The 139946-nt window shown below is 33.1% G+C and overlaps 15 protein-coding genes, 3 long non-coding RNA genes and 2 pseudogenes across 31 annotated transcripts in view; 13 read left to right on the forward strand and 7 right to left on the reverse strand.

The window, feature by feature from the left end:
• Nucleotides 1-4316: 4316 nt before the first annotated feature.
• Nucleotides 4317-6922, forward strand: LOC148210597 (uncharacterized). Its single transcript, XR_015791807.1, has 2 exons — nt 4317-4695; nt 6398-6922. It is a non-coding gene; the product is annotated as an uncharacterized LOC148210597 (long non-coding RNA).
• Nucleotides 6923-17903: 10981 nt separating this feature from the next.
• Nucleotides 17904-20606, reverse strand: LOC148210598 (uncharacterized). Its single transcript, XR_015791351.1, has 3 exons — nt 20358-20606; nt 18958-19013; nt 17904-18874 (listed from the first exon to the last, which is right to left on the reverse strand). It is a non-coding gene; the product is annotated as an uncharacterized LOC148210598 (long non-coding RNA).
• Nucleotides 20607-30602: 9996 nt separating this feature from the next.
• LOC148210599 (uncharacterized) lies at nt 30603-33958 on the reverse strand. Its single transcript, XR_015791746.1, has 3 exons — nt 33710-33958; nt 32310-32365; nt 30603-32226 (listed from the first exon to the last, which is right to left on the reverse strand). It is a non-coding gene; the product is annotated as an uncharacterized LOC148210599 (long non-coding RNA).
• A 9762-nt stretch (nt 33959-43720) lies between these two features.
• LOC111016473 (1-aminocyclopropane-1-carboxylate synthase 7-like) lies at nt 43721-45524 on the forward strand. Its single transcript, XM_022291888.2, has 3 exons — nt 43721-43935; nt 44036-44331; nt 44442-45524. The coding sequence occupies exons 1-3, from the start codon at nt 43915-43917 to the stop codon at nt 45310-45312; spliced, it is 1188 nt and encodes a 395-aa protein (XP_022147580.2). The 5' UTR covers nt 43721-43914; the 3' UTR covers nt 45313-45524.
• A 1711-nt stretch (nt 45525-47235) lies between these two features.
• LOC111016507 (Metallopeptidase M24 family protein) lies at nt 47236-54314 on the forward strand. Its single transcript, XM_022291936.2, has 16 exons — nt 47236-47546; nt 47645-47694; nt 48017-48077; nt 48375-48470; nt 48554-48703; nt 49892-50023; nt 50204-50331; nt 50584-50626; nt 50771-50854; nt 51631-51672; nt 51796-51866; nt 52546-52599; nt 52707-52812; nt 53024-53092; nt 53352-53495; nt 53902-54314. The coding sequence occupies exons 1-16, from the start codon at nt 47409-47411 to the stop codon at nt 54016-54018; spliced, it is 1485 nt and encodes a 494-aa protein (XP_022147628.1). The 5' UTR covers nt 47236-47408; the 3' UTR covers nt 54019-54314.
• Nucleotides 54315-55501: 1187 nt separating this feature from the next.
• On the forward strand, nt 55502-58660 carry PRMT11 (arginine methyltransferase 11). The gene is made up of 9 exons (XM_022291926.2): nt 55502-55856; nt 56139-56149; nt 56273-56428; nt 56509-56572; nt 56678-56820; nt 57158-57245; nt 57432-57547; nt 57988-58138; nt 58311-58660. The coding sequence occupies exons 1-9, from the start codon at nt 55595-55597 to the stop codon at nt 58514-58516; spliced, it is 1197 nt and encodes a 398-aa protein (XP_022147618.2). The 5' UTR covers nt 55502-55594; the 3' UTR covers nt 58517-58660.
• Nucleotides 58661-58702: 42 nt separating this feature from the next.
• Nucleotides 58703-61340, reverse strand: LOC111016502 (nucleophosmin). The gene is made up of 7 exons (XM_022291928.2): nt 60933-61340; nt 60709-60819; nt 60316-60384; nt 59971-60102; nt 59428-59505; nt 59207-59329; nt 58703-59124 (listed from the first exon to the last, which is right to left on the reverse strand). The coding sequence occupies exons 1-7, from the start codon at nt 61125-61127 to the stop codon at nt 58948-58950; spliced, it is 885 nt and encodes a 294-aa protein (XP_022147620.1). The 5' UTR covers nt 61128-61340; the 3' UTR covers nt 58703-58947.
• Nucleotides 61341-61689: 349 nt separating this feature from the next.
• Nucleotides 61690-65119, forward strand: LOC111016527 (uncharacterized). Its single transcript, XM_022291966.2, has 5 exons — nt 61690-62615; nt 63159-63211; nt 63865-64031; nt 64110-64261; nt 64345-65119. The coding sequence occupies exons 1-5, from the start codon at nt 61811-61813 to the stop codon at nt 64791-64793; spliced, it is 1626 nt and encodes a 541-aa protein (XP_022147658.1). The 5' UTR covers nt 61690-61810; the 3' UTR covers nt 64794-65119.
• Nucleotides 65120-66990: 1871 nt separating this feature from the next.
• Nucleotides 66991-70872, forward strand: LOC111016593 (protein NDL1). 4 transcript variants are annotated; one of them, XM_088125533.1, is made up of 12 exons: nt 66991-67212; nt 68177-68236; nt 68673-68772; nt 68911-69008; nt 69083-69207; nt 69309-69369; nt 69445-69531; nt 69619-69696; nt 69803-69859; nt 70000-70055; nt 70142-70277; nt 70353-70872. In XM_088125533.1, exons 4-12 carry the CDS (start codon nt 68913-68915, stop codon nt 70563-70565), a joined length of 909 nt encoding a protein of 302 aa, XP_087981659.1. In that variant the 5' UTR covers nt 66991-67212; nt 68177-68236; nt 68673-68772; nt 68911-68912; the 3' UTR covers nt 70566-70872. The 4 variants fall into 4 exon arrangements, with proteins under 4 accessions (XP_087981659.1, XP_022147731.1, XP_022147732.1 ...); XM_022292039.2 differs by lacking the exon at nt 68177-68236 and having other exon boundaries at nt 66992-67212; XM_022292040.2 differs by lacking the exon at nt 68177-68236 and having other exon boundaries at nt 66992-67212; nt 69110-69207.
• Nucleotides 70873-71962: 1090 nt separating this feature from the next.
• LOC111016449 (Pyridoxal phosphate phosphatase-related protein) lies at nt 71963-74472 on the forward strand. Its single transcript, XM_022291857.2, is given in 5 exon segments — nt 71963-72353; nt 72568-72655; nt 72658-72688; nt 72800-72998; nt 73955-74472. Coding segments are annotated over 5 exon segments (723 nt in total). The 5' UTR covers nt 71963-72197; the 3' UTR covers nt 74204-74472.
• Nucleotides 74473-76378: 1906 nt separating this feature from the next.
• On the forward strand, nt 76379-80727 carry LOC111016573 (Mitochondrial substrate carrier family protein). Its single transcript, XM_022292014.2, has 7 exons — nt 76379-76707; nt 78917-79002; nt 79088-79295; nt 79573-79699; nt 79806-79990; nt 80074-80196; nt 80279-80727. The coding sequence occupies exons 1-7, from the start codon at nt 76549-76551 to the stop codon at nt 80414-80416; spliced, it is 1026 nt and encodes a 341-aa protein (XP_022147706.2). The 5' UTR covers nt 76379-76548; the 3' UTR covers nt 80417-80727.
• Nucleotides 80728-81053: 326 nt separating this feature from the next.
• LOC111016572 (protein EFFECTOR OF TRANSCRIPTION 2) lies at nt 81054-84004 on the reverse strand. Of its 2 annotated transcripts, none has more exons than XM_022292013.2 (3): nt 83721-84004; nt 82693-83055; nt 81054-82467 (listed from the first exon to the last, which is right to left on the reverse strand). In XM_022292013.2, the coding sequence occupies exons 1-3, from the start codon at nt 83802-83804 to the stop codon at nt 81409-81411; spliced, it is 1506 nt and encodes a 501-aa protein (XP_022147705.1). In that variant the 5' UTR covers nt 83805-84004; the 3' UTR covers nt 81054-81408. The 2 variants fall into 2 exon arrangements, with proteins under 2 accessions (XP_022147705.1, XP_087981173.1); XM_088125047.1 differs by having other exon boundaries at nt 82684-83055.
• A 3346-nt stretch (nt 84005-87350) lies between these two features.
• LOC111016570 (inactive protein kinase SELMODRAFT_444075) lies at nt 87351-91568 on the forward strand. Its single transcript, XM_022292012.2, has 9 exons — nt 87351-87863; nt 88365-88519; nt 88605-88699; nt 88898-89928; nt 90038-90198; nt 90361-90437; nt 90523-90670; nt 90830-90979; nt 91173-91568. Exons 1-9 carry the CDS (start codon nt 87701-87703, stop codon nt 91206-91208), a joined length of 2016 nt encoding a protein of 671 aa, XP_022147704.1. The 5' UTR covers nt 87351-87700; the 3' UTR covers nt 91209-91568.
• A 905-nt stretch (nt 91569-92473) lies between these two features.
• On the forward strand, nt 92474-96594 carry LPXA (bacterial transferase hexapeptide repeat-containing protein). 8 transcript variants are annotated; one of them, XR_015791968.1, is made up of 11 exons: nt 92474-92641; nt 92720-92805; nt 93668-93792; nt 93892-94000; nt 94897-94989; nt 95098-95214; nt 95310-95393; nt 95631-95735; nt 95837-96124; nt 96243-96308; nt 96395-96594. XR_015791968.1 is itself a non-coding variant. In XM_088126142.1 (11 exons), exons 1-10 carry the CDS (start codon nt 92575-92577, stop codon nt 96122-96124), a joined length of 996 nt encoding a protein of 331 aa, XP_087982268.1. In that variant the 5' UTR covers nt 92478-92574; the 3' UTR covers nt 96243-96594. The 8 variants fall into 8 exon arrangements, 6 of the variants coding, with proteins under 6 accessions (XP_087982267.1, XP_087982266.1, XP_087982269.1 ...); XR_015791967.1 differs by having other exon boundaries at nt 92475-92641; nt 95837-96148; XM_088126142.1 differs by having other exon boundaries at nt 92478-92641; nt 93665-93792; nt 95837-95923; nt 96005-96124; nt 96243-96594.
• A 6460-nt stretch (nt 96595-103054) lies between these two features.
• On the forward strand, nt 103055-104831 carry LOC111016474 (uncharacterized). Its single transcript, XM_022291889.2, has 3 exons — nt 103055-103635; nt 103805-104001; nt 104232-104831. Exons 1-3 carry the CDS (start codon nt 103269-103271, stop codon nt 104703-104705), a joined length of 1038 nt encoding a protein of 345 aa, XP_022147581.1. The 5' UTR covers nt 103055-103268; the 3' UTR covers nt 104706-104831.
• A 4843-nt stretch (nt 104832-109674) lies between these two features.
• KEA4 (K+ efflux antiporter 4) lies at nt 109675-120933 on the reverse strand. The gene is made up of 20 exons (XM_022291964.2): nt 120527-120933; nt 119953-119996; nt 119527-119585; nt 119319-119397; nt 119122-119183; nt 118916-118991; nt 117791-117865; nt 117306-117377; nt 117117-117200; nt 116017-116085; nt 115296-115373; nt 115031-115119; nt 114661-114757; nt 114537-114590; nt 114122-114217; nt 112313-112501; nt 112162-112239; nt 110677-110721; nt 110174-110263; nt 109675-110082 (listed from the first exon to the last, which is right to left on the reverse strand). The coding sequence occupies exons 1-20, from the start codon at nt 120765-120767 to the stop codon at nt 110002-110004; spliced, it is 1758 nt and encodes a 585-aa protein (XP_022147656.1). The 5' UTR covers nt 120768-120933; the 3' UTR covers nt 109675-110001.
• Nucleotides 120934-125025: 4092 nt separating this feature from the next.
• On the forward strand, nt 125026-128142 carry LOC111016546 (tetraspanin-2-like; annotated as a pseudogene). The gene is made up of 2 exons (XR_015791429.1): nt 125026-125924; nt 127705-128142. The product of XR_015791429.1 is annotated as a tetraspanin-2-like (transcript).
• A 5485-nt stretch (nt 128143-133627) lies between these two features.
• LOC148210600 (cytidine deaminase 1-like) lies at nt 133628-134956 on the forward strand. Its single transcript, XM_088125066.1, has one exon. The coding sequence runs from the start codon at nt 133888-133890 to the stop codon at nt 134797-134799; it is 912 nt and encodes a 303-aa protein (XP_087981192.1). The 5' UTR covers nt 133628-133887; the 3' UTR covers nt 134800-134956.
• Nucleotides 134957-137207: 2251 nt separating this feature from the next.
• The window catches only part of EMB2752 (embryo defective 2752), a 3945-nt gene continuing 1206 nt past the window's right edge, over nt 137208-139946 (reverse strand). The window contains exon 2 of one of the 2 annotated variants that reach the window (XM_088125067.1): nt 137208-137454. In XM_088125067.1, the coding sequence (XP_087981193.1) occupies nt 137359-137454 (96 nt within the window). In that variant the 3' untranslated portion in view covers nt 137208-137358. Of the gene's footprint in view, nt 137455-139826 lie in introns of those variants that run through there. The other variant, XM_022291867.2, reaches the window with a different exon arrangement.
• Nucleotides 137461-139126, reverse strand: LOC111016455 (PRA1 family protein F2 pseudogene; annotated as a pseudogene).

The raw sequence follows: 139946 nt of genomic DNA on the forward strand, positions 1-139946 counted from the left end.
CTCCTATGATATGATGGGATAATCCAATCCCTAAAAATGAAATATTTACCTAAAGAGGTGTGTACCGTATTTTCCCTAACTCTAACGTATCCTCATCCCCTCATTGTGTTCCCACGAATTCTTGATGGCTAGATAATTGCCTTATGTTGCGTGACTCCCGAATTCGACAATTAAAACAGGATTAATAAGTAACTCTGAGTAATTCACATCCTTCAACTTCAAGTCCAAACCATGGTAGATGTTCTACACAATAGAACAAAAAAGATTATGTTAATTGCAAATTACTAATTAGATATATTCATAGGCATTCAATATACATACCTTTCCCAGACTACGAAATTGAGATGTGACTTGTATGTGAGCACAAACTGGTTGTACAATAATTCTTCTCTTAAATGCATGAAGATCACAAAATCTATTTCTTAATTCAAGATCACTCCTACCGACGGAAATCAAAAAATTAGTAAGATTTGTTCCGTCCAAAATGGGAGGGGTCATCCCAACGTATTTAAATAAATACTATGTATTATACAAAGTATAACCTTTTAATTTAAATTTATTTCTACATTTTAAGAAATTTAAAGAATGAAATATTATACTAAATTTTTTTATTGAATTAAATGAGACAAAAATTAAAAGTAAAAAGATTAAAATGGTCACATGATTTTTGTAAGTAGAGGAGGCATGAAAGTATGAATTAAAATGTCACAAAATTGATTGAAAGTATTGTGATCAAAATGGACGTTTTGAAAGGCACCAACAAGAACTAAAGTTTAAAAACGACAATAGTTTTGTTTAAAGACTAAAGTTACACTATTTTAAAGTGTTAGACTTCCAAATGATAATTCTAAATCATAATCCTTCTAAATCATAGCTTTAACCATATTTATTTTTCAATTTGAGTTAATTTCTATCAAAATATCATCTCCTCATGAATTACTACAACATTGTCCTAACCAAAGTTTAGACATATATTGATCTAATATTATTGTTAAGTTTTAAAAAATTAGAAATAATCCAATCCATAAAAATTCTCCATATACATATGAAAGGAAAAATTAAAAATAAGAGAATATCTAGATGACAACATACAGATTTGCAAAGACCACCTAAAACCAAATAAGAGAGGGAGGGAATCTAGCTTAGCTTGTTACACAATTTCAACAGCACATCTTGTTTGAAGGGAAAATTAAAATTAAATTGGAAATTTAAAATCTAAGGGGATCCATTGCATACATCATACCTTGATTTTTTGTTCTTAGCTTTGGAAAAAACCCAGCTCATTTTCCCAACAAGTAAAAATATGCCAACTTTTGTTGTTCTCTGCGTGGCCAGCAACCTTAAATTAACAATTCCAATTTTCCTTCTAATGTTTCCCTAATCAACAGCATAATTCCTTACTTTGTTTTCTTTTGCTGAGAGGCATACCGATCAGCACTCATTCTCGTGGCAAACCGATATAAATTTGACAATTTTTTAGTATTTTACTTTTGCATTTTTCTCTTGTAGTTCTAAAAAGTTTAATGGTGGTCAATAAAACGAGGGTGGTAATAGTAAGCACACAAGTACATTTTTTATTTGCGATTCGCCTTCTTTATTTTCTGTTTTTGTATTTTTATTTTTCTTATAATTGTAGAATATTGCACGTATATTGTATCCTGATCTATGGTTGTATTATTATTATTATTTTTAATGTGTACATGTGTTTCAGCTTGTTAATTGGAATAAGAAAACAAATATTAAATAAATTCTAGAAGTTTCATCATACTTTGAGTGAGTCAAATTTGAACTTAAGAGCTTGATTTAATCAAATTAAAGACTCAATTAGAATAAGTAGTTAAATTAGTACTCTTTCGTAGATGAATTTATAGCAAGATGTGTGCAATATTCTCTTTGAATAGATGAGTCCTTTTTTTTTTCTTGTTTCGGTTAGATTTGATTCTTATGATTATTGTGTTGAGCATTTATTTTTTAGAATTTATACATTTTTTGCTAATTTTAGTACCCGACCAGGGATGGACGTAAACTCGTAAGCTACGGAAGGTAGAGATAATCGTCCACACGTATATTTATACAGTGAAATTACAAGTTTGATATTTAAACTTCGAGAGCTTTGAATAGTAAATCTGTGTATTTTAAAATGTCTTAATAGAGCTTTGAATTTTTAATATTATGTCAATTAGTCTTATTAGTACTTATTTATCTAAGAGTATATGAGATTCGAACAAATATTCTAAATGATCCTTCTGGTTTCAAATGGACTATTTAGAACATGTTTTCAAACCTAAAAATTAAAAATCTACGTTTTAAAATTTTAGACTAAACCGACACGAACACTAAACTAGAATCATAAAATATTTATTTTTTAATATAATCTCTTAATCAGAGATAAATGTCAATTACGTTATTTGACGGTTAAGTAAAAGGTACGAAAATCGTTTATGAAATATGAAAGAAGATGAATTACAAAATTGGTCGGAAGTGAGAGGTAGAATATTGGGTTGGTCGCGGAGCTGTGCTAATTGCTGCCTACTCAGTTCTTGAGAATATAAATTACAATATCCTTCTTTTTTTCCTCATCTCAAATAAATAAATAATATTCCTTCTCTCTGTCTATTTTATTAATGTGCAATTTGCCACATTTTTTTATGCTTCGTACTTTTTCGATGCATTTATTTTCCTTTTCTTTTCTTATGCCCATTGGATTATTTTTTACGTTACGGTAGTGTATAATCACGATCCATCCAACACAATTTATCCTCACATCATTTTTTCTAATTGTAAATGTTTTTTTAGAACAATTTTAATTGTAAATGTTATTCTCAATAATAGGTACAAATTTAAACAAAAAATAAAGGTTCAAATAATTTAATATCCTATGAGTTGTCAATCCGAGTACAGGTCAATAGGTTCGATGACCTATGTCTGACGAAAAGGTCGTGAGTTTGATTCCCTCACTCCACATGTTGTATTAAAAAAAATCCTACGAGTTACCTTGACAACCAAATGTAATAGGATCAGTGCGGAAAAGCTGGTCCGAATATTCACGTATGTATATATATATATATATATATATATATATAAAGTTGAAACTTTTTAAACTTAAATATTATTTCGGTCATGTACTTTTAAAATATCTACTAATCAATGTACTTGTAAAACATATATTTTGTTACTTTACTTTTAAAGAGTGGCTATTTATGTAAATTAATTCTCATTTTATCTCATTTCTTTTAATCATAATATTAACATGAGATTTCATTCATTAAACTTATTGAAATGTAGACATAAATTTGTATTAATAATTTTCTATTGTATATAAAATTTGTATTAAATTTTTATAAATAGAAATTACCAAAATAGTCATATTTTAAATAGGGACTAAAACGGATGTATTAAAATCTAAAATAAACACAAATTAAAAATAGGGAATTAAAATGCATCAAAACATGTTTTAATATTTTGAAAATAGTATTTAGATAATCTTTTTAATAAAAAAATATTAAATACTTTTACTACTGAGTTAATGTAACCCACAATGATTATTCAATACTTTGTACCTTTTATACACTATATCATGGAAGAGAAATTAGAATATAGGAGAAAAAGATGGTGACCCAAATAAGAAAACTTTTAATTTTACCGCATTTTCATCTTTGAACTTTCAAAAAATTATTCTAAGACCTTGAACTTAAAAATTATTCATTTTGGCATTTAGAATTATTTTGATTTTAAAAAATAGATAATGTAGTTTCAAATAAATCTATTAATAGGTTAATGTCGTCATCATGTCTTTAAACTATATAGATTGGCTAATGAAAACTATATAGCTTGGCTAACTTGAATATCGTGCCAATGTGACACAAAATTAACACAATTTTTTTTTAAAAGTTTATAGACAAAAAATGAGAAAATGAAATTTAAACCTAAAATGTGTACAACATCTAATCTTTTGGAATAATTTTCCGATCCTTTTTAGTTGAAAATGGGTCAGGGAAGCTAAATAATATATCGACTATTCAACCTACACTTATGTGCTTAAGTCGATTATTTTCTTTAGTTCAACAATTATAGGGTAGGAGATCAAACTATCGAGAGATTTTATTCATTGAATTATACTCATGTCGACTTATAATATAAAATAGTTTGTGTTGATGTCGGAAATTACCAAATTTGCACGATGTGGTACTATACATTTTGATGCTTTGGTCATGATCGAAATTTTATGCGAAACATAGCAAATAGTAGGATTTTGTGTCGGATTTCAATTAGGAGTAATTTCCTTAAAAAAATCTAAGTCAATAAGATAGGCCATCCATGCATTTCTTTTAATAAGAAATTAAATTTAGAGAAGAAAAAGGGCTTTTTCCTATGTCAGCTATGCTCCATTTCTTTAGAATAATTCAGCAGATTGTAATTTGTAAGTGGGAATAATTTCTACTTCAATCCCAAAAACGGAGAATTAGAAAGAAAAAAAAAAAGGGGCAATTGGGGTGGCGGTAGGGGGATTTTATTTATATTTATAGCATTGGTTCAACGGCTTACGTGTTCGTACGAACACGTTTTCAGAAGACAAGGCCATGGCGTTTCGGTAGAAACACAAACACACCAATCTTTGTCCTCTCTACGTTTAGTTCCCATCAAAAAGATTTCTCCCGCCCCCTCATTCACCCTTCATCCAAATCGTTGTTATCGGTAAGTAAGATTTCAATTTTCTTCTGGGGCCATCTCCCCATTTCTTTGCATTTATAATCTCGTCTCTCGCTTTTGACTACTAAGTGTTCGATGAAATGCCTGTGAAGCACTAACATGCGATCCACCGCCATTCACTTAGGAATTTGACCACTAATAATGTAATGCATGTCTTATCTTCTTTATTTATGTTGTTTTTTTATTTTTCTTTCGTCTGTCGTGTCCCCTCCCCCATCCCCCACTTCAATGCTCTGCCTCGGCCCAATCCTTGCTTCTCCCTTCTCTCCCACTTGCACTTTTAGGTGTTTTATAGAATCATCATCGTCACCGTCCTTTTGATTTTGTACCCACTAAGTAATCTTAATCTAATATTGCCTTTTTATTCATTGTTTTCAACCCAACATTGGGTTTCTCCCCCTTGTCACCTTTTCGTATCATTTTACCTAAAATATGACTGCTCCACTTGCATCCTTGTATTGTAGCCTCTAAAATTTACCGAGGGATATATGGAATAGCTGAAATCTGAACGTCGCCCTTTTCTTTTTTTTCCTGAAGATTTGTTTTATCGATCTAGTTTCTTTACATGTTCGTTTCTTTTTTAAAAAATCAAACCAATTGGTGTTTAGGTTGATTTTGAAATGAAGTTTGAACCACATGGTTAAAACTTAGATTATAAAAAATGTTTTAACAAGTTCTAAAAACACTTAAAAAGTGTTGAGCACGGTTCTAAAAAAAAAGTGTTGAGCACTTTACTAGTTTTTTCTTCCCAAGTTCTTATAGAATAATAAGTGCTTTCACTTAAGAAAAAAGTATATCTTTTTAAAAAGTTATCTTAAATCCATCCTTATTAGTTAAATTACTTAACTATGATGTTTTAGTTAAATTTCTAACTATTATGTTTTTTTCGCCTAAATGGTGCACCTTTATTGAAAACATGTTTTATCATTTTTTTTATTTTCAGTACCTTCTATTTTCTTCTTATTTAAAAAGCATCGTGTTTAAGTTGAGAATTTCTTACTTCTCACCTGTTACAAAATTTTGGAGGATTGTAAACAACTAAAAAAACACGTAAAGCAAACTTAAATGTGATCTCTATTTCATGTGATTTGTTGTCTCTCTGACAACAAAATTGAAAAACTATTTTCTATTTCTAAAAGGAAAAATATTATTCTTTTTGATGAAGTATTAATCATTAAGACTCCTAAATCATCACTATGATGTTTTACTAAAAAAATTATGTGATCCAAGAAGCTCCACACCACACCAAATCAGAAGTGGGATAAGTGAAGCCTTAAAAATCTAATAATGATTGATTATTGTTTATGATTTTGTACCCATTTTCTTCTCCAGCCAAACCAACCAGCCTGGCTTGCCATTTGCCAACAGAGGCTATGATCCCTTATACATTGGAACTCATGAAAATGGGATTTTGCATAAATTAGGATTCTTTTCTTTTGTTTTTTTTTTTTTCCTTTTTGCTTTTGGCTCAGAGAAGGGCCTCGTAACTTCAACCAACCTGACATGATTGATTGATTCTCTGTTTTACTTTTCTTTCTTCACAAACAAAAAGGTTTTAAAGTATGAAGGGATCTTCTTCTGCAGAATGCATGCAAAAACACGACGGCATAGTAAATGATAGAGAGAGAAGTATGGTGTCTCCTCTTCACATTTTCATTAATTATATTCTGTTTGTATTGTTTTGCAGAGTTTTGGCAATTGCCATGCCATGATGTGCCAATTGGATTTCTGTCCCATTCTCATATATTAAAGTGGCAACTTGGCACCATCTCTGGCTGCTGTATGTAACTGTGTAAAAACTGAGGGGAAAAAAATCTAGCTCACATGCTCAGGAGTCAGGATCTTAGTGGCCAACAGTTGCTTTCAGAGTGTGAACAAATATATGTTTAGAAAAATTTCTTCAACAGAACTCAAACTATTTTGACTCTTTGATTAGAGTTAGTTGCAATTTTAGGTGGGTGGGAATTGTTTCGGTTCAAATGAGTTTGAATTTCTATGAATTAAGTTGATTAATTGGTTGTTTAGTGATTATTTTTGTAGTTTCTTAAGTTAGTTCAGGTTCAATCTTAGACATTTCTACAACACAATTCAAACTATTTTGACTCTTTGATGAGAGTTCCAATTTTAGGTGGTTGGGAATTGTTTCGGTTCAAATGAGTTAGAATTTCTATAAATTAAGTTGACTAATTGAGTTGATTAGTGATTATTTTTCTATTCTTCTTAAAGTTAGTTCAGGTTCAATCTTAGACATTTCTTGTTTGCTTATGATTTGACGTATCATGTTTTTGCCTTTTCTAATTTGATTTTGCTCACTTACAATTTTCAACTAGATCTATGATTTCAAGTACTTGAAATATTATTATTCATTTATAAAATATAAAGTACTGAACTACTAATTCTTAACTCAGATAGTAAATTAATAGATATTTAACTTATTAAAATTTCAATCAAAATATTACAACAGAGTTGTAAGACTAAAGACCTTAAATAATGATTTGTGTTAAACCACTCTAAGACTCAATCATCATGAGTTGGCACAGAGACATTGAAGCATGAGAAATGAATTTAAGGATTTAGGGGCAAGGATTTCAAATTCCATGATTTTCGTCTACCTAGGATGAAAATTATAGTGTTCCTCGATAATCCTACTTACAGGGTAGTATGGTCTACTTTGTAAGATGGGTCGAGTTAAGTTGAAAAAGAAAAAATCACCACTAGAGTCGTAGACCTATAAATATAAACACGAGACCTTAAATTCAATTGCCATGTTAGATCACCATGCAATTCTGAAACTTAATTTTACAGGTTAAGATTTGAATTAAGTTGGACAACCTCCGATCTCCGACAATTATACCAAAAAATATCTCTTAATCCAACCCAACCCAAAACTTGTAAATGATGGGCTTTAGTGTACAGAAGTGAGCATGTGTTCAAAACCAAAACAAAATGTAGAGAGATTTTCTCCAACTGGAACTATTTTAGAGATTTGAGTGAGATAATGTAATGTATGGCAGCATGTGTTAGAAACTTGACAAATAGAGCCTTTCCCCATGTTTCAGAAATCTTATTGGAAATTGAATTGCAAGTTTTTTATTTTGTATGCTATGTTATACTTTTTTTTTTTTTTTTCCTTCCTACTAATCTATTGCAAGCTCACTCCCCAAAGCTTCCAAACAGATGTGCTTCTGCTCCTTATTAAATAAACCAATGGAATGGCATGGAAACTGGTACTGTTTTTTTTTGTTTTTCCTTCCTTAGTATGCTGCTTGTGTTTTAATTTTTAGGTTAAAAAACATTTTGTTATCCATACTTTCGCTAATGTACTGATTTAGTCCATATACTTTTAAATCGGTAACAATTTAGTCATTGAACTTTAATATATGTAAATTTTAGTCCTTGTAATTTAAAGTTGGTTACGATTTAGTACTTATCATGAAACTTTTTTGTTAAATTTCTTATATATATAGATTGATATACTAAAGAGGGACCAAATATGTTTATAAATAAGAATGATTAAATTGTTATATGATAAAATTTAACACTTAATTTTAATAAATTTTGTTACGATAGAGACTAAATTGTTACAAATTTTAAACTACATGGATTAAATCATTACAAGCTAAAGTTTATGGATTAAATTGTTACTTTAATGAAAATATAAGAACTAAATCGTTACAAACTAAACTTCAGGAACTAAATTGTTAACTCTTAATAAAAGTACATGATCAAATGTATTTTTTAACTTAAATTTTATATCGTCAACTTTGAGGTGGTTTTTTTTCGTAGTTTCATAAGTGGAGTGGAGGTTTCAACTTTTTTGGACATTTTTTTCCCAGTCTCCAATTAATTTATACTTTTCTTTAGTATAAAATAGTATGGATTGAAGTAAACCGTGAAATTAACATCTGTATCTCTCTTGTTTTTTTTTTTCAAATCTATGCAGACGGATGTTGTGGTTGAATTTGAATATTTTGATTTTGGTAGTTGATTGCTTTAGGATGAGTTGAATTTTAATCATTTTGTTAGCTGAATTTTGGGAGATTTGTTGGTTGGATTTTTGGACCATCCTTTTATCGTAAAAGGGGATGAGATAAAAAAAAAAAAAAGTGTGGATTTAATCGTTTATTTGAAATCATAATTAAATCAAACAAATTAAAAATTTCGAGATTAAAATTGACTAATTTTATTGAATACAAGAGTAAAAAATAGTTTGGTTGTTCCAAGATAGTATGTTTTCAATTAGACCTGTACATTAGTAGGTCAGGTCGGTTTCTAGACTGAAACCAAAGCCGAAATGGATTGCCTCTTCTATCACTTTTGTCACCGACCAACCAACTAGTCGATCGGTTCCTGTCCAAACTGATTTTTTTTAATACTGTCAATTGGGAGGGGGTGTGGGAAATAGGAAATGACGGTATCACGTTGGGGCTGGGATTTTTTATAGGAGCTGGTGTTGCATTGCGTCGGTGGGCGGTGGGGGAGGTCTGCGATGCGAAGTTTGAAATATGGTGCACATGCACAATAAACAAATATGGTGAACATATGAACAACAAATACGTGAATAGATGAACAAATAAGTTGAACAGATGAACAAATATGGTAAACAATAAGGTGAACAATGTAAAGTGTATTTTTGTGACACAATTAATACAAAAAATATAAAACACTCTACCTTAAACTAAAATCACAGTTGGTAGAAACTCAAACATATACGGTTGGCCTCTCTATCGTTTACCCTCTACCACCCGCTGTCACACTTGCAACTAGTTTTATCATCGTCGTGTTATCAATTTTGTCTGTTTGGTTACGTCTAGCTCCCAGATGGTGAGTGCCGACTCCTTAGAGGTGGTTCCTCAAAATTGTCTCCCTCTGGATTTCAGTCTCATCATGTAACAATAAACGAATTTAAGAATTTAAGAGAGAGGGTATTATTTTGATCTTGAAAATAATAACGAAATAGATAGGGTAAAATGGGTCAAAATCAAACTGGTAAAATGCTTATTCGGCCCATTTCAAATGGGGGTGACAAAGGAATTCTCTAAATTATTTAATTGGCCTTGAATTTGCCAGTTAGACCCAACCAATATTTGTAGAAATAACCCAACAGTGTAAATTTCAGTGGACCACATGATGGGTCAGACCCAATTATTGTTTGAAGTCTCTTTAAACTTGTCAGGTCCAGTTAGGCCCAGCCCAATAACGACCTCCTGTCCATTAGTTTATTATTATTATTATTTTTTAATAGTAAGTCTTTTACATGAGCTATTTGTAGAAAATAATCAATGTTTAGGTATATCTAGCCTGGTTTCATTGTAATTTATGAAAGAACTAATAGTTCAGAATGGTTGTAAATGCTTTTATTTTTAAGACTTCAAAAGTATTTTTTAAAATTTTAACCAAGACCTCCAAAGTATTTTTAGGCTAAAATATTGGGATAAAATAGTTAAGGAATAAGCTAAACTTAAAAAATATATATAAATTAGTACCGAATATAGCTTAAATTGTCGAGATATTTATGTAACAGAGCAAATAATACTAATTCTAAACCACATGAGGTATTTACGTAATTTTCTTTTATTATTATTATAAGGTTCATGTACTTTCATTAAAGTAACGATGTAGTCCTTAAATTTTTAATTATAACAATTTAGTCTCTATACTTTTTATATTGGTAATAATTTAATCCATGAACTTTAATATGTAACAATTTCTCTCTATAGTTTAAAATTTGTAACAATTTAGTTCCTACCACGAAATTCTCATCAAAATTAAGGGCCAATTTTTATCCTATAACGATTTAATTTTTTTAATTTATAAACTAATTCGATCATTCATCGGTTTAATGATCTACATATATAAAAAAAAATTAACAAAAAAAAAAATCACATTGAAGACTAAATCATTACAAACTTTAAACTAAAAAGATTAAATTGTTACATTCTAAATTATAGAGACTAAATTATTACTAATTTGAAAATATAAAGACTAAATCGTTACTCCAACTAAAGTATTGGGACGAAAAATATTATTTAACCTTATTATAATTATTGAAGGGAAACCTAAGAAGAGAGGGAAAAGGACCCTTGAATTAGGAAATAATAAATAAATAAATCTACTTTGATGAGGACAATTGATAGCTGACTATGAAAATGAATATAAGATTTTCTAGGTTTTTCTTTAACCAAATAAGATTTTCCAGTTTGATACACGTTCCTATTGATCGGCCAAGTAATGTCGTGATATTTATTGAAGTTCTTTAATTTTTCTCGACAAGAAATATTATGAATTATGGTAAATTAATAGACATATGGAACTTTATACATTAATAAATACTATTAATATGTTAATCTAAACATAGTTCAACTGGTTAAACATATATCATGGATTAAAAATATTAGAGGCTCGAATTTCCACTCGTGATGTTTAACAAAAAAAAATTATTATATATCTAATATTAGGACTTTTTTAATAATATTTTATTTTAAATTTATTCAAAATATATATTACTCACCAAACTATTTTCAAGAATAATACTTGAAAAATTGGGTTGTCTGACCACTTCACGCTTTCTAAGTTACATGGCGCCTTGCTGGCGCCATGTGTTTTTTTTTTTTTAATTCTGGCATGTTGTCTTAAATATATATATATATATATACCAAATTCAAATAATTGTTACTTTGGTATATTGGTTATTGGTTGTACATTTACTTTTTCTCTTTTAAACAAATTTAAATAAATGTTACCTATTAAAATTTATCTTCTCTTATAAATTATTATACATCTAACATTAGTTTAGGAATAAAACTAATCAAATAATAAATTATTGATTTATCCAAATTAAATGTGCTGTTTTTATTTTAATAAACTTTCCCGTATGTTTATTCACACACAAAAAAATATACATAATAAAATTTTCTTTATATAAACTTTTCCATTATGTATATATACACAAACACATGTGACAGGATATTCAATATATATATATATGCTGGTGTGTTTATTCACTAAAAAGATATACCTAATAAAATTTTCTTTATATAAGCTTTTCTATTTTTTTAAAATATATACATATACATACATGTGTGATTGGATAATGAAACCTTAATTTTTTTGAAAGTAATATTCTTATTTAACAGTTTTTTTCTTATCGAAAAAATTTACATCATAGCATCTTACCACTATGCAATAGCCTAATATGCTCTTATTTAACCGTTTTAAAGGTACAATCACCTATTGTTTTGAATTCTGAGATTTCTTTTTCAATTAATTTATACTTATACATTTGTTGTCAAAACTTATTTTTATCAAAATTTCGAGATTCAATTATTTTTCTTTTATATAATTTTTATTCCAACAATTTAGATATTACTTGTTTGCTTTTTCTTTTCTTTTAACTTTACATCACACAAACTATGAATTTGAGGTTATTTTGAATATAATATTTATTAAAAAAAACCTCATTAAACTCAAATCTTGGATCTGCCACTGCTAGCAAAAGCATTTGCTACCTCATTTGCAGATCGAGAGGTGTGGTTAAAATCTTTTTGACACACTTATCCCAAAACACCTACTAGTCTTAGAATTAGTCACGCCGACCACAGATCCTGAATAGCTACAGAATCTATAATCAACTTCTTCCTAACTTTGATTAACAAGCTCTGATTGCTCACAAAATAAAACAATAATATTTTACATCACAACTATTCTTAAATCCATTCTAAACATTCTATTATGTCAGCATGATGTAGATTTAAAACTCTTTACAAACACAGTACAATATATACGTACAAAATGATACACAACTCTTGAACTACTCTTAGTGGTAGAAGCTGATCCACTATCTATCTGAAATTCAGGTATAGATTGAAAAAGAAAAAAAAAGAAATAATAAACAGTAAGCTGGGAAGCTCAGTGGTAAGTTAAAAGGAAATTAATTTTATAAAACTTTTTTCATAAACAATTGGAATTCAAGGCATTTAAAACATCATAAAACTGGAATAATAAACTTCATAAAAACTCGAGCGACTAAAAACTCAATAAAATTTCTCATAAGAAACTTGTAACATTCCTTTCCGAACAAAATAATAAGCAACGCTTCCAAGCCTAGGATTTGGAATTTGGATTTTACTCTAATTTTCCCAGTATTCCCCTAGATTCTAGTTACGCCAACTTCTCGATCTGCTTTAAAGGCACATTCTAAATACATGTAAAACTCATCTTATTTCAAATATAAAACATTCTAGGAAAAACTCAACACCACACTTTACCATATTCTGGTCTACTAACATAGAGTAATCTCAGCAGAATAGTCCTAGTCTAGTAGCATAGAGTAATCTTAATATACAAAGTAGAAAAAATATCTCAATATACGGAGTTAAATGGTTTCTATTTATGGGATACTATAAACATATTTATATAGCATATATGTAATCACCTAGATACAATAACATGATGGTTTAAAAATTGCTTTCGGCATCAAGTTCACAAATCTCATAAACTGATCTAATTTTTTTTCTTATTTAATAAGAGCTTTCCTTTCTAATCTTTCTTTCTAAACAATATTTCACAAAACTCTAAAACCATTCATGAAATCTTTTTCTAAATAGAATTTTATAAACTTTTTAAACATCCCTTTAAGATCATAAAACACTTATCTAAATCCTAACACATTTCTGAAATTCTAAAACAAACACAGCTATTTTCATTTATAGAAAAAATTCTAAAACATGCCTAATATATATAATTTCTTGAAATTCCATAATATTATGAAAAATATTTTATAAAATAACCACTAATAAATCCTACAAACTGGATCGTAGACTCAAGTGGTACGTTGCTCCAATTTCTACAAATTTCACGTGGTCTTATCTCCAACATAAATCATATTTATCCCTTAAATTATCCCGTTATATCCAATTTAACAATTCATTCTCGCAATTAAAAAAAAAAAAAATTCATTGTCTTTCTTCATTTAAAACCCACTTCCTCTCTCCGACTACTGGCCCCACAACCGACTCAATTGGTCTTCCCCTCAAAATCAAATCTCACATGACTTGCTCCAAAGTCGCCTTAATTTTAACACAATTCTCTCTCGAGAGCTCTCAAAATCAACCAAGATTCTCTCTCTATTTCTCGACCACTTTTGTCAAACTTTTTTCTTTCTTATTTAGCACAACCCTCCCACACGCGTCATATCAATTGCTTCCAAAATTATACTTTTTTTTTTTTCTTTTCTATTCCAATGCCTAAAAGACCGATTTGACATATATTTCCATGAAATATGTTTAAAACTTTTAATTTAAAAATCTTAAACTTATCCGTAAAATCATTTATTTTAAAACAAGCTTTTGCTTAATTTGTAATTTGGGAATTATTTATTTTATTTAATACTTTCATAAAAATTTTACTTTTAATATTTTCCTAAAAAATATATATATTTTTATTTTTAAAATTCAATACTCATTGATTTAGAAAAACCGATACCAATACGGCACCTTGTATATTTGACTTAGTGTGAAAAGGGGTTAGCCTGAACAAAAATTAGCAGTGGAGATATAATTCATTCCTTCAAATAAGGAAAAGTGATTTTGACAGTCAAACTTGTGTTAAAGATAGTACATTGAATCCAACCGAATCTTTTTTTTTTTCTCTCTCTATTTCCTTTTTTTCAGTGTTATTGCTAAAGAATTTGTGGACATTTCACTTTTTTTTTTTTTTTTTTTATTCTCACGATTATTATTTCACTTTCTTCAATTCATTCAAATCAATTTTTATGTTTTTTTTATATTCTCACAGTAATTTCCCACTTATTTCCTCTCTCTACCTCAATCTCGATCTTTTTCCACGTCTTTTTCTTTTCACTCCCTCGTTTTCTCATCGTTTTTCATTTTTCTCTCTCTTTAACAACCATGAATTTTTTTTCTCTTTCTCATTTCCTTCTTCCCCTTCCCCTCTTTTTTTCTAATTACTATTATTCTCTTTCTTCTTCACCCACCACAAATATCGATTTACTCTAAAAAAAAGTTAAATAAAAGACTTGTGGGAAAAGAAGTTTGGCTTATGATGGATATGGGATGGGTAAGGAGACAAAGAGCTACTTGAGCGAGAGAAAAAGAGAGTTGAGAGAGCGAATTGAGCGAGGGAGAGAGAAAGTTGAGCGAGAGAGAGTTGAGCTAGAACTGAGCGAGAATTCACGTATCTTATTTTGAGGGAAAAATAATAATAATAAATTCCCTTTCAAATCTATATGCCATTATTTAAATTTATATCTAAAAATATGATTTTTAATGAGGTTTTATTTTTTTTGATAGTATCTAAAAATTAATTTTGAATATAATGTTTATCAATACAATATTATTAAACAAATTATAAGGGAAATAATTTCAAATGTTTTGAAATAAAATGTCGTTTATCTACAAAATAATAATAGTAATAATAATAAATTTTGGTTAATTTAAATGAAATTATAAACAAGATTAAATCGATCAGATCTAAATAAATTTTGAAATAGTTTGATCAAATTCAAAATCAAAATAATTAACAAATAATTATTAAATATTTTCTTAATAAAAAATTTGAAAATTGGAATGGAGAGAAACGAAATCTCAATCTCTCTTAGGTTTCATTTGAAATTTAATTCAAATTTGTTTCCTGAAATCTCTCATCAATCTCTTTAAATAATTTCTCATGTACTTTTAATTATGATTGAATTTCAAATCTAACCCTCAATTTTGCTTTCCCCTCTTTTCCCCCCTTTCCTCCGTTTCTGAGGTTTCTTTCAGTTTCTTAGTAACAATGGGTGACGGTATTCGAGCCATAGAATTTCTCAATTCTGACACAAGGTACTTATTAGATCTAATAAGTACATTAGATCTAATAGAATTATTTTGCTGTATCCAGACTAATATCAATCCAACCCATTTCATGAATAAAATGTGACCAATTAACCAACCAACAAAACTACTTGTTACAAATAACATCTTGTTGTTGCATCGAAACATAGAAATGTTGACTAATATGACTAACATTGAACTGGTAAAATGAAATGTTTCTAATTTAAATTTTAATCAAATGAAAGTATCAGTTTAAAATCTAATTACAAAAAAAAAACGTGGTGAGAGAGACCAAGTAGATGAGAGAGAGAGACCGAGCATATGAGATTGAGAGTGAGAGCGAGCGAGAGAAATCGAGCGAGAGCGAGTGATCGAGAAGAAAGAGAGATCGACCGGCGTTGCCCTTTGCCCGACACACCTTTAAGGCAAGAATCCCCTCGACCCCTCCCCCGAACCAGAGTTAGCTCTAAATCTTCCATTTTCGCCGCCGCCGATATATGCAAAAAAATGCCACCACAAATAACAGCTTTAAGAAACGCTTCATTCTTAGGGTTTATGGTACATATCTGTATAACGCAAATGAAGAGATGGAGGATGGAAAGAGAAAAAAAGAGAGAGAGAATACGAACAGAGAAAATGCAATGTTTTAAAATGGGGAAATCTAAAATATTAATAGAGGACAGTAAATGTCTCAAACTATATATCATACTCTTCATCAAATTTTTCTTTTTCTTATTTTAAGTTTCATTATGATGTGGACACTATTACTTGTTATATTTTCTTGATTATAGTTGTATTTCTAATTTTGCACATTTTAAGTTCTTCTTAATGCAATGTTGTATTCTTGTTAGGGATAAAAAAAAGTTAACAAATATTATCTCAATCACAATTCCAAACAACATATGCTAACTAATCCCTGATTAGGTTCCGGTTCCAATTATAACATAAATAAATTAAATCAAATCGGAACTATGCTCAAAGAGTAGATAAATCAACAAGAACAATAAAATAATGAGGTGGCAAGGGTAATAATTTTACATAAAAATTATATAACTAAATTACTTCAATTTGAAGTAATGGGCATGTTGTATTTAAGCCCATTAAGGCCCATCATTCTTTCTTTTAATTTGGCTCCATTGTCAAAAATATCATACATACGTCTACTTTTTAATAACCTAGCAATTCACTATTGCTCTTACGAGTTATCGAGTCACAGCCTACCCCAGCTCATTACATAGCTGTATAATTACAAAGATTCTTATATATAAATACAATATTACCGCCTCTCTCGCAGTCTCTCATCGCAAACCATTGCTCTCACTGTAAACTATAACAGCTTAAGCAATGGGCATGGCAATGTCGACCTTCCAATTATTTTGTTTCTCTCGTTGTCGGATATTATTGTTCAGGTTTCCATATCTGCTTAAAAAGGAGCCGCAAGCGGATCAGCCAATGAACAACAACGTTATTATTGAGCTTTCTAAGATTGCGGTGTCTGAAAATCACGGCGATTGAGATTGAGATCGAAGCAAAGCCAACGGTGGAGCTCTCCAAAGTTGCAGTCTCCGACACTCACGGCGAAGACTCGCCGTACTTCGCCGGCTGGAAAGCTTACTACCATTCATAGTATTTTATACATGCACTGCACATATGAAATTCCAAAAAAACAAAAAAAAAAAAACCACCTGAAAGTTAATAATATAAAACACAAGAATTAGGTCCCCCACCCCCCATGGGCTTGGGGGAATACTTCCAGTTTTTGCCTTTCAAAAAAGGGAAGAAAAAAACTTCCAGCAGCAGCACGTTGTTTGGAAGCTTTGGGGAGTGAGCCTGCAGTAGATTAGTAGGAAAAAAAAAAACAGAGACAATAACACAACATACAAAATAGAAACTTGCAATGCAATTCCCAATAAGACTTCCGAAACAGCTGCCTGTGCCTAAGCATGGGGAGGGCTCTAGTTGTCAAACTTGTAACACATGCTGCCATACATTACATTACATATAGCCTCCTAGCTATGAGTATCACATTGAACCGTATCGTTCATTATCTCACTCTAATCTCCAAAATATAGTCAATGAAAATGACCGACTCCTTAACAATGAGAAAGAATTTTGCCCTCACTATCATTAAACGTTTGACAATTAAAAAAGAGAAGTGAAAAACAAACATTTTCTTAAAATATGACGAATTGTCAATTTTTATAGTGACGAAGACAAGATTTGATACTCACCATTAAAGAACTAAGTATTATCCTAGAACCCATCGAAGGAAATCTCTCTATATCCATTTTGTTTTGGCTTTGTACACATGCTCACTTCTATACACTAAAGTGATCATTTACAAGTTTTGAGTTGGTTGGATTGAGTTAAAAGATATTTTTCGGTATAAATCATATGTCAAAGATTGGAAGTTTGTCCAACTCAATTCAAATCTTAACCTATAAGATTATATTTTAGGGTTCAGTGGTGATCAGATCTAAGATCTCGTATTTGTGTTCAAGTCTAGTGGTGGGCGGTTTTTTTTTCTACCTTACCTTGACTAATCTTACGAGGTAGATCACAAAACCCTGTAACTAGGATTATCAAGAAACCATGTGATTTTCATCCTAGGTAGATGGTCACCAACACTTGCCTCTAAAGTTCTCAAATCTCTTTCTCATGCTTCAATGTCTCTAGACTACTCATGCCGATTAGGTCTGGTAGGGTGATCTAATACGAATTATGCTTAGGTTATTAATCTTAAACTTTGTATTATTATGATGATATGATAATAAGTTAACTATCTTATAATTTATTATATGAGTTAAGAAGTAGTAGTTCAGTACTTCATATTTTATAAATGAAGAATAATATTTCAAAGACTTGAAATCATCAATATCGAGTTGAAAAGTGTGAGGGAACAAAATGAAATTATAGAAGACAAAAGCTTGATACATCATATGATAAGCAAAAGAGCGAGAGCAGTATCTAGGATTCAACCTCAATTAACTTTTAATAAGAATAAAAGAATCACTAGTCAACTCAATTTATAGAAATTAAACTCGTTTGAACCGAACCAATTCTCACCCAGATAAAATTACAAACTAAATTTAATGAAAGAGTCAAAATAGTTTGAATTGTGTTGAAGAAAATTTTCTAACCGTATATTCTTTAACACCTCTGAAGAGCAAGTGTATGCCAGTAAGATCCTGAGCATGTGAAGCAGATTTTTTTTCCTCAGTTTTTACACAGTTACAAACAGCAGCCAGAGATAGCGCCAAGTTGCCACTTTAATATATGAGAATGCGACAGAAATCCAATTGGCAGATCATGGCATGGCAATTGCCAAAACACTGCAAAAAAATACAAACAGAATATAATTTTTTGCAAAGGAAAAGAGAATATAATTAATGAAATGTGAAGAAAAGGACACCACCATGCTTCTCTCTCTCTCTCTATCATTTGTTGTGCAGTCGTGTTTTTGCATGCATTCTGCAGAAGAAGATCCTTTCCTTTTTAAGACCTCTTTGTTTGTGAAGAAAGAAAAGTAAGACAGAGGATCATGTGGTTGGTTGAAGTTACGAGGCCCTTCTCTGATCCACAAAGAAAAAGGAAAAAAACAAAACAAAAGAATCCTAATTTATTCAAAACCCCATATTCATGAGTTCCAATGCATGAGGGATCATAGCCTCTGTTGGCAAGTGGCAAGCCAGGCTGGTTTGTTTGGCTGGAGAAGAAAATTGGGTACAAAATCATACACAATAATCATTCATTATTAGTCTTAAGGCTTCACTTATCCCATTTGGCTGTGGTGTGGAGCTTCTTGGATCACATAATTTTTTTTAGTTAAACACCATAGTGATGATTTAGGAGCCTAAATGATTGATGCTTCACCAAACAAAGAATATTATTTTGTTTTTAGAGATAGAAAATAGTTTCCAATTTAGTTGTCAGAGAAACAACAAATAGAGATTATATTTTACTTTTTCTTAAGGTGTATTTTAGGTTTTTATGATCATCTAGAATTTTGTAGCCGCTAAGAAGTAAGAAATTCTTAACTTAAACTATATGCTTTTTAAATTGGAAGAAAATAGAAGCTACCCAAAAATTAAAGTTAGAAAACCAACTAAGACATCATAATTGAGTCAATTTAACTAATAAGGATGAATTTAAGAAATAACTTTTCTAAGTGGAAGCACCGGAAGAAAAACTAGTTAAAGCGCTCAACACTTTCCAAGTATTTTTAAAAATTTTAAAATATTTTTAATTATCTAATCAAACAGTATACTTTTTGGTTCAAAATTCATCTCAAAGTCATCCTAAAGACCAATTGGCTTGATTTTAGAAAAATAAAAGAAAATGAAAATATACAAGAATGCAAGAGCAGTCATATTTTAGGTAAAATGGTACAAAAAGATGACAAGGGGGAGAAACCCAATGTTGGCTAAAAAACAATGAACAAAAAGGAAATATTAGATTAGGATTACTTAGTGGGTACAAAATCAAAAGGACGGTGACGATGACGATTCTATAAAACACCTAAAAGTGCAAGTGGGATAGAAGCGAGAAGCAAGGTTTGGGCTGAGGCAGAGCATTGAAGTGGGGTATGGGGGAAGGGACATGACAGACGAAAGAAAATTAAAAAATAGCATAAATTAAGAAGATAAGGCATGCATTACATTATTAGTGGTCAAATTCCTAAGTAAAAGGCGGTGGATCGCACATTGGTGCTTCACGGGCATTTCATCGAACACTTGGTAGTCAAAGAGAGAGATGAGATTATAAATGCAGAGAAATGGGGAGATGGCCCCGGAAGAAAATTGAAATCTTACTTACCAATACCAACGATTTGGGTGTTGGGTGAAGGTGTTTTTGATGGAACTAAACGTAGAGAGGACAAAGATTGGCGTGTTTCTGTTTCTAAGAAAACGCCATGGCCTCAGTCTTCTGAAAACGTGTTCGTACCGTGTGGACGTACGTGCGTTGAATGAATGCTATAAACATAATCCCCGTACCGCCACCCCCAGGCCCCAATTGCCATTCTTTTTTTCTCTTATTCTTCTTCGTTTTGGGATCGAAGTAGAAATTATTCCCACGGATCATCTATCAAATTATTCGGACAATTTAAGCATAAAATTAACTTTTACTATTATAAACCCATAAAAATATAATTGAGTGAATAAAATATCTCGAAGATTTGATCGGAGTCGATATGAGTACACAATATTAAATTTCAGTCGACATGTAAACATTTCTATGTGTCTAATTGACATCTATACGAGCGATAAATCGACATTTTCATAGTATTATGAAAATAAAAAAATCAAAAGACCATTAATATAGATATGATATTAACATTAACAATTTATCTTATTTAAAATTATTGAATTAAATGTTTTTTACGGAGTTTTAAAAAGATCCGTTAACATCAACATGTTATTGATATTTCTGTGAAATTGATACCTCGGTATTCAAAACCTTGCATGAGTATAGCTTGGATATATTCAATTCATTATTTAGTATTTATCTCTCCTGTTTTTTTTTTTTTGTTAGTACTAACATAGTAATATGTGGGGTGGGATTGCAGATCAAACTTACATAAATTATTATGTCAATTACGGTTGAACTATCATCGCTTTGACGATTTAAATTTCATTTTGATTAATAAACTTTCAACATTTTCCTTCCTACTAATCTATTGCAAGCTCACTCCCCAAAGCTTCCAAACAGATGTGCTTCTGCTCCTTATTAAATAAACCAATGGAATGGCATGGAAACTGGTACTGTTTTTTTTTGTTTTTCCTTCCTTAGTATGCTGCTTGTGTTTTAATTTTTAGGTTAAAAAACATTTTGTTATCCATACTTTCGCTAATGTACTGATTTAGTCCATATACTTTTAAATCGGTAACAATTTAGTCATTGAACTTTAATATATGTAAATTTTAGTCCTTGTAATTTAAAGTTGGTTACGATTTAGTCCTTATCATGAAACTTTTTTGTTAAATTTCTTATATATATAGATTGATATACTAAAGAGGGACCAAATATGTTTATAAATAAGAATGATTAAATTGTTATATGATAAAATTTAACACTTAATTTTAATAAATTTTGTTACGATAGAGACTAAATTGTTACAAATTTTAAACTACATGGATTAAATCATTACAAGCTAAAGTTTATGGATTAAATTGTTACTTTAATGAAAATATAAGAACTAAATCGTTACAAACTAAACTTCAGGGACTAAATTGTTAACTCTTAATAAAAGTACATGATCAAATGTATTTTTTAACTTAAATTTTATATCGTCAACTTTGAGGTGGTTTTTTTTCGTAGTTTCATAAGTGGAGTGGAGGTTTCAACTTTTTTGGACATTTTTTTCCCAGTCTCCAATTAATTTATACTTTTCTTTAGTATAAAATAGTATGGATTGAAGTAAACCGTGAAATTAACATCTGTATCTCTCTTGTTTTTTTTTTTCAAATCTATGCAGACGGATGTTGTGGTTGAATTTGAATATTTTGATTTTGGTAGTTGATTGCTTTAGGATGAGTTGAATTTTAATCATTTTGTTAGCTGAATTTTGGGAGATTTGTTGGTTGGATTTTTGGACCATCCTTTTATCGTAAAAGGGGATGAGATAAAAAAAAAAAAAAGTGTGGATTTAATCGTTTATTTGAAATCATAATTAAATCAAACAAATTAAAAATTTCGAGATTAAAATTGACTAATTTTATTGAATACAAGAGTAAAAAATAGTTTGGTTGTTCCAAGATAGTATGTTTTCAATTAGACCTGTACATTAGTAGGTCAGGTCGGTTTCTAGACTGAAACCAAAGCCGAAATGGATTGCCTCTTCTATCACTTTTGTCACCGACCAACCAACTAGTCGATCGGTTCCTGTCCAAACTGATTTTTTTTAATACTGTCAATTGGGAGGGGGTGTGGGAAATAGGAAATGACGGTATCACGTTGGGGCTGGGATTTTTTATAGGAGCTGGTGTTGCATTGCGTCGGTGGGCGGTGGGGGAGGTCTGCGATGCGAAGTTTGAAATATGGTGCACATGCACAATAAACAAATATGGTGAACATATGAACAACAAATACGTGAATAGATGAACAAATAAGTTGAACAGATGAACAAATATGGTAAACAATAAGGTGAACAATGTAAAGTGTATTTTTGTGACACAATTAATACAAAAAATATAAAACACTCTACCTTAAACTAAAATCACAGTTGGTAGAAACTCAAACATATACGGTTGGCCTCTCTATCGTTTACCCTCTACCACCCGCTGTCACACTTGCAACTAGTTTTATCATCGTCGTGTTATCAATTTTGTCTGTTTGGTTACGTCTAGCTCCCAGATGGTGAGTGCCGACTCCTTAGAGGTGGTTCCTCAAAATTGTCTCCCTCTGGATTTCAGTCTCATCATGTAACAATAAACGAATTTAAGAATTTAAGAGAGAGGGTATTATTTTGATCTTGAAAATAATAACGAAATAGATAGGGTAAAATGGGTCAAAATCAAACTGGTAAAATGCTTATTCGGCCCATTTCAAATGGGGGTGACAAAGGAATTCTCTAAATTATTTAATTGGCCTTGAATTTGCCAGTTAGACCCAACCAATATTTGTAGAAATAACCCAACAGTGTAAATTTCAGTGGACCACATGATGGGTCAGACCCAATTATTGTTTGAAGTCTCTTTAAACTTGTCAGGTCCAGTTAGGCCCAGCCCAATAACGACCTCCTGTCCATTAGTTTATTATTATTATTATTTTTTAATAGTAAGTCTTTTACATGAGCTATTTGTAGAAAATAATCAATGTTTAGGTATATCTAGCCTGGTTTCATTGTAATTTATGAAAGAACTAATAGTTCAGAATGGTTGTAAATGCTTTTATTTTTAAGACTTCAAAAGTATTTTTAAAATTTTAACCAAGACCTCCAAAGTATTTTTAGGCTAAAATATTGGGATAAAATAGTTAAGGAATAAGCTAAACTTAAAAAATATATATAAATTAGTACCGAATATAGCTTAAATTGTCGAGATATTTATGTAACAGAGCAAATAATACTAATTCTAAACCACATGAGGTATTTACGTAATTTTCTTTTATTATTATTATAAGGTTCATGTACTTTCATTAAAGTAACGATGTAGTCCTTAAATTTTTAATTATAACAATTTAGTCTCTATACTTTTTATATTGGTAATAATTTAATCCATGAACTTTAATATGTAACAATTTCTCTCTATAGTTTAAAATTTGTAACAATTTAGTTCCTACCACGAAATTCTCATCAAAATTAAGGGCCAATTTTTATCCTATAACGATTTAATTTTTTAATTTATAAACTAATTCGATCATTCATCGGTTTAATGATCTACATATATAAAAAAAAATTAACAAAAAAAAAATCACATTGAAGACTAAATCATTACAAACTTTAAACTAAAAAGATTAAATTGTTACATTCTAAATTATAGAGACTAAATTATTACTAATTTGAAAATATAAAGACTAAATCGTTACTCCAACTAAAGTATTGGGACGAAAAATATTATTTAACCTTATTATAATTATTGAAGGGAAACCTAAGAAGAGAGGGAAAAGGACCCTTGAATTAGGAAATAATAAATAAATAAATCTACTTTGATGAGGACAATTGATAGCTGACTATGAAAATGAATATAAGATTTTCTAGGTTTTTCTTTAACCAAATAAGATTTTCCAGTTTGATACACGTTCCTATTGATCGGCCAAGTAATGTCGTGATATTTATTGAAGTTCTTTAATTTTTCTCGACAAGAAATATTATGAATTATGGTAAATTAATAGACATATGGAACTTTATACATTAATAAATACTATTAATATGTTAATCTAAACATAGTTCAACTGGTTAAACATATATCATGGATTAAAAATATTAGAGGCTCGAATTTCCACTCGTGATGTTTAACAAAAAAAAATTATTATATATCTAATATTAGGACTTTTTTAATAATATTTTATTTTAAATTTATTCAAAATATATATTACTCACCAAACTATTTTCAAGAATAATACTTGAAAAATTGGGTTGTCTGACCACTTCACGCTTTCTAAGTTACATGGCGCCTTGCTGGCGCCATGTGTTTTTTTTTTTTTAATTCTGGCATGTTGTCTTAAATATATATATATATATATACCAAATTCAAATAATTGTTACTTTGGTATATTGGTTATTGGTTGTACATTTACTTTTTCTCTTTTAAACAAATTTAAATAAATGTTACCTATTAAAATTTATCTTCTCTTATAAATTATTATACATCTAACATTAGTTTAGGAATAAAACTAATCAAATAATAAATTATTGATTTATCCAAATTAAATGTGCTGTTTTTATTTTAATAAACTTTCCCGTATGTTTATTCACACACAAAAAAATATACATAATAAAATTTTCTTTATATAAACTTTTCCATTATGTATATATACACAAACACATGTGACAGGATATTCAATATATATATATATGCTGGTGTGTTTATTCACTAAAAAGATATACCTAATAAAATTTTCTTTATATAAGCTTTTCTATTTTTTAAAATATATACATATACATACATGTGTGATTGGATAATGAAACCTTAATTTTTTTGAAAGTAATATTCTTATTTAACAGTTTTTTTCTTATCGAAAAAATTTACATCATAGCATCTTACCACTATGCAATAGCCTAATATGCTCTTATTTAACCGTTTTAAAGGTACAATCACCTATTGTTTTGAATTCTGAGATTTCTTTTTCAATTAATTTATACTTATACATTTGTTGTCAAAACTTATTTTTATCAAAATTTCGAGATTCAATTATTTTTCTTTTATATAATTTTTATTCCAACAATTTAGATATTACTTGTTTGCTTTTTCTTTTCTTTTAACTTTACATCACACAAACTATGAATTTGAGGTTATTTTGAATATAATATTTATTAAAAAAAACCTCATTAAACTCAAATCTTGGATCTGCCACTGCTAGCAAAAGCATTTGCTACCTCATTTGCAGATCGAGAGGTGTGGTTAAAATCTTTTTGACACACTTATCCCAAAACACCTACTAGTCTTAGAATTAGTCACGCCGACCACAGATCCTGAATAGCTACAGAATCTATAATCAACTTCTTCCTAACTTTGATTAACAAGCTCTGATTGCTCACAAAATAAAACAATAATATTTTACATCACAACTATTCTTAAATCCATTCTAAACATTCTATTATGTCAGCATGATGTAGATTTAAAACTCTTTACAAACACAGTACAATATATACGTACAAAATGATACACAACTCTTGAACTACTCTTAGTGGTAGAAGCTGATCCACTATCTATCTGAAATTCAGGTATAGATTGAAAAAGAAAAAAAAAAGAAATAATAAACAGTAAGCTGGGAAGCTCAGTGGTAAGTTAAAAGGAAATTAATTTTATAAAACTTTTTTCATAAACAATTGGAATTCAAGGCATTTAAAACATCATAAAACTGGAATAATAAACTTCATAAAAACTCGAGCGACTAAAAACTCAATAAAATTTCTCATAAGAAACTTGTAACATTCCTTTCCGAACAAAATAATAAGCAACGCTTCCAAGCCTAGGATTTGGAATTTGGATTTTACTCTAATTTTCCCAGTATTCCCCTAGATTCTAGTTACGCCAACTTCTCGATCTGCTTTAAAGGCACATTCTAAATACATGTAAAACTCATCTTATTTCAAATATAAAACATTCTAGGAAAAACTCAACACCACACTTTACCATATTCTGGTCTACTAACATAGAGTAATCTCAGCAGAATAGTCCTAGTCTAGTAGCATAGAGTAATCTTAATATACAAAGTAGAAAAAATATCTCAATATACGGAGTTAAATGGTTTCTATTTATGGGATACTATAAACATATTTATATAGCATATATGTAATCACCTAGATACAATAACATGATGGTTTAAAAATTGCTTTCGGCATCAAGTTCACAAATCTCATAAACTGATCTAATTTTTTTTTCTTATTTAATAAGAGCTTTCCTTTCTAATCTTTCTTTCTAAACAATATTTCACAAAACTCTAAAACCATTCATGAAATCTTTTTCTAAATAGAATTTTATAAACTTTTTAAACATCCCTTTAAGATCATAAAACACTTATCTAAATCCTAACACATTTCTGAAATTCTAAAACAAACACAGCTATTTTCATTTATAGAAAAAATTCTAAAACATGCCTAATATATATAATTTCTTGAAATTCCATAATATTATGAAAAATATTTATAAAATAACCACTAATAAATCCTACAAACTGGATCGTAGACTCAAGTGGTACGTTGCTCCAATTTCTACAAATTTCACGTGGTCTTATCTCCAACATAAATCATATTTATCCCTTAAATTATCCCGTTATATCCAATTTAACAATTCATTCTCGCAATTAAAAAAAAAAAAAATTCATTGTCTTTCTTCATTTAAAACCCACTTCCTCTCTCCGACTACTGGCCCCACAACCGACTCAATTGGTCTTCCCCTCAAAATCAAATCTCACATGACTTGCTCCAAAGTCGCCTTAATTTTAACACAATTCTCTCTCGAGAGCTCTCAAAATCAACCAAGATTCTCTCTCTATTTCTCGACCACTTTTGTCAAACTTTTTTCTTTCTTATTTAGCACAACCCTCCCACACGCGTCATATCAATTGCTTCCAAAATTATACTTTTTTTTTTTTCTTTTCTATTCCAATGCCTAAAAGACCGATTTGACATATATTTCCATGAAATATGTTTAAAACTTTTAATTTAAAAATCTTAAACTTATCCGTAAAATCATTTATTTTAAAACAAGCTTTTGCTTAATTTGTAATTTGGGAATTATTTATTTTATTTAATACTTTCATAAAAATTTTACTTTTAATATTTTCCTAAAAAATATATATTTTTATTTTTAAAATTCAATACTCATTGATTTAGAAAAACCGATACCAATACGGCACCTTGTATATTTGACTTAGTGTGAAAAGGGGTTAGCCTGAACAAAAATTAGCAGTGGAGATATAATTCATTCCTTCAAATAAGGAAAAGTGATTTTGACAGTCAAACTTGTGTTAAAGATAGTACATTGAATCCAACCGAATCTTTTTTTTTTCTCTCTCTATTTCCTTTTTTTCAGTGTTATTGCTAAAGAATTTGTGGACATTTCACTTTTTTTTTTTTTTTTTTTATTCTCACGATTATTATTTCACTTTCTTCAATTCATTCAAATCAATTTTTATGTTTTTTTTATATTCTCACAGTAATTTCCCACTTATTTCCTCTCTCTACCTCAATCTCGATCTTTTTCCACGTCTTTTTCTTTTCACTCCCTCGTTTTCTCATCGTTTTTCATTTTTCTCTCTCTTTAACAACCATGAATTTTTTTTCTCTTTCTCATTTCCTTCTTCCCCTTCCCCTCTTTTTTTCTAATTACTATTATTCTCTTTCTTCTTCACCCACCACAAATATCGATTTACTCTAAAAAAAGTTAAATAAAAGACTTGTGGGAAAAGAAGTTTGGCTTATGATGGATATGGGATGGGTAAGGAGACAAAGAGCTACTTGAGCGAGAGAAAAGAGAGTTGAGAGAGCGAATTGAGCGAGGGAGAGAGAAAGTTGAGCGAGAGAGAGTTGAGCTAGAACTGAGCGAGAATTCACGTATCTTATTTTGAGGGAAAAATAATAATAATAAATTCCCTTTCAAATCTATATGCCATTATTTAAATTTATATCTAAAAATATGATTTTTAATGAGGTTTTATTTTTTTTGATAGTATCTAAAAATTAATTTTGAATATAATGTTTATCAATACAATATTATTAAACAAATTATAAGGGAAATAATTTCAAATGTTTTGAAATAAAATGTCGTTTATCTACAAAATAATAATAGTAATAATAATAAATTTTGGTTAATTTAAATGAAATTATAAACAAGATTAAATCGATCAGATCTAAATAAATTTTGAAATAGTTTGATCAAATTCAAAATCAAAATAATTAACAAATAATTATTAAATATTTTCTTAATAAAAAATTTGAAAATTGGAATGGAGAGAAACGAAATCTCAATCTCTCTTAGGTTTCATTTGAAATTTAATTCAAATTTGTTTCCTGAAATCTCTCATCAATCTCTTTAAATAATTTCTCATGTACTTTTAATTATGATTGAATTTCAAATCTAACCCTCAATTTTGCTTTCCCCTCTTTTCCCCCTTTCCTCCGTTTCTGAGGTTTCTTTCAGTTTCTTAGTAACAATGGGTGACGGTATTCGAGCCATAGAATTTCTCAATTCTGACACAAGGTACTTATTAGATCTAATAAGTACATTAGATCTAATAGAATTATTTTGCTGTATCCAGACTAATATCAATCCAACCCATTTCATGAATAAAATGTGACCAATTAACCAACCAACAAAACTACTTGTTACAAATAACATCTTGTTGTTGCATCGAAACATAGAAATGTTGACTAATATGACTAACATTGAACTGGTAAAATGAAATGTTTCTAATTTAAATTTTAATCAAATGAAAGTATCAGTTTAAAATCTAATTACAAAAAAAAAACGTGGTGAGAGAGACCAAGTAGATGAGAGAGAGAGACCGAGCATATGAGATTGAGAGTGAGAGCGAGCGAGAGAAATCGAGCGAGAGCGAGTGATCGAGAAGAAAGAGAGATCGACCGGCGTTGCCCTTTGCCCGACACACCTTTAAGGCAAGAATCCCCTCGACCCCTCCCCCGAACCAGAGTTAGCTCTAAATCTTCCATTTTCGCCGCCGCCGATATATGCAAAAAAATGCCACCACAAATAACAGCTTTAAGAAACGCTTCATTCTTAGGGTTTATGGTACATATCTGTATAACGCAAATGAAGAGATGGAGGATGGAAAGAGAAAAAAAGAGAGAGAATACGAACAGAGAAAATGCAATGTTTTAAAATGGGGAAATCTAAAATATTAATAGAGGACAGTAAATGTCTCAAACTATATATCATACTCTTCATCAAATTTTTCTTTTTCTTATTTTAAGTTTCATTATGATGTGGACACTATTACTTGTTATATTTTCTTGATTATAGTTGTATTTCTAATTTTGCACATTTTAAGTTCTTCTTAATGCAATGTTGTATTCTTGTTAGGGATAAAAAAAAGTTAACAAATATTATCTCAATCACAATTCCAAACAACATATGCTAACTAATCCCTGATTAGGTTCCGGTTCCAATTATAACATAAATAAATTAAATCAAATCGGAACTATGCTCAAAGAGTAGATAAATCAACAAGAACAATAAAATAATGAGGTGGCAAGGGTAATAATTTTACATAAAAATTATATAACTAAATTACTTCAATTTGAAGTAATGGGCATGTTGTATTTAAGCCCATTAAGGCCCATCATTCTTTCTTTTAATTTGGCTCCATTGTCAAAAATATCATACATACGTCTACTTTTTAATAACCTAGCAATTCACTATTGCTCTTACGAGTTATCGAGTCACAGCCTACCCCAGCTCATTACATAGCTGTATAATTACAAAGATTCTTATATATAAATACAATATTACCGCCTCTCTCGCAGTCTCTCATCGCAAACCATTGCTCTCACTGTAAACTATAACAGCTTAAGCAATGGGCATGGCAATGTCGACCTTCCAATTATTTTGTTTCTCTCGTTGTCGGATATTATTGTTCAGGTTTCCATATCTGCTTAAAAAGGAGCCGCAAGCGGATCAGCCAATGAACAACAACGTTATTATTGAGCTTTCTAAGATTGCGGTGTCTGAAAATCACGGCGATTGAGATTGAGATCGAAGCAAAGCCAACGGTGGAGCTCTCCAAAGTTGCAGTCTCCGACACTCACGGCGAAGACTCGCCGTACTTCGCCGGCTGGAAAGCTTACTACCATTCATAGTATTTTATACATGCACTGCACATATGAAATTCCAAAAAAACAAAAAAAAAAAACCACCTGAAAGTTAATAATATAAAACACAAGAATTAGGTCCCCCACCCCCATGGGCTTGGGGGAATACTTCCAGTTTTTGCCTTTCAAAAAAGGGAAGAAAAAAACTTCCAGCAGCAGCACGTTGTTTGGAAGCTTTGGGGAGTGAGCCTGCAGTAGATTAGTAGGAAAAAAAAAAACAGAGACAATAACACAACATACAAAATAGAAACTTGCAATGCAATTCCCAATAAGACTTCCGAAACAGCTGCCTGTGCCTAAGCATGGGGAGGGCTCTAGTTGTCAAACTTGTAACACATGCTGCCATACATTACATTACATATAGCCTCCTAGCTATGAGTATCACATTGAACCGTATCGTTCATTATCTCACTCTAATCTCCAAAATATAGTCAATGAAAATGACCGACTCCTTAACAATGAGAAAGAATTTTGCCCTCACTATCATTAAACGTTTGACAATTAAAAAAGAGAAGTGAAAAACAAACATTTTCTTAAAATATGACGAATTGTCAATTTTTATAGTGACGAAGACAAGATTTGATACTCACCATTAAAGAACTAAGTATTATCCTAGAACCCATCGAAGGAAATCTCTCTATATCCATTTTGTTTTGGCTTTGTACACATGCTCACTTCTATACACTAAAGTGATCATTTACAAGTTTTGAGTTTGGTTGGATTGAGTTAAAAGATATTTTTCGGTATAAATCATATGTCAAAGATTGGAAGTTTGTCCAACTCAATTCAAATCTTAACCTATAAGATTATATTTTAGGGTTCAGTGGTGATCAGATCTAAGATCTCGTATTTGTGTTCAAGTCTAGTGGTGGGCGGTTTTTTTTTCTACCTTACCTTGACTAATCTTACGAGGTAGATCACAAAACCCTGTAACTAGGATTATCAAGAAACCATGTGATTTTCATCCTAGGTAGATGGTCACCAACACTTGCCTCTAAAGTTCTCAAATCTCTTTCTCATGCTTCAATGTCTCTAGACTACTCATGCCGATTAGGTCTGGTAGGGTGATCTAATACGAATTATGCTTAGGTTATTAATCTTAAACTTTGTATTATTATGATGATATGATAATAAGTTAACTATCTTATAATTTATTATATGAGTTAAGAAGTAGTAGTTCAGTACTTCATATTTTATAAATGAAGAATAATATTTCAAAGACTTGAAATCATCAATATCGAGTTGAAAAGTGTGAGGGAACAAAATGAAATTATAGAAGACAAAAGCTTGATACATCATATGATAAGCAAAAGAGCGAGAGCAGTATCTAGGATTCAACCTCAATTAACTTTTAATAAGAATAAAAGAATCACTAGTCAACTCAATTTATAGAAATTAAACTCGTTTGAACCGAACCAATTCTCACCCAGATAAAATTACAAACTAAATTTAATGAAAGAGTCAAAATAGTTTGAATTGTGTTGAAGAAAATTTTCTAACCGTATATTCTTTAACACCTCTGAAGAGCAAGTGTATGCCAGTAAGATCCTGAGCATGTGAAGCAGATTTTTTTTCCTCAGTTTTTACACAGTTACAAACAGCAGCCAGAGATAGCGCCAAGTTGCCACTTTAATATATGAGAATGCGACAGAAATCCAATTGGCAGATCATGGCATGGCAATTGCCAAAACACTGCAAAAAAATACAAACAGAATATAATTTTTTGCAAAGGAAAAGAGAATATAATTAATGAAATGTGAAGAAAAGGACACCACCATGCTTCTCTCTCTCTCTCTATCATTTGTTGTGCAGTCGTGTTTTTGCATGCATTCTGCAGAAGAAGATCCTTTCCTTTTTAAGACCTCTTTGTTTGTGAAGAAAGAAAAGTAAGACAGAGGATCATGTGGTTGGTTGAAGTTACGAGGCCCTTCTCTGATCCACAAAGAAAAAGGAAAAAAACAAAACAAAAGAATCCTAATTTATTCAAAACCCCATATTCATGAGTTCCAATGCATGAGGGATCATAGCCTCTGTTGGCAAGTGGCAAGCCAGGCTGGTTTGTTTGGCTGGAGAAGAAAATTGGGTACAAAATCATACACAATAATCATTCATTATTAGTCTTAAGGCTTCACTTATCCCATTTGGCTGTGGTGTGGAGCTTCTTGGATCACATAATTTTTTTTAGTTAAACACCATAGTGATGATTTAGGAGCCTAAATGATTGATGCTTCACCAAACAAAGAATATTATTTTGTTTTTAGAGATAGAAAATAGTTTCCAATTTAGTTGTCAGAGAAACAACAAATAGAGATTATATTTTACTTTTTCTTAAGGTGTATTTTAGGTTTTTATGATCATCTAGAATTTTGTAGCCGCTAAGAAGTAAGAAATTCTTAACTTAAACTATATGCTTTTTAAATTGGAAGAAAATAGAAGCTACCCAAAAATTAAAGTTAGAAAACCAACTAAGACATCATAATTGAGTCAATTTAACTAATAAGGATGAATTTAAGAAATAACTTTTCTAAGTGGAAGCACCGGAAGAAAAACTAGTTAAAGCGCTCAACACTTTCCAAGTATTTTTAAAAATTTTAAAATATTTTTAATTATCTAATCAAACAGTATACTTTTTGGTTCAAAATTCATCTCAAAGTCATCCTAAAGACCAATTGGCTTGATTTTAGAAAAATAAAAGAAAATGAAAATATACAAGAATGCAAGAGCAGTCATATTTTAGGTAAAATGGTACAAAAAGATGACAAGGGGGAGAAACCCAATGTTGGCTAAAAAACAATGAACAAAAAGGAAATATTAGATTAGGATTACTTAGTGGGTACAAAATCAAAAGGACGGTGACGATGACGATTCTATAAAACACCTAAAAGTGCAAGTGGGATAGAAGCGAGAAGCAAGGTTTGGGCTGAGGCAGAGCATTGAAGTGGGGTATGGGGGAAGGGACATGACAGACGAAAGAAAATTAAAAAATAGCATAAATTAAGAAGATAAGGCATGCATTACATTATTAGTGGTCAAATTCCTAAGTAAAAGGCGGTGGATCGCACATTGGTGCTTCACGGGCATTTCATCGAACACTTGGTAGTCAAAGAGAGAGATGAGATTATAAATGCAGAGAAATGGGGAGATGGCCCCGGAAGAAAATTGAAATCTTACTTACCAATACCAACGATTTGGGTGTTGGGTGAAGGTGTTTTTGATGGAACTAAACGTAGAGAGGACAAAGATTGGCGTGTTTCTGTTTCTAAGAAAACGCCATGGCCTCAGTCTTCTGAAAACGTGTTCGTACCGTGTGGACGTACGTGCGTTGAATGAATGCTATAAACATAATCCCCGTACCGCCACCCCCAGGCCCCAATTGCCATTCTTTTTTTCTCTTATTCTTCTTCGTTTTGGGATCGAAGTAGAAATTATTCCCACGGATCATCTATCAAATTATTCGGACAATTTAAGCATAAAATTAACTTTTACTATTATAAACCCATAAAAATATAATTGAGTGAATAAAATATCTCGAAGATTTGATCGGAGTCGATATGAGTACACAATATTAAATTTCAGTCGACATGTAAACATTTCTATGTGTCTAATTGACATCTATACGAGCGATAAATCGACATTTTCATAGTATTATGAAAATAAAAAAATCAAAAGACCATTAATATAGATATGATATTAACATTAACAATTTATCTTATTTAAAATTATTGAATTAAATGTTTTTTACGGAGTTTTAAAAAGATCCGTTAACATCAACATGTTATTGATATTTCTGTGAAATTGATACCTCGGTATTCAAAACCTTGCATGAGTATAGCTTGGATATATTCAATTCATTATTTAGTATTTATCTCTCCTGTTTTTTTTTTTTTTGTTAGTACTAACATAGTAATATGTGGGGTGGGATTGCAGATCAAACTTACATAAATTATTATGTCAATTACGGTTGAACTATCATCGCTTTGACGATTTAAATTTCATTTTGATTAATAAACTTTCAACATTTTCCTTCCTACTAATCTATTGCAAGCTCACTCCCCAAAGCTTCCAAACAGATGTGCTTCTGCTCCTTATTAAATAAACCAATGGAATGGCATGGAAACTGGTACTGTTTTTTTTTGTTTTTCCTTCCTTAGTATGCTGCTTGTGTTTTAATTTTTAGGTTAAAAAACATTTTGTTATCCATACTTTCGCTAATGTACTGATTTAGTCCATATACTTTTAAATCGGTAACAATTTAGTCATTGAACTTTAATATATGTAAATTTTAGTCCTTGTAATTTAAAGTTGGTTACGATTTAGTCCTTATCATGAAACTTTTTTGTTAAATTTCTTATATATATAGATTGATATACTAAAGAGGGACCAAATATGTTTATAAATAAGAATGATTAAATTGTTATATGATAAAATTTAACACTTAATTTTAATAAATTTTGTTACGATAGAGACTAAATTGTTACAAATTTTAAACTACATGGATTAAATCATTACAAGCTAAAGTTTATGGATTAAATTGTTACTTTAATGAAAATATAAGAACTAAATCGTTACAAACTAAACTTCAGGGACTAAATTGTTAACTCTTAATAAAAGTACATGATCAAATGTATTTTTTAACTTAAATTTTATATCGTCAACTTTGAGGTGGTTTTTTTTCGTAGTTTCATAAGTGGAGTGGAGGTTTCAACTTTTTTGGACATTTTTTTCCCAGTCTCCAATTAATTTATACTTTTCTTTAGTATAAAATAGTATGGATTGAAGTAAACCGTGAAATTAACATCTGTATCTCTCTTGTTTTTTTTTTTCAAATCTATGCAGACGGATGTTGTGGTTGAATTTGAATATTTTGATTTTGGTAGTTGATTGCTTTAGGATGAGTTGAATTTTAATCATTTTGTTAGCTGAATTTTGGGAGATTTGTTGGTTGGATTTTTGGACCATCCTTTTATCGTAAAAGGGGATGAGATAAAAAAAAAAAAAGTGTGGATTTAATCGTTTATTTGAAATCATAATTAAATCAAACAAATTAAAAATTTCGAGATTAAAATTGACTAATTTTATTGAATACAAGAGTAAAAAATAGTTTGGTTGTTCCAAGATAGTATGTTTTCAATTAGACCTGTACATTAGTAGGTCAGGTCGGTTTCTAGACTGAAACCAAAGCCGAAATGGATTGCCTCTTCTATCACTTTTGTCACCGACCAACCAACTAGTCGATCGGTTCCTGTCCAAACTGATTTTTTTTAATACTGTCAATTGGGAGGGGGTGTGGGAAATAGGAAATGACGGTATCACGTTGGGGCTGGGATTTTTTATAGGAGCTGGTGTTGCATTGCGTCGGTGGGCGGTGGGGGAGGTCTGCGATGCGAAGTTTGAAATATGGTGCACATGCACAATAAACAAATATGGTGAACATATGAACAACAAATACGTGAATAGATGAACAAATAAGTTGAACAGATGAACAAATATGGTAAACAATAAGGTGAACAATGTAAAGTGTATTTTTGTGACACAATTAATACAAAAATATAAAACACTCTACCTTAAACTAAAATCACAGTTGGTAGAAACTCAAACATATACGGTTGGCCTCTCTATCGTTTACCCTCTACCACCCGCTGTCACACTTGCAACTAGTTTTATCATCGTCGTGTTATCAATTTTGTCTGTTTGGTTACGTCTAGCTCCCAGATGGTGAGTGCCGACTCCTTAGAGGTGGTTCCTCAAAATTGTCTCCCTCTGGATTTCAGTCTCATCATGTAACAATAAACGAATTTAAGAATTTAAGAGAGAGGGTATTATTTTGATCTTGAAAATAATAACGAAATAGATAGGGTAAAATGGGTCAAAATCAAACTGGTAAAATGCTTATTCGGCCCATTTCAAATGGGGGTGACAAAGGAATTCTCTAAATTATTTAATTGGCCTTGAATTTGCCAGTTAGACCCAACCAATATTTGTAGAAATAACCCAACAGTGTAAATTTCAGTGGACCACATGATGGGTCAGACCCAATTATTGTTTGAAGTCTCTTTAAACTTGTCAGGTCCAGTTAGGCCCAGCCCAATAACGACCTCCTGTCCATTAGTTTATTATTATTATTATTTTTTAATAGTAAGTCTTTTACATGAGCTATTTGTAGAAAATAATCAATGTTTAGGTATATCTAGCCTGGTTTCATTGTAATTTATGAAAGAACTAATAGTTCAGAATGGTTGTAAATGCTTTTATTTTTAAGACTTCAAAAGTATTTTTTAAAATTTTAACCAAGACCTCCAAAGTATTTTTAGGCTAAAATATTGGGATAAAATAGTTAAGGAATAAGCTAAACTTAAAAATATATATAAATTAGTACCGAATATAGCTTAAATTGTCGAGATATTTATGTAACAGAGCAAATAATACTAATTCTAAACCACATGAGGTATTTACGTAATTTTCTTTTATTATTATTATAAGGTTCATGTACTTTCATTAAAGTAACGATGTAGTCCTTAAATTTTTAATTATAACAATTTAGTCTCTATACTTTTTATATTGGTAATAATTTAATCCATGAACTTTAATATGTAACAATTTCTCTCTATAGTTTAAAATTTGTAACAATTTAGTTCCTACCACGAAATTCTCATCAAAATTAAGGGCCAATTTTTATCCTATAACGATTTAATTTTTTAATTTATAAACTAATTCGATCATTCATCGGTTTAATGATCTACATATATAAAAAAAAATTAACAAAAAAAAAAATCACATTGAAGACTAAATCATTACAAACTTTAAACTAAAAAGATTAAATTGTTACATTCTAAATTATAGAGACTAAATTATTACTAATTTGAAAATATAAAGACTAAATCGTTACTCCAACTAAAGTATTGGGACGAAAATATTATTTAACCTTATTATAATTATTGAAGGGAAACCTAAGAAGAGAGGGAAAAGGACCCTTGAATTAGGAAATAATAAATAAATAAATCTACTTTGATGAGGACAATTGATAGCTGACTATGAAAATGAATATAAGATTTTCTAGGTTTTTCTTTAACCAAATAAGATTTTCCAGTTTGATACACGTTCCTATTGATCGGCCAAGTAATGTCGTGATATTTATTGAAGTTCTTTAATTTTTCTCGACAAGAAATATTATGAATTATGGTAAATTAATAGACATATGGAACTTTATACATTAATAAATACTATTAATATGTTAATCTAAACATAGTTCAACTGGTTAAACATATATCATGGATTAAAAATATTAGAGGCTCGAATTTCCACTCGTGATGTTTAACAAAAAAAAATTATTATATATCTAATATTAGGACTTTTTAATAATATTTTATTTTAAATTTATTCAAAATATATATTACTCACCAAACTATTTTCAAGAATAATACTTGAAAAATTGGGTTGTCTGACCACTTCACGCTTTCTAAGTTACATGGCGCCTTGCTGGCGCCATGTGTTTTTTTTTTTTTAATTCTGGCATGTTGTCTTAAATATATATATATATATACCAAATTCAAATAATTGTTACTTTGGTATATTGGTTATTGGTTGTACATTTACTTTTTCTCTTTTAAACAAATTTAAATAAATGTTACCTATTAAAATTTATCTTCTCTTATAAATTATTATACATCTAACATTAGTTTAGGAATAAAACTAATCAAATAATAAATTATTGATTTATCCAAATTAAATGTGCTGTTTTTATTTTAATAAACTTTCCCGTATGTTTATTCACACACAAAAAAATATACATAATAAAATTTTCTTTATATAAACTTTTCCATTATGTATATATACACAAACACATGTGACAGGATATTCAATATATATATATATGCTGGTGTGTTTATTCACTAAAAAGATATACCTAATAAAATTTTCTTTATATAAGCTTTTCTATTTTTTTAAAATATATACATATACATACATGTGTGATTGGATAATGAAACCTTAATTTTTTTGAAAGTAATATTCTTATTTAACAGTTTTTTTCTTATCGAAAAAATTTACATCATAGCATCTTACCACTATGCAATAGCCTAATATGCTCTTATTTAACCGTTTTAAAGGTACAATCACCTATTGTTTTGAATTCTGAGATTTCTTTTTCAATTAATTTATACTTATACATTTGTTGTCAAAACTTATTTTTATCAAAATTTCGAGATTCAATTATTTTTCTTTTATATAATTTTTATTCCAACAATTTAGATATTACTTGTTTGCTTTTTCTTTTCTTTTAACTTTACATCACACAAACTATGAATTTGAGGTTATTTTGAATATAATATTTATTAAAAAAAACCTCATTAAACTCAAATCTTGGATCTGCCACTGCTAGCAAAAGCATTTGCTACCTCATTTGCAGATCGAGAGGTGTGGTTAAAATCTTTTTGACACACTTATCCCAAAACACCTACTAGTCTTAGAATTAGTCACGCCGACCACAGATCCTGAATAGCTACAGAATCTATAATCAACTTCTTCCTAACTTTGATTAACAAGCTCTGATTGCTCACAAAATAAAACAATAATATTTTACATCACAACTATTCTTAAATCCATTCTAAACATTCTATTATGTCAGCATGATGTAGATTTAAAACTCTTTACAAACACAGTACAATATATACGTACAAAATGATACACAACTCTTGAACTACTCTTAGTGGTAGAAGCTGATCCACTATCTATCTGAAATTCAGGTATAGATTGAAAAAGAAAAAAAAAAGAAATAATAAACAGTAAGCTGGGAAGCTCAGTGGTAAGTTAAAAGGAAATTAATTTTATAAAACTTTTTTCATAAACAATTGGAATTCAAGGCATTTAAAACATCATAAAACTGGAATAATAAACTTCATAAAAACTCGAGCGACTAAAAACTCAATAAAATTTCTCATAAGAAACTTGTAACATTCCTTTCCGAACAAAATAATAAGCAACGCTTCCAAGCCTAGGATTTGGAATTTGGATTTTACTCTAATTTTCCCAGTATTCCCCTAGATTCTAGTTACGCCAACTTCTCGATCTGCTTTAAAGGCACATTCTAAATACATGTAAAACTCATCTTATTTCAAATATAAAACATTCTAGGAAAAACTCAACACCACACTTTACCATATTCTGGTCTACTAACATAGAGTAATCTCAGCAGAATAGTCCTAGTCTAGTAGCATAGAGTAATCTTAATATACAAAGTAGAAAAAATATCTCAATATACGGAGTTAAATGGTTTCTATTTATGGGATACTATAAACATATTTATATAGCATATATGTAATCACCTAGATACAATAACATGATGGTTTAAAAATTGCTTTCGGCATCAAGTTCACAAATCTCATAAACTGATCTAATTTTTTTTTCTTATTTAATAAGAGCTTTCCTTTCTAATCTTTCTTTCTAAACAATATTTCACAAAACTCTAAAACCATTCATGAAATCTTTTTCTAAATAGAATTTTATAAACTTTTTAAACATCCCTTTAAGATCATAAAACACTTATCTAAATCCTAACACATTTCTGAAATTCTAAAACAAACACAGCTATTTTCATTTATAGAAAAAATTCTAAAACATGCCTAATATATATAATTTCTTGAAATTCCATAATATTATGAAAAATATTTTATAAAATAACCACTAATAAATCCTACAAACTGGATCGTAGACTCAAGTGGTACGTTGCTCCAATTTCTACAAATTTCACGTGGTCTTATCTCCAACATAAATCATATTTATCCCTTAAATTATCCCGTTATATCCAATTTAACAATTCATTCTCGCAATTAAAAAAAAAAAAAATTCATTGTCTTTCTTCATTTAAAACCCACTTCCTCTCTCCGACTACTGGCCCCACAACCGACTCAATTGGTCTTCCCCTCAAAATCAAATCTCACATGACTTGCTCCAAAGTCGCCTTAATTTTAACACAATTCTCTCTCGAGAGCTCTCAAAATCAACCAAGATTCTCTCTCTATTTCTCGACCACTTTTGTCAAACTTTTTTCTTTCTTATTTAGCACAACCCTCCCACACGCGTCATATCAATTGCTTCCAAAATTATACTTTTTTTTTTTTTCTTTTCTATTCCAATGCCTAAAAGACCGATTTGACATATATTTCCATGAAATATGTTTAAAACTTTTAATTTAAAAATCTTAAACTTATCCGTAAAATCATTTATTTTAAAACAAGCTTTTGCTTAATTTGTAATTTGGGAATTATTTATTTTATTTAATACTTTCATAAAAATTTTACTTTTAATATTTTCCTAAAAAATATATATATTTTTATTTTTAAAATTCAATACTCATTGATTTAGAAAAACCGATACCAATACGGCACCTTGTATATTTGACTTAGTGTGAAAAGGGGTTAGCCTGAACAAAAATTAGCAGTGGAGATATAATTCATTCCTTCAAATAAGGAAAAGTGATTTTGACAGTCAAACTTGTGTTAAAGATAGTACATTGAATCCAACCGAATCTTTTTTTTTTTCTCTCTCTATTTCCTTTTTTTCAGTGTTATTGCTAAAGAATTTGTGGACATTTCACTTTTTTTTTTTTTTTTTTTATTCTCACGATTATTATTTCACTTTCTTCAATTCATTCAAATCAATTTTTATGTTTTTTTTATATTCTCACAGTAATTTCCCACTTATTTCCTCTCTCTACCTCAATCTCGATCTTTTTCCACGTCTTTTTCTTTTCACTCCCTCGTTTTCTCATCGTTTTTCATTTTTCTCTCTCTTTAACAACCATGAATTTTTTTCTCTTTCTCATTTCCTTCTTCCCCTTCCCCTCTTTTTTTCTAATTACTATTATTCTCTTTCTTCTTCACCCACCACAAATATCGATTTACTCTAAAAAAAAGTTAAATAAAAGACTTGTGGGAAAAGAAGTTTGGCTTATGATGGATATGGGATGGGTAAGGAGACAAAGAGCTACTTGAGCGAGAGAAAAAGAGAGTTGAGAGAGCGAATTGAGCGAGGGAGAGAGAAAGTTGAGCGAGAGAGAGTTGAGCTAGAACTGAGCGAGAATTCACGTATCTTATTTTGAGGGAAAAATAATAATAATAAATTCCCTTTCAAATCTATATGCCATTATTTAAATTTATATCTAAAAATATGATTTTTAATGAGGTTTTATTTTTTTTGATAGTATCTAAAAATTAATTTTGAATATAATGTTTATCAATACAATATTATTAAACAAATTATAAGGGAAATAATTTCAAATGTTTTGAAATAAAATGTCGTTTATCTACAAAATAATAATAGTAATAATAATAAATTTTGGTTAATTTAAATGAAATTATAAACAAGATTAAATCGATCAGATCTAAATAAATTTTGAAATAGTTTGATCAAATTCAAAATCAAAATAATTAACAAATAATTATTAAATATTTTCTTAATAAAAAATTTGAAAATTGGAATGGAGAGAAACGAAATCTCAATCTCTCTTAGGTTTCATTTGAAATTTAATTCAAATTTGTTTCCTGAAATCTCTCATCAATCTCTTTAAATAATTTCTCATGTACTTTTAATTATGATTGAATTTCAAATCTAACCCTCAATTTTGCTTTCCCCTCTTTTCCCCCCTTTCCTCCGTTTCTGAGGTTTCTTTCAGTTTCTTAGTAACAATGGGTGACGGTATTCGAGCCATAGAATTTCTCAATTCTGACACAAGGTACTTATTAGATCTAATAAGTACATTAGATCTAATAGAATTATTTTGCTGTATCCAGACTAATATCAATCCAACCCATTTCATGAATAAAATGTGACCAATTAACCAACCAACAAAACTACTTGTTACAAATAACATCTTGTTGTTGCATCGAAACATAGAAATGTTGACTAATATGACTAACATTGAACTGGTAAAATGAAATGTTTCTAATTTAAATTTTAATCAAATGAAAGTATCAGTTTAAAATCTAATTACAAAAAAAAAACGTGGTGAGAGAGACCAAGTAGATGAGAGAGAGAGACCGAGCATATGAGATTGAGAGTGAGAGCGAGCGAGAGAAATCGAGCGAGAGCGAGTGATCGAGAAGAAAGAGAGATCGACCGGCGTTGCCCTTTGCCCGACACACCTTTAAGGCAAGAATCCCCTCGACCCCTCCCCCGAACCAGAGTTAGCTCTAAATCTTCCATTTTCGCCGCCGCCGATATATGCAAAAAAATGCCACCACAAATAACAGCTTTAAGAAACGCTTCATTCTTAGGGTTTATGGTACATATCTGTATAACGCAAATGAAGAGATGGAGGATGGAAAGAGAAAAAAAGAGAGAGAATACGAACAGAGAAAATGCAATGTTTTAAAATGGGGAAATCTAAAATATTAATAGAGGACAGTAAATGTCTCAAACTATATATCATACTCTTCATCAAATTTTTCTTTTTCTTATTTTAAGTTTCATTATGATGTGGACACTATTACTTGTTATATTTTCTTGATTATAGTTGTATTTCTAATTTTGCACATTTTAAGTTCTTCTTAATGCAATGTTGTATTCTTGTTAGGGATAAAAAAAAGTTAACAAATATTATCTCAATCACAATTCCAAACAACATATGCTAACTAATCCCTGATTAGGTTCCGGTTCCAATTATAACATAAATAAATTAAATCAAATCGGAACTATGCTCAAAGAGTAGATAAATCAACAAGAACAATAAAATAATGAGGTGGCAAGGGTAATAATTTTACATAAAAATTATATAACTAAATTACTTCAATTTGAAGTAATGGGCATGTTGTATTTAAGCCCATTAAGGCCCATCATTCTTTCTTTTAATTTGGCTCCATTGTCAAAAATATCATACATACGTCTACTTTTTAATAACCTAGCAATTCACTATTGCTCTTACGAGTTATCGAGTCACAGCCTACCCCAGCTCATTACATAGCTGTATAATTACAAAGATTCTTATATATAAATACAATATTACCGCCTCTCTCGCAGTCTCTCATCGCAAACCATTGCTCTCACTGTAAACTATAACAGCTTAAGCAATGGGCATGGCAATGTCGACCTTCCAATTATTTTGTTTCTCTCGTTGTCGGATATTATTGTTCAGGTTTCCATATCTGCTTAAAAAGGAGCCGCAAGCGGATCAGCCAATGAACAACAACGTTATTATTGAGCTTTCTAAGATTGCGGTGTCTGAAAATCACGGCGATTGAGATTGAGATCGAAGCAAAGCCAACGGTGGAGCTCTCCAAAGTTGCAGTCTCCGACACTCACGGCGAAGACTCGCCGTACTTCGCCGGCTGGAAAGCTTACGACGAAGATCCTTACCACGAATCAACCAATCCCACCGGCGTCATCCAAATGGGCCTCGCAGAAAATCAAGTAAGATTAACAAACACCAAAAAAAATCTCAACTTCTTGTGTTTTTCGTCGTAAAGTCTCAATTTTTTTAACTGGGTTGGCGTTGGATTTTCGTAAACAGATGTCTTTCGACTTGTTGGAGGAGTATTTGGAGCAGAATTGTGAAGGGGGAGCAGCTAATTCTAATTCTAATTCTTCTGGGTTCAGAGAAAATGCCTTGTTCCAAGATTACCATGGGCTGCTCTCTTTTAGGACTGCAATGGCTAGTTTTATGGAGGAAATTAGAGGTGGAAGAGCCAAATTTGATCCCAATAGAGTTGTTTTAACTGCTGGTGCCACTGCCGCCAATGAGCTTCTCACTTTCATTCTCGCCGACCCTGGCGATGCCTTGCTTGTCCCCACTCCTTATTATCCTGGGTAAGAATAAATAAATAAATAAATAAAACTGTTCATTTAATTTCATGCACTAATATTATATATATTTTGGTCGGAGAATTTATGGGTTTTTTTTCTTGGGTAAATTTCAGATTTGACAGAGATTTGAGATGGAGAACTGGAGTGAAAATTGTACCAATTCACTGCGACAGTTCAAATAACTTTGAGATTACTCCCCAAGCTTTGGAAGCGGCTTATAACGCTGCAGTGGCCATGAATATCAAAGTTAGAGGAGTTTTGATCACGAACCCATCAAACCCAGTTGGCGCCACCATCCAACGGTCCACAATCGAAGACATTTTGGATTTCGTGACACGCAAAAACATCCACCTCGTATCCGACGAAATCTACTCCGGCTCTGTCTTCTCCCCGGCCGAGTTCACCAGCGTCGCCGAGGTTTTGGAATTCCGCGGCTACAAAGACGCCGAGCGGGTCCACATCGTGTACAGCCTCTCCAAGGACCTCGGCCTTCCGGGGTTCAGAGTCGGCACGATTTATTCGTACAACGATGAAGTCGTGACGACGGCTCGACGGATGTCGAGCTTCACGCTCATATCCTCCCAAACGCAGCAGCTTTCGGCGTCCATGCTGTCGAACCGGAAATTTACAGAAAAGTACATTAAAATGAACCGGGAGCGGCTGAGGAAGCGGTATGATATGATAATTGAAGGATTGCGAACCGCTGGAATCGAGTGCTTGAAAGGAAACGCCGGTTTATTTTGCTGGATGAATTTGAGTCCGTTGCTGAAGAACAAACCAACCAAAGAAGGAGAGATTGAGCTTTGGAACTGCATTTTGAAGGAAGCCAAACTTGATATTCCGCCCGGTTCGTCCTTCCACTGCTCCGAACCGGGTTGGTTCAGGGTTTGTTTTGCAAACATGAGTGAGGACACTCTCCAACTGGCTCTCAAGCGATTCTATTGCTGCGTTGAGAAGATGAAAGGAGATGACTTCAAAGGATGATGAAATGTTCGACTCTTTACTGATCAGAACAGAGGCGGATACACGTGGGATCAGGAGACACGTGCCATCTGAATTTTAGTTAAATAAAATATAGTATGCTACATGTTCCAAAAGTGGTGTTTGGTCCATTGACTTACTATGTCAACTTCACTTTATTTTGCTTTGTTTAATATATCTTTATTGTTCTGGATCGAATCTTCCTGTCAGCTAAACCGGAGCATAGTTTAATGGTTAATGCAATGTATGTGTGTCCAACTATTAGATTAAGAGTTCGAATGCTCACTCCAATCACCTATTGTATTAGAGAATAAAAACTAAATTTAATGTTCTTTTTTGTCTGAATTCTATAATTTATTTCATACCATAAGTATATATTTTCTAACTCATTTGATATTAAACAAAAATATTTTTTTCAACAATTTTTTAAATGAAAAATTTATTCGATAAATTTTTACAATGCAAGTGGAAATTACAGCACTTATCCAAGTATAAGGTGTAAATTGATACTCAATATCAAATTTAAAATTTATATTTTTCACATATCTTATTTTCGTTATAATTTGACAACATTTTTTCATCGACAAATAGTCAAATATTTTCCTTAAAAACAAGAGAAAAGAAATCCATTCCAAACGTTAATGTATTACCCACCCTATTGAAGGGATTTTTTTCTAAATAATTTCTGTTTGATTTTATTATCAATGTCCAAGAAATCGAGATCTTATTATTTAAGTGAGGTCATGCTTTTGTCGCGTATTAAAAATTGTGATGGTTTCAAGTTATAAATATAATGAAAATGATTATTTTAACTGTGACTTAATCTATTATATAATTTTACGATAGTTTTGATATTTAGGATGATTATTAAGTGAAACTCGATCCTATATTATTAGCTTCTAAAGTAATTCATATCTCAAATAACAAGTTGTGCTGACATTTGATTAACAAGGGAATATTATATTTTTTCTCGAAAGATAAAAAAACGAGGTAATATTTAATATTTATTATGGTTGGGTTAATTTCAAATTCGTTTTTACCATTTTTTAGATAGAGTTATGTGTATCTAGTTTGTTGACAACGTTTTTAAGATCTAATTCTCAAAGATTTCATAACAAAATCATCTCAAACTCATAGTAAATAATTGAATTTTGAATGAGTTTGAAAATTCACAACATGGTTGTAGCAATCTTATGGTTCCATGATTATTATGCCCTTTTTTTCTTTCGAAAAACATAATATAAAAAACTAATAATACAACTGAGTTTGAATGAGTAGTCAAGACAATTTTATTTATACAGTGCATTTCCACTCCCACCTTTGTTAGTTTGATGTTTGAAAATATATAAATTGTTTATGAAAACCCTTTTGGTTATATGATTATACCAAAATTTAGTATTAAATATATAAATAAACAAAATTAGATATCCAACTTTTAACCTTCAATGAGGAGGATAACCATGGTAGCATAGTCTCAAAGCATAATATGCATATATTTTTTTTAGTTTATAAATTTTTAGCTTAATTTAGACACTTTATTATCGAATTTAAGCAACTTTTACCTAACTAATTATTTGTTGTAAAGTTCAGTAACTTTTATTTTTGAATTTTGGCATTTGTGTAACTCGGTTTTAAGTATTTTATTGGTTTAATTTACCATCAGTTTCTAATCCAGACTTGAAGTGGTATTTATTTTAGGGCCAATTTAAAATCAGTGCTTGATTTAACAAATTTGAAAAGTTAAAAGATTATAAAACTTGGAAACTGGAGCTAAATACATAGATAAAAAATAGAGGAAAAAAAACCCCAAATTTGTAGTAATAGAATAGAGTGGGTATTTTATTTTATTTTTTTAAAATAATAATAAATATAGCATTTGCATTTGTAGCCATTCCAAGCCCTAGAGGGTTAAGACGAGCCGAGATCCAATTATGGAAGAACAAAACAAGCGCGTCGAATTCAAAGGCCCAACACTCAACAGGATAAGGAACAGTAGCGTCCTGTTTCCTCACTGGATCGCGCTCGCGCTACACTAATCTTGGTTCTTGCGGTTATGCCGATTGATTTTCCCTCGCCATCAATGCGATTTTGACACTCCGATGGCGTCGCCGTCGCTTCTTACTCCTCCGCCGGTGCCGGTGGAGCTTTACGTGACCAATAGAGAGAAGTTGCTCAAATCATTACGCCAGCACCTCGCCGACTCCGCTCGTCCTCTCCAGGGCATTGTGTTGCTTCAAGTAAATTAGCTCTCACTCTGCAACTCACCTTACCGATTTGCTAATGTTCTGTTTGTGACTTCTGTAAGTCCATTTCTTCGATTGTGACGATTTTTTAGGGAGGTGATGAGCAAACGCGCTACGATACGGACCACCTCGAACTCTTCAGGTACTTGACGGACGTTTAAGTTGCTGTTATTCGTCGTAATCAGTGTTCAGTTTCTAAGTATTGCGAATGCATCACAAGTTATGCTCTAAGGTCTGAATTCTGCTGTTCTTTCCGTCGCGGCTAGATGACTTTCTCGACATTATTGAATTGTATGTCGTGCCACTGCTGAAGATTATAGAAAGTAATTTAGTAACGCTGATTTATTACGCTCCCATCCTGAATGAGTTGAGTTCTTGGAGTGTTACCCGAAGCTCTACATTGATCGCTATTCCTTTTTGCTTTTTCTGTACGGAATTTTATTTATGGTTGGTTCTGTTTGCAGGCAAGAGAGCTATTTTGCTTATCTGTTTGGAGTGATAGAGCCTGGATTCTATGGCGCTATTGTAAGCCACATATTACTCTCTGGAATGTCTGAATGTTTAACTTTTTATTATCTAAACTCATCTTTATACTGGAGTTTGTACATTTATACTAAATAGTAAATACTTTCGGTGTGTTCACTGTTAAATATATAATTTTTCGTTAGGTTGTTTTCTTTCAACTCCGATACTCTCTGAACTAATAGGTTTGATTATATAGTTGCACGTATAGCTGTATTCATGAAAATGAAATCATTCCCTTTACGTTTATTTCAATCATATATTCACATTATTGACTTGTATAATACTAAAATTATACAGGACGTCGCGAGTGGAAAATCAATTCTGTTCGCTCCTAAGTTACCTTCTGATTATGCTGTATGGTCGGGAGAAATAAAGCCTTTGTCTTATTTCAAGGTGGTGTATGGTAACCAACACTTGGTGTATTACACCTTGTTGTGTTTAGTTTGCTTACTTATTTTACTGAATATGGTTTGTAGGAAAAATATATGGTCAATATGGCATATTTCACCGATGAAATTGCAACTGTTCTGCACAAACAATACGAGGGATCGAAGAAACCATTATTGTTTCTCTTACATGGGTTGAATACTGACAGCAACAATTTCTCAGTACCTGCAAATTTTGAGGTTATTTTTCCCCTTTATCCAATACATTTTTCAAAACTTCAAAGTTAGCCATTTAGTTTCATTAGAGCTTATAGGCAGATGCGTTGCTGCATTTGCTGCATCTTGATCTTGAAATGGGCCATCAGTTTTCCAAGGCTCATTCATTATGCTTCTATTTTGTGTTTTACTTTTGACTGTGTTTTCTGCTTTTTGTTTACTGTTTCGAAACTGTTACTGATACGATGTGCATATCATGGCAAAAGAAAATCTATTCTTGAATTCCTAATTTTTTATTTCAGTTTTAGGAAATAGTAGTAAAATTGTAAAATTTTCATTTTGGCTCATAAATTACATAAATATCTTTAAGTAAAAAATAATGTAATAATTAAAAGAGTATTTAAATTCAAACAGGGCGGTTAACACAGCAGATAGACTCCAGAGAATGTCCAAATTGGGCTATTTCCCCTTCTGTTTGTGTTCTTTGCAAACAGAACGAGGAATCCATAGATCACACATTCCTTCACTGTCAGTTTGCTCTCCGAGGGTGGTCTTTTCTTCTTCAAATCTTTGGATACTCCAGTTACATGCCTCATAATGTTGAAGGGTGGATGAATGAAGCTCTGCGGGGTTGGCAGTTCAAAGGCAAAGCTAAAATTTTGTGGAATTGTGCCGCTAGAGCCCTCTTTTGGAATCTTTGGATGGAAAGAAACCATAGAATTTTTTAGGGCAAGTCTTCTTCTTTTGAAAACTTTTGTAATACAGTTCAGTTACACACTTCTTGGTGGCATAGAAAACTCTTTTGTAATTACAGCCTCTCGTCGATTTTGCAAGATTGGAGAGCTTTTCTTCATTAGTTCGTGGGAGGGGAGCCCTCTTCCCCCTGCCCTTAGGCTGTTTTTTTTTGGCTCTGTGCCTTCTGTCTATAAAATGTTTCTTATCTAAAAAAAAAGAGTATTTAAATTTTGAAATAATAGGTCACAAGAAACAGGAAATAACATCAAATGTATTTCTCTTTCTCTTCGGGCAGAATATGTAACAAAAAAATTAATAATACTTACATGCTCCTGTATTTTTTAAAAGAATTAAGAAATTGGAAATTAGAAGCATTATCAATTGGCCCCTTATTGTTGTAACTAGCAGCAGACTTCAAACTTTGATCTTTGAGAATCATATTTTGACTTTTTCTTCATCTCATTTTTATTTGTTCAGGGGATTGATACGTTTGAAACTGATTTGAATACCTTGCATCCTATTTTGACTGAATGTCGTGTTGTGAAATCTGAGCTGGAGCTTGCTCTTATTCAATTTGCCAACGACATTAGCTCAGAAGCTCATGTTCAGGTAACAACTCTTTTTTAATAGGAAAAGGTAACATTTTCCACGACAGGTTCGCATGACATGAATATTTGAATTTAAGTGCTCAGCTTATGCTTTTATTTTAATCCCTATATTTATGTGCGCGACTGAAAGTTGTGAGAGGTTTGTTGATAACATGTAAGATGAAGCATGCATTTGTTCCAGGTTATGAGAAATATCAAGGTGGGCATGAAAGAATATCAATTGGAAAGCTTATTTCTTCATCACACGTACATGTATGGTGGATGTAGGCACTGCTCATACACCTGTATATGTGCCACAGGAGAAAATAGGCAAGTCTGCTGAAATCATCTACCTGTTTTTCCAAAGTGGACGCATAGGATCATTTAAGCTTTTTGTGCGTTTACTTGATGTTGGCTGCATGACTTTGTCAGCGGCCCCCAATAAGCTTACTCTTTGGGGGAGGGGGAGCCAGGGGCGGTTCTGGACTGTGGATGATGTCCTTCAAATTGTTTATTTTTTAAAACTAAAGTGTAACAGTGGTGAGAGTGATGCTGACGTACGGATGATCTTCTATGTTGCAGTGCCGTTCTTCACTATGGACATGCAGCAGCTCCAAATGACAGAGTACGTTGAATTAAAATAATTTTATCTTTTGATGTTAATATTCTGTTGAATTGAAGTCTAAGTAGAATATAATCCCAAATTTTTCTTTGAATCTTTTGTGAAGCATACCAAAGTTGTTTTCTTATAAAATTTATTTGTATGCAGACGTTGGAAGATGGTGATATGGCTCTGTTTGATATGGGAGCAGAATACCATTTTTATGCATCCGACATTACTTGTTCATTCCCAGTAGGTGACATTTACTTTATGCTGATTCATTCTAAGTGAAGTTGTAGATATATTATCTTTCACTTGACCCATGATTGGAAACGTTCTGATAGAACCAGAACACAAACGATATATTGAAATATAAAAGGAGTAAATACTACAATAGCTACCAAGTAATTCGAGGTACTTGACCCTCCCTCTCTTGAGTATTCTTACTCAAGCCTAAATCACTCAATAATTGCCTACTTTCATCCTTTCCCCCTCACACCTTATTTATAACCAAACTCCCTAACCTAATTACTAATATACCCTAAATATCCTAATAATATCCCCAACATATCCTAATAGCAATCCTATCATGTTCAAATGAATGCAATTAATTTTTTTTAGTTAGATGTTGACCGGAAAAGAAAAGAAAATAATAATTTTACTAATATAACCTTTCAATCATATTTAATGAATAAAAAAACTAAAATTTAAGTTAGTAATTTATTTTGAAATCTTATGAAATCCAACCATTAGAGTTCAAAATTTTTCGAAAAGTAAAAACAAGATTTGAAGTCACAATTGGTTTCAAGCCTTTTTATTCTAAATGATAATAGGCGTAACTTAAGAATTCATTTGAAATCCATTAGAATTTAAAATCACTGAAAATTCCATGAAAACAAAATCATTCGGCAACCACTTTTCCAAGGAAAGCATTTTATTGTGCCACCAAGTACAATTTTCTTAAACTTATCCTTTAGTTTATATCAATCATTTTGACTTTCCATAAAATATATTCATCCTTGTCGCAGGTGAATGGTAAATTTACAAGTGACCAATCGCTGATATATAATGTAAGTGCCTCTTGAAATGCAGTCCATAACTTTTAATCTTTAGTAGCGTTAGCTTGGCATGAGGATTGGCTACCTCTCTTTTTTCCTATTTTCTCCATGTCAATTTGTTGTCCTGTGTTCCAGGCTGTCCTCAAGGCTCACAATGATGTCATATCAGTTATGAAACCTGGATTAAGCTGGGTTGAAATGCACAGGTAGGCTTTATTGATATCCTAGCTCTGATATTCTTTCGAGCATACAAGATAATTTGAGTAACTCGTGGATATCATATACGACTCATTTACATTAGGTGGTGAAGGAAAAAGCCTAGATGACTGTTTTCCTACTTAGAAGTTGGGATAAATAAATAAGCCTGTCTAATCCACACATCGTAAAATATAATTTTCCTGAAATCAAACTTTTGTCGTCAGTTAGTCAATACATGCGATGATGCGAGAAAAGCCAATCATTGGAATAGTGATACTTTGCTTTCCCACTTTCTCCCCTTCTATGTCACTTCTAGCCTGACTTTGTTCATTCCTTAGATCAATACATACCTACATTGCTTGCCACTATTTTGGATTGAAAAATGTAAATTGACTTTAGAGAAATGAGTTTAAACTCCCTAGCTGGTGACCTAGATTAAAATCTTATGAGTTTTTTGAAAAAAAATATTGTAGGATCAAACGATTATCCCGTAAAATTAGTCGAGATTTATGTAAATTATTTTACTTTCTTGTGTAATAGGAAATCATGTGTTTTTGTTAGCCGTTATTAAATTAACGTTGTTTCTAACATTAACTGTTGTCGTCTCGGTATCTTTTATTTATGGTTGGTACATCTTATCAATGTTTGGTCGAATACTTTTTTATTCTACATTTTTTTGATTGCTAGATTAGCCGAGAAGACTATCCTTGAGTCACTGACCGAGGGTTCTGTACTTGTCGGGTACATTCTTATCCTAACCCCATCCCAACCTATAATTTTATATTCTTTTTTGTTTGCAGTCCACGTTATATTAGAATGAAAGAGGAAATTGTGTTATTTTGTTGTAGAAATGTGAAGGACATGATAGCCGAACATCTCGGTGCTGTTTTCTTGCCGCATGGATTGGGACATTTCCTTGGTATCGATACTCATGATCCTGGTGGTTTCTTACAGGTTCCATTGGATGATTATTTTCTCCATGTTCTCTCTCTCCTTCACACGTGTGCACCACACAAGCAAACACATACTTGAGAAAAAGAATATTAGAAATGGGTTAAAATGAACAAAAATAACTTGAGAAAATAGAAAAATAGGAAAAAGATAAGTTTTTAATGGCTTGTAAAAAAATCCTTTGCGATTCTTAACCTTTTGCATGTTTTTATAGGGTTTGGAGAGGCCAAAGGAACCAGGGCTAAATGCTTTACGTACAGTTCGAGAACTTAAAGAAGGAATGGTTAGTTGCGTAGCTTTTGATTATCACAAGTCACAAGAGCAAATTGTTTCCTTTCATCGGCTTGGTTCCTATGTGTCTATCTAATGGCAGGATTTGATTGCAAGTTCTATTCATAAACTCAAATATGAACCCCGAGCAACTTTCATATCAAGCATCCTTCGCGAATTATTCTTAATCATTTGTGATTCGTGTAATCTTCTAGTATGCTTCTTCGTTATAAGAATGATGCGGAGTTGATCATTTTATTGCTAATTTGCAGGTCATCACCGTGGAGCCCGGATGCTACTTCATTGATGCACTATTAGATCCGGCCATTGAGAGTAGTAAAACTTCCAAGTTTTTCAATGTTGAAGCAGTGAACAGATTCAGAGGCTTTGGCGGTGTCCGAATTGAAAGTGATGTGGTACTGCGTTCCCCAAACCTCTGATCCTTACAATTTGATCCTTTTTAACCATAAGCTGTTTTCTTCGTTTTTTGCTTTCGGCAAAATTTTAATAAATTCCCTGCAATCTTGTGGTGGTAATGGTACTCGTAGGTGCTAGCTGAAACTGTCTGGTCGATCAAAACTGTAATTTGTTGGTTCGGTTTTCTCAAGTCTAATAAAAAAAATGGTCGGTTCGTTTCGGGTTTAGTTTCGGTCAATTTGTTGGTTTTAGTTGGACGATGATTCGATTTTGATTTAAAATTTTCTTAAACTAACATGTCTATTTGGCGCCTGTTTTGAGTAGGGGTGTAAGCGGTTTGGTCGGCTTGGTTTTTGGCATCGGGTTTCGGTTCGGTTTTGACATCTTGTGTTTGACATTTTGCAGCTAGTCACAGCCAATGGCTGCAGGAACATGACAAAATGTCCACGAGAAACATGGGAAATAGAGGCAGTTATGGCAGGAGCCTCATGGCCAATTGACCAAAAATCTGCCCGCTGCTGAATAGGGTACTCGTCACTCGTCAATGTGTAGAATAAAAAGTGCTGCGCCAAAATGGCTTTCGGTTTTGGAGTTGCGTCCAGCACTTGGCTGGCATCAGGTGTACCTGCATCAGCATCAGCCATTCACTACTGTTATGTTCTAAACTAAACTATTTGATCTTGAGGTTCTAAAATAAATATCCATCTATTATCTCAAATAACAATTATATTTCCAATAAATTCGGCTAGTTTTAGGGGGGTGTACATGGGTTGAGTTGGACCGGTTTAGAGATATTTTATGAACCAATTTGAATTGAACTGGATGTAACATTCAACCAAACTCTTTAAAGTTTAAGTTGGGTTGGGTCATTGAGTTGCTGGAGAGGAAAATCGATATATGTGAGGAAAAAGAAGAGCTTGAAGGAGTCGAAGATTTGTCTCGTATTGTAGATGAGGGGCGAGCATGGTGGATGATATTGATGATGAGAGATTTGAGAAGTAGAGACGTCGGTGGTGAAAGAAAATTTTGAGCAAAGACGTTGATGGTGTAGACAGCGTGATAGATCTGAAAGGCTGGAATGGACGGTAGAAGTTGGAGATGGAAAGAAACGATAATGGATAGGAAGAGGTTTCAAGCTTGAAAATGTAAATTGAGACTTGAGAGAAAGTAGAATGAAGTTGCATGAAAGAATGAAGAGGATGAAGATTGTGATTAGAATTATAATAAAAATATTTTTTATTTGGTTCAGTTCATGTTGAATCATCTTTGTTCTCTTCAACCTAAGAACTGAACTATAGTTCTTATTTTTTAGACTCATGAAGTCTAGCTTATTCTTATGAGCACTAAAATATATAATTTAGTTAGAAGGAAAACTATTTCTTTAATATCAAAGGAAAAAAGAAAGAAAAATGTAAGAATTCATTGGTTAATGTTTTTTTTTTCCAACAAACAATCTGGAAGAGAACATAGATTTTTTAAAAATTTTGAAAATGACATCTAGGATGCAAAACCCAAATCCTAAAGAGATTAATTTTTAAAATTTACTTACTTGTTTATAAATGTTTAATTCTAAATTTATTACTTAAACTATCTACTCAATTCATGGTTTAATGGACAAATATTTAATTAATGGGAGTGCCGTACTTAAAGTCTAAATCTCATTTTAGATTTTTTATATTTTGGTCTCTAGGTTTTTAAAAAGATCATTTTGTTCTCTAGATTTCTATAATATAATTTCTAAAGTTTTCAAATGTCTATTTTAATTTCTAAATTAAAAAATAATCATTTTAATCCCGCTATTTTTAAAGGACAAAAAGAAGAAAATCTAAAAAATTGGTAACCAAAACAAGATTAAACTGTAATAATAAATAAATAAAGCTTGTTCGATTATTAATTAAAATTAAAATAATGCCAATAAATAGATATCCAGTAGTCAAAAAAAAAAAAAAAAAAAAAACCCGTATTGGAGACCTTGGCCTTAAAATCCGCCAATTTAAATAGCGCTTCAACTTGCTGGCAGCCGCTCAGTTTCCAGCTGTACGGCGAGCAAGCAAAGTTTAGCGCTAAAACCCTCAATCGAAAAACCCTAATCGCACAAATGGGTCGCCGGAAAAATGGCAATCAGAGTTCAACCAGCAACGGCTCGCTTCAGCCCCATGGTTCGAAGATTCGTTTCGAAGACGAGGATGAAGCTCTGATTGAAGAAACCACCGAGAGCTCCAACATTGACGAGTCCATGTGCGAAGCAGATGACTCCAACAGAGTTACTGAAGACTCTGCGTGTGAGCCCGTCCAGTCCTTAAATGACAAAGATGATAAAACCAGTGCAGACTATTACTTCGATTCCTACTCTCACTTCGGTAACCATCTTTCGTTCTTCCTTATTTATAGATCATTTTGTTGCCTTCGTGTTGGTTCTGGGTATGTATTTAGGGTTTATAACCACGGAAATTAAATGGATTCAATTTGTCCCTTATTTCGTGTGAATGTGTTTATATGTGATGTATGTTTTGTTCATTCATTCGTTTATTTATTTTTTTGGGAATGATTATCATCTGCCGGTTCATATTTTGCCAATTATCTTGAAGAATGATCCTGAAAACTGATTTCTTTTTATATGTTTGTTGTTTTTGTCTGTGCAGGTATTCACGAAGTAAGTTTTTGCTCTACATTGGACATGAAGAGCTTAGATTTATTGTTTTGTTGTGTTCTACACTAACACGGCCTTAAACCATCAAATTTTGAGACATTTAGCATGACTGTCTTTTCGTTGCAGGAAATGTTGAAGGATTCGGTTAGAACTAAGACATATCAAAATGTAATTTATCAAAATAAGTTTTTGTTCAAAAATAAAGTTGTTCTTGATGTGGGAGCAGGGACGGGTATTTTGTCCCTATTTTGCGCGAAGGCAGGAGCTGCACATGTTTATGCTGTAAGTATGGCAGCTGCTGTTTTCATTTTCTTTTGGTTTATTCTTTTAGTTTTTGTTTCTAAGGAAATTTTTGTTTACAGGTCGAGTGCTCCCATATGGCTGACATGGCAAAAGAGATTGTAGAAACAAATGGATTTTCTAATGGTATTTTTCTTAAATCTCTTAACTCTTTTTCCTCTTGTACTGTACTACATTGTTGTGATTTCATGTAATTGCCTTTTCTCAGTTATTTTCATTTCTTTATGGCAGTTATAACAGTTCTGAAAGGGAAGATCGAAGAAATTGAGCTTCCCGTTGCCAAAGTGGACATAATTATTTCAGAATGGATGGGATACTTCTTGTTGTTCGAGAATATGTTAAATACAGTCCTATATGCTCGTGATAAGTGGCTTGTAAGTGTTTCTGTATTTTTGCTGAGATTCCAATGCTCGCTGGCTTTAAATAATTATCTATCTTACTAGAATTCAAATAAATCTTCTGTAGCTTTACGTTTGGCTTTGTACACTGCATTTGGTCAAATGTTCTTGAAGGTTGTAAAAATTATTTTGGCCATAAATACATTCTGCATCTCTATAAGCAAGTCAATCTTTTTAATCGTCTACAATCAAGTGCCTCTGTTTTGTTCTCTTGTGCAATGGTATGATAATTATTTGATAATGGGGCAATCCAGATGAGGGATGTCCAGCTGATTCCTTATATTCACATGTTATGTCGGTTTATGTTATGCAGGTGGATGATGGTATTGTATTACCAGACAAAGCTTCTCTACATCTAACAGCCATTGAGGATGCAGATTATAAAGACGATAAGATTGAGTGTGAGTTAATTACTGTGCGACACTTCTATAAGCTGGTGTATCTCATCTTATCAAGATGTTTTATTTAGCCCATCAATGTACATTCTGCATTCATATGCGTTGGTATAAACATTATTAGAATTGTTCAGCCATATATGTTACAGTTTTTCTGATGTTGCTTCCTTGTTCAATTGCTTGCTAAAATAGTTTGGAATAATGTATATGGGTTCGACATGAGCTGCATTAAGAAGCAAGCCTTGGTCGAGCCTTTGGTGGACACTGTTGACCAGAATCAAATTGTTACAAACAGCCATCTACTTAAGGTGAGAACCACAACAAACATTGAGTTAATTGTGCCTTACTTAAATACGTCATGCCTGCCTGAGTTTTTCAGTACAATATTGTTCAATATTCACATGGAACATGAACGTTTCTTTGCTTCTTGCATCACATCCCAAAGTTTTGACTTGGGAACTTCCGTCATCCAACTCTCTTTTTGAGATCATTCGATGACTGCAATCCATCATACTAGTTCTGAACATCTGGGGTGTCCTGATAGAATCTAGTTTCATGAAGTTAAAGTTTGAATTTCATTCTTTTAGTATCAAACAAGTATTGAGAAGTATGTATGCTACAAGTAGTAATAATTCTATTCCGTGATCTAATTAGAGAAGTATTTTAGATTTAGCTTTAGTTGTCTGCTTTTAGACCTATTGTTTCAACTTTCAATTATAGATAACATGATTCGGGTTGTCTCATTCAGACAATGGATATATCCAAAATGGCACCAGGCGATGCTTCCTTTACTGCTCCATTCAAGCTTGTAGCGGAACGCGATGATTACATTCATGCCCTTGTAGCCTACTTTGATGTATCGTTTACCAAGTGCCATAAGTTGACTGGATTCTCGACCGGTAAATTTCATTGTTTTTATACTGACACGTTTTCATTAGATCCTATAAATCATCGATCAGTACATTAAAAGAAATAAAAGTAGGGTCAGCCATATAATATAAATCCATCACTGGGGTGTATCAATGGTCTTTGAGATATTGTAACTCATGACTACAATGTTATGTTTTGCAGGGCCAAGATCAAGAACTACACATTGGAAGCAAACAGTTCTCTACTTGGAAGATGTTCTCACCATTTGTGAGGGAGAGCCTGTCACTGGGAGCTTGACTGTTGCTCCAAACACGAAGAATCCTCGTGATATTGATATTGTGCTTAAATATTCATTCAATGGACGTCGATGCTCGATCTCGAAGACTCAACATTACAAGATGCGTTGATTTGGCAGAGTGCAACATCTCGGTCTGTCTATGGACACAATCAATGTTTTGAGTATTAGGTTTGGCAATTTGACAACACTTTATGTATTCTTTTACCCATCCGGATGCTTTAAATTATATTATAATTCGCTTTTATGTCCTCAATTTGAGAAATGGGTGAATCTATCCTCAATTTGATAACGCTGCTTTGATTGGAAAGCAATTTATAATAACCATTGCCAAAAAAAGCTGGAGTTCCACAAAATTTCCAATAGCAAGACTTAGTTTTCCTCAACATAAAAAGAACCACAAAATTTCAGAACATGGGTTTGATTTGTACTAGAACACTTCTGTATTTGCTGTTGGATTTACTAGCTAACTTTCTAAGGGGCGATGCGAATACAATGAACTATTGGTGTTGATTTTCCTGCATTGGTAAAGTTAATGAGGCTTCAAAGTTCTTGTTTTGTGGCTTTTGAACCTCCAGACTTTGCTCTCCACCAATGCCTTATTTTGTTGGAGACTCTGTATGCATGCTGTTTTATTGCTTCCCCTGCCTTTGAAACGCCTTTGGTGATCTTGCTTTTCCAATCACCCTTTTTTCCATCTTTCTCCCTTAAAACTTTTCCCTACAATAAAGTTTCCCATAAGTTTATGCAGAACATATATAATCCCTAAAACTTCTGGCCAAGTGAAATATGTTTTAAGTACCAAATTTGAGGGGAAGTTATCATCTTCATCCTCGTCTTCGTCTTCATCTTCACCTCCAAAATTTTGCATGTTCATTAGATCATCTCTTGAATACATTTTCATGTTGGGCGCTCCTGGCATTCCCTGATTCATATTAGGACTTGGGTTAAGCTTAAAAATAGAGGTCGAATTTAGGAGCCACTGTTTAACAAGCACTGAACTGAAATAGTAAATTACTTTACCTCCATAGATTTCATTATCTTTTCCATCTCAGCCTCCTTCGCTGACTTGGCCACGAAGGGCTCGCCTGGAATCCGATCCTGGATCACAGGACAATGAGGGATCAATTACAAAAGACAGAATCTCGATAATAACTGGTTATGAATTGAAAACCTTATTAACTTTGGCCTCATTTCGTAACAATTTTCTTTACTTGTCCTTTTTTCCTTTTTGAAAACTGAGGTTTACTAATAAGTTCTCTTTAAATAGTGCCAAATTTTAAGCACAAAAAGTAGATTAAGTAAATCATACAATTAAAAACAAAAATGGTTAGTATATGGACCTCTGGTGACTTCATTTCTCAAGCACCATTAGAAATATCCCATATTTGAAATTTAACCAATGGTATTAAATAAGTTGGATTTCAAAAAAATCAATCTGTAATATGTAAGGCTCACCATCTCATTTAAACTTAAACATATAATTAGAGGACCAGTCATTCCCATGGGGCTCCCGGAACTGAGTTACTATAAATAAGAAAAACTGGCATGTAGTAAGTAAGCTACCTTAGCAACTGGAGGTGGCTTTGTAGTGCATGATTTTGTGAGGTCCTTGCACAGATAGTTCACCAATGAATCAATCTGAGGTTTAGAGCTGTACAGGTATTCAGCAACATCAGTATCAGAATATCCCATGACCTGCAATGCCCAACACAACAGATTTAAGCAATTTCCACCCACGATTGGGAATCAATTCCATTATAAAGCAGAATTTCCAAGGCTCAAGGCAATAAGATTTCTCATTATCTTATCTTCCCAGATTATGGAAAGTGTACTTAATTCTAATTTTTGCAGCTAATAAAGGTAGTTGAAGTGCTTGAAGAACATTCAACTTAAGGCCAGAATCAATACCTCCTGACATGCACGCTCAATAGTCTTGCACTTTGAATTGCATTGTCCTTCAGTGTTCTGTTCCACTAGCTGAGAAGACATGGATCATCAATGAGTCGTAGCTTACAGGTAAAATTTCTCAAGAAAAACCAAAATGATTTCTCATATTTTCAGTTTCGTTGTGGAAGTTTATTAGAAGAAAATGAGAACCCAAATAATGTTCCAACAAGGAAAAAATGCAAAATTATATAAAGTTTATTCATTTTCATTCATTCTCCTAGTTGAAAAAATTATGGCAATTTAAGATAAAGGAGCAACAACCAAGTTACTAAACCTAAATAACCACGTTTTAGAGAGATACTAAGTTCACAAATTGTATTGAAACAACCAAAAACTCATCTATGTTCCTCTTACCTCCAGCCTATCACCTTGTTCAACAATGTCAATCTGTAGTATCCAATCGGCTTCTGCCTTCTTCAGATTACAAACGTTCTCAGCTATTTCGATAATTTGATACTCCGAGATCTAAAACAAGAACCCAAAAAAGGTATAATGCACGAAAACTACTGAAACTGGATACAATCTCTAATTCAAACAATTTCAAATCGATCCATGAAACACCAGCAATATAGAATTACCTTCTTGGGAGCGATCTCAGCTTGTTTCTTCTCAACTTGATAGTACAACTGCGCGGCAAGCTTCTCACAGACCTGGCATTTAATGTACGGAATGTCCTCTCTTCTAGCAGCCGCTGATGGCTTCTTCGAACACTCAGACGTGGGAAACCAAGTAATGGCTAAAAGCACGAAAGCCACACTCGGTAATCGCTTCATCTTCTCCACGGAGCTCTCTGTTTCAGAATTCAGAGAAGCTGAATGGCGAATTCGAAAATCGTGGAAGCAGCGTTCTTCGCTACAGAAATGGCGTAACCCGGGGGATTCTTGTAAGGATTTGTCACCAGATTGAGTGGAAAATTGGGATCGGTTCTAAATCAAAATCAAACAATTTCAATTGAGACGCAAAATGAAGAATCGACGCGATTTCCAGTGTTCAACTTCGGTCTTCAAATACCAGAACATTTATGATGACGTGGCGCCATTTGATTGGTTGATTGGGCTTATTTACGTGGGTCCATTGATTTCATCCAATAGGGTGCGGGAAAACACGTCTTTTTTTCAATTGTTATTTCTTCCCTTTCTTGAAAAAGGAGATAAATCGTTAATCGAGTATAAAAAAAAAAAAATTTAATTAAATAATCAAATCCATCCGAGCCGTTGCTTATTATGATAATTTAACGGCTTTGATATGCTTCCATGTCATAAATGAGGTCCACCATTTCCATCTGACGTGGCGCCATTGCAAAACCCACCCCCCCCCCCCCCCCCCCCAAAAAAAACCCTAGCCTGAATTTGGGAAACCTTGCTTTGTTCGTTCGTTCGTTCGTCTGCTAATTTTTTCCTGTACTTCTTTTTTTCCGTAGAAATTGACTGAATTTGATAAAGTTTCAGCGAGTTCCATGGCTTTGGCTCTTGTTGAATCGATGGATTCTATGAACCCTCCAAACCAGAATCCTTTTCTTGGAGAAAACTACGAGCTTACTCTTAAGCAATCAATCAAGAATGTTTTAGCTGAAATTCGCGAAGGAAATCTTGGGTTTTGTCATTTTACGGAAGATTTCTACAAGTTGATGCAAGCTAGAGTTGACCCACCCATGGAATCGATCTGGTTCTACTCCGCGTTAATGTTTCGTAGCCATAGCTCCGCTAAGGGCGACTTTTTGGACCGACTGGCAGCCATGAAAGTCTTGTTTCAGCTGGTGTGTTCTTGTTCGGCTCCTTGTGGTTCTTCGAAGACCGTTGCGTCGCTCGCTCCAGTGGTTTTCGAGGTGTATAAATTGATTGCTGACATGCTCGGTAAGGACTTGGCCTCGAAAAGGGAAAAGAAAGCAATGCGAGAGGTTAAAGCTTTAGTTGAAGCGATTCTAGGCTTTATAAATCTGAGTTCTTGCAAGGTTTCGGACCAGAACGTTGAACAGCTCGACTTCAATTTGATTACTCCTTTTATGGATTTAATTAGTATTTGGACGCATCCGAATGAGGGATTAGATCAGTTCTTACCCCTTGTGAGTAGCGAGGTTCGAGGAGGGTTTTGTTCAGGCGTCTGTGATGTTCGTCACTTGGCTGGAGTTGTAATTGCGGAGGCGTTTCTGATGAAACTGTGCTTGGACTTCCATAGTGGGCGTTCGAGGCAGGAGTTGGAGAAAGATCTAAGGTTATGGGCTGTTGGTTCTATAACTGGGATTAGGAACTGCTACCTTTTTGGTTAGTGATACAGGGTATCTTCTGATTATTGTTTTGATTCTGTATAATGTTGCAGTATTTATTTGATTATATTAGATAGTTTATGCTTTCTATGATCTTTCTCTTTATCTTTCTGATGTTGAATGCAATATCTTAAATGCTGCCAGCTTGTTTGTTATACGATATTTATGTAGTTGTCTATGGCATTTATTAACCAAATGAATAGTTACATTCTTGCAATAGCTAGAATTAGAATAAAAGTAAAGCTCCATACTACTGGGCTTGAGTGTGAACTGTGAAGCATAAGAAGAAGCGATAATTAAGAAGTATTATGAGGAATGAGATAAATGAGAAATGATGTGGATTTTTGTAAGAGATGGTAGAAAGATATAGGCATTCTATGCAATATACTCATTATTTCTTACCTAGGTGCATAACAATGATTGTCGTTTGCATAATTTTGCCGGTTGCATGTCCTTTTGGTATGTTGTTTCATATATTGAGGCTTTTAATTTAAATTTCGGTAATGTGCTTACATCTTGGTCGATGTTTGTGTCAAAACAGAGACTCTCATAAGATTCCTGCTGGGGGTGACTTTACCTGTGATGTCTCTGTTGGTGAGTTTTGCTTTTCTGAAATTATTTTAACTTATTGGCGTGTCTTCCTTAGAATTATGACATTGTATAGTTTCTGTATCTATTTATGTATGTTTACTTTTTTCAGTGCTTAAGGGTGTGCCCTGGTTTACATGGTAGTTCTATATGCACACAGAGCTCTCTAACTTCCATCTTTGGCTGATTGGCTGATAGTCTGATAGACAACCTTTTTTTTTCTGTGTTGAATATTAGGATAATCTTTTCAATCTTATTCTCATTAAAAAATGGCTTCATGTCTGACAAGAACAAAGGATTTGTTCATCGTGTAACTGTTTTGATTTTTCCATACTTGGAAAAGAGAAAACCGAAGCATTTGGAAAACCCTGATTGAATCGGTTCCGTTTTCTTGGTTTTCTTGCACACTCTTAGTTTGGTGGTGTAAATGGTTGAAATTCTCCAGATACATGGGTGCTTGTTATTGATGAAAGCAGATTGTGAGATGAAGAATTTCTGATTGGGAAGTAAATTGATTGTTATGAATATGTGCACGAACTTTGTCCTCTGATTGTTATTGATCGATTGTGATCAACCTTGACCCAATGTTGAGTGATTGAGATTTAACTGAAATCATAATTCTAAAATCATGTGATGTGATTGTAAAACCTTCCATGCAGAGTACTGAAGATGAACTTCTTTTAAGGAAGGTTCTATATGATGCTCTTATATTGGTTGATTATTCATTTTTGAATCCTGTGAAAGCCATTGACTTACATGCCGAACACGTGGCATTTCTTGCTGTGAAGAGATTGATTCTTACTCATGACGCCATAGAGTTTTTCAGGTATATGAATAACTAACATGTCCGGAACTTTTAACCGAACCTTCCACCAAAAGTCTTATACCTTTTTGTTACATTTAGGGAGCATGGGGATCAGAGCAGAGCCATCTCTTATCTAAATGCGTTCTCAAGTTCTCCTGTACCTTCTCAAATGATTAGATGGGTCAGAAGCCAAATTCCTAGCAACGAAAATGTAAATCGACCCAACGGATCGTCACCTAAAATACTTCTCGGTAAGTCGATAATAACTTTTACGTAATTATATACAAATTCATGGTATAGTCAATGATCTCATTTTCTGTTCATTTCCTTCCAGAGTGGCTTTTTAAGGCTGAAGATCAAGGTGTGAGAGTATTCGACAATACCATCTCTGATCATCGAGCCAAATTAGTACTCGATATTTCAAAATCAGACTCGAGGCATCCCAAGTTGGAGGGAAATAAAGTAGATGACGGTCTTTTGTTTTACGTTGACAAGCAAGGGGAAAAGGAAAACGAAAGTGAAGAGGACAAAGCGATGGATGAATCTGTAAATGCAGCCTTAGTAACTGTTGCTCGTACAATGTCAATGGCTGAAAATGGTTCGGGAAAGAAGAAGCGACAGAGAAAGTCTGAAAGAAAGAACAAGATCAAGTTTGTAAAGTATGATCTCTTCCCTAACCCTGATGCTGCCCAATTGAGGTCAGCTGTTGATAATAACGATCCAAACAGTGAGGGTGAAGTTCATAATCCGCACAAGGATGAAGATTCTGACATGGAAGAGTAATATGATTTAACAAGAAAGGTCGTATTTGGTTGCGACAACACAACTTCAGATTCGGTTTGTTGTCTGTTTCCCTGTTGTTTTGTTGAAGATCTTTCAGGAGGAAGCTGGCCAAGTTACAAGTGGGAGCTCATCGGGTTCGGGTAGGCTGATCGATACGCAAAGTATGTTGGATTTTCAACTCAAGAGTACAACTGGCTCAACCAAGGTTGCTAATGTAAGTTGATCTAATGACCAAATCAAGGAAAGAAAGAACAAAGGGAAAAACAATTTTGATACAGCATGATACTGTGGTGTTTCATGAATATGAATCAAATATTTTAAGCGAACATCGTTTCTACAGCACGAAAAAACCATTGTTCTAACTTGTCTCTCGGAGGGGTTGTATCATACAAGCCGATCCTTTCTGGCTCATGCTTATTTCAGAGGTTTGGAGAAAGCCGTAATCAATTCAGTTTTTGGTGTTCTCTTTTGCACCCATTTGTTCTCTCATACATCCAACGGTCTAAAATTGCTGGTCGGGTTGGTCTAGTTCTCTCAAATTACAAGATTGCCCTTTAACTTTGGACCTTGACCCGAATTTCAAATAGGTTTCTTTATTTAAATTATCTTTCAATAAAACAACCAACAAAACCGCCAGAAGCTTTGGTTCAAACTGCTTAATCCAGTGGTGGTCTGAGATTACTTTTCAAGCAACTTCAATTATCATTATTATTAAACAATTAAAAAATGAAAAATGAAAAGAACTTATTTTCTTGCACAATTTTCCCGAATAAAAAAAATAATTTCTAGAATATTCCCATGACGATTGAACCATCTCCTCTGAAATAATCAGTTATGTAGTCACGGGCCAAGGTGGTGGCAATATCTCTTTCACATGATTTTTTTTTTCAGGTCTAATTTTATTTATTTATTTTTGTAACCATGCGTTAAAAACTTAAAAGTAAAATAATTAGAACTTTTTTATATCGAGAAAAATGGTCAAGAAAATCATTATGAATGACTTGATGAAAATTTGCGTTCAATTTGTAAAATTATTTTTAATAATAGTGGTTAGAATTTTGTGTACGTTAATATTTTTGTTTATGCTAAAAATTACTTTTTAACATATAGAGTAGTTTCTTTCCCTAGATCATTCATTAAATATTATTAAAAGATAATGAAAAAAACGAAGTCTTTAAGTTATTATTTGAATATATTCTGAAAAAACGATAAGAATCAACATGTCTAACGTACGTCAAATTGAAAAATTATAATTTATTTCACTTGAATTTTCGTCAATTCAAGGTCTTCCGGCGCCAACTTGATTTTCTATAAAGTTTAATTTTGAAATTACTTTTCAATTATTCTTAAAAATCATACATCAATTCAACATTAATTTACTTGTTTGTACCCTAATTTTGCGCCCAAAAAGCATGGTATATGAGGTTGGTGAAGGAATGAGAGGGAACCACTCACAAATTGCCAAATGTAAGTCAATTTAATATATATGAAAAATATGATTAAAATGGGCATGATTAATAATTGAGTCGGATCAAAGGCAAGCAATCTCTCATTTCTATTTTTCTTAATTATTATTTTATTTTTCCTCTTTTCTTTATTTTTTTTATTAAAAAAAAAGAATTTCCAAGGAGTCCTTTTGTACACGTAATCAGTACCTACATCAGCGGGGCATGGCCCACAGTGGGTCCCACAAAAAGAGCATCCAATGACAGGTGTAAGCATCACTATGACACCAATCAGCTTTTAGTCAAACCCAAAATATAGGGCCCCACCAGCCCCGCCTCATCATTATATTACGTCTTTAAAATAATAAAAAATTAAAATAAAATAGAAAGAGCTTTTTTATTTATTAAACGGAATCCAAATTCCTCCCGTTCCGTTAAATTCCATTCCCGGCTCCAGCGAACGGTGCGTGCCGTCGTTTTGGTGGTTGACGAGTTGTCGTTTCGATGGCCTTCGAACGACGTCGTTTTCTGTGGAGTTTAAGCATTTTCTGTTTGCGGTTTCCCAAGCTGAGCTGGCGGAATTTTAACCACGGTTAACGGGTTAATATCAGTTGGTGCGGAGGGTCTAGGAGCGTCGGTGGAATTTAACCGTAGGTTAATTTGCCAGTTAGAGAGAGAGAGAAAAAAAAAAAAGGATAAAAGAGAGAGAAATAGAGAGAGCTTAGGGAAAAAAAAAAGAATCGCTTTGTATATAAAGCCAACGAAACCAAAGCCTATAATTCTGGAAGACGAGAGGGATTAAAGGGAGAGAGCGAAGGGGAGGGAGATAATCGGAGAGCGTCGAGAGAGGGCTTCCGTGTGCGGCGGCGAGCAGCTGTTCTGGCGGTGGCGCTATCGGGCATAGAGCTACGGCCATGGCAGACTCAAACGACTCAGTTTCCGTCGACATGGAGAAGATCTATCTCGGTGGAAAGGTTTGTGAAAATTAAATAAATTACTCATTTCTTATTCTTCTCTTCTGGGATTCTTCTTTTTTTAATGGTGGAGTTGAAACTTGAAACGTTTTTTTTTTCCTTCTTTTTTCCCTTCTCTTTTGTCGATCGAGGGATGCAGCCGGTTTGCTGATTTGATGGCTAAATATCCCGTTTTCTTTTGGCTGTGGGGCTGGGGGTTCTCATTATTGGTGAAATGTCTTACGGCATTCTATAGCTTTGTTTGGATGTGAAGAAAAAAAAGTAGGAAATTATTTGGGGATTATAACTCTCCCACTCTTTCTTTCTTTCTTTCGTTCCGATCTGATTTTCCATCCCTAATCCTCGTTTGCCCGAGGATTTTTCTAATTTTTGGAAGCTCTCAATAATTAAGTTCGAGGTAAACCAAAAAAATTAGAATAAAATTACTAGCAATATAATGGGTTAGGTTTTGAAGTACTTTCTTGATTCAGGGATTGGTATTTCCCCGTACTTGATTAAGTGCAAGATATGATAACGATGGGCTTTGCTAACTTCCTATTTCCAGCTTCTTTTTTTTTGGGGTCATTTGGGAAGAGGAATATTTCTATTGTTACGTTTCCTTCTTGGTTTTCATTATGTACCATTTTAGTCTTATCCCTCGTATTCGATATTTTACCCCTTTCTATAAAGGTCTTTCACCTGATCGAGCTTTTATGAAGGCTACGAGTACGGCGAATTGACGAGATCGTATATCTCTTTAGTTTGTGCCTTTTTTTAATGATTTCTTATTGTTCAGTTGGGGGCTTTTTGGTGATTGTTAGTTTGAACTTTCCAATTGTCAATGGGTTATGTTGATATTCTTTGTTAGATATATTTTCCCATTTGTTTTCTTGCAGTGGTGTTATTTTCTTTTCATGATATTTGCAGATAGAGATTTTTTTCTACTTTTTGATCCTTTCTCATTCTATGGTTCTTACCTTCGTAGTTAAACTTGGTCGATATTGTAGCTGAAGGCACATTGCAGTCTACTGAATAAATTTAAGCCGTACCCTCTCTTCTTTTTCTTCCTCTTTTGGTTATCGGGATATCTTCTTATTTATCTTGTCTGTTGTCATAAGTATCAAACTAATAATAATTTAAACTCTAAACTATAAATTTGTTTTGCACAACTTTTATAAAGTTATACTAAATTGACGGGACAAGTTAGCTTGGGCATCTTGAAAGAAGGAGATGCACATGGGCTATTCTTTTAGGATATAATTGGCTGGAGATGCTGGACTATTTGAACCTTTTCTTTTCTTAATGGCTTTATTTCTACCACCCATTGCACATTAATGAAATAATATGTGGTTGGTTGGGACAATTATGAGATTCTTCTTAATGACAATCTTCATGATTTTGAATGTTTCGATTCCCTCCAGTACTTCTCGTATCAACTTGCTGATGTAGCAAATGCTACTTATCACTTATGTCATTCTCAGGAGCATCATGTACGAACTGGCCAGGGTTCTGTCTCTGTAATAGTATGCGGAGACCAAGACAAGCCTCCACTAATCACTTATCCTGATTTGGCTCTAAATCGTATGTGCTTGGAGTATCTTTTTGCCATGAGTTTTATGATTTTTTCGATTTTAGATATTCAGTAGGTTATTATTTTTGTCAACATCAAAATATGTGAAATAACTTTTAAGTGGCATCTTTTCCCTTTATTTCTTGCAGATATGTCATGTTTCCAAGGATTGTTCTTTTTCCCCGAAGCAGCTTCGTTGCTGCTTCACAACTTTTGCATCTACCACATCAGTCCCCCAGGACATGAGGTCTGTATTATTGTCGAGTAAATTTGTGTACATGGATAGCTTTGTGTCTGCTCCTAAATACTATATTCACATAGTTTCCTTTTTTGGAACTTTACCAAGAGTTCTTGCAGTTGGGAGCTGCTGAGATTTGTCAGGATGATCCTTCACCCTCTGCCGATGATTTAGCAGATCAAATCCTTGAGGTTCTAAACTATTTTGGGTAATTACAATGCAGTCTCTTTCTGTCGTCCCTCTCTCCAATTTGAAATTTTGAGATCAAATCTTAGATAGTGGATTTCTAATTGGGTACTTCTATTACAGACTTGGTGCAGTTATGTGCATGGGTGTAACCGCTGGCGCTTACATTCTCACTCTTTTCGCTGTATGTTCATCATGAAATTCAGTGTGAAGTTCAATGAAAAGTCTTTGTTGGTCTGACCAATTTGCTATTTTACAGTTGAAATATAGAGAACGTGTTCTTGGATTAATTCTTATATCCCCCTTATGCAAGTCACCCTCTTGGTCTGAGTGGTTCTATAATAAGGTACCTTTTTCAAATCTTTTCACTAATTTTACATAGAAATGTACTCAAGTTTCGATATGTGTTATCACATATCCCTTGTAATTGCAGGTAATGTCAAACTTGTTATACTTCTATGGCATGTGCGGTTTGTTGAAAGAGTGCTTGCTTCAGCGGTATTTCAGCAAGGTTTTATAGTTTCCCTTTCCATTTTTAGAGTTAATCATTTTTCCGGATTTACCTTTTGTTCTCTTGTTGGTGGCTGGATTCATGAGATTCTTGTAACTTGCAACAGGAGGTCCGAGGTAGTGCCGAAGTTGCAGAATCCGATATTGTTCAAGCATGTAGAAAAGTATGTACTTTTGTCAATTAGTCAATCCCATTCTGAGGTTTTTACATCGCCTAGGACTAGTTTGTCTGTCATGTTTTTTTGTTGCTGTTGTTTCTTCCAAATCTGGGTTGGTTTGACAAGGAGAGTGTTTCTGCTGTCAGTTGCTAGATGAGAGACAAAGCAACAATGTTTTTAGGTTCCTCCAAGCAATTAATGGGTAAGTATTTTCCTCAACTCAACCATTCTTTCTGCTCGTCCACTCCATCTATGTCGATCTGCAACCTTGTGTTTGCCCTTTTGCAGAAGACCAGACATTACCGAAGGGTTGAAGAGGCTACGGTGTCGTACTCTCATATTCGTCGGGGACAGCTCGCCTTTCCATTCCGAAGCGCTCCATATGATCTCAAAATTGGATAGAAGATATAGTGCCTTGGTTGAGGTATGGTGATCTGGAATGCAGCATACCTAGGTTTTGTCAAGTAATTAACTGAGCATGAGCGTGTGGTTTGTGCAGGTCCAAGCCTGTGGATCGATGGTAACCGAAGAGCAGCCACACGCAATGTTGATACCCATGGAGTACTTCTTCATGGGGTACGGGTTGTACAGGCCGTGCCAATTCAGTGACAGTCCACGGAGCCCGCTGAGTCCATCGTGCATCTCCCCAGAGCTCCTTTCTCCAGAAAGCATGGGATTGAAGCTAAAACCGATAAAAACCCGCATCTCATAAGCGTCGTGGGAGGGGTAGAATTGGAAAAGAAGAGAAGGGGCGGGGCTGTGTTGCTTTGCTTTGGTGTGATTCAAAAGTCTGTTTCTGTCTGTCTGTAAGTTTTTCTTTTCCAGATTTTTGATTTGTTGAAGGGCGTTTGTTTGTAGATAGGGAGAGATGTGATGATGGGTAAATAACTAAATAGGGAGGGAGACACATTCTTCATTCTTTTGTAGTCATCAGACATAAAGAGATCATATTCCTTGTACTATGCGGATTCGTATATTCTTCAACCTCACCAATATAATTTATTCATTGTGACCTAGAATTCTAATTTATTCTTCATTCTCATTCTTGAGCTACATAAACTAAGAAAATCTTAAAAAAAAAAGTCTATTTTGATCCTTGAACTCTTGAAATATACTAGGTATATTATTTTGATACCTAATATTCATTTATCCATAGATTCGTTTTCGACGTATGTGATTTACATGCTTAGGTGAATATATTTATACAGTATTATGAAAGTTTATGAGTCAAAATGAAGCAAACAAGCTAAAATATATATATATATATATATATATAGAATGAATAAATTAGAGTCTTTTGAATTGCTAGCTGGTGTTCACCGAATGAGGAATTTTTGCCAGCCTCTAACGTCATGTGCGGCGCCCCCCTATGGCCATGGCCATTATTCCCCATTATGTATGCCACTATTCAAAAAGTCAATCGTTTTTTTACTTCAAGCAATGAAATTTGGGTGGTCCAACTTTCAAATTTACAAAATGTAATTGATGTCGTAGGATTCTTGAGGAATTCTTCTATTTCTTCCGCAACCAGATGATTATTCATCTACTTCTCTTAGTCCTACAAATTTTACTCGGATTGTAATGAGCATCTAGATTGTTAGAATCACTATATTCATTTAACAAAGTTTTATTTATTTATTTTGTGGTCTGCCTAGTTAATGCGCTTTTAATGGACAATTGATTGTTTTGAAATGATTTATGTAGTTTTTACTGTCATGTTATTATCGAAGTCATAGGATGCAGTCACTAGATGAAGTCCTCCTTGTCTTTCAGAGGTGCTAGACATGTAGCGACTATGTGACGTTATAAATGCTGACTAGCTTAACACGATATAATTGGCATGTAGTAAAAGAAAATGGATGGTTGGAAACAATAGAATTGTTTTAGAAAGTATTGGATGTGCTTTAATGCTTTTAGACTGAATATCGATTGGAAAAACTTAATTGAATATGAGATTTGAACTTACATAATAATATTGGTGAGCCTTGGACTTTTCAAAGGATATATACCTTGAGCTATGCTTGGTGGGTGATATTTCCTTATATTTAAATTTAAAATATTTTCCAATTTTGAATTAAGTATGAAATGTTTTTATCAAAGCAATTATTATTAGAACAGGTAAAAAAAAAATGTGTACTTTAGATTAGTTTTAGATCATAATAAACCAAAAATCTACGATTCTCTTCGTGACCACGTTACCAAACGCCCGCTGCAGTTTCATTTTCCGACTCATCACCGCCGTCGGGTAGCATCTCCGGCGGTCGAGTTAACGGTGAAATCAACGACGGCCTCTTGGATCGCTGCGAATCCGGTTTTAGTAGCTTGATTGGTTGCGGTGGCCGAGATGGCTGGGATTACGATAGTTTTCGACTTCGATCGGACGATCATTGATGGCGACAGTGATAATTTGGTGGTGACGCAAATGGGTCTCACCAATCTCTTCAACGAGCTTTACTCTTCCTTGCCATGGAACTCTCTCATGGATCGCAATTTGCATTTTGTATTTCTTACCATCATATACTTCGATTCTCAGTGATTGCTATGGAATAGCAGGAATTAGGGAAACGGAGAATTATTCTTATCCAATAGGTTATTGGTTAAGAATTGCGAAGTTGGCGTGTGATTAACCTTCGAATTTTGCTGAATTAAAATCTTGCTAACGTTTAATTTACTTTTACTACGAATTACTGGGACTGATTCTCTTAATTATAAAGGATACCTTGATGGTGGAGCTCCAATCGCAAGAAAGAACTATAGAGGATATTGCTGAGTGTCTGAAAGGCGCTGCATTGCATCCACAAATTTTGCTGCTATTAGATCAGCTGAAGCTGTTGGGTAGCATTTCTCATCTGTTCATAAATTGGTGGTTTAAAGATTGTTTATGACATTTCTTCAAGTGTTCTGATGATGACTCACTGGAAGGACATGGAATTGATGTTATCTCAGGTGTGACTTAAGGATAATTAGTGATGCTAATCAGTTTTTCATTGAGACAATCTTAAAACATCATGGTGTTTTGGGATGCTTTTCAAAGATCTACACGAATCCTACCTTTGTAGATGGGAAGGGAAGGCTTAGAATCTTACCATTTCATGATAACTCAACTTCTCATGGTTGCAATCTGTGCCCATCAAATATGTGCAAGGTATGACTATTCAGTCACTCCACTTGTTGATTTAATTCTGCATTTTTTTCGTGCTGTATGATTGAAAGGCCAGTTTAATGGCTCTGCTGATTAGAGAAGGCTCTTTAGACCCGTTTGTTTACGTTCTCGTTTATTGTTTCTCGTTTTCAAATTTTATTAAGAACTTAAGCATTTTGCAATTAATTATGTTTATTGTTTCTCATTTTTTTTAAACATTCTCAAAATTGTATAGAAATTTTGAAAACAATAAAAAACAGGTTTCTTGCTTCCGTTTCCAATTTGTTGCAAAATACGAATATAAACATTGTTTAATCATCCTTGAATTCATGGGTGTTGGGGCCATGCAATTCTATTTTTTTTTATTAAAAATGAAGAAACAGAAACGAGAACGTTATCAAACGGGTCCTTAGCTGCTCACCTAGAATAAGCTTTACCTTTCAAGTGATGAGTTTAGGCCTTTAGGGTATATAGCGTACGTGCTACGCCTTTAGAGTGTTCAAGGACGGCGTGTTTCTTCTTATCGGATATGTGGGGGAAAAAGAGAGCAACGAAAGCCACCTACTAATAATTCACAGATTTTTGCTGATTTGCTTTGTCTTATCATGTAACTCTGGTTCCATTTCTTTATTACTATTGATCACTACCGACGTATGGAAATCCATTGGAGTTTCACTAGTAGTTCCTGAAGAAACATCAGCCTAGAAAATGACCTTCATCTTATGCCAAGCCAATTTTCCTCCACCATATGGTGCTAGACCTCCAATCCCACGCCAGTGGGAGACAAAATTTGATATCTAGATAGGACTCCATTGATTCTCTCATTTCCATTTCTCCATCCCTTGATTTAGACAGTTTACTGATCGAGTAGGTCCATGAAATCACAGGGTTACCAAATTGCTTATAATGTAGGCATAGTTCGTATACTTATGCGTTTACAACTGCGATTTCTGTTGCAGGGCCTGGTAATTGACCAAATCCGAGCTTCTAAAAGCGTAAACCATAAATTCATATACATTGGAGATGGGAGAGGTGATTTTTGCCCAACCCTGAGGCTTGAAGAAGAAGACCATGTAATGCCTAGGAAGCTCTATCCCCTCTCCGAGCGGATAAACTCCAATCAAACACTTGTAAAGGCTAAGACCCATGAATGGAGTGATGGGAAAGAGCTGGAAAAGATCTTATCTGGCCTTGTGGATGTAAAATAATTGAATGTTGCCATCCCAATTTGCTGATAATCATTTATTACAAGACCTGAAGTCCAGAGGTAATTTAATTTGGTGGAAACTTGGTGACCCGTGATTAATATCCTACGAGTTACCTTGTCAACCAAATGTAGTAGGGTCAGGTGGTTGGCCCGTGATAAATCGAGGTGTGCAAATATCATGTTTGCTTATTATTGAAAACTGGTCGCTTATTATTCAATCATATTACTCTGGGACTAAGCTTTTTTGTGCAATATCATAACTTTGGCAGATATCATGTTTGCTGTCTGTTTTCTTATTAGGAGGAGAATTGGTTAACATTTTCTTTTATAGTCACCCATCAAAAGAGAATATTTTCTCAACTTTTGTTATTATAACTATTTGCAGATGTTGAAGCAACTAGCTATTGTCTCATCAATTTATTGTATCAGAAAATCAACTCGTATAAAGATGTGCCTTCCGTAAGAGGAAGCTTTCTTTCATACCTTTCTGCATCTCCATCTTGCTTTTTATTCCATGCTTTATTCAAGACTGCATATTTAGCATAAAGTTGGCAGGCTGCCAAAGTAAAAGAAAGAATTCTAATTAGTAGCAAAGACAACTTCTTTTAGCAATAGTGATTATATTGTTTTGACAACTTTTGGTTTTTTTTTTTTCTCTAATACAATATTATATATATATATATAATTTTAGTACAATAAAGATGAGAATAGGGGATTGAACCTTCGAACTCTAGGGACGGAGCAAGAAGCCTTAATTGACGAACTATGTCTATTTCGACCACTGTTTATCAACTTTTATTTAACTTAGTCTTTGTACTCTCGAAAGGTCCATTTTGGTCTCTTCATTTTTATTTTTCTCTCATTTCTTTCGATCATAATTTTAACATGTCATTTAACTCACTTAAATTTCATGTAATATAACTATAAATTTATGCTGGTTAACATTTTGCAAATAGAAATAAAAGAAGCCATTTTTTAAAAATACAATGAACAAAGTACATGGAAAATGAACGGGATCAAAATAGTATTTAAACTAAAACAAAAATCTTTAAAATCATATTCCATGGACTGTTTTGAAAAATAAGCTTTTGTTCTTGTTTAAAAGAGTTTGTATCGTGAAGGTTGGCCTCTGGCATTTGAAGAATACCTTTAAAACAGTCTTTATATGTCTTCTATACTTGGGTATTTCAATAAAGGAAAGCTCAAATATATATATATATATATATATATATATATATATATATATATATGTATGTATCAAGAGAGCTCAATTATTGAGTTACTACTATTTTGTTTATATTTCTTATTGGATTTGGAATTATTGATAAATTTTGTGAGAAAGAATTAAATTGTAATTTAAAAAACTAATTTCATGTAACAAACATATATATAATAATAATTTAACTTAAATTATATATTCCGTTCAGAAGCTTTTTTTGAGCCGTGTCTATTTAATCTCCCTCTATACTTTAAAAGAAAAAATTAATATATGCTCATAAATTAGCCTAACGCCTAATTTTAATGTCCTGTTTGATAACCATTTTATTTTGTGTTTCTATTTTTAAAAATTAAACTTAGAAACGTTACTTTCTTTTCCTTTATTTGTTATATAGTTTTCTAAACATCTATCAGATTTAGCTCAAATTTTGAAAACAAGTAGTTTTCAAACTTTTATTTGTTTGTTTTTTTTTTCTTTTCCTTTGCTTGTTACATAGCTTTTCAAACATTTTTAAGATCTAGCTCAAATTTTGGAAACAAGTAGTTTTCCAACTTTTATGTGTTTGTTTGTTTTTTTTTTCTTTTTGAAATCTGGTTAATAATTTAAATATATTTTCAAGATATATAAAAATCTTAAGCATAATTTTTAAAAATAAAAAGTTGAAATTCAAACAAACTCCTATGTCATTGAATTAAAAGAAGTTGATAAACGGACAAAAACTCCAACAATCGCCTAAATTTTACAACCAAAATTAGTTTCATTTAGACGGCCGCAAATGAAATTCGGCCGGAATCTTTTTTTTATTATTATTTAATTTTATATAAAATTAAGAAGAATGAAAAATATATATTTAAAAAAGAAAAAAAAGGAACGATGGGATTTTTCAATATATTAGAAAAAGAAAAAAGAAAAAAGTGGAATTTTTGTCTATACTATAAGTATGAAACAAATAAAGAAATAGCAGCGGAGGCGTGGACCTCTTTGACTGGTCTGCGATTTACAGCCATGGCATCACCAAATTTCGAACCAAATTCTGAAACGCTTCCGTCTTCCTTTTTCCTGTTCTGATGGCCCAACTGTTACTTGATCGTAATCGAAACTAACATTCTTTCGTTGATCGATGATCAATGGCGAAGAAGAGAGAAGAAGGAGAGGTGAATATGATCATGGATGGGGTAATAGAGGCTATGCCTCAGTATGCCAAGGAGTTGATCGCCGGCGGGGCCGCCGGTGGATTCGCGAAGACCGTCGTCGCTCCTCTTGAGCGTGTCAAGATTTTGTTCCAGGTAAGTAGTGACTATTTTTCATTTTTGTTGTTTTGTTTGTATGCTTTTAATCTATGATCGTGCTTGTTCTTCGTATTTGTTTGTTTTCGGATCATTAGTAATCTATTCATAATTGGTAAGAATTTGAGCTCAATTTATTTACCGTTTATTGACATTGGAAAGTACTTAGTTATCTAATGGGTGCTGCTTGAAGAGTTTCGTTTTTGAGCTCATGAACGTCTTCTTCGTTCTCTATTGGAAATAGAAATGAGATTAAGAATGAGATTTTGTGCTGGAATGCTCTTTCAGAATTTAGATTTTGATTTGCCTGGAATTGTAGTTGCGAAGTTGTAAATTCACTTTTATGGTGAAACTATGAACTATCAAGCTTAAACATTAAACCTAATCAGAAAACATTAACTCCAATTAGTTTTTCAGTCCTGAATGTGGACAAAGCAAGATGCTCTGGTCCATATCTTCTTTGCATTTTACTTCATAGACGGGTAAAGAATTCCCACTGACTATGTTTGAATCCTTTTTGTTTTTTTTTTTTGAATGACGAAAAAAAAAACTTCAAACTTATGTATTGAAGTGAAAGATGCTCAAAATGGGAGGACTAGGAGTCTAGCCTGAGTCCTAGGACCAAGGAGATTACAGGAAGACTCTCCTCCAATTCGCTGAAATAAAAACAATGGGCGAGTTGCTAAACTCTTTCTTATCAATAGAATATCTGGAGGAATCGTTCCTAGCAATTTTCTCGTACCTAACGTCTAAAAAGATTTCTGTTCCTAGAAAATCATATGTCCCATCAAATGGCAAACTTAGAGTTGTTTGGTAGGATCTTAGTCCACTTATTGATAGGAGGGAAATTAGGGAATGTAATAATTTGGAATTAATGTTTCAGCTATCTAGGAGAACAATGCACAGAAGAATGATTTGGATCTCGATGCTGTCTAATTCACACAGCCCACATTATCTAGGGGTTGAGAAGTTTGAGATTTCTAATTTATCTTTAATGTTGTCTTCTAGATGAAGAACTTGACTTTCTTAGGATTCTTAGATTTCTAAAGTAGCTTGCCCTTTCCTAGAGATAAGATGCTTGATCCACCTGTCTGAGTGTTCTTTGATTTACTGGAGAAAGACCCAAACAGGATCTAGTTGCCAAACTCTTGTTTCAGGGATCGTGGCTTTCAAGGGAATCCTCTAAATAAGCTGAAAGGGAGCACGGTTTCTTTCTCCTTTTTCTTTTTGTATAAAAAACACTTTCCAACGAATTCTTCAAGGGGTATCCCTAATTCTGTCTAAAGAGCATCCAACATATCCACTGGTAACATAGAAAGAAAATGCCTTTGCATAAGCTTCTAGAAGCCTAAAACTTGCCTCTCCGTTTTCATTGATAATGATTGAAAATTTTGCTGATCACTAATAGTTGTGGGGCCAATGTCTCCATTTACCTTCAAATCCCTTCTCTTAAGAACAAAGTTAAGAAAATCCTGTTCCACACAATCATTTGCCTTCTCAAATTCAGTTGAAGAACCAGATCCTCTTGCTATTGTAACTTCGTCTCAATCATGGTTTTGTTAGCAATGAGAAGGAATGGATTTAATTATATGTCTATCCCCAACTAAAGTCCCTTGATTCACTGCAATTATACCATATAATCACATTTCTGATTTGCTCGATCACTTTCAGTTGATATTGGTACGTTCATTTGGCTAATCTCATTTCCACCCAAAAAAGAAAAAAACAAAATAAAACTCATTTTCATAATATATATAAAATGAACCAGCTATAAAATGAGCTTGGGGGAAGCTACTAATTCTATATGGTTTCCTTCAAATTTAAAGCAACGAAATTGTGGATTCATTCCAAACTATAAAAATGAGCCAGCTATTAGGCGCCGTTCACAGTTAATGGAGTTCTTCCTTTATCACTTATTTGTTTCATTTAATCAAAAATTTCCCCCAAACTTTTCGTGCATAAATTTTTTCCCCCCAAAATATGTAATGTGGAATTTTATCATGTCTGATACGTCTTTTATGATTTATGGATGTAAATGTTTATATTAGATCTTGAACAATATTAGACTTGATGTTGAATATATACCCCTTTTCCATATTGCAACTTTTCTACTTAATAGTCTTGCGGATTCTGAAGTCCATCCAATTTTTTAATGGTCGTGTATTTTCCTAGAAGTTAACATCTCTCTACTTATTTGTCAACTTGTTAGACCAGAAGAGCAGAGTATCAAAGCATAGGATTATTTGGATCCATTAAGAAGATTGCAAAGACTGAAGGTTTTCTGGGTTTCTACAGGTGGGTACATGAAAGTGCTATAATTTTTTTGTGCACAGGCCCCACCCCTTCCCCGAAAATGACATATTGGTGGATTTGATCACAGAGGCAATGGTGCTAGCGTCGCTCGGATTGTTCCTTATGCAGCGTTGCATTACATGGCTTATGAACAATATCGAAGATGGATTATCCTTACTTTTCCAAATTTTAATAGAGGCCCCGTACTTGATCTTTTGGCAGGATCATTTGCTGGAGGAACTGCTGTGATCTTTACTTATCCTCTGGACTTGGTTCGGACTAAATTAGCATTCCAGGTGAAGGCTAAAGACATAAGCCTCCCTCCCCCAAGAAAAAAGTAAAAATAGAACTGGTACTTCATTTGGCCACGCAAGTCAAAAAGTCAATGGAGATAACCATTTCATTTTAACTAGATTCATGAGAGCTATCTTTTAATGCCATCTCCTGTATCCTCCCCCAAGAATTAAATATGAAAAGAGTAGTATCATTGAACACTGCTGTGAGTAAAGAGATAAATTTCTCATTACACTTCCAGAGGAAAACATTATAACCTAGTTAGATCTGATATTGCAGGTTGTTGGTCCGTCAAAGTCAAGTATTCATGGGCTAGTAAACACTGAGCATTTATATAGAGGGATTTCTGATTGTTTCTCAAAGACTTATAGAGAGGCTGGACTTAGAGGCCTCTATCGCGGTGTTGGTATGCCCTTTTTATCTATCTGCTCCTGTAAGTTTTGGCATCCCCATCCTGGGGCTCACTTTTCACCTCATCAGTTTTTAACTTAATACTTGTGTGCCACTGACAGCCCCATCACTTTACGGGATTTTCCCATATGCTGGTTTGAAATTCTACTTCTATGAAGAGATGAAACGACACGTACCAGAGGAACACAAGAAAAATATTATGGTCAAGCTGGTGTGCGGGTCAGTTGCAGGTTTGTTGGGTCAGACCTTTACATATCCTCTTGATGTGGTCAGGAGGCAAATGCAGGTAAGTTGCACCGAAATTCATGGTATAAAATGTTTAAATTTTGAACTATATGGAATCTAAGAGTGGAAATTCACCTGAAACAGGTTCAACGTCTACTAACATCCAACAATTCCGAGATGATGGGAACATTTGAAACCCTTGCTTCGATAGCTAGAAAGCAAGGTATTAAACAGTTGTTTTCAGGTCTAAGCATCAACTACTTGAAGGTGATAATATCAATTCTTTTACCTAGTCCCTTCACATCATTCCCTCTTAGTGTCTAAGCTAACTTTGGGCGTTATCTTTCAGGTTGTACCATCGGTAGCAATCGGGTTTACCATTTATGATGTAATGAAAACATACCTAAGAGTTCCATCCCGAGATGAAGCTGTGGTAGAAGTGGTAACGAATAAAAGAAACATCCAATCGTCCTCTCTTAATACGTAACAAGTATTCTTTTCCCATTCAAAGTCATGGCTTATTCTACTATCAGGAGCCATCATGTTAGCCTCGAGATTATTTGTATATCCATTCTTTCAATTTGAACTAGAAGACATGCTAGTTACAAGATTCTATGAAAGAATACCAAAAGGCAGAAATATAATAGTTTGGTATTCAGAGTTCTCCACAAAGTCGATGTATCTCTCAAAAGTAGAATTAGCACCGGGTGTACATAGCTGGTGGAATGTCTTGTGTAAAGACTTTATGGTTTTGAAGGTAAGTAATAAAGAAGAATTCATGATTTTGAAGGTATCCAACCACCAACTTCTCTGCTTTCTGCTCCTAGTTACAGCATTTGGTATGTTGTTCATTTTCACTATAGTCTCACCTTCGATGGCATCAGATCTGAACAGGAAGTGAATCGGATTTGGCTCCGCTGAGCTCAAAAGACCATGAATTTAACAGCGAAGATGTGAGTGAATATTTTGCAATTTACCATTTGCAACTTTTAACTATTTTTCTTTGTATCCTAAATTGTAATCACTAATTTGAATTATGCAAGTAAATGAAACCATAAAGATACCAGTTTTTATGTCAAAAATTGCTGAAGATGAAAGATACCAGTTCTTGTTGACTCTAGAAATTTTGAAAATGACCATTCTTATTCCTCAACAAGGAGGTTTTCTACCTCTTCTGCGTCCAACAAGCAACTATAAGCTCAAGTAAGAACATTAAACTAGAAAAATAATCAGTCAATACAATAAAATCTTGTCCCCCATACTTCACTCCTGAAAGTAGTTTGAGTTATTTGCTCATGTTTCATTGTGTAGCCAGAGGAGTTATGAAACAGATGGATTCATTCTGGCTAAAACCTATTCTAGTCTCAAAGAAAAAGGAAGGAGAATTACCAGCCTGTTTTGCCTTGAAACCTTTTGTTTCCTTCACTAAATGAACTTGGTTCACAGATCTTATAAGCACACTCTTCACTAGATTTGAATCTAGCAGACAGAACCCATATCCGACACATTCGGATTAACACTCCTGGCTAACTTTGAAATCAACCCGTTAGTCCTCATTCCTTTATGTTCCCCACACCGAACTCGTCCTTTCACTGGCTGCCTTGTACAGTAGAGTCCATTGCCTAAATCAACACCACACGTTCTTTCAAAGACTGGGCTATCAAAAGATGGCTCTGAAGAATTGCCTGGTGTTATCAGAACTGGTTCAGGTTTTGATATGGACGATGAAGTTTGCTTATAATCTGAAGCAGTATGGTTATCCTGGCTCATAATCACATTGAGCAAAACTTTTGGTTTGGCTCCTTTAGACGATGTAAGGGTCGATCTACGAATTCTTTGTCCTTTGTGTTCTTCACACCGTTTCCTTCCTTGAACAGGGCGGCTTCTACATGGAGATCCATCATGTAGAACAACTCCACAAATTGGAAGAAAATTTCCCGTATCAGGAAATGAATCCGAAACCGAGACTTCTTCTGTGTTACAGGAATTCTCCCCATTGCTACCACAGAAGTCTTTGTCGCCATACTTGGTTGCTCTTACATCCACATACATTTGTAAAATCGATCTTCCAGATGAGTTCCTTAGTGACCCATTAATTCTCATCCCTTTATGTTCAGCACACCTCTTTCTTCCTTCAACAGGGGGCTTCCTACAAACCTCACCATAACCTATGGCCACTCCGCAGCTACTGCTATCAGCACCATTAACCTCATCGGTGTCCACAACTAGTCTAGGCCGAGTTCGGCTGAAGTTGAGAATGCGAGAAAAGAAATTGTTCCTCTCCTCAGGATAATCAGCTGGTTTGTTCGCTCTTGGAATTACCTTGCTTGTTTTAATTTTGATGCCCATCCGCTTCTGTCTAAAAGGTAGAAGCTTCCTGGCGATAACGGTAAACTTTGTAGTTCGGGAAGCGATATCCTCAAGCTTCTTGAAGACATCATTATGACGTCGTGCACCATTCCCACTTGTATTCCAAGCATAATCAAATGTTTTGAGCAGTTGAGCTTCTGTCATTTGCGCATCCCTCTTGTTCTTCATCTGACAAAACAACAAAAGAGAAATGAGAAACATACAATATTCATGTCAGAAAAAGTATGGCCTTCATCTAAAAATCTCGAAAGGGCGGTGGAAATGTGTTTTCATCTACAGCACTCAAAAGATACCATAAACAACCTACATTCAGAGACAAACTAGTGCAGTACTACAAGAACCAGATGGAACCATTTGACTCAAGTAAATAGATTCAGAACAGACCATACTTACAGGTGCCCATCTATACACAATCGAGTAGCCTCTTGAGAACATTTCCTGAAACAAACCAGGTCCCTTTTCAAGAGGTATAACTTTACAATCATCCACACATACATAGCCATTGCCCAAGTGAGAACCCGAACGACCATAGTGCTGGAGCCGAGTTCTCACATTATCGGCTTCGCCAAGGTAGACCGCAACTATCCAGTCTGCATCTAGCTTAGCAATCTCACGGCCCAAACCAGAGCTACATAAAGCTATGCCAAGCTCATACAGTCCAGGACTTGAAACTTTTGGAAGATTGTGAATTCTGTACCTCTCTGCACCTTCCTTTCCCGACGAATAGTCTTCCCAATCAGAAGGGGCCACAAGAATCTAAGACACCACAACATAAACCACAATGAGGAAAATGAAAGAAAGTGAACAGCCCCAAGAACACCCTCCCCCATCAATATGTGCCATAAGTTTGGTTATGGTGCTCACAAGAGGCACTGTTTTGGTCACTAATAATTACAAGCAAATCGCCCCGGAGGTGGCACATGGGGCCTTCGATATCACCTCCCGTGAGGTCTCGTATTCAAACCTTCGAGTGAACTTAATACCAAAAATTCTTCATGTCTCCTGGATTTGGACCTTTGGGTTGGGTGCCTCGATTTTTTTTTTCTTTTGATAAATAGGAGTCGGAGCTTGGTTCCCCTATACTTAGGGGCACCCAGTCCGAGACCCACGCCCGCCCAAGGTCCGGATCCAGGATGGTATTAAGCTCACTAAAAGATTAGAAATTGAGATCTCTAAACTATTAAGATGTATACAATACAACTGCAGTTGAATCCTTTGCCTGCTCCATATTCAGAGGCAGAAACAAATTATCATTAAAGGAATCACCAATTCAAGCGGCTTCTCCATAATTCAGGGATTTTACATCCGGATTCTGCGGCAAACATCCGCCATATTCATTCAAGCTAATTTCTATAAACAGCCTTACAGATTCCAAAATCGAAGCATACAAAAGGATAGAAAAACAGAGAGAGAAAGCGAACCTCCCATTTGGAGAAGTTGGAATCGTGTTTGGTGCGTTTACAGTCTTCCCTCTTCAGCCTCGCCGGGAAAAATTCGGCTCCCATCGCGATCGGAGATCAAGAAACTGACGGTTGCCCCATTATGAAGCGAGGCCTCAATCTCTTGTTCGCAGTGAAAGTTGTGAAGCTTTACACATATGGAAACAATTTTGAATTCGAAAGAATGGCGCCGGAATCATGAATCGGGTTGGTTTAGCGTTAGGTCAGTATTTGTTTTTCCCGGCGATTCAATTGTTCGATTTAATTGCTTTAATTGTTTAAAACAATTATTTAAAAAAATAATAAGTACTATAACGATAATACTTTAAGATTCTATTTTTATATTGTTACATATAAGACTAAAAATTTTAATTTAATGTTATTATGTAATAATATATTATATATCCCTTAATTTCTGTTTAACAAAAATGTGGAGTACAATAAATGTTCCAGAGCATGAAGATGAACATCTAACTTAATTTTGGCAAAATATGGAAAATTATTTAAAATATTTCCAAATGTTTGTTTTTATTAAAAAAAAACATATGATCTTTAACCTAGATTATCTCATAACTTTTATGCTATTTTGTAGTTTATTTTGTAGAGCTACATATTTAAAATATCAAAATGTTCTATAGGCTAAAAATATATTTTAGTTGGCATGATATGATAACAAATGTATATTCACAAGCAACAAAAGGTGCAAAAATATAACTTAAAGAGGAATATTAGTTTTTCTTTCTATGCATTTTTATGAGACTAATGGCATCAAATTCTTACAACAAAAAAGAATAATAATAATAAATAAATAAAGGAGGTTAACATTCCATTATTCCTAACAAAAAAAAAAGTGGAATAATTTCTTTTTCTTCCCTTTTTCCCCTTTTTTCCCTTTTTTTTTTGGCATTAAGGAATATAATTGCTGATATGGACAGTGTATTTTTGGTACAATATAGAATCTTGCAGAGAGGGTGGAATTAAAAAAAAAAAACAGCATCTTTCAGAACTCCATTTGTATGGGCAGTGAGGTAATTAAGATGAATAGAAATTATTTAGACATTTGTAATACTAAATAAAATGAATGAAAATGTGTCATAGGAACAATTTAGGGAAATTGCAGTGGATAGCAAAAATTTTCATGTATTTCAAAATATGTCATCAGTTTTTAAAATTTTCAAATATACAAAAATTTTCATTCACAGTAGTATATCATATACTCGTAATACATATTGCATAGACAATCATTATCATAGATATATCACATACATAAAGTTATTATTTTAAAATTGGACCTCAACAAAATACTATATTAAAAAAAAAACTAAATGTGGTTGTTATTTTATATTGATGAATTGGAGAGAAAATTTATATGGACCATAATTTATAAGACAAAGCTAAACTAATTACACTCTTTTTCTAAAATTGATCCAAACGAGTTGTTGAGAATCAAGGAAAGAGTCTGAGGTTGTAGTTCGCCAATAATTTTGGGTAAATTTTACATGAACGTTAAAAAAAACTTTTGGTCCCTGCAATTTGATCTTTGGCAACAATTTAGTTCATGAGTTTAATGCAACAATTGAATCTATATATTTAAAAATCTATAACAATTTAATCCCGACTATAAAAAATCTCCTCAAATTAAGTGTATTTTTATTCTATAACGACTTTGTAATTCTTTAACGTATGGGATTTTTCATGAATTATTGATAAACCATATTAAATCTTAATGATATTTTTCACAATAGGAATTAAATCGCTACAAAACTAAATTATTACAAATTAAAGGTCAAGGATTAAATGTTTTTTTTTTTTAACGAAATGGAAATTCATGAAAAACCAGAAAACTCCCTAGTGGCCACATTACATAGGACTACAAAGCAGAGCAAAGAGTATGGGCACAACCATTTACCTCATTTAATTACAAGAAATAACTCCATAATAATCCATCAAAGCAAAAATTTCATCAATAATCCAACCAACTAACTAATACATATAAAGAATTCGTTTCAATTTAGATTGGGCATAACCCACTAGATAGTGCATTTTATTCGACACTTCTCAAATTACTTGTCATTTGCATAGTCTAGTAACCATTCCAAAAATATTAGATTAACCACAATCTTCTATCAACTTGAAACATTTTCATATTAGAAATAAAATTTCAAGGATTAAATCATTATTCTCAAGAAATATATTTTTTAACCTCACATTAACTTACCAGCATTGTACTTTCCAAACACTATTTTTCACTCTCTTAGTAAATATTGATGAGATTAAATATATATATATATATATATATATTATATTAGCCAGTGGGTGGCCCAAAAACTCACTGAAAAAAATAATAATAAATAAATTAGTAAAGCCTTTCAAAGCTTCTTTATTATTGTCCCATTGCTTCCTCCCATCTTTTCCCCTAACCTTGTCTTTTCCAAAGCAAATCATTTTCTTTTTAAATATCTTTTTAATTAATGGGAAACTATGAACTCAGAAAGGAATTTATCTACAGTCAACCCCAACTTTTGTTTGTGAGAAAAGAAAACACATCTTTTAATCTGACAGAAAATATAATATGCGGTCAAAAAAGAATTTAAATACTATTTTGGTCTATGTATATTTGATTATGATTTATTGTAATTTGGTTCTTACGTGTATCAGATTTTGTTTATTTTAATCTCTCTACTTTTGGTTTTGCTTCTATATTTAAAAAAAAACGTCATTTAAGTTACTATTAGCAAAATTTTAATACAATTTTTTACACAATAGAAATTTTTGATAAAATTGTAATATTAAAATTACAATGAAACAAATAGAGATAAAAATGAAAATGAATGAATCAACGTTTGAAAATAAATTTCTTCTTTTTTAAAAATTTAAGTGAAACAATTGGAACGAAAATAGCATTTAAAAAAAAAAGAAAAATCAAGATCATTTTTATAATAATGTTCTGTTGGTAGAGTAGACGAGGGGTTGATAATCGAGTTTATAGTCTTAATAAATTTGATTTATTATTAAAGAGGTCAGTGAATTGAAATTAAACCCCAAGTTTACGTAAGATTTGATGGTGAATCATGAGTTCATTTTTCCATTCTCATAAATCCAAATTTTAATACTAAAATATCTTAAAACTCAGATTTGTTGAGTTCAAAGGACACAACATGAGATATCCCAGTTAAAAAAAAAAAAAAAGATTAAAAGAATGGAAAAATAGTAAAAAAAGAAAAAAAGAGAGAGAGAGATATTTTGGCATTTGGGATTTCTTAGAAAGAAAGCAACGTCATTTCGTTTTCGTCTTGATCAAAAAAGCCATCAGGAATAGGATTATTGGAAGTTAGCTGCTGGAATCATCGATAAGTTTTTGTTTTCATATTCATTTTATTTTAAGACTTTTAACCAATCCCTCTGTTTCTTTTGTGTCGTTTTGTTTGTCCCCATTCCCAACATTTTGCAGCTTTGGCTTGCAATTGTCCGAAAAACAAAAATACTTAGACAACTTATTATTTATCAAATATTTACTGTTACGGCCATGTATTTTCCATTGCTTTTGGGATTTGTAGATTTTATTACTTTCTCCCGAGGAGAGAATGGGGAAATGGGTGGAGAATTGGCTCGACTTTACTCAGTAAAGTTTTGTGGGGCTGCGTGAATTTCACATGTAAAGTAAGTGAGAAGTGCGTGGCTCACTCTACTTTCTCTCTTTAAGCTTTTTTTTCTTCTTTCCATTTTCCCATTTAGCACCTCGGTTTCCGGGGCATTTCCATCGCTGATTTCACTGCTCATTGCTGCAGCAATATTAATTAGGAATACAGATTTCCCTTCTTTTTTTCCTGTTTTCAGTGTCGGTTTCTTTTTGGGGGGTTTTCATTTCAGGGGCCTCTTTAATGGCGATTTCTGACATGGGTGTGGAAATTTGATCCTCAAGATTGGGAACTGAACTGGGTTTGTGGTTATTGTGAGGGTTTATGGAGATGGGTCGTCTGGATTTGGCTGGGAAAGTGGTGGTCGTCGCCATTAAAGCCACCTCCAAGGATGTTTCCAAGGCTGCTCTCGTTTGGGCCTTGACTCATGTGGTTCAGCCTGGAGATCATATTAAGCTCCTCGTCGTTATCCCTTCTCATCCTTCAAGTAAGATTCCCTTTGTGTTTCTACGACAGGTTAACATTAAACTTTACGAAATTCATAGTGTTTTTGTTGAAGTTTTTGGCCCAAGATGACAAGAATATAGCAGTTTTCAGACACGTTTTGGTTGCATTTATGATGTCTAGTTAGATGAGGAGAGGTGGATGTCTGATAAATAAATGTAGCATTTATTTTGAGTATCAATTGGAATTTATTTTGGGACTCTTTAATTGAATGTACAAGAAAAATCTTGGAATTCCTTTTACTCAAATGACAAATGTACAAGAAAAGACTATTCACTAAAACATGAGAATCTTTAGTTATAATGGGATATCAATTTGAGAAGATTTTCCAGAACTTTCCAGAAAAACTACTACCCCATTGATGAGAATATAAGAATATTTGGTTGACCAATTTATTACATTCAACTATTCAATTTCTTTCAGTTAGTTGCTCTCTTTTTTCCTCTGCCTGTAAAAGTTTTGATGGAAAATCATATTGTTATAGGTAAATGGATGCGGGGATTTTCCCGATTGACCGGCGACTGCACGATCGGTCATCTGAGAATTCCATCGGGAACCCTTTCAGATCAGAAGGATGACATTGTGCATTCTTGTTCTCAAATGGTAAATCAGCTTCATGGTGCATATGACCCACTGAAGGTCTGTTCAATAACTTATTTACAAAGGGTTTTTAATATTTCCTACTTGTCTACAAATCCTCAAGTTTCGGAATCTTTTTTTGCAGATAAAAGTCAGGATCAAAGTTCTTTCAGGTTTGGCTCGGGGTATGGTGGCTACTGAAGCTAAGAAAGCTCAATCAAACTGGGTCATATTGGATAAGTAATAGATATAATGTCAACGTTGTATCTATTAGGCATATTCATTTGTATGAACTGTATGCATTTTAGGCATATGCAATGACGTGTCACGTGTTCTCCTCGATGAATTTGGCGTCTTCGCTGTGTACTTTTAAGCCTTTTCTTTGACATTTCTTTTGCTCCCATTTGCTCATTCTTGGTGTTTCATAATTGTGGACAGACAGTTGAAGGATGAAAGGAAAAACTGTTTGGAAGAACTGCAGTGCAATGTTGTTCTTATGAAGAAATCTCAACCGAAGGTTCTTCGTCTAAATTTGATGGATTCCCCGAAAATGAATACTAGACAAGCTTGGATATCATCACACGAATTAGAAGCTTCGCAGAAGTGTCTTAAAAGCTACTTCGATGAATCGACCATGTTCAGGGCTCCAGATATGACTCCTGCAAGTACTCCTGATGTAGAGTCTCCTCTTACCATAACTGATGTTGGAACATCGTCGATATCGAGCTCGGATGTGGGCAGTTCATCTGTGTTCTCAGGGATTTGTGGCAGCCTGAGAAATGAATCCAGAACAGCATCTGGAGGAGGGAGACATTTGTCTGGATCTGAATGTGATTCTGATAGCGAAAAGCAAACACCCTCAGTTTCATACTTCCATCGTTGTATGGTTGATATTCTAAGTTACAGGCGAAAATTCCTGCAACACACGATGGAAGAATCACAGAACGCTCATGGTAGACCTCCATCTTCAATACGCCAAGGTTTGGTCAAGAAAGCTTCGACTATTTCTCTAGAACCCAGCCCCGATGTGGTGAATCGAAATACCGATATGAGTTCAAGCAGAAACATAAGGAACACAGTTTTGTTATCGAGGAAAGCACCTCTAGGCCCTCCCCCGCTGTGTTCAATGTGTCAACACAAGGCCCCTGCATTTGGGAATCCTCCTAGATGGTTCACTTATGCAGAACTCGAAGTTGCTACAAGTGGATTTGCACAAACAAATTTTCTGGCTGAGGGTGGATTTGGGTCTGTGCACCGTGGCATCTTACCAGATGGACAAGTCATTGCTGTCAAGCAATATAAACTGGCCAGTACTCAGGGAGATCGAGAATTTTGTTCGGAAGTTGAGGTCTTAAGTTGTGCCCAACATCGGAATGTTGTGATGCTCATCGGATTTTGTGTGGAGGGCGGAAGAAGGTTGCTTGTTTATGAATATATTTGCAATGGATCTCTTGATTCTCATCTTTATGGTAAATTATTGGAACCTTCCTCTTTTTCAAGTTCACGGCTTCCTTGTATCCTTGTGATTGTTTCAATGTCCAAGTAAATCACGTCTAGCTTCATATCCCATCTTTGCAGGAAGAAATCGTGATCCTCTGAAATGGTCTGCACGACAGAAGATTGCGGTTGGAGCTGCTCGAGGTTTGAGATACCTTCATGAAGAGTGTAGAGTGGGCTGTATTGTGCACCGCGATATTCGCCCAAACAATATCCTCCTCACTCATGATTTTGAACCACTAGTGAGTCAATTGCCCTCATGTCATTGATCCCCAGTTATGTGTGTGTTTATATAAGAATCACAGTCTCTCTGTCAAATAAGAACGATTGTGAAGTGTGCCTTTTTTGAGTTTTCTGGCTAATAATTTGAGTAAATGACGTGGAACTTTGTCTTCGAGTTATAGGTTGGAGATTTTGGGCTGGCAAGGTGGCAGCCAGATGGTGATCTGGCAGTGGAAACTAGAATCCTTGGGAGATTTGGGTAACCATTTCATTCTCTTATTTCTTCCTTTTCATCTCACAAACTAGAAATCAGAAGTTGAATTTCAAGTTCTTTGCTTGCTTAGCTATCTGGCTCCAGAGTATGCACAGAGTGGCCAAATCACAGAGAAGGCCGATACTTACTCGTTTGGCGTAGTCTTGCTGGAACTCGTGACTGGACGAAAAGCGATTGATTTAAATCGTCCCAAGGGCCAGCAGTGCCTCACCGAATGGGTAAGTTGTCTCGGAAGTGGCAAAGTTTGTAGAACCATTGGACCACGACTAGACATCTTGATCCATTCTTTTAATGGGCAGCACAATTTGCCTTCCCTCTTCTCATCCAACTTCATGTCTTCTCTGATCCATTTTGCTTGCATTTCATGTCGGGATCAGGCAAAAAACCTGCTGCGAAAAGATGCCATCTCCGAACTGGTCGATCCGTGCTTGAGGAATTGTTATTCAGAAGAGGAAGTTCACCGTATGCTGCAATGCGCTTCCTTGTGCATCAAGCACGACCCGTATGTAAGACCACGTATGTCTCAGGTAGGATTTGGCCCATTCGAGCGATCACTGTTTTGCATAACTATATAATACTTCATTCCAAAAGCACAGCCTAAAACACACACACGCAGACACACACAAGCACTCTAAAGCCTAACTCCCATCATCTAACGTTTCGACGTCGTATGGTGTGTTGACCACCCTTAATGGCGTCTCAATGCCATGCTTGTTGTAGGTGCTTCGGGTTTTGGAGGGCGACATCGTTTTGTAAAGCAGCGGCCATGTAAGAAGCTTGCAGGAAAATTTTGCAGAGAAGTTGTAGCATAATATGGCGTGATATGTTGCAGTGAGGCCAATTGGTCTTTCTGAAGTGCCATGAAAGAAGAGGGTGAAGAAAGGAATTCCACTTTGCAAAACCAGCCTTTTAATCCCATTATTTTGGTGGTTATTATGAGATTAAATCAATGGATTTGTTTGTATTTGTAATGTAAATAAGGATCAAAGTTGCTTATGTAACCATAAAAATGTCAAGATTTGGGTTAGGATTAATTTCAAATAAAGATACTTGTATTGTATGATATTGTAATATTAATTTCCATTTTTATAATCTAAACCTCTATTTTTCTCTCAACTCTCAAAAGTGTCTCACGTCTTCTATTTTCTTGTAAAGTAAATATATGAGGGATTTTTTTTTTTAATTTTTAATGTTATTTGAGGTGTAAGAATTTTGTTATTTGAAAAAAAATGAAATAAATAAAAAAAAACATCCTATTTGGAAAAAGGAATATATATATATATATATATTACATATTGTCTTAACTACTAAACTATATGTTTATATCCAAAAAATTTCATTAGTTTTACTAGTATATTTACTAAAGAGAATCTTATATAATATAAAAAATAAGTATTCTTTATTAATTCAATTAGAATGATATACTATATAGAGAATATATTGTATAGGTCTCAATTTATCTTTTCAATTATCATTTTTCTTTCTTTCACGTGTCTGTCTGTCAATCCTACAAACTAGTCCATGTTGGTCTAATAAACATGTGAATCATCGTCAATCCTTCCATTTTATCAAAATACATGATTTAATCTACTGTTCCATATTTGTGATGTAATATTCTTAATAGGTTAAATTACAAACATAATTTCTGGCTCAAGATTAGGTCCTTTTTAACTTTTGATATTGTATCTCATAGGTATTTGAATTAAAAATAAAAAAAAAATTTATAATAAATAATGAGCATATTAAATACAAAATTAAATTTTTACTCACATGTTAAACATTCTATTGTAGTTTGAGCATTATTAGAAGCAGTCAATCTGAATTTAACTCAACTAATTCAGATATCAATTCCTAACTATAAGATTATGAGTTCGAATATCGACCCACATCTATTTTATTAAAAAAATACAGAAAAAACATCGGAAGTTTAGAAATATGCTCTTAGATACCCTGACATTCTACTATTTTTTTTATTAAACTTGTAATTAAAAAAAAGGTAATTAAACTCATTTTAAAAATGCGAAATATTTCACAGTGTCGCGGGTAATTTAACGCTTTACTTTTATTTTGTAGTCTCCGGTGAAGCGACCGGCGACAGAGGAGTCAGTACTCGCTCCCGCCGATGCAGTCGCTGCTCAAAGCTCGCAAGTCATTTTGCTCCTTCAATCGCCTCCGCTTCTCATCAACTGGTTCGTATATCCTTCGCTCTGTAACCTCCACTCTCCTTCCTTTATATCGAGCTTGTAGGTTTGTTTTCCACGTTACAGTCGTAAAATCGGAACCTGCAACTGGAGGAACCTCTACTTTCATCCATCCAACTGCTGTCGTACATCCGGATGCTGTAATCGGCGAGGTATCTTTTTTTCTTTTTCTGCTACTTTTGATGTGGAGCGAATGGACTGTATTGTTTTTTAATTGTATTAGTCGGATGTCTCAACTGTTCGGGATTCAGCTAATTTTAAATTTCTCGGCGTTTATGTCTATAATTATTGCACTAATCGTAGTTCCTTTATCGTTAGTTACTGAATCCAGCGGTTCTTTTGAATGAGAACTACATCTGACTAAAAAACTTTGCATTAGACTGTGCTGTTTTATTCCTGAGTGAGATTTTAAACATATATTTATATTTAGTATATATATCATATTTACCCAAATACATAATTAAAAATTGCTGAAGTATTTTCTTAAAAAAAGCATTTATTATTAAAATGAAGATGCATTACATTTATATATTTGTAAAGTATATCTATTTGTGATTTATGAAATGCATAATGTCTTCTTTTTAGAATATTACATTACATGATGAGGTGGAGACCTGAGTCTACAACCTCTTAGAAGAAGTAGAGTTGCCTTACCCAGCCAAGTTTGCGCAAAATGCATAATATTAATAGTCAATATATCTGTGCATGACATTAATTTTAACTTTATTGTGCTTTGTAGTCATGTTATATATCTTATAATTCTTTAATACAAATGGTACTAGTCTATTTGTTATTACGAAACAATTTAGAAAAATCTTGATGATGTATAGGCCAGGAAACTGTCAAAAGAATACAGTATACTTAGATTGCAAGGAATAACACATCTATTCCATAGGAATTATACAACAATATTAATCAATGGCCTTATTTGTAGTTAAATGGTGAATTTGGTGGGTTTCATTTTTGTTACTGACTTGTAAAGAATTCAATTCATTAATCTTCCTCATGTAGCAGGATGGGTATATTGGTCCATTCTGTACTGTGGGAGCCTTTGCAAAGCTTGGAAGTGGTTGTCAGTTGCATCCAGGGAGCCATGTTTTCGGCTGTACAGAACTTGGGGATCAATGTGTCTTGATGACGTGAGTTTGAGTTCTACCAGCCTCTTTTTGTAGTATGATGTTAAGTATGAATTACACGACTTTTCTGATGCGCTTATATTACAAAACATGGTCAGGCAGTGGCGCTATAGTTGGTGAGGATCTTCCTGGTCGGACAGTCATTGGGTGTAATAACAAAATAGGTCACCATGCAGTGGTTGGCATTAGATGCCAAGACATGAAATACAAGGTTGATATTTTAATCTTACTTACATTGTCAAAATTCATAGTTGGATGGATGCAAAACAAAATGCCATGTTTTGTTTCAATTATATTCAGTTGGTGCCCTGTTCTTGTTTGATTTTGGCTCATTAGTGCACCTGTTTCCTAAGAGATTCAATTTGATCAAATGAGATAGAGTCAAACAGTGTGATAAACAATGCCGCTGGTGAGTGAGAGCTTCCCAGTAGTTTTTAGTATAAAGCTGGATTATATTATAAATGTCAAGCCTACCCAATTATAGCATTGATCATTATATTCTGATGTACTTGCTGATAGAATGACTGGAAAAATCATTTTGTGGAAGCTGAATGCATATAATGATCAAGGCTAGAATTGGGTAGGCTTGACATTCATCCAATTCTATGCTGAACCAAAGAGAGTGCAGTTGGTTTTTTGATAAATATTCTTCATATTCAGCATTTTTCAATCATCTGTTCAGTTATTTGTTCTTCATATTCCGGGATTATCTTTCCATTTTCTTCTTTGCAACAGGTGGATAAAGTTAATAGTAAAAGCAACTTTTTAGTCTGCCCCTCATACCTATAGTTTTTCCCACACATACCACTTAGGGCCCGTTGAATAGTCTTTCCCATTATATCATTATTACACTGGGAGATGTTCTTCATTTTTTTTTATAAAATTGAGATCTTCTCTTTCTGACTAGCTGCTGATGAATGGGTTGTAACAGATTAGTAAACTTTATTGCTTTAATTTTTTAATGTTATCAGTAACACATGCATCCATTTCTGTGAACTATGATTAATATTACAGGATTAGTTTAGATATTGTTATGAGAACCCATGGTGGTTATTGTCTTGAAAGAGGATGGTTGCTCTTAATATGACATTACTCCTCATGATTTAGCCAGGGGTTGAATGTTTCCTTGATGTTGGAGATAACAATGACATAAGAGAACATTCATCAATCCACCGATCTTCAAAGTCAAGTGACGTGACAGTAAGATCAGAATCAGACAGGCCTGAAGATACTTTAATTATTTTTTTGGTTGTTAGAATCTATTATATGGTTCATCATAACATTCTTTTATTCTTGGTGTGAAATCAGGTCATTGGTGATAACAATCTCATAATGGGATCCTGTCACATTGCTCATGACTGCAAGATTGGTAACAACAATATTTTTGCAAATAATACTCTTCTAGCCGGACATGTTGAGGTGGAGGTTAGATGCCTTCTTATCATTATCTGCACAAATTAACATCTGGTGTGGTTCAAGCTGTATTTGATATTAAGTTGATTTAAGTGTTTCCATTGTAGGACTATGTTCACACATCAGGAGCCACTGCAGTTCATCAGTTTTGCCATGTTGGCTCTTTCTCGTTCGTCGCTGGGGGTACCGTGGTATCTTCATTTTTTCATTTTATTGTCTTTGTCACTCTACACTGATTATGTTTTTAGGAACATGCGTTGGATGCTCAAGCATGCAATGATATATGATCTCCTAAATGCAAACTAATTGTCCTGTTGTTTACTTGAACCTATTTGATTTTGCGAGTGCGTGTGTTTAGAACCATCCATAAAAAAGCAATTCTTTTATTTGCCAACCCAATTTCATTTAACAATATTACATGCCTGAAGGTTTCACAAGATGTCCCCAAGTATATGATGGTGATGGGAGAAAGAGCAGAACTTCGCGGTTTAAATCTAGAGGGACTCCGGCGGAACGGATTCACAGTGGAAGAGGTTGCAATTCATGGAATTTCATTATGATGATTTACAAATTTATTCGCACCATTTAATGATATATGTAAGAGCTTACCAAATATTTTTGTGCATTGATCCAGATAAATGGCTTGAGATCTGCTTACAGGAAAGTATTCATGCCTACTGATGCAAATTCTAAAGGGCTTGAAGAACGTCTAGAGGAAGTGGTATTGCACATCTCTCTTTCTCTCTCTCTCTCTCTCTCCTCGGACAGATATAAACAAACTAAAGCTAAATCACTCTTGCAGGAACAGCATGAAAAGCTGGCTCATATACCTCCAGTGTGTTCCATGATTCAGTCAATACGTGCCTCGTTTGAACAAAATCGTCGAGGAATATGCAAATTTAGACCATGGAGTCGCTCTTAAGTAAGATTGTGCTCACCTCTCTAGGTAAAAGCTTTTTCCCCAGCTTCCTGAGCACACACAAATTATTCTGCACGTTGTTCCCGAACATAAAGGCAACAATTTGTACTATTTGGTCTAGGTGATCCATGCACTTGTTCGTCGAATTATCAAGCATCATTCGCCGAGAAAGTTTCAATTTGCAAAAGTAATCAAGATTCTCTAGAGCACAGTTTCGACCCAAGAAAAACTTGCACTTGTTACAGGTTTTAATTTTTTCTTCTGGTGTTGTAGTTGCTGCCAGTATACTATCGTCTCCACAGGATATTGTTAATTAGCGGAGTACTCGAGAGCTGCGTGACATCGTATGACCTTCATTCTTTTTGATAGAACCTTTATATTAGAAAATCAATGTACTGGTGAATCAAGTGCGTAATGAGGGAAAACTTTCAGTTTGCCTAACAAAATTTATGGAATTGCTCATGTTTTCCTCACCCTTTTCTTTGTACGAAGTTGCAGAAAAAATAAGACTTTGACAATTTTGACAAATCTAGTCTTGTTCCATTTGGGCCAATTTTTCCACTCCATTTCAATCAGCCCTGAAGAAGAAGAAGAAGAAGAAGAAACATCTAGGTATTTCACCAAACAGATTTGACTATTCTACAATTTCTACTTCCACATGAATAAATAGCATATTCTCTTATATATTCCTTTTAGAAGTTGCATATGCATCTCCTTCTGAGAATATAAATCTGTAGTTCTGTGGATAATTTCTTGGTAATAACCACAAAGAATGTTAATGTTCTTTCATAACTCTTTCTCTCTCTCTCTCTGATTCTAAATTTTGTCTTTTGAATTTGCAGGTCAGCTCCCTGAAAAATGGAACTGAGAGGTAAGAAACTCTTCAGCTTGACCAAGGTTTTAGGAAATCCAAAAAACAACTTTCAAAGTTAACAACCTCTGACTTTGACAGATGCCTTAAAAAAAAAGAGGAAAAAGGAATAATGAGGATTGGTTTGGTGACATTATAGGTTCTTGCTTTTATTTCTTATTTCTCGTCTTCTCCTTTTTAATAAATAAAAATAAAATTGTATCGATAATTATTTCTTATTTCTTTTTCTTTTTTATTGAAAAAAGAAACAGAAATATATTTGGTAAAAGTTGATTGTTTCTCATTCGTTAAAATTTTAAATTAAAAAAATAAACTTTTTATGAAAATTAATTTTTAAAATTAGATATTCAAAATGTTCATATTATATTAATTTTTAATATTTATTATGCATTTTATAATTCAATATTAATAAAATAATATTTTTATTATTTTCTATTTTTTGAAAAAAACTAGAATTGAAAACTAGAGACAAAAAACTTGATTATGTTATTTCTAAAATTTTGATAAAATTTTGAAAACATTTTTTGAAAAATGAAAAATTAGAAACATAAATGATTATTAAATACTTATAAAATGCTTATATTTCTCGAAAACACAAAAGAATACATAACTAAATCAGTCTTGATAGCAATCTTTTCAATTGCGTCACAATTATATTACTTTGAAAATTGAAATTAAAAAAATAAAAATAAAAATAAAATTCTTTTTTCCATTCCAGCACAAAAAAAAGAGATGATTAAAAAAAAGACCACCCTCTTATGGAGTTGAGAAGACACAAACTTTATAATTTATATAATAAATGCATTTTTTTTTGCAAAGGAATAAATGCTATTTTATATATCCCATGATGTTGAAAGTAACAATTCTTTAACCTACAATCATTCAAACAATTTGCTTTCCTGCCGGAATTATACTTAGATAAAAGAATATAATAAACTTTAATTTTTTTGAAAAGTAACTAATAATGCTATTGCCACTTTGTCATTGCTCCAAAATATAATTAAAAATTTTTGATTATAAATATGCATAATTCATTAATGCTTGTACATTGTACATTGTCAGTTCTGAAATCGGATCATGATCAATGATGTAATCTTTTCTTTTAGAATTAGTGTTTCAATTAGTACTGTTTTATATATACATTAAAAAAAAAATCAATAAACTACATTTTTAGTCCATGCCTATTTTTTTTAAACAAATAATTTTTTTTTTTTTTATGTTGGAGAAGTATATATGCCTAAAACCACTTAATTGTGCTCTGATTGCTAATTCATCTCTTAATTTGATAACTTAATCAAATTTTATATTCTAATGAAGGGTAATAACTATACTGTGACATCATGTCATATTATTTGAAAAGCATTAATTTAGGTCGAAGCTTCAAGGTATTTTCTCGATTAGAAAGCTTAAAAAAAAAATTAGAGTTGATCTCATGTGAATTTATGTTACTTTTTTTAGAGTACGACTAGCGAACCACATTAGATGAAAAATATTAAATTGAGTCAAATAGAAAGAAAGGATTAAAGTCGATCCCACTTTAAAGCTCAACTCAACTAGTACCGTTCATTGAATTTATTCCCTACTCTAACAAGAACATCTTGAACGATAACGAAACTTATAAAAGTATTCGACAGAATTGAAACTAAATCGAATTAAGAATATAATTGAAGTTAAAAAAAAACAAAAAAATGGTATGAAAATGGGGTTTTAAAGCAAAGGTTCCCCACAAAAAAAAAAAAAAAAAAAGAAAGAGTGGTAGAGGATGGTGTGTTATGAATGCGACCTGTGTGGAAACAATGTCCGTTCTTTGGAAACTTTTTCCACATTCAAACTGCTCCCTTTTAATGTTACCTTATACTATAGACTAAATAAAAAAACTTTATATTAATTCATGAATATTAATTTATTAAACAAATAATTTATAGTCTGCAATTGGGTCATGAACTTGGTTCGCTTGTACTTGAACCTGATTGCTGATAGTACATCAAGGTGGCTACCTATAAATATGAGTCTCGACATTTTCATAAACATTTCCACGTGTAAATCAACAAAATATTATTAATATGAACATAATACTAATGTTAATCATTTTAAATTTATTTAGAAAGGGTTCAAGCTACATGTTAGATTTCCTACTTTTGCGCCTTCATCCTAGCCGTTGTACCCTTTATAAATAGAATGATGAATCCCTAGATCATTCTCTTCCTTCATTATTGCTCGTATGCTACTAATATTTAGAGATGGTTCTTCCATATTTTTAATATCTCAACAGCTCTTCCCGCCAGAGTTGACGATGTCATTTTGAAATATATTAATATTCCTCTCTCCATTAGTAGAAATGTGCTTTGGTGTAACGGTTTTTGCTCAATCATATGATATATTTGGCTGGAAAGAAACAATCGCCTCTTCACCAACATTTCTAGACCAGTGGTAAATCATTGGGAGGATATAAAAATGGGTGCCTCTTCTTGGTCCTCGAAATCGACCTTCTTTTGTATGACATTTCTACCATCTCTTTGAATTATAGTGCTTTTACTTAGTCTTTCCATATTGTATGTTTCTCGCACACCTTTTGAATGAAGGGTGTGTGTCGCTTTCTCAAAAAAAAAAAAGAATTATTTAGGATGGTGAAATGCTTATTTGTTAATTTAAATATTTTTTTACAAAACTTCTATTTTTATAACCATTTTATAAATATCTATCGATATTTCCATCGACATTTCTATGAAATTGAAACCTTAATATTTAAAACCTGGGCTACACTAATCTCAATTTGATGCCAATTGGGCTTTCTTCTAGGCGCTCCTTTTTTTTTTCTTTTAATCTACCAAAAGATAAAATATTTAGCCTTTATCATATTAATTTAACCATCAAGTTGTTAAATTGCAATGCTCAATGTACAAAAAAAATTGTAATATGTTGCTAATATTTATTTGTACAACTTGTATTATAAAATATATATTATGTTAAATATAATGGTGATTCAAGTATCATCGGTAGGGTTTTATATTTAGAAGATATGAGATTCCCTACATCAATAAAAACATTAAGATTATTATTATTATTTTAATTCTACAAGTAGAGAGTGATTCGAACCAGCAGTTTTAAAAAGTAAATAATATCTTAATCAGTGGACTATATATATAGGGATATATATCGCATAAAGATTAAATTAATGTTCTAATCTTAAATTAGGGTTTAGTTTTATATATCTGTTGAATGTTTTGTTTTTAGTAAACAAAATTTTGTTCTAAAATTCAATGTGCAAATATATCCATAGTTTAGTCAAAGAGGATTGGAAAAAGTTTTAAAAAATGCTTCTCATTCTTTTATTGTTTAGTGTAGGAAACAGAGATTCCTATTTATATGATAATGCCAAATGAGTATGAACCAAGTAAGATCTTAATTTAAGTTTTTTTTTTTTTTTTTCCTTCTTCTTTGAAAGCTCAACAACAGAGAATAAATATATTCAAAAAAAGAAAAAGAAAAGAAAAGTAAAAACCCTTCAAGTTGCTCCATAAATTCCTTAATGAACCAGTTGCTACCTTCCTCTATCTTAGGTTTATATATATATATATTATAATATCTTGACAGTTGTGGATATAATGTGATCTATTTAGTATAGTTTTCAATTATCAATGTGAATTGTGAACTCAAAAATAATAATAATAATAATAATAATAATAATAATAATAATAATAATTCCATTATCAATCACCATCAAATGTTTAGAATGCTTAATTAATCATACATATGATCAACTTTTACTTTTATGAATAATATGTATATACCTATATGAAATAATGGAAATATATATATAATTTGTTTTTCTTCAAATGGTTGCCAGTTAATGATAATTTTAAATTAAAATAGTATTTGTCTGACCTAAGGGGAAGACAAAATTACTCAAAAACAAATGTAGAAATTTCTTTTTAGTTACAAAGAATAGTTTTTAAGAAACTTTTCCATTTAAAAAAAAACTCATAAATAAAAATAACATTTATTTATTTATTTTTCTATCTCATTTTTTTTATTCGCCCACTTGTGTAGTAATGATTATTTAGGTGACTATAAAATTGAAAATGAAATCATCACTATCAGATCTGAATAATAAAGATAAAAGGAAAAAATAGTTAACATGAGTATTATTACTCATTTTTAATAAAAAAGTCGTGAGTTCAAATCTTCGTTACTGTATGCCTTTATATTAAAAAAATTAAAAACAAAGGAAGAATAGAGAGGAAAAAATTAAAAAAAAACGTGTAGTTTTTTTTAAACAAATCATCAAAGATAAATTAAAAATAAAAGAGAAAAACAAATCAATACCTCATTACTTGAATTAAAAATCAAATTACCAATCTGAACATAACTTAGACATATATATCATAGACCAAAATGTTAGAAGTTCGAATCTTCAACTGCACGAAATTTGAACTAAAAAAAACTTTTAATTAAAAATTAGAAATCAAATCAAACCATTAAAAGCCATTTAAAGTTAATTCAATGGCCTACTTTCCATAAATTGGTAAGAACCAAAATGACCAAACTATCCATTTGAGCATCACCTTTAACACAAATATTATGGGGAAGAAACCATAAAAATCTACCCATCTTTTGTTTTTCTCTCTTTTGAGAAAAATAAAATTGGTTGATTTATATATATAAACAGGTCTTTTTTTCTTTAGTTCAAAGATTTTAGGGCAGAGAATTTGTTGGACCATAGAAAATATAATTGGTAGCTTATCTACTCATCTATAGTTTTAATTGGCTTATTTTTTTTAATACAACATGTGGGGGTGCGGGTTCGAATTCATGACCTTTTAGTTAGAAATAGGTGTCTTAACCACTTGACCTATGCTCGGTTTGGCTTAATTGACTTATTTATAGATTACTATTGATTTAAATAGTAAATAAATCAAATTCTATTACATTAAACCTTGTAAAATACACATCATCGTTTTTTTAAGACTAAAATAGAAGTTTAGTGAAAAATAGCGCACCTTATTGGATTAGAACCGATGACTTACGTGTATTTTTTAGGGGGTTTAAAGAGTGTAACTCTACCGTTTAGTTAGAAAAAAAAAGGTCTATTAAACATAAATCAACTGGTTTGGAGTTCATCTTGATCCTTCTTCTTCACAGAATTCCCCAACGAAGTTAAAGATAAAGGATGAGAGAAAATGAAAAAAGTCATATAAATTTTAAAATAATAAATATACAATTCACGGATGTCAAACAACTTTTTAGAACTATTTTTCAAAGACTATCGACTAAACTGTCATTTTTTGAAACTCAATGATAAAAATATATTTTACCATATTTATCTTTGCGTTGAATCCCCAAACAAAGTCATAATTTTAACCTAAAACAGAAGAAAGGGGTTCTTTTTTTCTCTTCCATACAATCATCCCAAAAAAAGAAAGGGTTATTTGCTCAATGAGGAAAAAGCAAGAAACAAAAGAGAGAAGAAATATATGGAAAACTAATCATGTTGTCTTTTGGGAGTTGTACGTTCCAGTCAAAGGAAAAAACTATAAGAATCCAAAGAGAGAGACACAAAATAAAAATAATAATAATAATAACAAAAATAAAAATACCCAAATGAGCAAATTATATGAAACAATTTTCCACTAAATTTCCTATGAAACTGCTCATTCTCTAATCAACTTTAGCTTTCAAACTTTTCCCATTTCCATGATCTTTCTTCACTTATCATCAACCTCCCTTTTCACCCTTCTCTCGTCTTTCCTTCTTTTTTTGTTTTTTAATTTTTCAAAATCGATGTCGTGTGGATCCCTGTAATTAGGGCGAGTAACGCAGTGATCAATACAAAACTTGAAACCGAGATCCCACAAGGCCCAAAGACCTTTCCCACTGTGTCATCCCGAAGATCTCTCTTTGTCGCATAATCTTTTTCTTATACACATACAAAATACTAATAGCTGATGCATGGAGAGAGAGAAATAGAGAGACCCAAGTTGGAAAAAGAAAACAAAAACCCAAAAACAAAAAAGGGAAAAAAAGTTGTATATAAGGCCATCCAATCAGATTGTTCTCTTATGCGTCCATTTTGTTTTTTAAGGCATTGGCCCCATTCATCAAATTCATATAAACCACACCATTATATCACTTCTTTTTGTGCTCTCTCTCTCTCTCTCTCAAAACTTTTTTTTTATGTTTTTTGGGGTTTCATCATCATTATTGTGAGAAGAAGCATAAGAATATCAGAGAGATTTTACTTTAATTCTAGAGGGGTTTTAATTTCTTGGGTGAAAAATGGGCAGAAAGTGTTCACATTGTGGCAACATAGGCCACAATTCAAGAACTTGCTCAAATTTCAGACCCTCAAACAACAATTTTGTTGCTGCTACTGCTACTTCTGGCCCTCCCATCAGGCTATTTGGAGTTCATCTTGATCCTTCTTCTTCTTCTTCTTCTAATTATTCTTCTTCTCCCAATCATAATTTCGCCATTAAAAAGAGCTTCAGCACTGATTGCTTGTCTTTGCCTTCTTCTTCTCCTCCTTCTTCTTCCTCCTCTTTCTCGTCGTCTCGAATTCACGTCGACGCCGACGATACGAAACCCCCCATCAATGGCTATCTCTCTGATGGCCTCCTCACTAGAGAGCAGGACAGGAAGAAAGGTGAGTTTTTTTCCTTCAAGTTTTGATTTTTACCCCTACCCTTTTGTGGGTTTGCAATTTTTTTGAGGGTTTCATGACTTCTAAACAAAACCCATTACTTTTTTTTGGTTGTTAAATTGGCTGATTATAAGAATTCTTGTTTTTGAGATGAATTGTTATGATGTTTTAGGGGTTCCATGGACTGAAGAGGAGCATAGAATATTTCTAATTGGGCTTGAAAAGCTTGGGAGAGGAGATTGGAGAGGCATCTCTAGAAATTATGTCACCACTAGAACTCCAACTCAAGTTGCAAGCCATGCTCAGAAATATTTCCTTAGGCAATCCACAATCAACAAAAAGAATAGGCGTTCAAGCCTCTTTGACATGGTATACTCTACTTCTCTTCTCTCTAGTTTCTTAATTTGAGCTAAGAATAACAAGATTGCGGGTCGATTTTTGTCCCGATTTGGGACGCGCCGAACGAATTTTATTAAAGTTTTTCTTCTAATTTACCCTTTCCTTGAAAATTTCTGGCTCCGTAGCCGTCCTAAACATGTTAAATCATCGGTGAACCCAAAAAGTCCAATTTTGATTTGTTTTGTGTTTGGACAAGACAGGTGGGAAGGACCAAAGCATGTGATAAAACAACGACCACAGCCTCAACAACAACAGCTAATTTCTCTCAATGTCTGAAGCTATCTTCGAACTCACAAGAATTGTCGAAGAATAAGGATGATCGTCAGCTGACTTTGCCTCTTTTGGATAGAACCACTAGTTTTGGAAGTGCTTATAATTATATGGAAGTGATTAACAAGAAGTTAGATGATCAATTAATGGCAGATGCTGCTGCTGCTGCTTCTTCTTCTTCTGGAGTTTGGATTTATGGATTGATTGATGATTCACAGCTGAAATGTTCTTCTTCTCCAAAAAAACCAAATTCTTATTGTTCTTCTTCAACTAATTCTTCTGCAGCAGCTGGGCCAGATCTTGAGCTCACTTTGGCAGCTCCTTCAATGGCTTCTAATTTGGAACAAAATAGCAAAAAGGCACCCCCAGGTTCCCTCCTTGTTGGCCCAATTAGTGTTACCTAATTATTATTAATTTTATCAACAAAACCCCAAAATCATATCATCATCATCATCAATCACAAAACTATTCAATATTCCTCCCCCTTTTTCCCTTGAAAGAAATAAAAAACAGACATATATTTGATCGTCGGTTACAGTTGTTTCTCTAATTTGTTGTTTATTGTTAACAGTTTCATTACTGATATTAATTACCAAGTATACAAATGAATAATGGATGGCTCACTACTGCTAATAGAAAGTTATAGATGTTGTCTTTTCGTTCTAATTTCTTTTTAATATCTTAATCAATTGTAATATCTTAAACAATCTTAATCAATTGTTAACCACTTCACTTGGAGGGTTGTGTGTGATTATATATCTCTTTATAAATTAATGTGTTTCAAACACACATTGAGATATTAATTATATTATCTTAAAGAAGTGGATATGGGTTTCCTACATATGGAGTTTAATAATTATTGCTTGTTGTGGTATATTAATTAATCATAATGTTTGTAAACAAAGATTTGTCACACAAAATTAAAGCATTCAAAATCATGGGGTGTTTTTGTTTGTTTATGTTGAGTTGATATTTTACAAAACTAGAGTGTTGATTTGATTTGAGCAGATTAGATTAGATTATTATTTACAAGTGAGGGATTTTTTTTCTTCTTTTTTTCTTTTGGACACAGAAGATTTTTGGCATCTTCCTCACCCTAAGGAAACTCTCAACTTTACTCGTTGCCCTAGCCAGCCCTCTCTTTTTACAGACTCTTTTTTTTTTTAATTAAAAATTAAAAAATTGAAGCTTTTGGTTAATTTATTAAGTAATTTACTAAAACAAGGAGTGTTCTGGTACCACCTATCATGCGAGGTTTCGTGTTCGAGTTCTGTACTGGTCACTGTTTTACTCCGCCAGACAATAAGTTTCGATTATAGGAATTCACTCACGTAAGTTAGAGGAGTATAAAATTAAAAGTCATTTTAGTCATTTCAATGGTACTGCTGCTGCTCTACTCTTGTATATAATTGCCAGCTGCTGATGCTAATGGCGACAATAACAACTGTGGAAAAGAACCCTACTGCCTCAGAATAAAGTTTCTTAAGAGGCCTCTCTCCTCTACTTTTGGTATAAAAACATAAATTTTTGAATAATGATTCTGATTTTTATTTTGATTTTTAAAAAATATATATTTATATAAGAAGGGAGATAGAATGAAGAATATGAGATTTAGTTAGTGAGAGTAATATTATTATCATATAATTAGTTTAAATTAATTGAAGTGTCTCTCTTCTTTTTAATATTTGCATTAACTTTTCTAATCCTTCTGATTTGATTTCATGATAAAGAAAAAGGGGCACTGAATTGAAATGATTTGATTTGATTTAACATAAGTACTAATTTCTGCAACTTTACCCAGATCACAGAAGCTGTACTAAAATCCTAGAAAATGTCTAATTTTTTTTTTTCATCTTTCAATGCCGTTACATGAATTTAAATTCAAGATCTCGTTGAAACCCACGAAGTTAAAATTATTGGTCTAAAGTAATTAAATTTGATCACTTGATATAAACCCTTTTTTAAACAAACATCTGAAGGGGTTGGTATTCCGAAAAAGAAAAAATGTACAATGACTTTGGCCCACAATTAATTTTCGAACTCCACCCTAACTAATTTCTATTTTGCAGATGTGCCCCATAATTATTACCAGTTTACAGTATTTTCTCCAACAGCAAAGACGAAGAAGAAGAAACGAAGAAGGGGTTGGTCGGTTACAGAAAAAAATTAATTATAATTCAAGTCTGTCCAGGGCAAGACCTAACCTAAGAAGTCCAATGATATATATTTTGGATAAATAACTTTCTAGGATGCTTCTGAGTTGAAGAAAATTAAAAATAACAAAAAGAAATAAAAGAAAAAGGCTTGACTTTTTGAGTTGAATGAAAAAAATTGACGAGACGAGGAGAGAAAATATGAGGCAAAAGTGGATTAAATTAGCCACCCGTTTAACTTTTTCATCTCTTGTTTCATATCTAATTCTCTCCGATTAAAAAAAGGTACATTTTAGATACGAAAATTAATTTTTTAAATTAAATATTAAAAGAAAATTATCCTATATTTATTGTGTATTTTATAAGTCAAGATTGTTAAGATAATACTTATTAACGTTTTAGAAAAAACTAAAAAACAATAAGTTTCTAAAATTTTCACACAATTTTGAAAACATTTTTTTAAAAATACAAAAAAAGAAAAACGGAACAATTATCAAATACTTAGTCTCTAAAAATATTAACAAACGGGTACTAGAAGAACTCATGGGACTGACATATGGAAGAAGTAGAGAGAAGAGAAATAGAGATTTAAAATTTGTGAAGATTTTGAGAGATCATATAATCTTATCCCTTTAGTTTATAAGATTGAATGATGGATATAATTTGCAGATTGAAAACCCATGATGGGAATGAAGGGGAGATGGAGACAATATATGTATTCCAATGGGGGTTTTGTTTTTATTTCCAAGTGGGACAAAATAAAATCTTGGAAAAAGATACATTTATTGGATTTCTTTTTGGCAGGCAAAACTCAACATGTGGAAAGTTTTTTAGAGGAATCTAAGGATGAGTGAATTGAGTGAATGAAAAGCTGACACATCTCCCAGCATTCTCACTGTCCTTTTTTCTAAGCAATAAGGTAAAGAGAGAAAAAAATTTCAAGCCATGATAGAAATAAATGTAATATCAATATCTTCCAATATTTGGCAGTACACAATAAATTTGTAGAGAACAACTATGCAGCAACTGGGATCTCCATAGAAACAGGCTTAAGTGAGGAAAAAGGGGGAAAATGACCTCTTTTAGGCCATTCCATCCCATTTGCATATAAAACATGAATGAATGTAAAAGAAAGCTGAAGGAAGAGAATAGGATAACAAAGCTGTGAAATTACATTCAAAGCCAATGAATGGGAATCAATGAAGATAAGGTTTGCTATCCAAGCAAATACTGAACCTTGGCTGCAAATTTTCAGTGACACTGATCCAGATACGGTTCTCAAAACTCGAAAGTACTTACTCTAATGCCTATTTGAATAGTTTCATTTCCTACCACAGTTTTTAATATGAACTATTCCTAGAAAATGTCATATTCCTTCTATACAGTACTCGGAATTACCATGTACCAGTATTTCAAGACACAAGTTAATCGGACAGAGAATAGGGTCAAGAAACCAGTTCATGTCATTGAATTCTAACAATGAAAAGGTTTCATTTACTGTTCAAAAAACCTAATCATGTATTGTTACACTTAACTTTAGTTAGTCAATAACCCTCGTTTATTATGCTGAAAGAAACACAAGAAATCATAGGGATTCTCAAGTATTTTGGATTTTTCAGAACTTACTGGGATCCAGGTACAGGTCTTGTGCAAGCAGAAAATACAAAAGATTTCTGCAACATTTATAATCACTTTTAGAGTATAGAGACTTTTCAACCTACCAAAGGTGTCCTCTTTACTACCTGCAGTTGCCATCACTGAGTTGTCAAAATTATTGTTTGGATAGTATTGGGACAACCAGCAAGCAAATAAGTTACAAACACAGATCACATAAACTTTGTGTGGAGGATAAAGCCTATGGTTTTATCTGAGGTAAGCAGAGAGCAGACAGGCATGGTTTTATCTTCTTTCCCTTGTTTTGAATTATACAATAGCTATCATTGTCGTCCAAATCGCCATCAGAACCTTGTAGAAACTCTATTTTTCAAATATAGTTTTCATTTCTATTCCCGACTGACATGTTCTATTATGATCTATCAGTACATAACTTAATCCTCACAAGCTGGAATCTATTCTAAAGAAAGAAATTAAAGAGATTGGGATGCTTTTGTAAAGGAAACCATGAATGTTGAGATGAAAATGCGGGGAATGTGAATATAAATCAGCCCGTTAATCTCAAAAGAAAAGGATAAAGAGAAGACTGAGAAAGATAAACAATATTATCTTCCATAAAAAAGGGCAACATTCTGCAGAGAATTAGCATTAGAAATAATGCATTTTTTTGTGGCACTGGAAACTGGGGGAGGAGGGACCAGTGGACCTCAAATGTCTGGTAAACATCATTCACTTTTGATTGATGTTGATCTTTCAATGAAAAGAAGGGACGTGTAGCCTTATTCATCACATTTGGTATTTCTGGCATTAAAAGCAACTGCTTTTTTAAGATGCATTGTACATGGCCTACTTATCTGCACAACAATAGTGATTTCATTATTATGATCTCACTATAGCAACATTTTTTCTCATCTCTCTCTACCTCAAAAAGAACATAATGTTTGCTGCAAAAGGTGACTCCAATCTAGTACATGTTTCGACCAAAATATATTTAAAAAATGAAGAGTGATAACATTCAGATTTCAAATTTCAACTAATAACTCTGGAAGAGCTTTTACTAAACTTACCAAACATCTTCCTTCATCTTTTACTGTTACCTCCCTGAAAAAGATCCACACCCCAAAGGTGAAATCTCTCTCTCCAAAGCGAGCGAGGAGCTGATAGGGGGAAATAGTTATGGTTGTACAAAAGAGAACGAGGAGAGAGAAGAGATATTTATGTAAAGACAAGAACCATCTATGATTGATTATGCGTATGAATAATGATTTTGTAAACAGCTTTTGGGTACGTTTCTTTTGGAAACAGCTTAATTCAAGAGGGAGCAGCATCATTGTCACTCAAAGAATGGTTGACTATGAATTTCAATGACGTAAGCTTCAACGATTGGGAGCATAAGTATTACCTTCCAAGTCACCGAGAAGGCAGCTCCTGGCTCCTCCAGTCGTTGGTATGAAGGAAAATTATAGAGCTTGAATCTCGAAAAACAAGTCAAATCCGCATGTCACCTGGGCCTCTGTGGACTGAAAATAGCCTGGATACATATACACTAAAAATTTTGAACTACATTAAATTTCGCGTTGGTAAAAGTTGAGGGGGAACAACCGTGTAACTCAACTTGTAAAAAGAAGATATATATAATGAAATGAATGGCGTTAACAAATGGAAATTATTTTACAATGAATAGGCGACCTATAATAACATAACGGCCTGGATCAAAAATTGGAATTTTGTAAATGGGATTCTGAGAATCGTATTCACACTACTCTGGTTCTCCATCCCAATGGAACTATTTTGATATGATTTTGCCTGGTCAGAATTTCACATGGAAAATTGGCATCTCCGGGTCTAGGATAGTAAAAAACTGTGATGTTCTCTAAACTCTTCGGTCAAAATGTGGCTATCTCTATCGTTTGCTTCCATGGTATGCATAATATTATGAAACATGAGAGTTTTGAACCACCAAAGCAATGCGCTTGGCACCATCTGTTCGGAAGCCATCTCCTTTGAATCCAATCTGGTAGAAGAAATCATACACGTTATCTCAACTACATTATCCAACAAGAAGTGAGAGGGGTGAATATTAGAGGCTGAAGATTAACGATTACCTCACTTAAACCATCAGGAGGAAACCACCGCAACAACACTCCAATACGTACCACAGCAGGAATAAGCTTGAAAAGCAATGGGGTAGTCACCTACACACTTAGTTTTATAAGCACACCCTCAAGTCCAATAAAATTAAATCGTCTAAAAACAACTTTCAGACCAACACATTAATAACGCTTTTCATTTTATTCACATCATAGCAGGTATTTTGAAACTTCAATAAATTATTTAGTCTCAAACAGCAGGTTATCAGTTGGGAAAGAGTTCCACAATGGCTTCTTAGAGAGAGAAGAATAGGGAAGGTTCAATCATATTGCAGGATACACATCCGAAATTAGAAGTTTGGGGACTTCAAGGAAGAGAAAAAAGAAAAAAAATCCAGCAAGACTTGCTGTCCCCGAGGTGCTGTGTTAATTTATTTTGATGACAGCTCATAACAACAATAATGACGACAAATAAGAAAAGAACAAAGAAATTTACAGACATGCAATAATCCACTTACCAGACTAAGTGCAGTAGTCCCAAGCAGCAGTATATACAATTTCCCCTGAAACATTTTTATAAATGTAAGAGGAAAAAGTGATAAAATATATATATATGTGCAAACAATGTGAGAACTTATGAACAGAGAGTAAAAAAAGTGATAATAGGAAAGATTGAACGAATTCCCGACAAATACAACTCCTTGCGTCTTTTCAATAAAGAACCCACATTCAATCTCACACTTGTATAAAGGACAACAATGAAGTCAACAGCTCTACTCCATCATTTAAAACTAAAAAAACTGTAAAATAACTTAATTTTGTAGACGTACCAAAGTTGGAAGGTTTTAAATTAAAACTTCAGTAGTTCGGTTATAATGGAGAATATAAAGGTGGAACCCCGTATGGAAAACAATTAAGAAACACATCAACCTTGATTAAAGAAAGAACTCACAAATCCCAATACTAAGATAGTTTTCTTTTGTGACATCCAACTTGCAAAGTCTCTATAGCAAAGCTTTTGTGAGAATTTCAACAAGTTGTAATTTTGAACTGTCAATGAGTCAGTCTGATCTCACCTTTCTCTACTCCTCTCAACAAATGAAATCTGACTTCAATATGTTTAGTTCTATCCTGTTGTCCAAGATTGGAGGGAATAGTTAAGTGATGTATTTACCTCTAGCTTTTAGTTTTTACTAACTCATTTAACTGGTCGATGTGTTTACTATTAGTTATAACCAGTAAGTTTCCTTCTTCACACACCAATGACTCTCAAAATTTTGGTTTTCCTATTTAAAGCTTTCCCTTCTGTAACTTACTGTGGTTTTTTAAGTTAAAATAATATTTTATTCTTTATATTCCATTTCACCAGATAAATGAACCCATATTCTCAAAATTAGTGGTTGATAGAAGAAACTAGAAAGTTTAATCAATTCCTACATACCGCCCAAGAGAAAAATTGTGAGCGCACTCTCCAAGCTTGCTCCTACTCCATTGAGACCAATCTCACACAGATATTCCTTGTGAACTTGATTGTTCAAGCATGCTCTGCATATTCCCCTTAGAGAACCCACCCCCCTCTCCCCCCCACCCCCACCAATGGAAATTGAATATGGGAATTCCAACTCCAATACCATGTTAAGGCATGACACTTTACCACTGAGTTACTGAGTTATGCTCCCCCTCCCCCCGGCTAAAAATAGAATAGACTACTCCTAAGGCAAAGCTCCCTTTACACCATCTGCAACAACTTGTTTCATCTGTCATAAGGAGCTAGGTTTTCATACGTCTAGCTGTTTGGACATGTAAACATGGAAAAATAATCCACACTTGAAAACTAGCAGCTATGGCAATTCTCAATGCAAGCATACTACGTCAAACAGAAGTTAATGTGTCACATTGGAAAATGAAGTGGAAAAGTCTATTTTTGTGTTTAGAGACCGCTCTTATCAATAGCAACAAATTATTAACCTCTTTAGAAACAAGCTTACAATTTAAGCACCTACCTCGACAAGGTGAAGATTAGAAGCACGGCTTAGAAGGACAAAAGCAAATTCCCCAATTTGTGCAAGTGACATTCCAACCTATAAGATGGAATTATCTAAGGCCTCTTTCGACAAGATGAAGATTAGAAGCATGGCTTAGAACACATCTTACCAGAAGAGAGGTCTTGTTGTTGTATCCAAATCCCTTGACAACAGTAGCAACCACTACAGTTTTTATAATGATGACCAAAATTACAGCCGCAAGTAAAATATCAATGTGGTTCCATAGGAAATGAACATGAATTAGCATCCCAATGCTGGCAAGAAAAAGAGCAGCAAAGAAGTTGCGAATGGGCTCAACCTAGTAATGAAGCCAATCAAGAAAAGGTATTAACAACTTCCATGCCAGCTAAAACGGATTCAGGGAAAATAAATGACAATGTCAAATAAATAGGACAGTCCTTGCTATAGAATCTAGCAATATTTGAAGCTGATGAGATTTAATTGTCAAAATCTTATATATCTTATCTGTGACCAAAAAACTGTTACTTTTCAAAATTATGTTTCAGGATTTCATTACATCTGGAATGTGAGATTTATCAATAAGCTTTAATTCTCAGCCTCCAAAATATATATTTCAAGCTAGATCAGTTTTATGTTGCAGGATTTGTAAAGCGCAACCCCCAAAAAAATATACTTTCAATCTAGATCATAAGTTTCTTATTTATTTATTTTTTTTATATAAGAAATCAAGCGAGATAAAATGAAAGAATATACAAGAGGCATACAAAAAACAAGCCCGGGAAAATGGAACCGACCTATAAGGAGGGACCTCAATCAAAAGGCCTTCGAGACTGATGCCCACAAAGAGGAATTAAATCTAACCATCTCCCAAACTTCCTCCCAAGACCCCTCGACCCCTAAAAATTCTACTATTCCTTTCCAGCCAAATGTCCCACAAAATAAATAAAAAATAAAAAAACTAACCAAAACACTTCTTTTATCTTGAGGATGGGGAACAACGACACCTCCTATATAATAGCCAACCCTATTACAAGCCAAGGAAATCCCAAAAGCCTCCGAAAACCAATTCCAAATAAATTGGACGAACTAGTAGCTCCTCAGGAAATGGTCAAGAGCATAAGTTTTACCGTCGCAGGATTTCATTTCATCTGGAACACGAGATCTATCAATAAGCTTGACCATAGATACCCTCCCCGAAAACAAATATATATTTCAAGCTAGGTCACAAGTTTTACTATATAGAAACCTATGGTATCATCGAGTACCTAGATATTCTCTTATGTTTTTTTTTAATGAGAAACTGCACTTTCATTGAGAGAAATGAAAAAGGAAGATACACAAAAAGGGCATACAAAGAAGCAACCCGGCAAAGGGAACTCTTATAAGAACGGGCTCCAATCCAAAAGAATAAGACCTAACGGATAATTACAAAAGGCCTTAGAGGCCGAACCCCATAAAGAAATATTAAACCTAATGAGGTCCCAAACATAATCCACAGATTTCTCCACACTCCTAAACATCTTATTGTTCCTCTCCAGCCAGATACCCCATAAAGAAGCCAGAAAGCACGCTTGCCAAAGAAAACGGCCTCTGTCACGAAAGAGGGGGAATAATAACACTTCCTCCATAATAACTATAATGTAAGATTCTTAGATATTCTCTTGTGTAAGATTGTTAATCATCGAGCCACCATATTTTTGGACCTTCTTTCAATGTCAAACATTTTTTGTAGCATGACTTCAGACCTGAAAGCTGAGTTTTCAAATGCTTCAAAGAATTTCAACTGTTGTCCGGCATTAACCCTCTTTAATGATTGAAGTGAAAGAAAGAAAAAGACTGTTCTTTGAGTTTAGAAACATGCAATCAGAACAAACAACCTTTGAAGTATTTGCTAGAAACTATAATAGGGATCAACATTCAGGCTTTTGAACAGAGTGCATCCAAGATACACGTTTACCTGTTCAAGTGTGTGCTGAGCAAGATCAGTAGTTGATATCATCACACCCGCAGCAAAGGAACCCAACTCGAGGCTTAAGCCAAGTTTATCACTGCACTGTACAGGTGGTGATATAAATGAATCAGTACAGTACTTGTATACAACCAAAAAAGTACTGTTAGATGCTAGGTGTTATAGATAGATTATTCCTAACGACTTTATTCTTGACTGTAATATCTTGTTGGCTTTAATCAAAAAAGATAAGGCAACTAGATGAGAACCATTTCCCAAATCCTACTTTTCATAACAGAATATGTAATTCTGAGAGAAAAAATCCACAACTAGAAACTGAAGTTGTTTACCATATCAATGTGTACCAAATGAAACTCAGAACACGTACAGTTTCTAGAATTAAGCATTAGGAAGAGGAACTAACCCAAGCTACAAGTAAACAGAATGCAACAGCTGCTAATTGATAAAGTTCATTAGTCTGCGTGGAAAAGATTTTGATCAGAAAAAGAAGCAATAGTTTTAGTAGCCAAAGAAAATGTTACCTTTACCTGAGATGACAGGCTAATCATAAGCTTAAGGAACCACGGAACACATGTGCGAGATAAAACTGTCAAAACAACCAAAAACGCAACCAAGACCACCAACCTGGAAGAGAAAGAAAGTATCTGGGAAGTATTAGTTTTAATTGGATAATTCAAAAGGCAAATTTTCCCAGTTATCCAACCGAATAACTAGAAAATTGAATGAAAAGAGTAGCCTGGATTAGCATTCCATAGACCAACGCTATTCTATGTTTTTAGATGTAAGTGGCGAAAATGCTGGAAAAGAAATTTATAGTGACGTGGATACTTGATTTATTTTACAAAAACCCTCATAAATAAAATTCTCATGCTATATAAAGACAGCAGCTATTCTTACGACTTAGTCATGGACAGAACTCCTTGAAGAACACCAGAAGTACCACCAAGAATCGGAAGCAGGGCAAACAGCAAACCTACAGCACAGTCCTGGTGGTGCATGGTGAACCAAAAAAATCTCATTAACATGTTGGTGGTAAGCTATTAGTATAAAAAGAAACAACTAGGTTAAAACTGCTAATATAGCCCAATATTTTGGAGACCACATTACAAAGTCATCACTAATTAGTAATTAAAAAAGTGTTGGAAGAGGAATTGGCATATACCTGAAGAATAAGGGTACCAATGGTCACCTGACCATGAAGGGCATTGACGCTATTTCGTTCCATTAAAAATTTCAAGACCTACACCAGAGAATATTGTTGAAGTACCCACAATAAATACAGATACACCATTAAGGGCTTACTACTGCTGAGGAATGCAATCAGTTCTATTTCTAGCCAGAAAAATATTTACGGAACACAAGTATGTTCCTTGACAATAATTAATTAAAACAAGACCAAAAGCTCAAGTTCAATAAGAAGAATAATAGGCCAAAATAACTCTGAAGCTGTCTATGTTTCAAAAAAAAATCTCTAGAACCATTATGTCTCTTCATCCGTCAAGCTCTTTTTAAAGTTTGTATGTGCTGTCGAGAAACATTACATTCATATTTATATCCATACAGTTCCCCCGAAAAATAATCTTTTTATCTAAAGTAGTGTTAGTATATAAAGGAAGGTCATTGTGCGGTTGTGTGATAATTGATGAACATATTCCATCGCGGGAGAACATTTAAAAAAAATAATAACATAAATAATAAAACGTTTACCAAGTTATAGATTGGCATAAGAAAAAAAAAGGGTGTGGAATTCATAACTGTCTCAATGTTATTTTAATTTTCTGCATATTCAAAAAATAAAACTGTCCCAGTGTGCCTTTCGCCACTCCACAGTAATATGATTTCATTCTATTCGAAAAATGTACTGATAAATCACAAGGAATTACCACTGCAGTTGAAGACATAGACAGGAATGCACCGACAAATACCCCCTCTGAAGATTTACCGCCACATAGCTGCAAAAGCAAGCAATTTCTCATCAGAATAAACCTGTGACAAAAGAAACAGCACTTGTATGGCTGTAGTAAGAAGAAAGAGGAGACCAAGCAATATCCTGGAGACAACATCAACCAACAAACTTCTGTGCACAGCAATAAACTCTAGCTTTCTACATAATTTGCCACAGTTCCAGTAGAGCCAACTAAAAGAAACAGTTGGGAAGCTAAACCAAAAACCATCAGAAAGGCTACAAAAAGGCAATTCAACCATATCCTTGCGTATATTGACCAGATTACAAAGCAGAACGACTCAAGTATAACAGAACTGAGCTTACCTAAACTGTAAAGATATTTTTTTAAATTAGGCCAAGGAAACAACCCAACACAACTTAAGGTTTTACTACAAATCAACCATTTAAATTTGGGCCCTAGAAATAAAATCCATCACTCACTCGGCAGGAAGTACAACGGAAGAAATTTCGTAAGTACTTTCCATGAAAAGATTGTGCAAAAGCATGATGATGATTAGAGATCTGAAGAGCAACCATTTAAAAAGTAACGGTGTAAGATAGCAGGAGAAATGGATTTAAAAAGATTAGAGAGGGAGAGGGAGAGAGAGAAACACAGATGGGAAAAGCAAGTATGTAACAGCACTATACTAAACACTTCATCATATTTGAGGACAAGCTTGAATAAGAATGGACATAACAAACTTGTATGCAATATACAATGAATACTCTTAAGCTTTGGATCTTTCGAACCTTGACAAAATACTTGTCCATATTCAAAGAAGAAATTTCCAAACACACCTAATAGACATATCTAATACCCACAAAATAAACTTACCCAAGAAATATGAATTTGCATGATTAATAAAATTTGAAACCACAAAGCATGATAAGTTTATCCTATTCTGGAAAGTGGAAAGCACTGAATGCGAGTCATAATCAGAATTCTGGGCTTGAAAACGTGAACAAATTGGTCATACAGCAGAGAAATACACAAAAAAAGAACGCTGGAATAAATTCTCAACAGAATGTAAGACATACTGAAGCTGTTATTCCACACAAGCACATAAAAAGGAATATCTGGAGCAATCCTCCAAGAACAGCCACTGCTCGGACAACACGAAGCTAAGTGAATTGGAAAAAGAAAAATAGAGAGATTATTGACATGGTTTAAATATTTTGTAGACAAGCTCATTATTGAAATAATTCTGAAAGAAAAATCTTGCTGACTTTTGTAGTGGAGAACTCTAAGCCCAATGCAAAAAGAAGGAAGATAACACCAAACTGAGCTACTGTCTCAACCTGCATGAATAGGTAAAAGAGAGATTAAATTCTTGTGAAGCAATAGAATATATTAAGTAAAAATTTGGGAATTCCAGAAGCCACAATTCTTGATAGTATCAGAAAGATCAACAATAATACTCATGACCAATTATTCATTATTCCATAACTCACGAAAAACCACACAGAAGAAAATAAAAGTTACTTTGCTTTCACAAGCTTATATAATCATTTGAAACATTCGCAAAAAGCAAGTATACTCTTACGGCTACCATATGAAGCATATATAATCCCTTTAAAAATATCACCTAGTACCCAAAACCGACAAGTAATACGACTACGCTTTATCACAAAACAGAATGTAACAGAAAAGGATCAGGGAGCAAAATTAATAAATTTGTTAATTGAATGAGATAGACATAAATGAAACATACTTGCACCATTTCACTAACGAAGCTTAAACCTCCAGGTCCAATGAGAGATCCAGCCAACAGGTATCCAGTAAAGACCTGCAGAATTCAGAATGTCATTGCACCATTTACAAAGAAGAAGGTTTTTAGGCATTGTTTTAAAAGAATTTTGAGGCTTATGCCACAACGCTCACCCTCAAGGTAAGGCAAAAATTTGTAGAACCTAATCATATGTTTAAAGGAAACAACCTTTTAGAAATGAAGTTTGAAAACTGGAACCTTTTTTATATATAATAAGATCAAACTCAAATATCTCTCAAACTAGTTTTGGAAGATGGAAAAAAAAAAAAAAAAGAGGTTGTGCAATATTCAGCCCTTCTGTTTGGTTTTAACCTTTATCTAAAATGATGGCCATATATAACAATTAGCAATAAAGTAATAAAGTAATAAGGAATTAGTCTTGAAAAAAATGATGACTTAAATTTCTTTTCTTTTTTTTAATTGTATAAGAAACTATTTCATTGATGTATGAAATTACATAAGGCCCTACGTAGGGATCACATAAAACACTTCCAATTAGCTAGAAGAGAAGTGTGGCTATAGTGATGACTTAAATTTCTAATCTTTTAACCGAATCAAAACGTGATTATAAAACAAGAGAAAATATCTTTTCAAATAGTTTATTAAATAAAAACAATGGGACATAATGTTAAAAGTATTCTTTTCAAAATCTTCTGAAACACACCCAAATAGGCGCAAGAACTCTTATAAAATGCCTATTCATTTCTTTGGATAAACGCTCCTCCATGGGGTGTTAATCATGATGGAAAATAAATACTACATATGCCTAAGACTAAGAGATAAATAAAGTATTTTTTAATTGCACGTGCCTCTCTCTACCCTTGGCCCCTAAGCTGTGCTTCTTTGTTTTTTTTAATATACATCTCTTCAACCAAAAAAATAAAAAATAAACAAACAAACAAAAAAGCATGTCCCCCTGTTCAACAAAGCTATATATTACGTTGGGCATTGATCCTAGGGGCTCCTCCAAGAAGCATTTGTACATTAGATATGCCATAGGCAATAAGAATGGTATGGTCCTTGATTATGATAATAGTTTTTTGTAAAGAAAAAGAATGATTATCAGACCGGTTGTCCTGCACACGCAAAAGCAATGCCGCCACAAGTCGCAGATACAATGACAACTACTAGATCCGAAATCAATCTGCAAATAAAACAATTTGATAAGATTGGATTTCAAAGCCTGATATATTGATGAGCATACCAAATGACGATGAGTCAAGAATAAAGCCATGACCCAAGGACTAAGGAGTTGACTGTGCATATAATACAACCTTAAATCCAATTGGAGCACTGGATACTTCGACTTGGGATTGGATATAATAAAGACATTGTCCTGATTAAACAATCAACAGAAAGGAAAATGAATCAACGTTTTGGCTAAAATGTTCAAAATAATCTTTATTTTTCAACTTAAAAGGAGAAGTGTAAATGTAACCCAGTACATGATACATGCATTCATTAGGCATACCTTTCGATCAATTAATGTGGGCATGTCTTCTGCTCGATTCTCATTATCTAAATGGAAGACATCATGGAACTGAAATGATCTAAGGTCCAAAAACAACTTTGTAAATTGGAACACGTCTTCTAACAATGAGTATGGCATTCAATTGATAAACAGTTTAATTCAAAATTATAAAAATTATGTTTTTTATACGTGAGATGAAAGAACATACTTCTCCTCTTTTGTTTCATTCTTCTTTGACTTAACTCTGGCAACAGTTTCCAAAACTGCCTGACAAATGGAAACACTCATTTTAGTTCATGGGCAAATACCAGTTAAAGATAACATTAGGATTACACATTAGCAAACATCTTCATAATTCCAACTGCATGATAACCCATTCCTAAAAATCTTCATGTTAATCATTGATTAAAATAAGAGACGCAAGAGGTGATGATACCCCAACAGATTACTTAATCCGATGGCTGGGTATTATTGAAATCTTATCCGGTTCAAATGGAAATTTAGCTACAAGGTCACATAGTGAACAGCAAGAGCAGCTTGGTTTGCCCACTGGATTTTATTATTTATATTTTCTTATATTAAAAGTCAGTAGAAAGAAAAGACCGGCAGTGACCAGAAAAAACGTCAACCTAACCTGCTTCTCGGCAACGCTGTTGTTGAAGCCGCCAGCATCCGCGACTGCAAGGGAAAATGAAAAATATGGATACTCTCAAGAGCTTTAATGATGCCATAGCTATCTTCTAAAGAACGTCTATCAGGCCAAAAGAATGCGGGGATGTAACGGGATTCATTAAATTACAAAATAATTTTTCAAAACCATAGTGCTTGAAAAGCTCTGTCCAGTTCAATTCCAGCTTACTTTCCACATTTCCAGAGACCAAGGAAACATCCAAGTAGCACGTAGAATAAGAGTTCCATCAAACTCCAAACATCCGAGAAAATCACTAACGTAAAACAGTTCTCGAGGTAAAAACACATCACGAGTAACTGAAACAGGTGGAAAAGCGTGAAAAGAAGTGCGCGACAGAAGCAAGAACAAGAACTAACCAGAATTAAAGAAAGAAGGAAAACAGACATCAAAATGTTCAACAAACGAAGAATCGAGAGGCGGAAACGGAATTAGAAAACAAAAACCGCATTTGAAGAATTCCAGAATCCGAGGCGCCGCAAAGAGAAGAGAGAAGTGGAAGCCAGATCAACAAACAAACCTTCATCACTCTGCTCATTCTCAGTAAATTCCCTCTCGAGAGCCCGATCGATGATGTTAGCGAAACTGTGGTCGTCATTGGCGGATCTCGAGGAGTTGGAGTCGGCAGTAGCATTGATCTCGCCGGGCACAAAGTCGGATTTAGTGACGACGGTTGAGAAGGAGACGGAAATGGAGGGGAAAGTATCGAAGCAGAGAAGAAGGTGAAAGAAGACGAGAATTGCAGAGGACGGTAACCTCATTGCAGAAGAAGAGGAGGAGGAGGAGGAGGAGGAGAGACGGCGGTGCGGGCGGTGGCCGGTGGCGGTGCCCTCCGTCTCCGAGCGGGTTAAAGAGAAGGAGGAGGGGGGCGAAAAGGTGGTTCTTATTCCTTCTTGTTTATTTATAAATTTTTCTTTTTCAGTTGAGTGAACGGAGGCAGTGAGGGGCATGAAAGTACGGAAATGCCCCTCAGAATCGGAGGGAATTACTTCTTCGGTGACGGTGGAGGAGGAAAATGCGATCTGTGCCTGGCCCTTAACTAGTAAAAAGCAAATTCTATTCATTTCACACCCACAAACTTTCTTTTTCTATTAACTTTTTTCTTTTTATATTTTTCCTATTTTGATAAACCTACGAGTACAACCTAGATTCAAATAAATATTGCTTTTAATTCAGGATTTTGACTTTAGTCGAAAATATATATCTTAACCAGTTAAATTATATTTAGATTGTCAGTAGAGGTCTTTTAAATTCAAATTATGCAAAATAAATTGAGATTTTGTTTGATTCGGAATTACAAAGTTTGAGTTTGTATAGTATAAAATTGGATTATGTATATTAATAGGCTACAAGATGATAGTAGTTTGTAGAAATATATGAAATTAATAAATATGTTGCTTTTTTTAGGTAATTGAATTATTGTTTTGAATACAAATCTTAACGAATTGAATTTTTCGAGTTGACCTATCATTGATTAGTAACGAACTCACAGCTTAAGATACAAAATTTTTATAAACCCAATCCAATAGTCAATATGCTCTTGAATTGATTTGTGCGTTTATAATCTTTAAAAGCAAATGTTTGGTTAATTTCAAGAGAGAGAGAATATATAGACAGTTAGAGTTTCATTCTCGTTTTCTAAAACTTAATAACCTATTTATACTACTATAATCATAAATCATAATTTAAATAATATAATCTAAACTATATTTAATTCAAATAACATAATATAATAATATACTCTAACAGATGTTTAATTCAAATTTATAATTTTTCCTTAAAAAAAGATCTATTATTATGAAACGAGAAAACTTATTTATCAAAATGAGAGGTAAATATTAGTTGTTAGGGGTGAAATTATACCAGATCACAAAGATGGCGTGAATCAAAAGACTAGGACGAGAATGCTCAACCGACCAGATTTAGACAGGACCAATCAGATAAGAGTTGGACTACAATTAACTAACCAGATCCAAGCATGGTCAAATCACCCGAGTCGAGTCGATTAGACCAACTTGAGCAGACTTCCTCTATAAATATAAGAATAGACCAGAGATGTGACATATGCCCTCACAATCCTAATTTTACTGCTCTTTACTAATTTGGTGGCTTAACATGAAACCAAATACTCTCTTATGCGGACATATTCATCAAGACTTTTCTCGTTGGAACATGAAACTAAATTCCTACCTCAACTTTAGTAATATTTGAAGTTTGAAATTTATGGGAAAAAAGAACCATCTACCTTAAAAAATAAGCTTTGAGGCCTATGAAAGCTAAACTCTACGTTTTGCCAAATTTAATTCAATGGGTTTAGATTGGCAAGTACACGCTTCTCACACTTTCTTTTCCCTTTCTTTTCTCCCACTCTCACGTGGGTATCTTTATTACTCTATAGGCCATATCACACCTTCCAATTTTAGGACACCTAGCTACAATTATTCTCTTAAAATTGATATTTGAATATATATATATATATATATATATATATTTTTTTTTATTTTGAAAGAAAAACCTCAAAATTATGGCTCACATGGCTACGCTTGCATCTTCAAAATATTTTACCATCTCAATGATTCAATCTATACCATTGTTAAAATTAGAAAAAAAAATTTTCTAAACCATTGCAAGTCTACAAGAATACCTAAAAGATTTTATCAATTAATTTCATGTTATATTTAATAGTTAAAGTAGATCCTGAAATTATGATCTAAAAAAGTACTTTATTTTTTTCTTTATGACAAACTCATGTTAACCTATAAATAATTATACGTACATTTATTGTGAAATAAAAGTAACAATTAAACTATTGTCACTTATAATTGTATTTAAAGAACTGAAAAATAAAAGTCATCAATTATTACAGTTATTTAAGTAATCAATTATTACGGTTATTACAAAGAGGTAGAGACTAGATAGAGCTTAATTAACGCGGGAGCTACATTTAAGTGATATATTTTAAAGTTTGGTAGATCAATTCTTTTTCTTCTTTTTTTTTCAATTTTTTTTTAACGATAGCACATTATATATAAGAGGCAAAGATTTCAAACTTACGACATCGTATACGAGATAAAGATGTCTTTAACTATTGATACTCTTGGCGACCAAATTTGTTAGTGTTAAACAAACTTGTAAGCTTTTTAATATTTGGAAAAATACTAAACGAGGTAGTACTAAAAAAAACTGTCTGATGTGGTATATTTCGACTTTATGATTGGGCAGGCAAGATCCAAGCTCAGCCCAAGCCAAAGCATAACAGCTCTAGGACATTGTTTTGACTTGGGTTGGGCCAGCCCAATATTCAACAACCAGGCCCATTGAATCAACTTTGGATTGGACTGGGACATGTCCATTAAATTGGTCACAGTTAATTAATTATTTTTTTTATAAACAATATATTTTTAAAATTGACTAATTGATGTTTTATATTTAATGTTTGAACATTTTGTTAATTTTTTATCTATAAAACTATTAATATATATGTTTTCTTTCTTTTAGTTTTGAAAAAAATTTAATTAAATTTTTACATACTAATTTTTTGTCGATTGGTTGGAAAAAAATTAATTGTTAATACGAGATATAACTCAACAGGTCGAGGTTCTGTCCAACCTCTAAAATAGTGATTCATATCCTATCCTATAAATGGATGGTCAGGTCGAATAAGTTAAACGTGAATTTTTAGGTCGAACTTACATTGGATTGGAGTCCACCTTTTTAAGTAACAAACCCTCTAATGAGACTGAGGTATTTTCGTGGTAGTTAAAAAAATTAATGTAATATACTTATGTATTGAATGCAATATAATATAACCAATAAAAAACCACTTCTCGGTAAAAAAAAATATTAATAAAAAACCACATCAAAAGATCAAAACTGCTGCCGCATGTATGGAAATATTGTCTAAATGTTTTATTTTATGTTATTTTACAATCCATTATGCACCGATCTTCAAAAATGACAAAAACATTACAAAGCCTTTTACTTTTTACTACTTTATTAAAGATAAAACAAAATGATTTTTCTTTTTTATAATTATATAGATATAGATTCTTACGGAATTTTCTAAAAAAAAATAAAAGGCTATTTGAGATGAGTATAGAAAATTTTTAAGTCCACCGGATTTTGAAGCCTCGGAAGACCAAATGGAAACCCAACACGTGTTGGATGCTAACAGCGACCAATAAAAGCTTTACACGTGGTTGGTAAGATGGCATTAGCTATTTGACTGGACCGGACCGGACCATCAATTTTCGTGAAGCAAAATTCGGGTTTTGGGCCCAACCGCAACTTCACCATTTTTGGGGCTTGAAGCCGATCATCTGAAGGCAATGGCACGTGATATCCTCGTGCACCGAGCCGTCCACTAACACTGTCTGATTGATAGTAAATTATAATATTTTATTTGCTGGCATTTTATTAAAAAGATACCCATATAATTAATTATTTATTTTTCAATTAAGTTGCATATTTATTTTCACATATAAAATTTCTCTAAAAGAAATCACATATAAATTACATATTCGGTGCCTAAACTTTTTTAAACTAATATTTCTGAAGTGAAAAAACGGATATTACAATTCAAGTCGCCGTTGTCAACGAAAATACAAATCCATGAAGGGATTTCCATCAAATTAGGGTCCATAATTGCAAAATATCTCCAAAATGTCCATCTTATTACAAATTCAATTAACATTGCATTTGATTGGCTGAAACTCAACGGTAAATGATATGTACTTCTAACGTTTATGTTGATAGTTCGAATCTCAACCCTACATGTTTGCACTAAAAAAAAGTTAATTTATTTAAGCCACTTTATACCTATAAAGTCAATACATTATAACTTGGACTAAACATAAAACATTTAATCCCTCCCCACTAAAAAAGAAAAATAGTTTATTTAAAATAAATTGAATTGAAATGAAATCGTATCAATGAATTATACACATAAAAAAAAAAGTAAAATTTTGACATTCAAAATAAAAAGAGAATTTATGAGTAAAATATATATTCTCTCCGATCCTTGAAATGGTCATATAAACCAAGTTTTGTACATTGTGATATCACTTATCATAAATATTAGGTTGTTCGATCCAAACAAGGAGTTTCGATCACACCATAGGTGGAAAATGGAAAGTAGCCACATGCCCCCTCAAGATCGTTGCTCATCGATATTCATTTGAACGTTTTGGATTCTGATATCTTATCAATATTCACAGGATTCCATATTAAAACTAATTGACAATGAAAGAAATAGTTCATATGTATTATAAAAAAGTCTCATGTAGATCCTTAACCTGTCGTGAAAAAAAGATTCCCTCGTGTTGTTATAAGAATTCACCCATTATTCTTGGTTGGGCCATTCCAATTTCAGTCCATCGTCGTCTCTCTACTAACTAAGATTCAGCATTATTTGGCGCTGGTCTCCCAATCCCATCATGGCGGTAAGCAACAAAATCACAGCGATTCAAAACTTCATAATCTTCCTAAGTTCCATCCCCGTGATAGCCGCCGGGATCTGGCTGGCCTCCAAGCCCGACAACGAGTGCGTCCACCTCCTCCGGTGGCCGGTGGTGCTTCTCGGCGGCCTCCTCCTCCTCCTCTCCCTCGTCGGCTTCGTCGGCGCCCACTGCAACCGCCCCGGCCTCCTGGCCATCTACCTCTTCTCCATGGCCCTCCTCATCCTCCTCCTCATCGCCTTCTCCGTCACGCGCCCCGACGGCGCCTACGCCGTCGCCGGCAGGCGCTTCCGCGAGTACCGCCTCGACGGTTACTCCTCGTGGCTGAGGAGTCACGTGACGGATTCCGAAAGCTGGCCCAGTGTGCGGACGTGCCTGGCGGTTTCCGAACTGTGTCCCAAGCTCAACCGGGAGTTTCCCACGGAGGAGCAGTTTTTCGCGGCGGATATCTCCCCACTTCAGGCGAGTTTTTCCCCCTCTTCTGAATTCTGTTACGCAAAATATATTCAATTATTCTCTGTTTTTTTTAAAAAAATATATTATTATTTTTTTGATTTACTATATAGTGAAAATAGGAAGTATAAATAAGTTAAGTTGGTAATGCTGCTGTTTTTCGTTTCAAGTAAAATTAAAATAATAAATGTTTCCCGTTTTTTATCTTTAAATAAAAATAGGTTTGGTAATTTAATTTTTTTTCTCTAAACTTTTAAATAAAATAAAATATATATAAAAATTAATTTTTAAAATGAAGATTAAAAATCTTTACTTTTTGTTTATGGAATAATTATTATGGATTTTACAAGTCAAGAATATAAAATAATGTTTTTAAAAAAGTTGGAGAGAGCAACTATAAAAAAAAAAATCTTATTTTTTTGCTTTTTTTTTTAAAAAAAATAAGAAATGAAAAACAAGAATGACTACAAATAATTATGTTTCTAAAAAAACTGAAACAAAAAATAGAAAACGAATATTGAGCCCTAGAAAACAAAATGTATCAAATGTGACAATAATATATTGGAATGAAAGAAAAAAACTATTGAATGAGATTGTCACAACGGAGTTTGCTCCTATTAATTATTGAATATAAATTTAAGATACTTCGTAATTTAATTTCTCGTGTAAATCTAATGGTATAAACCCGTCACTCAAACCTCCAGATAATTTTCCAAAGTGAAAAGGTTCATGTGGCCATTTTTGTTCTATCAACCATTACCTAGCTAAAAACTTTAACGCTCCTTTCAGTTTCTTTCTTTTTTTTTTTCAAAAAAAGTGAAATAATAAAGAAGTATAAAACAAAATAGGACAATTATTGTAAAACTGAATTTAAAGAAAAGAGTACAGAATTTTTTTCCCTAATTACATTTTTTTATTTGTGAGGTTGACCCACGTGGCCTTTTAATGTGAAACAAAGTGGATAAGTTAAACTAACAAGTGAAAATCAAAACAAAAATTTTTTTATTTGTACGCAAATATAATTATAAAAAAACTATATGTAATTTTTAAAATAGTACTATTATCAAAAACAAAAAAAAAATTCCAAGTACCAATTTTAGGTCTCAAAGTAAAAAGAAAAATGAAATAACAAGTAAAATTGGCACTTACGAATTTTCTGTTTTTATAATAGTACTATTTTAAAATTAGATAATAGTACTATGTTTTAATAAATTGAGTTATCCATAAACATGTAACTAAATTGAAACAAAAAACACAGACATATAACTAAATTAAAAGGTGAAATAAGAAGTACAATTTGTAGAACTTTAAAAACTTTCCTTAAAAAAAAACAAATTTCCTAAAACAATATAAAATAACTCAAGACATCTTATTTTTTAAGACACATCCCTTAAAAATTAAAACATGAGATCAGATGGAGTAATTTATAGGGCAACCAAATTGAAATTGAAATTGATTGAGAGAGACACACGAAGTTGAAGTGGGCAATGGAAACTCCGAGAGAGATAGAGTTTTGGATGGTGAAGAAGAAGATTTGATGGAATCTGTGGAGTGGATATGGAAACAAACTCAGTCTCCAGGAAAAAGCTTTTCATGGAATCTGAGAAATGGACATCGAAACTCCAAAACCCAAACAGCCGCCCCACACCCAAAATTATTCGATCCAACCCTAAAATTCTCTGCGAATAACACAAAAAATCAAAATCGGATAAAATTAAAATTGAAATTGGTCTCCTTCTTCACTTTCTCGACGTAATTAATGAATCCATCGTCCTCCAAAATTGAACAGTCCGGGTGCTGCAAGCCGCCGGCGGCGTGCGGATACAGCTTCCTCAGCCCGACGGCGTGGGCCAACCCTGAAACCCGACGGCCGACCCGGATTGCTCCATCTGGAGCAACGACAGAACCCGCCTCTGCTACGACTGCGGCGGCTGCAAGGCCGGCCTCCTCGGAAACCTCCGTCAGGAGTGGCGGAAGGCCAACGCCATCCTCGTCGCCGCCGTCGTCGTTCTGGTTTTCGTTTATCTCCTCGCCTGCGCCGCCTATAAGAATGCCCAAATCCAGAATATCTCTACCCGGTATAAGCATGGCTGGATTTAACTTAACCCTGTATCCAAACACACCCCTTTTCCCTCTGCCTCTAATTTCCTAATTCTAATCGGTGTATCTGTGTTTATGTATATTATGGAAAGAATGTTTCGAATGATTAGTTAGAAACGTGTTTGGTTTGAAAGCATTGGTTTAAAACATATTTATCCAATCGTCAAATTGTTTGATTTTAGATTTGAAACTTTAAAATGCTTACATTAAAAATAATAAAAATTTTGATAAATATATTATTTCACGTTATAAATTTATTTTATTTTTTTTTAAAATTAAAACATGTAAAATGTAATATATTATCAATTATATTACATTGTAAAATAATAATTATATAAAATTTATAACAAGAATGTTAGTTGATACTATTTTAGATTAAATTAAATAATTAGTTGGTAACTACTACTAGTGTACAAATATATTGTTAAACACAATAATTTTTAAAATTGATATTAAATTTTCAAATATGCCACCAAACACTCGTTTGAAAACAAAGAATACAACTTTATTTTTAATTGAATCTTTGGTTGGACTACTATTTTCGGCCTAGGTTTCTTAGATACTTGACTTAGCTTTGGGAATGGATATAATTACATGGTGTTTAAATAATTAAGTCTCAAATAAAATTTAATCCATAAATTTTAAAGTTGTGTTTAATAGATTTTTAAACTTAAAAAAAAAAAGTCTAATAGATTTATGAACTCTAACCATGACTTTATCAATATATCTTTTTAAATTTGTGCCCCTATTAAACACATAATTGAAAGTTTAAGAATTATAAGACATTCTTTTTAAAGTTTATGGACTAAACTTATTTAACTTTAATTATTTTGATGTTCGGTCTATGGTTCTAAATATCCGTTGACACGTCGACATTTCTATCGATATATTTATTTTCCATGGGTTGGATATCGACACGAGGGATGAATCGACATTTCCATCATAGTACAAGAAATTTGTCAAAATATTAAAAAAATCAACAAAATATCACTAATATATGCATAATATAAATATTAATTATTTTAACTAATTTAGAAATAAGAAAATATTTATTTGTTAATTTAAATATTTTTTTACGATTTTTTGATATCTCAAACTTTTAGATAAATATCCATCGATATCGACATTTTATCGATATTTCCATGAATATTTCTATGAAATTGAGACATCGATATTTCCATCGACATCAACATTTAAAACCTTAGTCCGATCATTCACTCCTAAACGAGCATTTGAGTCTAAAGAATTTTACCACTTTTAAGTGTTAGATGTGGACTTTTTCTAAAGACACTTTGTGGTACTCGTGATAACCTGGTTCAAATTCAAATGGTTGAAATTTGATAAAAGTAGGCTTTGAATCCATTATTCATTAAAAGGGAATTTGGAATCTTTGAATGATATCCAAATCCTCTCTTTGTTTTGTGTGGAAAAATTATTGAAATGTTTGGAGGGACGTTGTTGAGGCAGAAATTTGACCTTCTGGGATTCCGCCAAAGACCGGTGTGACTCTTGCCACACAGGTTGGTATAGTGTAGAGTGTTGTGAGCAAAGAGTAAAGATTTGTAGTTTACCTTTAGGGTTTGACTTACTTCCCTATTTATAGAAGTTGAATCTTGATTAGAATTTGAATATACGATATATCTATATCTTAATCATAAGGCCATCAAGATATTTTCCCTTTTGAATTCGAATTTGAATGGTAGAAATTTGAGATTTTCTCATCCATAACAGGTGTGTTTGTTTGATATGTTTTGTGCATTGGAATTTATGATAAAGTTACATATGATTCCATTCAAAGTTGAACATATGACAAGGTTTTTGAACTTGTGAGAGCGTATTTAGATTTCATGAGAATAATTTGAATAGACTTTGGGATCATCTCAAGAATTCCTCTCCCTCACAATTTTGATTGGGATTCTGTGAAAGTTATTCTTTTTTGTTTTTGTTACTTATACATTAACAGCTTTGCAATGCTAATGATATAATGAGTTAAATTATAAGTTTAGTAATCAACTTTCAAGTTTGTGTCTAATAATTTTTAAACGTTCAATTTTAAGTCTAAAAGACCTATTAGATACAAAATTGAACGTTTAGGATCTATTAGACATAAGATTAGAGGTCTTGAAGTTGGAGAGGATCAAACTTTTAATTTAATCATAATATTGTATCCATATAATATTAGGGTATGGTCTATGTTTTAGTTTACTGAAGTGTTGTTGGTACGTCGCAATATGTTACTTTAACTAGGCCTGAGATTTCGTTTGTGTCAACAAAGCATGTGAATTTATATACACGCCGACTGTTTCTCATTGGCAATTAGTGAAGAGGATTTTGAGATATTTAAAGGACACTTTTGATTATGGTCTTCTCTTATCTAAACCTATTGATCTTGGTATTATCGACTTTGTTGACGTTGGACATTAGATCCCAATGATAGAACAATTATTGTATTTTCTTGGGTGAAAATCCTATTACTTGGGGATCCAAGAAATCGTCCATTACATCCCGATCCAATAGTGAATACTGAAGCAAAATATCAATCTATGGGTCTTTGCAACTACTGATTTAGTTTGGTTGCAATCTCACTTTGCAGAGTTAATGTATTCCCATATCTCAACCACCTGCTCTTTGATGTGATAACCTTAGCACTGTTCATCTTAGTGCTAACTCAGTCCTTCACTCTAGCACAAAACACGTGGAGCTTGATATATATTTCGTTCGAAATTTGATGCTTTCTAAGAAAATTAATGCTCGTCATCTTCCAACTACAACACATGTTGCTGATATTCTTACCAAGCCCCTTTCAACCTTGTCTTTTACAACTCTCAGATTCAAGCTCGATGTTCGATCTACTTCTACCATTAGCTTGTAAGGACGTTACTATATTCTATTTTTAAGCTCAATGCCTATATATTCTTGTAAACAAGATGAAACCCTGATCATAAAATAAGAATATCTTCTTTTCCCTAAATTCTTTGTTCTCTCTAAAATTGTCTAGTACACACAAGGCGAGAGGCCTAGTCCTCCAAGCTAAATAGGTGAATGCATGAAACTAAGCTTTTTGAAGTGATCCAATAATATAACATTTGGGCAAACAAAGGGGCCCATTACCTATTCAATATAACCAAGAGCTTGGCCAAAGTGCAATAATTTGGAGGCATCTTATGGAGCAAATGATCAATAATATTAGCAATTAATAGGCCCCATCTACTCAATGTAGATTCTTCCATTCAATCAAAAGTTAGAAACCAAAAATTGAAAGGCTTTCATGGATACAGATAATAGATTCCAAATCAGAGGATTCAATTGATAAAGTTAAGTTTTGATTCAAAAATTTCATCTAAAGTTCCTAACTTTTTATTTTACTAGTATATTTTTAAAATGGAAACAAAAAATAAAATTAACATTTATCACTCTAATTATTTTTTTTTGTTTAGTACAACATGCTGGGGAGGAGATTCGAACTCGCAACCTTGTGGTGGGAGGTATATGCCAATTACTAGTTTGCATATAAAGATTCAATCTCTCTCCATCCACTTTACCCTTAATTATAAAAAAACAAAAATTAAAAACATTACTTGGCAAGAAATATTGTCATTTAGACAATAACAAAGGGTCAATTATTTGGTAGGTAAATGTAACTAATACATCATGTTGGCAAGCTAGCACCAACTAAGAGTAAAAATAATAAATAATTCCAAATAACAAATTCAAGTGCCTAAAATATCATTTTCTCTAATTCATCATAATCATAAAATAAAAAATATATATGTTATATAACAACTTTAGCACAATTTAATTTGATGCTAATTACTCTTTTCACATTTGTAATGTTATATAATTTCTTACAAATAGAAAAAAATGTATGGTTTGATTGAGATATAGTATATAAAAGCTTTCCATTTATTTTATTTTTCTATTTATATTTGAATTTTTCATGAGTTATTATGAGCTGAATCAGGCAACCTCAAGAGGAAGAAAATGGAGCAACCAAAAATGAGAATAAAATACTTTATTTAAAGTGAAATGTCACAGAAGAGAAGAGGCAAAGGTTCAGTCAGGAAAAAGACTGTTTCAACATCATCTCCTTTGGACCACCAATTGATATGTTCATATTCATATTTTATGTATCCAAATTTTATTTTTCAAAAAGTCTTTTTTTTTTTCATTTGGTCATGATTGGTTTAAGGGAAATAAATAAATATTTTACTGTAAAAATGTGGGGGATGGGAGTTTCGACTCGTTCATCTTAGATTTGTTCAGACTAATCGAAACATAGCTAAATTGGTTAAGACGTCTATTTCTGACTAAAAGGTGATGAGTTCGAATTCCACCTCTATATGTTGTACAGAAAAATTAATTATTTACAAATATCTTAACCTTTCTTAAGGTTAAAATGTAAGGATAAAATTTAACTCTGGATGACTTACTAATAAATTTTGCAACATAAAAAATGAAACTAATTTAATTTTCTAATGATAATTATAGAGATGATGATGTTAACAGTAATAATCTAATGGTCAAATTCACGTGGTGGAAATTACAATTGACCTTCCTATTCATAAATTTTAATGCAGGAAGTAGATTTGACCTTTTGATTAGATAATTGAGAGCTGGTCTTTTTTTAATGCCTAATGCATGATTTTTTCATTTATTTAATTGACCTAATAAAATAAGTAATCAATCAATTGGACCTATATTTATCATTATCAACTTAGTAGGTTTTTTCCTGAAAAAAAAAAATAAAAAAACTTAGTAGGTTTTGGACCGTAAAAAGAAACCGATTATTTAGTTATATTCAAAATCATGATACGGAGCTTTCAACGAGAGTTATATTCAAATTGGGTTGGCTTTTCTTCCTCATTCAAATTGCGAGCACAAGAGATTAAATCATTGATTAATCTTACCATATTAAGTCGAGCTCAACTAGTTAACGCATGTACCATACTAAAAAAATTTCATTGACCAATCTTTAGAATAATTACTGGTGCATTATTCACGTAGCTATACTCAAATTGACATAAGAAAATCAAAACAGTAGATCAAAATTGACTCAATTTAATCATTGGTTCAAATACTATTTTGATCCATTTATTTTCAATTTTGATTCATTTAGTCTTTATACTTTAAAAACGTCCATTTTGATCCCTATAATTTTAAAGGAGGACCATTTTAATCTCTATTTACACAATTTTAACATAAATATTAAAACATTTTATTGTGATCAAAATAAATGAAATAAAAATTAAAATGGTCATTTTCTAAAAGATAAAAGATCACAACCAAAGTTTTAAAATTACATAAATTAAAATGAACCAAAGTTAAAAATATCATCTTGTAAGCACCTGAATTAAAATGAACCAAATACAAATGACAACCACTAAAATTAGTATTTAGACCTTAATTATAATATTTAAAAAAAAAACTTTGCGTTTGTGACTCAAAATTTAAATCTTTCACTCAACAAACTTTGTTTGTTTTTTGTTTTTTTTTTTGTCCTAAGTTACCAAAAATAATCACAAAAAGAAGAAAAAAACGACAATTAAACGAAAATTAAACACAACTTGTCTTCTCCATCCATCTGCCACACAACAAACACCTTCTCCTCTGCATTTTCGTCCGTCGACTCTTATTATTCAACCAAAAAATAATAATAAAATCAATAAATTTAAATTTTAAAAATCCTTACATTTGATTAATTAATTAATTAAATTTTTTTTATTTATACTTCCTCTATTTATATTTCCTCTGGTTTCTGGTCTCATCCCCTTCCACCCTTTCTTCTCCGGCGACTCCTCTCCCTCTCTCCACCACCGTAATCGCGCATTTTCTTCAATCGCCGGAAAATCGTTCGAATTTTCCGTCGCCGGTAATGGATGGACCTAGATTCGTAATCGAAGCGTCGGAAGCCGAATCCATGGCGAAGAAATCCGGCATCACAATCCCTCAGCTTCTGCCGTCTCTGGTGAAATCGGCGCAGGCCCTGGCCCGGCCGCCGATCTCGAAATACCACGTCGGCGCCGTCGGGCTTGGATCCTCCGGCAGGGTGTTCTTCGGCGTCAATCTCGAATTCCCGGGCCTTCCTCTGCATCACTCTGTTCACGCCGAGCAATTCCTCGTCACGAATCTCGCCCTCAACGGCGAATCGCATCTTAAATCCCTCGCCGTCTCCGCCGCGCCCTGCGGCCATTGCCGCCAATTTCTCCAAGAAGTTCGCGCCGCGGCGGAGATCAAAATCCTCGTCGCCTCAATCGAAAACGAATCCGAAGATTTCATTCCCCTGCCCCAATTTCTCCCCCACCGATTCGGCCCCTACGATCTCCTCGCTAAGGACGTGCCGCTGCTCCTCGAGCCCCGCTGTAATGGCCTTTCCCTGCCGGACGAAACCGCCGGAAATCCTACTCTGTGTAATGGCGGTCACGCCGCCGCCGCTGGCTGGGAAAAACTGAAACGCGCCGCCCTGGAAGCCGCGAATGAGTCGCACGCGCCGTACAGCCGATGCCCATCGGGAGTTGCGTTAATGGACGCCGACGGACGAATCTACAAAGGATCGTACATGGAATCGGCGGCGTACAACCCTAGCATGGGGCCGGTGCAGTCGGCGGTGGTGGCGTACGTGGCCGGCGGCGGCGGCGGTGGATATGAGAAGATCGTCGCCGCCGTTTTGGTGGAGAAGGAAGGCGTGGAGGTTAAGCAAGAGCACACGGCGAGGCTGTTGCTGCAAGTGATATCGCCGGAGTGTGAATTCAGAGTGGCTCATTGCATCGCCGGCGGCGCCGCCTGATTGGGCGGAGGAATTTGTGGAGGTCCATTGGAGGAGAAACTGAACTGTATTACTGCATGTGAAAAAGAAAAAAGAAAACGATTTCGATCGTCTCATCTGTAAAATCTTTAAAGCTTCTGTTGAGGAATAAATGGATCAAACTTTTATTTCTGTAAAATCTTTAAAATTTATTATTATTATTTTTTTTTTTTGTGGTCAATTTTGATCACAAGTTCCCAGAGATTTTACGCGGTTTGATGAATCATGTAAGTATGTAAAATCCATCAACAATCGATCTCAGATCTCTCACCCAACTCACACTCACTACTCTTTTTTTTTTTTTCTTTTTTCTTTTTTGGGCGTAGATCCAATTTTGTTCCTTCAATTTTAATTCATTCCGTTTTAAGTATTTTATTTAAATATTATTTTAATTTCTTTACTTTTAAAATGTCTATTTTGTTTACATCATTATGGTTTCAAATTTTATTTTTTTAGTTTATATCCTTCCAATATGTATGTTTTGGTCCCAGGACTCTAAAAAAGTGAACATTTTAGTCATTGTTTATAAAATTTTAACACAAAATTTATATATACATTTCAATTGAAAACGATAAGATAAACAAATATATCGAAATAGATTCAAGATACACTAATTGAAAATGGCGTTTTGAAAGTATATAGACTAGAATAAACAGAATTTAAAAATACAACGACCACAATAAACGAAAGTAAAAAATACATGAATCAAAATTGTATTTAAAGCTAAATATTTTTAGTCTTTGGACTTTAGAAAAAATAAGCATTTTGAACTCGAAACTCTTGAAATTTGTATTTTAGTCTTTAAACTTTTGTTAAAAGGATAATCATTTTAGTTTTTGTTTTTATTTTGCTGCATAATATTTGTTTACTCAATGATAATCTTCACCAACTTATATGATTCTAGTTAGTATATGTCTATGTTGGGCACATTGATAATACATATTCTCACAGTCACATTTTTTGCAATTTTCAATGGGTAACAAAAATGGTCAATCTGAATATTACTTGGTGATAAGAAATCTATTATCACTCACCTATAATATAGCATTTTCAAAAGTTGAAGGAATATGTAAATTTGGTTGCAGACAAACATAATAATACACAATAGGATCAAGTTTGTGGCAAACTAAGCTCAAAGTAGGGTTTTTTAAGATTCCTTCCTTATGAATTCTTTCTCTCTATTTAGGAGAAATCCTGAGATATCAATCTCTCGAATCTCTTATTTGAATTCCTTAGATAAGACAAGATATCCTCTTTGGAATATCTTCATTTTTTTCTTCTAATAGTTGGGTTTTCCTAACATTTTTCTTTGGAGTTGCTAGACTTTTGGTATTCTATTGACCAGAACGAAGATCGAGAATCAAACTGGGCCAACCAACCAAACTACTAGGTTGGGTAAGCCTCAGCCTAACACCAAGACGTCGAGCTCGGGCGTTAAGGCACTCAGGACACAACCATAATGATTTGATGCTCCGACGTCGCTCATAGGCTAGCTTAAGCTGGTTAGCCGAGCACCGATCATGACCCTCTTCTTCAGGTTAGTTGCTGATTATCTTTGGGTCTTTGGTCATAGTCCATTTGTCTCCATTCACTTCCAAGTATTAATACACAATTTGTTTGTCTTAAGAGGCCCATCTTCATGAATAGAAAATACTTGGCTCCTCGCTCGTAAGGAGGAATCTTGTCCACACTACCATTTAGTGGACAAGATTCCTCCTTATGAACATTCAAGAATTCAAGAAGCTTGTTGATCTATTTGCCCGAACGAGCTTATTGGTCATTTTGAAAATTCACTGATGACCCAAAATCTAACAATCTGGAAAGTTGAGATTTAAACAAAAATTATTGAGCTTGAATTCATTTTGAAATCTAACATCTAACTTAGTAGCCTCAAGCTGTTAACTTAGTACCCTTTTTTTTATTTCATCTATCTACTTTTTTTTTCTTTCATCTATCTATTCATTGATTTAACTAATAAAATACATATTTATGTTACGTTTTTATCAAATAGTTAAAAAAACAAAAAATTAACGACAATGATTAAAATAAATTTTTACATAAAATTAGAAATATTTGCTTCAATTTTTTCTCCCATAAAACTCGAATTAAAATAAAATCTTTGAAAGCTTCTAGTCGAAAATACAATAAAGAGTTATAGAACTAAGAGAATTTGAAAAAAAAAAAAAAGAGAGAGAGAGAGAGAGAGAAATAAAAAGAAAAGTTGGAAAATAGAATATAATCAATCAATTTCAAGGGGTGGAAACAATAATTGATGTTCTGATGTCTTGAAAAATGATTTTGTGTAAGAGAAAGTCTTATCATCCTATAATGGTTCATTTAATATGGACTTTCAATTCAAATAGCGAATGTAACTTTAAGAATTCCATAAATATAAAAATATTTAGATAGCTTCAATTTGTGTCAAAATTCAAAGTTCACTACAAGAAAATAAAAGTGTGATCAAAATAGACCCAAGGGATGAAATGAGATTTTGAAATTCGACGAGTTTTGTTTAAGGTGTCGAACCTCGTTGCCTCTTGATCAAGCATATACTTTTTCATACAGATTTCTTAAACTCAAACTTGCACCCAAATGAGTCCATATACTTAACCACTTCCAGGCTTCAGGACACTGAACCTGCAAAGCGCATTCAGACCAGAACAAAGCGGTTTTTAATTTGAACCAATTCATCATTAGATGATTTTGATTGCATTTACCTTTTAAGCAAAAGGTAATTCTAAAAATTTGATACGAAAAGTCAACAGCTTGACTGGTTAAAGTTCTTATCTCCAATCAAAAAGTCATGAAGAAAGAAGAATGAGATGCGACAGCGGAGTAGGTGGCTAGAAGTGGTGGTTGACGATGACGAAGGCGGGGAATATGATTGGTGGGAAGTGGAAGATGCTGTGGGGAAGTCTCTAATATTCCTTACAACGTCTATGGATGGGCCATCCTTGTTTCCTTTCACTTCATTGCCCCACACAAATTCATCAAGAAAAAAAATGTGCATATAAGAAATCATTGATCACTGTTGACACAAGAAACTGAGTGAAATATTAGTGCAAAGTTTGATCCAAGTCGGGCCTTCCGATTTTGATGTTTAATATTTGACTACATTGATAGTTAGATTTCGAGTTAATTCAAACGTTTGCTGACGTAAATTTAAAGTAACAAATTAACAACACCAACCTATTAGATACAATTTTAAAAGTTTAGAGATCCATAGCAATCTTTTCAAGGCAAGGAGAATAAACAAACACAATCTTAAAAGATTGGAGACCTATTATAAACTTTTTATGTCATATAGATTAAATAGACTCGATGTACAGAGTCTTGAAAGTTTAAAGACTAAATATATAGCTTAACTAATATAATATGAACTAAAATTATAATTCAAACTCTTAAATTATTTCGATAGATAATACAAATGTTAGAGACTAAATTGATATTTTAATAAAAATAAAACGAATGAAAGGTATGAAGTCAAAAGTTCGAATCCCCCACCCCTAGCCAAGCGTTAAAAGAAAAAAACATGGCCAATTATCAACAGGCCACTTCCTTAACCTCAACATAACCACAAAATTCACCACACAAAATATCAAACTCAATTTTTCTATGGTTAATTGGCCATGTAAGATCTCTTTGCCCCTTTAGAGCATGAAAAAAAAAAGGCACAAAGTTTAAAGGGCTTTTCCTATGAAAGAGAGAAAGAAGAGGAGGCGGCATGCTTAAGAGGCATTCTGATAACGCCTCTGCTATATTTAGATTCTGATTTGCCTTCATCATCCATAAAGAACACATCCTCACCTCCTCTCAATCCTCCATGCACAAATACAACCACCGTGCCGATGAACAGTGAAATCATGATGTTCTTAGTTGCATTCGTAATGAAAAGCAATGCAATGGTGATTAACATCAAAACCATCATTACCAACCGATCATCGACTATGGTGCCCCGAACCACCCATGGTTCATCATGTAAGAAATATAAGAAGAGCCAAGCAAAAAATGAGATGATGAAGAGAACCAACGAGACGGGGTTCCAGAGCAATCTTAGAAAGAGGATGAACAATATGATAAGAATGTAATTCATCCAAAAAAACTCCGCATTGTTCTTAATTCTGTTGATTAGCTGCATAAAGGAGGTGGGAAAGCTCAGATATTGAAGCCGGATCATCTCCATCCATGGCCGTCGTGTGCCGAGGCCCGATGCAATGCGCTCTCTTGCCCGAGAAGTGTAGTGGAGCTTTGGTAAAGGGATTGGCTCTGTCGGGATTGTTCCATAAGTTGTCATATTCCTCTTATTTCCCCGTTACAGAGCAAGGGCCAGGGGTGGGGGAAGGGGGAAGAGAGAGAGAGGAGGGGTGGGGGAGAGAGAGAGAGAGAGATAAAGGAGGGAGGGGGATGAAGGGCATTGAGCGGTTGCCATATAAGGAGGAGAGAGGTTTGAAGTGAACCATTTTTGGCAGAGCCTAAAAGCTTTGTTCTAAAAACAGAGGATATTATGTGCACTAATGTTTAAACTGTAAAAATCATCGACCAAAACATATATGGAAGCTACAAACTGGAATTTCCCTCCTATGGAAACTGCCTTTTATATAAGCCAGACATTCATATGAAAGAACGCAGCTAAATTAATCAGAAATCTAAAGAAAAGGATTGAGAAAATCTCGACATGATCTGTACAATATGAATAAAATTCGTGTTCTTCTCTAACCGAATTCAGCAATGGATTTGTTCGGTGAAACGCCAGGAATAACACCAAATCCAAATCCAGAAACCAAGAATCTAAAATGGATTTGTTTAGGGTATGGCGCCTTCTATATTTCTTCTTCAAAATAAAAATCTAAGCGTCTAGAGTGCAAGAGTAGATAGGATACCTATTTCTTTAGACAAGCATAACAATCTCTAAAACAAAACCCTCATATATTTTGCTACTGTTACAAACCAAAGGGGATGAAGTAGATGCTTTTCTTGTTGAGATAAGAGTGATGAACTAGATGTTAAGATTCAACAATGAGAACCACAAGATGTAATATTATTGATCGTCATACCAGATTCTCAAACAGCAAATACTCGGTCGCTAACTTTCAACAAAATGTATCCAATATTGGCATGGAGGAGGAGAA

The sequence above is a fragment of the Momordica charantia genome, assembly GCF_013281855.1.
Source record: "Momordica charantia cultivar OHB3-1 chromosome 6 unlocalized genomic scaffold, Mcharantia_2.0 BLBB01000006.1, whole genome shotgun sequence".
In the NCBI taxonomy this organism is placed as follows: Eukaryota; Viridiplantae; Streptophyta; class Magnoliopsida; order Cucurbitales; family Cucurbitaceae; genus Momordica; species Momordica charantia.

What these genes read in the sequence shown, in the direction of transcription:
- KEA4 (XM_022291964.2), bottom strand. Translation starts at nt 120,767, where the DNA reads ATGAGGTTACCGTCCTCTGCAATTCTCGTCTTCTTTCACCTTCTTCTC. An exon ending in GTGCTCCAATTGGATTTAAG is followed by an intron (nt 118,992 to 119,121) that starts GTTGTATTATAT and finishes TTTTATTTGCAG; the next exon opens with ATTGATTTCGGATCTAGTAG. An exon ending in TTGGTACCCTTATTCTTCAG is followed by an intron (nt 115,120 to 115,295) that starts GTATATGCCAAT and finishes ATGCACCACCAG; the next exon opens with GACTGTGCTGTAGGTTTGCT.
- LOC111016593 (XM_022292039.2), top strand. Translation starts at nt 67,153, where the DNA reads ATGGCAGACTCAAACGACTCAGTTTCCGTCGACATGGAGAAGATCTAT. An exon ending in TCCTGATTTGGCTCTAAATC is followed by an intron (nt 68,773 to 68,910) that starts GTATGTGCTTGG and finishes TATTTCTTGCAG; the next exon opens with ATATGTCATGTTTCCAAGGA. An exon ending in TTCAGCGGTATTTCAGCAAG is followed by an intron (nt 69,697 to 69,802) that starts GTTTTATAGTTT and finishes AACTTGCAACAG; the next exon opens with GAGGTCCGAGGTAGTGCCGA.
- LOC111016572 (XM_088125047.1), bottom strand. Translation starts at nt 83,804, where the DNA reads ATGGGAGCCGAATTTTTCCCGGCGAGGCTGAAGAGGGAAGACTGTAAA. An exon ending in CCAACTTCTCCAAATGGGAG is followed by an intron (nt 83,056 to 83,720) that starts GTTCGCTTTCTC and finishes GTGGTGTCTTAG; the next exon opens with ATTCTTGTGGCCCCTTCTGA. An exon ending in GATGGGCACCTGTAAGTATG is followed by an intron (nt 82,468 to 82,683) that starts GTCTGTTCTGAA and finishes TTGTTTTGTCAG; the next exon opens with ATGAAGAACAAGAGGGATGC.
- LOC111016570 (XM_022292012.2), top strand. Translation starts at nt 87,701, where the DNA reads ATGGAGATGGGTCGTCTGGATTTGGCTGGGAAAGTGGTGGTCGTCGCC. An exon ending in TCTTGATTCTCATCTTTATG is followed by an intron (nt 89,929 to 90,037) that starts GTAAATTATTGG and finishes CCATCTTTGCAG; the next exon opens with GAAGAAATCGTGATCCTCTG. An exon ending in AGCAGTGCCTCACCGAATGG is followed by an intron (nt 90,671 to 90,829) that starts GTAAGTTGTCTC and finishes TGTCGGGATCAG; the next exon opens with GCAAAAAACCTGCTGCGAAA.
- LOC148210600 (XM_088125066.1), top strand. Translation starts at nt 133,888, where the DNA reads ATGGATGGACCTAGATTCGTAATCGAAGCGTCGGAAGCCGAATCCATG.
- LOC111016507 (XM_022291936.2), top strand. Translation starts at nt 47,409, where the DNA reads ATGGCGTCGCCGTCGCTTCTTACTCCTCCGCCGGTGCCGGTGGAGCTT. An exon ending in CAGCAGCTCCAAATGACAGA is followed by an intron (nt 50,627 to 50,770) that starts GTACGTTGAATT and finishes ATTTGTATGCAG; the next exon opens with ACGTTGGAAGATGGTGATAT. An exon ending in ATCCTGGTGGTTTCTTACAG is followed by an intron (nt 52,813 to 53,023) that starts GTTCCATTGGAT and finishes ATGTTTTTATAG; the next exon opens with GGTTTGGAGAGGCCAAAGGA.
- LOC111016474 (XM_022291889.2), top strand. Translation starts at nt 103,269, where the DNA reads ATGGGCAGAAAGTGTTCACATTGTGGCAACATAGGCCACAATTCAAGA. An exon ending in AGAGCAGGACAGGAAGAAAG is followed by an intron (nt 103,636 to 103,804) that starts GTGAGTTTTTTT and finishes ATGATGTTTTAG; the next exon opens with GGGTTCCATGGACTGAAGAG. An exon ending in GTTCAAGCCTCTTTGACATG is followed by an intron (nt 104,002 to 104,231) that starts GTATACTCTACT and finishes TGGACAAGACAG; the next exon opens with GTGGGAAGGACCAAAGCATG.
- LPXA (XM_088126141.1), top strand. Translation starts at nt 92,575, where the DNA reads ATGCAGTCGCTGCTCAAAGCTCGCAAGTCATTTTGCTCCTTCAATCGC. An exon ending in GCCAAGACATGAAATACAAG is followed by an intron (nt 94,001 to 94,896) that starts GTTGATATTTTA and finishes CTCATGATTTAG; the next exon opens with CCAGGGGTTGAATGTTTCCT. An exon ending in TCGTCGCTGGGGGTACCGTG is followed by an intron (nt 95,394 to 95,630) that starts GTATCTTCATTT and finishes ACATGCCTGAAG; the next exon opens with GTTTCACAAGATGTCCCCAA.
- PRMT11 (XM_022291926.2), top strand. Translation starts at nt 55,595, where the DNA reads ATGGGTCGCCGGAAAAATGGCAATCAGAGTTCAACCAGCAACGGCTCG. An exon ending in CAAACAGCCATCTACTTAAG is followed by an intron (nt 57,548 to 57,987) that starts GTGAGAACCACA and finishes TGTCTCATTCAG; the next exon opens with ACAATGGATATATCCAAAAT. An exon ending in GTTGACTGGATTCTCGACCG is followed by an intron (nt 58,139 to 58,310) that starts GTAAATTTCATT and finishes TATGTTTTGCAG; the next exon opens with GGCCAAGATCAAGAACTACA.
- LOC111016527 (XM_022291966.2), top strand. Translation starts at nt 61,811, where the DNA reads ATGGCTTTGGCTCTTGTTGAATCGATGGATTCTATGAACCCTCCAAAC. An exon ending in TAGGAACTGCTACCTTTTTG is followed by an intron (nt 62,616 to 63,158) that starts GTTAGTGATACA and finishes GTGTCAAAACAG; the next exon opens with AGACTCTCATAAGATTCCTG. An exon ending in GACGCCATAGAGTTTTTCAG is followed by an intron (nt 64,032 to 64,109) that starts GTATATGAATAA and finishes TGTTACATTTAG; the next exon opens with GGAGCATGGGGATCAGAGCA.
- LOC111016473 (XM_022291888.2), top strand. Translation starts at nt 43,915, where the DNA reads ATGGGCCTCGCAGAAAATCAA. An exon ending in TGGGCCTCGCAGAAAATCAA is followed by an intron (nt 43,936 to 44,035) that starts GTAAGATTAACA and finishes TTTCGTAAACAG; the next exon opens with ATGTCTTTCGACTTGTTGGA. An exon ending in CCCACTCCTTATTATCCTGG is followed by an intron (nt 44,332 to 44,441) that starts GTAAGAATAAAT and finishes GGTAAATTTCAG; the next exon opens with ATTTGACAGAGATTTGAGAT.
- LOC111016573 (XM_022292014.2), top strand. Translation starts at nt 76,549, where the DNA reads ATGGCGAAGAAGAGAGAAGAAGGAGAGGTGAATATGATCATGGATGGG. An exon ending in GTGTCAAGATTTTGTTCCAG is followed by an intron (nt 76,708 to 78,916) that starts GTAAGTAGTGAC and finishes TCAACTTGTTAG; the next exon opens with ACCAGAAGAGCAGAGTATCA. An exon ending in TGGTCAGGAGGCAAATGCAG is followed by an intron (nt 79,991 to 80,073) that starts GTAAGTTGCACC and finishes CACCTGAAACAG; the next exon opens with GTTCAACGTCTACTAACATC.
- LOC111016502 (XM_022291928.2), bottom strand. Translation starts at nt 61,127, where the DNA reads ATGAAGCGATTACCGAGTGTGGCTTTCGTGCTTTTAGCCATTACTTGG. An exon ending in AGCCACCTCCAGTTGCTAAG is followed by an intron (nt 59,506 to 59,970) that starts GTAGCTTACTTA and finishes CCTGTGATCCAG; the next exon opens with GATCGGATTCCAGGCGAGCC. An exon ending in ATAACTTCCCCTCAAATTTG is followed by an intron (nt 59,125 to 59,206) that starts GTACTTAAAACA and finishes ACTTTATTGTAG; the next exon opens with GGAAAAGTTTTAAGGGAGAA.